General features: G+C 41.3%; 2 protein-coding genes across 9 annotated transcripts; both read right to left on the reverse strand.

Moving 5' to 3' along the window:
* Positions 1-2,321: 2,321 nt before the first annotated feature.
* On the reverse strand, positions 2,322-13,789 carry LOC101870948 (gap junction beta-6 protein). Of its 7 annotated transcripts, none has more exons than XM_005149750.3 (3): positions 13,632-13,789; positions 13,067-13,145; positions 2,322-4,158 (listed from the first exon to the last, which is right to left on the reverse strand). In XM_005149750.3, the coding sequence occupies exon 3, from the start codon at positions 4,134-4,136 to the stop codon at positions 3,345-3,347; it is 792 nt and encodes a 263-aa protein (XP_005149807.1). In that variant the 5' UTR covers positions 4,137-4,158; positions 13,067-13,145; positions 13,632-13,789; the 3' UTR covers positions 2,322-3,344. The 7 variants fall into 7 exon arrangements, with proteins under 7 accessions (XP_005149807.1, XP_030905411.2, XP_030905420.1 ...); XM_031049551.2 differs by having other exon boundaries at positions 13,022-13,145; XM_031049560.2 differs by having other exon boundaries at positions 13,067-13,142; positions 13,636-13,777.
* A 26,986-nt stretch (positions 13,790-40,775) lies between these two features.
* Positions 40,776-102,150, reverse strand: CRYL1 (crystallin lambda 1). Of its 2 annotated transcripts, none has more exons than XM_031049588.2 (8): positions 102,002-102,150; positions 99,186-99,293; positions 84,811-84,937; positions 72,945-73,106; positions 68,740-68,928; positions 59,119-59,224; positions 45,328-45,434; positions 40,776-42,886 (listed from the first exon to the last, which is right to left on the reverse strand). In XM_031049588.2, the coding sequence occupies exons 1-8, from the start codon at positions 102,031-102,033 to the stop codon at positions 42,773-42,775; spliced, it is 945 nt and encodes a 314-aa protein (XP_030905448.1). In that variant the 5' UTR covers positions 102,034-102,150; the 3' UTR covers positions 40,776-42,772. The 2 variants fall into 2 exon arrangements, with proteins under 2 accessions (XP_030905448.1, XP_012984682.1); XM_013129228.3 differs by having other exon boundaries at positions 68,734-68,928.
* Positions 102,151-108,682: the final 6,532 nt, after the last annotated feature.

A 108,682-nucleotide genomic window follows, 5' to 3' on the forward strand; every position in this document is an offset into this window, starting at 1 on the left:
TTAATCATCTGGCACCACAGCCAATTTAAGCAATCTCTGCCCCAGGCATAACAAAGGGGAAATCACAGGGTGGGGAGGCCAAGTAGGGATGGGCAGGGACAACTAAGCCATCAGCCATCAGAGAAACTGGCTGAACTATCACAGCTGATGGCAGTGCCCATATAGCACAAAACATCAGTCACCAGTGATCAGATTTGGAAGGGATATCCTCCTCCCAGGGACAGCTGTTGGGCAGGAGCAAGGGCAGGCACAGAGATGGGCTGGGAGCTGGTGGGTTCTGCAGTTCAGAGCAGCCCCAGCTAGCTTGTGAAGATGCAGGAGGAGGTCCCTGCAGAGGAGTTTAACTACCACCCCTCCAAACACATCGGTCTTCCTGCTCAGGCCACAGGATAAAGGATGTGGCAGTGGGCAAGTGACTTGGAGAAACCAGAGCCTGGAAGCTGCCACTTCCTCATGATACCATCTACTTCAGCCTATCCCAACAGGAGATGATGAATTAAAGAGTTCACTGAAACCATCAGGAACATTTCTTGGCAGCAACAAAACTCGGGATATTTCAGGTAAAGGTGAGTGTCCACAATCAGGGTTGCACATAGTGTGATGAGAAACATCCCCTTCACAATTGGTCTTCTCTGTGAAGCCAATGACTTAGCATTAGTGAAGCCTTGCATAAGCTCCAGCCCTTTGATTTATAACCAACCTTGGCATTGGTTGGACAAGGACTGGCACATTTGTTTCCTGACCTGTCTGGCTGCCAGGATGCCCCAGCACCAGGGCAGTATTCCTTGACTGCAATTTACCAGGTCCTGCTACCACACAGGAAATGCCCAAGCAACCCAAACCCATTTGCAGCACAGCCACACACACACAGCTGTGCTGGTGCACAAAGGACCACATACGCCCAACTTCATTTAAGCTTTGCCCACTTATCCAGGCTTAAGATACTAACTGCCACAGAACTGCTGCAGAAAAATCCAACTGCTTTCAAACCTACTGTTTGAAAACTTGTAAGCAGGAAATGAGAATACCACATAAAGAGCTATTGTCAAATCCCCATTCGGGGTTTAGTAGGCCTGTGCTTTTACCACAGACCAATGAAAGCCACCTTCTTCTATTTGAGGAAAACCTATCTGCCTTAGGGTGTTTTCCAAGTTTGACATTCAGCATAAGACTACTTCAATTTGATCACTAATACTAGTGAGGCATGATCAGACATAATCATTAACTGATCTCTATTCATATTCCATATATGGTGCGTGATTTGCAGCATGTCCTGGATGAGAGTCCATAGCTCAACCTGCTCCATGAAGCACAGTTCTGGAAAACAGCCATAGCTGTGTCTCCATACCCCAAGACCAACACAAGGCCTCAGCCCTCACTGGCTGCCCCTGGGGGGTGATCCAGTGAGGTACAGCCTGAGCACCAGGTGCCTTTCTGACCCTAAGGGAGCAGCTCCATTACATACAGGTTTAAACCATCACCATAGCAGGACATGGAGCCTGGAGAGGAAGCCATCATGAGGGCACCAGTATCAATACCCAAAAGGCAAATTTGTAGCACTTCTTGTGTTTTCAGTCTGGAGAGAGAACAAAAGCACACTAATATAGTTGTGTATTTTTTTTTCCCTCCAGCTTGCTGGTAGACACATTCAGATCAGCAGCAATTTCTTTTCACAACAGCAATTGAAAATGTGCTTCAAAGGCAGGAAAGATCAGGAGCTTGCCAGAATAGTAAAAAATGGCAGGGCTCAGCTCAGGCAGAGGCAGAGCTGACTCTAGGTATTTTCTCTCACCTGCTGCTTGCTCACCATGCAATCTGCCAACCAACTCAAACACACTTACAGAACACACACACACAGAAAGCTGTGCTGGCTCCTGTAAGATGAAATGCAATGCAACAGCAGGAGGAAAACCACAGAGTGCAATCCCTCCTCCTAGGGATACCTGCCCTTGAAAGAATAGCTCCACAATACAAAAACCCATGAGGAAAAGCCATTGAACTGGTGAAAAGAGAGAGGAAAAAAAGAAAAATAAATAAAATCTACTCTGTTAAGGTCAGTATGTCCATGAGATCTGTATTACCACTGCTTTGGAAGCGGGGGCAGCACAAGCACCTTCTCCCATGCATTCAAGGGTTACAGGTACCTCCACTAGAGCATGGAGAACAGAATCAGGGCATCAGCACTCCGGCTGGGAATGAGGGGTGTGACTGGGGTACATGCACTTTGGATGGAGAGTGCCCACTTGAAAACAGTTGCTCATAAGCACTTGTCCTGCCTATGATCTCACTAGCATTCACATATGGACTCTCACTTCATTGAGAAAGATTAAAGTGTTTGCCTTTTATTCAGAAGATTTGTTCCATTTCCAGTGATACTTCTCCATGTCCTTCAAAACAAAAAGCCCCTAATTTCTTAACAGCACCATCAGTCTTGCACAAAAACAAAACAAACAAAAAAAGCAAAGCCAGTTACATGATGTGATATAGCTTGAAGAAACAAATACAGCTGATACATTAGAGAAATAAACATTTATGTAAAATTAGGTATGTTGCTATAAAACCGTAGTAAGCAATTAAAATATCAGCAAGTTTACCAGTGTGCTAGATGTTTAAGGAAAATAGGCTTTATCTACATTGTCATGCTGGCTTTAGGCATGAGATTGCACCCAGAACCTAGCTACCTCAGTTATCCACATTACATGTGGTGAGCTTTCAACACAGCTTCCCCTACAGCCAGCAAGCAGTGTGTATGGAAGCATCTAAAGCTCAATTTCCAGGCTCAAGCAGTGCTTGCAAAGCTGTGAAGATGTATCCTGCCACTGCCTCCTCCCTACAAATATGGTATTAGAGGATTCATCAGCATATGCCTGGTTAAGAAACAAAACAGTTGTATACTAAAATACCTTAAGCAACATGGAATCTTAGATTTTAGAAAAATATTTTAATTATCAGTTCACAAGTAAAAACTATCACTATTACAAAACAACTTGTAATACTAGCATATCTAGCTTAGAAGGAATTTTGTTTTTATTGCTGTTGCATTTAGTTTTAGGAGCTGTGTCAGCATGAAAGTATTGGTGGATTTCTCACTTGTCATAGTCAGCTTGTAAGGATACTCACAGGAAGATATACTTTCCTATTTAATCCTCACGTAATTTTCACATGTGTAGGCTGCACTGACTCTTTTCAGATGTGCATACTTGACATCTGATGCTATATATATATATATATATATATATATATATATCACTTTGTCTCCGCCAACTTAAATTGTTTTATTAAATTTGATTTGCAGCCTTTAAAGATTCACTCCAAAAAGAGTGAACATCAGTATTGACACAACCTTAGCTACTTGTAAATCCTATAACTGTGTTCTGACAGCTATCAGATATTAACTCATTCATTTCATTTTGTTTGGTTTCTTCCTTATTCTCATGGTTGGAGTGATGCTTGTTATTTCCAGCTTTTTTAGACTTTCTGAGGAAAAATTTTGTCAGTAAGTAACATAATTCAGCCACATTTAAAAGAATGCAAATGCTGGACACAGCAATCATGAAAATAGTAAACACCGTCTTTTCAGTAGGTCGAGAAACAAAGCAGTCCACTGTGTTAGGGCAGGGCCACGCATTACACTTCATTAAGCGAGGCATGCGGAACCCATCGTACATGAAATAAAATGCATACATGAAGACTGCCTCAAAGACCAGCCTGAAGAAGATGCTGCTGGTGTATGTCCACCACAAGGAGCCCTCAATACGAAACCTCTGTCTTCTGATCTCTTCAATGTCCTTGTATTCACATTTCTGGTCTCCCTTTCTGAACTGCCTCTTCTTCTCGTGCCTCCTGTAAGCTACATGCATGGCCACTAGCAGCGCAGGTGTGGAAACGAAGATCAGCTGCAGGGCCCAGAGTCTGATGTGAGAAATAGGGAAAAAGTGATCATAGCAAACATTTTTGCAACCAGGTTGCAGAGTATTGCAGACAAAGTCGTCTTGCTCATCTCCCCAGACTCTCTCTGCAGCCACAACCAGGATCATGATACGGAAGATGAACAGGACTGTGAGCCAGATCTTCCCAATGCTGGTGGAGTGTTTATTTACACCTCCTAAAATGGTATGCAGGGCTCCCCAATCCATTGTCTTGTTGTAATGGTCTGACCTAAGACAATAAACAAAACTAAGGTTAATCAGGACAAGAAACAAATACCATCAAGCACACGGTGCAAAAAAGAAAAAAAAAAAAAAGCAGTATCATATAACTGCAGCATATCCACTGGCTGTGGTAGCATTTTGTTGACACAGTGGGCTTACCTATAAGCAGTTATAAATAATCTAACTACGTATCAGCAGGTAATAACTCATTCCTTGATTACACACATGGTTATCACATTTATTTGACTTCTAGGTGTATTTGCCAACTGAAAACACCCATTAGCCACATCAAGTAAAAAAAAAGCAGACAGGAAATTGACAAAACCAGCCATAAATTAAAAGATACAACTTCTAACAGGTTGATAACAGGAACAAAAGAATAGATGACATCATCCAGAAGTAATGTAGGTGTTATGTTAAAAAAAAAGTGTTAGACAACTAGAATTCTGATATGAATTAAGCCAAGCTGATCCATCCTTAGCTTTGAAGTGTAAATAGCATTTTCATGAGTACATTCCAGCAATAAAGGCAGACCTTCAGGAACTGCTGCAGCTGCTCTGCATCCTCAATGATCAGGTCTAAATAATCTCATTCACAAAGTTTAAAAACATGACTGTAGGGCTCTCTATTGCTGTCTCTGTTGTTGAGGCACATTCCACAATAGCTTGAAGCAGTGAAGGTTAAGTCTTGGTCATTATCTATCTCGAGATGGATGTTTAAAATCAGTGCTTAAAGACTCACCCCCAAATTGCACCTCTATAACTTTAACAAGAGCCTAGGGTAACTAGACAAAGTCTCCTTCATTGTCACTGCCTGTCAGGCCATTTCCCCCACCCCTCTTATCCGCTCCTTGTAACAAGACTGCATTACTCTTAGAACAGGGGAGACATTTCAGAAGCTGGGAAGAGTGCGAAAGTCGACATTTGAAGAGTTCAGACAGGCCAGCAGTAGCTCAGAGACTTTTCCAATGTAAGCATATGGTTTCCAGTAGGCAAGTTTCAAAGTACTATGACCATTATCAATTAAATCAACTACAGGATTTCTCCTTTGTTACCCACATACCACCTGGGAAGGAACTGTCTGGGTTTGCTCAGCTTCCACAAACAGCAGCCTTTCAGAGAGAGCAGTCAGAGGCATTTCAGCCCACCTCCCCACTTCAGCTGGGTTTACAGAAAACTAGTATGCAAGCGACTGTGGATTCAGGAAACCAGCATTTCTCATGCCTATCAGCCAATGCTTGCAGATATTTTTGCTCTAAAATTCCTCATGAAGGTTTTTATTTCTCAACTTTGTTAAAGACCTTTTCAACCTCGTTGATCCAAGTCCAACCATTAGCCTAGACCATCTTTCTTTGGCATTTACAGCACAGGACATCAATAAGCAAAATCGCATTTTCAAAGTTTCCACAAAAAAAAAAAAAAAGCCACTGGAAAAGGCCACTGTATCCATCACATGAGAGAATTTTCAAGATTTCCTAACTCTGGGCTGGGCCACACTGCATGAAGAATTAGGACTTTTTTTGCAGTTGTCTTCCACATCACACACTCATTCTGAATAATGTCAAAATATTTTCTGGTTTACAGCAGTTATATGTAATCAGTAAGTCACATACAATCATACAGAGCATCAGTTAAAGTACACAACAGTGCAGGGAAAATGAGGACATTTAATTGTTTTATGAATGCAAAGGGTTGTTGTTTTTTTTATTGAATTACTGAAATATAAGCGTGATCTCCCTTCACTGGTTCCATAAGCTACACTTCCCTCAGGTTATGCTCATTGACTGTATATGTAGTATATGGGGATATACTTCAGGAGGTGAATACCAACAAGGGATAGACCCAGGATTTTCTTCAGATTGGAGAAATCTTTCCTGAGCCTCCTTCAGGATGCAGAATCTATGTGGACTATTACCTATCTCAAAGCAGTCCTGGAAGCAGTTACCTTCCAATCCCTCTATACATTGTTTTTCCAAGAAGAAAGTTTATTTTTCATTAGCATACAGATACAATCTTTGTGGGTTAAGAACCCTGTGAGGCCACAGGAAAGACCCTTAATACCAGAGCTACTTACAAAACATACTAGCTAGATTTTCAAATGTTTGTACCCCTTTTTTTGCTGATTTGATTTTCCATCCATTGATCAGTCTTGCTTTCAAGATTTGCTTTGAAGATCTTTGTGTTAAACCAAGGAACAGTTACAACTTTATCAGTGTTTTACTAGTGATCTGTGTTATTATTACACACACACTGAAATTATACTAAGTTTAAAATGACACTACAAGTAAGTATTATGACTAGAAATACTCCTGCACATCTGAAAATAAAACCTGTAGAAGACTGGCACTATGTAAACTGTGGTACTACATACACAGCATTCACCAATCCTTTAATTTCACAGACTCCTTGGATTTCTTCTCCCTACATCTCCTTACAGTGTGAAAGGCTGAGAAGTGGAACCTGTGTACACCCTCCTCATAAGCCCCATTTCTTAGCGTGACCTCTTACTGTACACTGATACTGCTGCCTTTCTGCTACCACAGCTTCACAAGGATCTGTTACCACATGCAGTCACTTCTTCCTGTCTACCCATGCAGAAAGGGATTCAAAATATGGGTGCCTCAGGGTGTAAAGGGTACCTTGTCTTCAGTGGCAAAATTAACTCAAGATGCCTCTCCCCCATCCCCATTTGCTCTTGAGGTCACACTGCAGTTCTCCATCTCCTGCAACCTTTTTTTTGGGGGCGAGTGGGGGCTGGTGGTGTGTGTATGCGTGTGTGCGCATTATTAACCAGGTGGTCTATTTAAAAGTTATTCCTGGTACTAGCATGTTTGGGGTTTTTCGCATGTTTGGTGGTTGTTGTTGGGATTATTTATTTATTTTTTTAAAACCAAATCCGAAAAAGTACAATTTAATTTAAAAAACACACTGCAAATTGCAAAGCATGGGTAAAGAATTAGCAATCAGTGGGTAAGAGGCATTGGCAGAACATGGTGCTTCAATTCTAGCAAAAGCAGGCTTGTACCTGGATCAATGCAGAAAAAGCCACCACACTTTAAAGAGGTAGATTTTTGCCCCCAGTCTCCTAGTGAGATTTCCTCTCCTTTCCAAAAAGCTTGTCTTCCCTATCTGCCCAACCCCTCCCACCTTCACCATTCTCACTTACCTTTCCAAATCCTCCAGTTATCTCTTCAGCTCCTCCTGCCACCATACCCTATTCTTCCTGCTGCTTGCCAAGCTCATTACCAACCTTTGCTCTTTCCTGCTGTACCCTCATGGCCTCTCAGGCTTGTTTTTATGCTGGTAAAAGGTCATATGCCTTCTGGGATACTCCAGAGCGATACAGGAACTGATCAAATACCAGTAAAGTCTCACTATCTTCTCTGTGAAGGGCGGCACAGTTAAAATTCTAGGGCCGTATTCAGGCAGCCTGAATTCTATCCAAATACTTTGTCCCCAGTGTTTCCTGCTAGGATAGGCTTAAACAGCACTCACCAATGCAATTTAGAGCGTCTGATGAGGATGATTCCAAGTCTCCTGAAGTGTCCACCTCTCTCCCATGAGCAGACACAGTGACCCAAGCAGAATTTAAGTTAAGCAAAGTATTAAGTTATCACTGCAGATCACTCCAGCTAGCATCAAGTTTGGGCTATCTGTACTGATGCAATAGCTCATTTACTCCTAACTTACTCAAAAGCTAGAATGTTGACTCCTGATTGTAGGTTAACTGTCTTCTAGACACTTGCTTTTAGGATCCTTTTACTAGCAAGTAAAAGATTAACTTGATGACCAAAGGAGAGGAAAGCAAGAAAGCTGTTTCTTGTAAATGGGTGGCAACTTTTAGTTTCATAGAGCCAGCACAGACATTTTTACATGAGCAAATCCATCTAAATGCTTACAGAAACAACAGTATGTATACAGTCAATTTACCTGCTTTGCTGATCTCAGAAGCACAGCAAAGTACAAGGATAAATTAAATATATGAAAGATTAGGTGAACTTGGGAGAAAAAACTAAGTAAAGTAGGAGTGAGGTTAAGGACTGGTTATAAAGCAATAAGCATGGAAGAACAGAAGATAGCTGCTCAGTGAGTCTGAATATCAGCATTTAGAAACCCATTCTAACATGGGAGTGTATTAAGTGCTAAATTTTCCTTTAAAAAAGGAAAATGCAACTGGCATGACCAAAAGCCTTTCCAAGCCTCAGCACTGATCTTTGTTTCTGCTACCAGCTGAACCTCCTTTCTGCTCCATTTCAGCAGAGGATCACAATAGTGACCCTGGGCTGTCACAGTAGGACTTAAAAACAATCCTAAATGATTACTACCACTGAATAGTTAGGAGAGAAATAGTTCTATATGATCACACAACACAAAGGCACATAAGCAAGTGTTTTGTTTTCTGGGGTTTGTGTTGTTTGGTTTTTTTTGGGGGGGGAGTTAGTTGTGGGTTTTTTTTTCAGTGGTGGTGGTGTTCTTTGGTTTTGTTTTTTTTTTACTAATGAGATAGACAGCAGCAAGAGACTGCTTAAATGTTTTCATAGCTCTGCTTCTGGACAGTGTTTTGAGTTCTGTGCTACCATGGCTAGACTGCCTTCTACTTTAAAGCTAGCTGCTGCAAGCCTGCATTAGACTGCAATAGTAGTGTGGTGCCTATACCCAGTGAAAATCCCTGCAATTCACAACACTAAAGACAATTATCATCAAGCTCCTGTGTTCATGAGCACAGCTCATTAACTGTTACTTTTTTCACTCTTAAAGACTGTTACACTGATAAATAATCTGTCAGTGGTTAAACCCACAGCTTCAGACCACAACTAGAATACAGTGAAGGTAAAACCACCTTTCACATACACAGTATGGTGCTTGCTGCTATAGGAGATTATCAAGAAAAAAACCAAAGAGTCATTAGCAAGTACTAAATATTTGTTCCTGTTATAGGAACATCTGGGAGTTCCACTCAAGGGGTCCATAGTATGATAACTTTGTCATAAATTCAGAGTGAAATTATATCTATCACCCCACAACTACAAACTGGATAACAATTTAATTATTCTACTGGAATGACACAGAAACATAGAGGGTATTCACAATGCTTCCACTCCCATCAGAATTTCAGTGCAGGGTGTACTGAGAATTACCAGTTTGGTGTAACACTCCGCTTTCAGCAGTGCCTCCTGAATACTGAGGCAAGATCAGCAGTCTGCCAAGGCAGAAGTCACTTTATCCTAAGTGGGAATGCATTAACCAAGATAATGTTTGAGAAAAAAAAAAAAAAGCACTGGTGCCAAGTGTCCCTTCCCACCCCCAAAGCTGGTGACAAAGGTAACTCAAGATGCCTGAGAGCAGCAGTTCTAATGCAGATTGTTTGCTATCAAAAACCTTTAGGACATCTAATCTGTATAACACCCAAAATCATTACCAAAATTATTTTATGACCCAGCTTCACACAATAAGTATTTCTATATATAGAGGCCCAGCATATAAAGGCACTGCTGATACAACTTTCCCTTCAGGTCTCAATCTGGAAGCACTAGCTCATATAGGTGCTGAAAACCAGCATCAATGTGTCTTAAGAGATATATATGCTGCTGCATACCTAGATGTGAAGAACACAAACCTGTATTTCAGCAGTTTTTTACTGACATACTTTCACACTGTCAAACTGGGGTCTAGTTTATTGCTAAGCAGAATAGCAAGCACTTAATTGCCAGTGTGATTTTGTTATTCCTATTGCTAAATTAGTTTCAATGCTGTTACCACAAGAACAGCAGCACTGCCATGACTGAACTAAGGAAGCTTCTAATAGATACAGATTAACATCTCCAAAGACAGTATCCTTTTATTTCATCAAGAAAGGTTTGCATACAGGTTGTAGCAATTACTTGCTAACTCCCTCAAACTTCCCAGCTAATTTGTTAGCCTGCCACATGCCTCATTTTCAGACATTAAACTGAAGATAACAAAATCTCACCATCTCACAGTGCTGCTCTGAAATGCTCCACTACAATTATAGGCTACACAGACTCTTACTTTTTTATCAGTAGACCAAGAAAGGCAAGTATCAGTTCAAAGTTGGAAGTACAGCGCTTCAGTTGAATCATCCAGGATATTTGTACTACCTGAAAATTAATACAGCTCTCTACATTGCTAAGGCTTTAATGCAGAATTCAAACTGCAAGAAGATGCAGCTTTGAACTCAGGCTTTAACAAAATCCTTTGATTTCACTATTACAGGCAGCTTCCAGCTGTTTTAGTTTCACAGGTGTACACAAAAAATTATAAGCAGCATGCAGCTGTAGCACTGAAGTATCAACAACTCTACTTCTTTCCTAAAAAGCTGAATAAAGTTCAGAAGAGCAGTCTAACAATCACAGTTCCATCTAGGTCTTAAACTTGTTCCGAACACTTATTTCCATATCAGAGTGCGAACTGGAGAACAGAAGAGCCATGACAGAAGAATTACAGTACATCTGATTTGACACAAGAACAGGCAAAGACTAATCAGGAACAGGAAATCTGACAGTTGCAGGTCTGAACACTGTGAGCATTGTACTTTTCTTCTACTCAAGTTCATGAAAACAGGAGGCATTCTTTGGCTTAATTAAACTCGCCATGAAACCCAGAGTTAGCCTTTAACACAACAAACTAGGACCTAATGTTTATGTAGTTAAATCCTATATTTATTTCACTAGCCTACAACTCTAAATGTAAGATTACCATCCTTCAAAACATCTCTGCCTAAAATTTACTCAGCTTGTGGAAAGAGGTATCAGAAGTGCCAGTTACACTTGAAGGCATAACAAGACAGTACAAGTCCTATTAGAATATGGTACCTCTCTGCTATTTTCCATTGTAAACATTTCCTCCAAAATGAGCTTTAAACTTCCCCCCTTGGAAGAAAGATTCCCAAGGACTGCCTTTTCTGATGTAAATCTCCTATTTCCCATACTTTTAAAGAAAGTTTTATACACACTATGCCCTGCTCCCAATCATGAAAATAACAAATTTCAGTTATGGCTTTTTTTTAACCTGATGCTTAATTCCTGTTTCTTTCCTCCTCGACCTGGGCAAGTGTCTGCATTCCCTCCACAAATCTGTCCACTCCCACTTCAACATAACATCTCCTACAAAATTGGCAAATCACTCTCTCTTTCACACACACAGAACTTCCACCCTTTTGGAAATGCTAATTAAATTTATAAAAACTAATATTTATACTGAAGCGCAGCTTTTCCTTGCTTTTTATATGTCTTTCATCAGAAGTAAAGACAAAAGCAACTTTTTCCTTTAAAAAAATCTGTTGCAGGAAGAGACACTGGTATGAGGCAAGGAAGAGAATGTGTTTTCAACTTTTATCATCAACTCATAAATGTGTTTTTCTTTTTCCACATTCCCTCTGTTTTGATAGCACTTAATCTCTCTTCATGCATCATCACTTCAAGGTTTTCCATACACAAACTGGTGTTTAGCCAGGCAAGAGTCACAGTTCTCATTTCAGATAACTCATCGGCTATCATTAAGTAACAATTAAAAGCAGAGAGGAAAACAACAAGGAAAAATGTCAAAAGAAAAAGACTTGACCCATGCTCTTGTTTAATGCAGTTCTCGGGACCACTGATCTCACTGAAACTGTTCACATGAACAACACAAAGAATCAACTTATAAAGCATCTTCTTTACTCATGGGTACCAACTGAGCTTATGCAATGACTGTTATTAAGAAACTTGTGAGTATACCTCAAAGTGTGCTTTTTTCCAGCCACCAAGATGTCTGCTCTACCTTTTTCATTGTACAATTACTTTTTGCATAAAATAGATTAAATTACCCAAGTAATCCACCTATGTTATGCTTCAAGGGATACAAAACAGCAACAGAGGCCCAAACCTCAAAAAGCTGAGAGAACAAGCCCTGTGATATGTAGTCCTACCAATCATAAGACTGTCAGTTCTAAGGATTTAAGTTTCTCAGAAACCCCTGACACACAGAGTAACCTCACAGCCCTGCAGAAGTGTCAGAAATTCCACCTAGGAAAATCACACTGAAATGCCCAGCTGGAACATGGAGGTGCCAACACAGGATGAGGGCTGGCCCACCACTGCCTTGTTCTCTGAGCTAAACCTGACACAATCACATGCACATGCTTCTACTTTTCCTCTGGGGCTCTTCAAGATAAGCAACTGGCAAGCTGGGCTTCCAGGCTGAACAGTGTAAGGGTAAGAAACTATATAACTTCATTAACAAAATAAAGGATGAAAACATTATATACACTATCAACGCACACATGTACCATGAGATCATAGCAACCCCAAACAGAATCTGGGTTCAAACCCCCATATAGTTTCACGCAGACCACAGCTAACAGTATCTCATTAGTGGTCAAAGTCACAGAAACTAAATTTAAAAGAGCATTCTTATAGTAAAAGGCCACTTCCTTCTTTTGACCCAGTATCTGCTCTCTTGGAGGTGAAAACTAATACAGCATAAGGCAAAGAAACTAATTCTTCTATTAAGAAAACAGAATTAAAAATAGTCTCTTCAACATACAATATTAGAAAAGAAACACCCAAACTAGGAAAGCCTAGTGATAAGAGAAACAGCCATGCCCATCCTGCCACAGGTACAGTCAGCTACTGGCTACCACCACAAACCAAGCAAGCATGTCTGCTTACTGCATCATGTCCCTCACACTTTATTTACGGGCTGGAGTACTCCTTTGGTATACAACCTTATCCAGCCCCGATACTCAGAAATACGTTTATTTCTGACTCACACTTTTAATTTCCGACTCCCCCTTGTAATTCTGGGGAATGTTTCCAGTGTGTGATCAGACACTCACAGGACCTGTCAGTTTTACTGATGCAAGCTGTTTACCTTCATGCAGCTCTCTTTAACATCTGTAGGCGTGTCGCAAATTACCTGTAATTGCGGAAGGCTTGATTTTGCTTGGGTGCTTTAGCTGGTCGGGTACTTCACATAACGTGCTTCCAAAGCTCTGCTGAGAGAAGGTGGATTAAAAAGAGGTTGTTAGTTAAATGCGTAATTAACAGAGCCAAAAAGACTCCCAATTAACCCCGGTCGCAAGATTCAAGCACTTCCTCTCATGCTTAAGTACGGGCAGCGAAGCCGAGGCCTCTCGGGCCGAGTGGGGATGAATCCTGCCCGCCACTACGGGCGGCGCGCACGGCGCCCCGCCACCGGCCCCATGTCCGGCCCGTTCCGAGCGAGCGGCGTCACCAGAGCTCCCAGCTCCATTGCCGAGGGCCCCGGCCCACACTGGAGCGCAACAAGTGTGGAGGCGGCGGCTACAGCAGCTGCACAGGGCAATGAGTGCTGCGCCTGCCCCGCCGCGCCCACCCACCCTCTCTCCCACCGCCACCGGGCCCACTCCTCACGGAAGACGCGCGGGCTCGGCCTCTCCAACCCCGGTGGAGCTACCTGCTCGCCCCCTCCCGCTGCGCCCCATCACCTGCCTCAGCCGTACCCACAGCAGCAGAAGGGGATCAGCCCCGCCGGGAGCTCCCGAACCAGTCACCACACGCGGGTAGTAGGGCTCAATGGTGGTCCGCCAGTGCCTCAGGAACAGCCGCTTCCAGCCCCGCCGCCCCTGAGCTTTAAGGTCCCTCCCCGTTCACCTGCCGCTGCTTTTAACCCGCCCCTCGCCCGCCTCCACTCGCGCCTGGCTCCTCAGGCTGTCCGTGGAGGCGGTTAAGAGCTCGGGGCGTGGCTGGCACCCATCCCCGCTGCTGTTCCCTGGGGAGGGGATAGAAGGGGGATCTGTGCTTTGAGCACGAGAGAAAGTCACAGTAGGGGATGGGACGGGACGGGACGGGACGGGACGGCTGAGCCGAGTCTGGAAGAGCGGGCAGGAGGACTTGTGTCCAGTCTGGGGCGGCGGGCGCGTGTGCCCCGTGTCCCCTTCTCGCCTCCTAAGGGCTGGCTTGAGGTTGCAGGGGAAGAACATGAGGGGAAGGACATCAAGATAGCAGCACAAGTGTGGGTTGTTTTATTTGTGTTTTTTTTTTCTTTTTTGTTTGGTTTTTTTTTTTCCGGGAAATGCATACCTGTCTAGGATAGCATAGTCATGTTTCCATCTCTTTAAATCCAGGTATTCAAAAGGGCCTTAGGACAGCAAAAGCTCTGGTCTTTTTTTTTGGAATTTATTAGGGAATTACTGGCCAAACACAGAAGGAAGAGCCAGTAGTTTCTGGCTTTCTGAGGTTTGTTTTCAAGTGCGATTAAAATGCTGCAGCAGTGCCCTGTAAACTTGCAGCCTTTCACAAAGCTGCAGATAATTGCCAGTAGAAAAGACCTATTTTAGAAAGTTTTCTGTTTCTAAGGAATACAGTTGCTGAGGAAACAATTCACTTTGGGTTCAAAAATCCTTGCCCAAAACTGCATTCTCCATCTTGCACGCACACATGTCAAACTAAATAAATGGTTTCTAATCTTCTTAACTAAATTCTCAAAGAAAATGTACAGCACAACTGCAACAACAGTGTATTTGCTCTGGCTTTGGGTGAAAAATGAGTGTGTTTGTGCTTGTTAAGTGTAAGAGTTTGAGTGATAAATGATTTTCAGCAAAGTTCTGCCATTTATATCCACTTCCTAGAATAAAAACACCAGGGAAAATCTTTTGTGAAAGTCAATGGTTTAACTGTTCTCATGCTCAGGAAGAAGAGGTAGAAATTTCTAGCATAAGAAACTCAATCTTATACCTGAAAGATAAGAAATAGCCATCAGCTGTCATTTAAACATTAGCCTGTGTCACTGTGGTGCTCATCTTTCCTCCAAACACCCCTTCTTAACACATTGAACCTGCATGTTCAGACCATACGAAGATTCACAATGGAAGGAATCTCAGGAGACTTCTAGTCCAATCTATTGGACAAAGCAGGGTCAGCTCTCAACTTGGACCATTCAACAGTCGTACCCTGGCCATGGGGGACCCAGCACTGGAGTCAGTTCACTGCAGCCACTATAGGACCAGGCTGAGCTAGACAAGCAATAAATACCTGAGGCCTGAGTCTTCCTGGGCTTACGCACTTATGCGGGAGTTGTGTGTTTGGATGACATTCAAGGTTTATGTGTATGGTGTGTTAAGAAGGGAAGTGGCTCTAGACCTGGCTGTGCATCTGCACTTTGTAAAAGGGGAAGCCCATATCCTAATGTAAGAAAAGCATAGAAGAGACATCTGGAACTTGTGTGTTCCCTTTCTATTCACATTCTAGCTTGATTCAGTGACCTTGAAAAAGTAAAACATGCCCCATCTCTGTCATTCCAAGGTCGATTTACTTTAAACATTGGGTATGTTAGCTGCAGCAGAGGATTTAGAGTTTTGTGCTGTTTTTCCAGGCTGTGTTTGCTCTTGAAGAGTTTTTTTCTTCTATAAGAAAATTATTATGAAAACCTCATGAAAAACAAGACCCTATGGATGTCACTGTGAAATTGCCTAAAGGAAATGAGCTGGAGATGAGTGAGCAGAGATACAACGTGGACCTCTCTGAGATGTCTTACATTAGGTCTTCACTGTGCTGCCATCGGGAGGATGTTATGGTTGGAGGCCAACACCAGGTGTTTATCCCAAGGCAAAACCACCCAGTTCTGGCAGCAAAGAAAACGTCTTTAGTGATGTTCTGTGTTTCAAAAATGAGACAATATCACACTAACCATTCTTTAACTGGAACCACAAGGGGAGCACTGGGTGAATGGGTGGTAGATGCCAGGTTGTCTTCTGCTGGGTAACTTTTTAATCTCTCATCTCAAATGCTAGTTCTCCAATGTGGTAACATCAGGGTGCTCTTTGATTATAAGTGATGATGCAAAGGACACAATGTAGAAAGAATGACACATGTGAGTGCTGGAAATTTAAAGGAATAGAAAAAGGGTTTCCTAGTTTTAATCATGTGATTTTCTAATTATGGGGGAGAAATTAAATATATTTAGTAATTCAACTACTTAGTAATCAGAGCTAAATTGTAATTGCTTCTTTACAGATGAGAATGTTGTATATTTAGTATTTAGCCTGCATATGAGAAGTACTGTTTGATAAACCTGTGAAATAAATACATGTAAATTGATTACTCTTGAATGATGACAAGCTCTTCTCCTGTAATAGCTGCAGCTGTGCACTACAATGTGAATAAGTAATTTTGTTGACACAATTCTTAAGTAAAAAGGGAGAAGGATGGATTAACATAGAAACTGTCTATTATTGACATAAACAAAGAGGAAAATTGAAGTTACAGGGTTCAGAAATTCTGTGTCAATAGATGCTTCACATGATGATGCAGATAAAAAAGAAACATCTCTGTAAATACTTTTTTTTAAAGTAAATAAATAGAGATGTCACACTATACTGATGAGCAAGAGTAGCTTTAGCTATAAAGCCTAACTTTAGGATAAAGCAAATCTCCTTGGTAGTGCCTAACATCATATATGAGGTCATAACACAGGCAAGGCCAACTATCCTGTAAAAGCATTTAAATCACAAGCACTTTTTAAAATACTGTCATAAGTCAAGTTTTCCTCCTGCCCATTCTAATCAAGTGTGAAAAGACTAGACTTTTGGCTGAAATTTTAACCTAATTTTCATGTATTTCATTAGATTGAAGATTTGTACAAAAAAAAAATCTAGCTTCTCAGTTGTCTTATTATTCAGAAGGGATAAAAAAGGAGAAAAAAACCCAACCAAACCACCAGGAAGTTGTTTTTTTTTTTTCCATTTTCTCGTGGCAGACCACTGCTCAAATATTGTGCTAAAGACTGAGAGATTGAAAAACCTGAAAACACCTGGTTTCTTTCCAAACCTTCACAACTCTAATTAGATTCTTTTTGCCCTCTGACTATTCAGAGGAGGAAAAAGAAAGTTAAGTCCAGCCTCTCAGTGTGAAACTGTTGTGCAGGTGTGTCTCAAAGGGCACGCTCCCTTGTGGCACATTTGTTAGGGACAACAGGTATATATGCAGGACTACTACTGTATATGCTTTGTTGTATGCTGCTCAGGAGGCTGTTTTTCTTCAGACTTGACTTTAGTTTCCTGTCCAGCATTCATACAGGGGTTGTGTTAGTCCTGATTTACACACTCTTGGCAAATCCCAGGACCTCATCTAGCCAGAAATGACACCCAAAGAGTCACTTCCTTTTCAGTATAATTGCTTTAATGACAACGTGCAGTATCATAAAGGTTGTCCATGCAATATCACTGTTTATTAACCATTACAGCTCCTCAAACAACTGTACTTCTATGACAAGCAATACTTTTTCCCACCTGCAAGAGCCTTACAGGTCCTTGCAGAACAATCAGGGTTGCAATGGGACAGATGACTGTCTCCTTTATCTTTTTGACCTCAGGTTGTCCTTGTCAATGAGACTTCCCCTTTTTATTTTTCCATTAACTGATATTCCTCAAAAGCCCAAGAGAAGCATACATTAGTGATGTTCCCTGCTTCTAGAGATAGAAGAAGGAACAGGAAGAGAACCAAAAAACTACCAAAACACCAAAATTATGAGGGGACCAATAAAAGGGCATGGAAGTGCTTCCTAGCACTGCCACTACAGGACCAGCCTGACTCACAATAATCCATATAATTTGCACTTTTACCTCAAAAGGGACAACTATTTTAGTACATTTCCATGCTCTTCCAGAACAACACTGGAAAGCATACCTCTCCTGCAGACTAGGTAGGGTAGACTAAATTTATTGTCAGGCACCCATCAAAGCCTCTCAGTTGATTTCTTCAGACAACAGCTATGGATGTCCAGCATCAGCTTGATTTTAAAGGCAGAGCTTTCTCCATCCTTAGGCAGCCCAGTAATTTCTGGAAGATTGTTGCTAATTTGGAAGCTGACAGTTTCCATCTTCCCACCCCTCTGCTTTCTTTGAAGTATTTAATCAGACCAGCTGTAGTCTGCCGTGTCCTTCGTCCCTCTGGGCGAAGGGGGACAAGAAGGGCTGTCAGCAGCGATGCACAGTTGCTGTTGTGATATTTCTCCTGGAGCAGGAACCTTCAGTGAGAGTTCCCTGCCCCAGTGGCACCAAGCCCAGACCCTGCATGGACCCATGGCAGCTCCCAGTTAATTTAGCTCATGTTCCCTGGTTTGATGTAATAAGTTCATTGTTCCCTGGTTCAGCTTAATTGAGTCATTGTTACCCGATTTAACTGACTGATTGCTGCCTAACTTGATTTAATTAATTACCGCCTGGCTTGCTGAAGAAGCAAGCTTCTGCTGCTAGCTGCCAGCATGGCTCATGGTTCCTCAACCATGCTGTTTACTTCTGCCCTTTCTCCCTACCAATCTGCACTTCTGGGACCTGATCTCATCTAGCCACATCTTCTGTTCTCTTCCTGCTTCTCATTCTATTCCTGTAGCTCTTCCCAAACCCAGGTAGCTTCTCTCACTCACCTTTCCCTTCTGTTTTTTCCTGGCTTTAGCCCTGGGCCTGGTCTCCAGCTTTCCTCCCAGAGTTCTTACCACTCTGTCATACAGTAACTGTCCCTACTGTAGTTCCTCTAAAGCTGCTCCTGAACTCTCCAAAGGCTTTTCATTTCACTTGCTTTGTAAGTCCCAGATTGCCCCTGGCAGTCCTACATATGGAGCAGCACTTGTCCAGTGCTCTTCTTTTTCCTTCATTTCCACTACTTGCCTGTAACCAGTTTTCTCTTCCTTTAAGGTATCATCCAGAGGCCTCTACCCTTGTTGCATATTACCTAGCATCATCTAGGCTCTTGGCTCTTCTTTCTTCCTTCCCTGCCAGATCCATTCACTTCTTGTGAGATTTCTGTGTCCACTGTAAGGATATCTTCTCTGGTTGCTTCTTATCTCATATGCTAGCCTCTTGTTTTCACCTAAAATGGCTTAGGCTTCTCACTGGCCCTCTGTTCTCTGGCTGTTACTTCATTCCCCAATCTCCCCAGATCTCTTTCACTTATCCCTCTGCATTTCCCTGTCTCCAAGCAGCAGAAACATGAGAAATAGGTATATCTTGTCCTCTTTTTTTTCTGTTCTGCTCCACTGTTCATCTGATGTCAATGCTAGGAGTAGACAAGCACTTCTACAAGCAGAGAATTACTGAGTTTTGAAGTAGCTGTGTCAAGTTGTAAGTCTGCATTTATATTAATGATCAGCATGAACCCAGGCTTCCTCTTGGCCACTTCAGTTCAGTGCATACAGGTGAAGTCAGCTCTACCTGTGCTGTCAGCCCAGTATGCACAACATCTTGTGTGAGCATATATACCTGCCTTTGCTCTGACCAGGCCTTATTGGCCATGTTGTGCTTTCTGGCCCACCTCTGTATTTACCCATTTTCTCTTTTTGTTGTGTTGTCAAGTGCCGTGGAAGAAAGTCCAGGAAGGATTGCTTGTGTGTCCAGTGTAATCCTCATCTGTCAGTGGCTAGCTGACAGCTGGCTTCTGTATTCCTGGGAACAGATACAGGGTGTGTTGTCCCTCCTTCCTCTGTCTCTCTTTTTTCACTAATGTCAATGTTTCCCCGAAGAGAGGATCTCATTGTCTACAGAGGCACCTCTCTCTTTCACTTGTCTCCAAGGGACCTTTACTCCTGCACTGAATGGCTGATGGTTTTCAGTTTCACCAACAGTGAGCTAATCTATCTCTGCATTGCTTTTCATGCGTGTAAAAGCCATTGTATTCCTAGGGCATTTTTGTTTCAGATCCTTCCATTTTTCATATGCCAGAATCCATTGTTTTCAAATACCCAAAAACCTTGGTATATGCTTTGGTGATGCTGGATCTTTGGGGGGTTTTGATTGTTATTGTTGTTGTTGTTGTGTGTGTGTTGGGTTTTTTTCTGTTTGGGGTTTTTCTTTGTTTGTTTTAATTATCACCCACTTGTCTGGCTGATAGTTAACACCAAGACCCTGTGTTTTCATCAGCTATAGATTGATTTCAGTTTGTTTCTTTTTTTTTAAAGGCTCCTGGACCTGAGCACCGTTCTCTGAGGGAGAGGTGTTTTTTCTTGATTTCAGTAAGGCATTTGATACTGTCTCCCACAGCATTCTCATAGATAAGCTAAGGAAGTGTGGGCTTGATGATCAGGCAGTGAGGTGGATCAAGAACTGGTTGAAAGGAAGAAGGCAGAGAGTTGTGGTCAATGGGGCAGAATCTAGCTGGAGGTCTGTGACTAGTGGAGTCCCTCAGGGGTCAGTGCTGGGACCAGTGCTGTTTAATATTTTCATCAACGACCTCGATGAGGGAACTGAGTGTACCCTCAGCAAGTTCGCTGATGACACTAAACTGGGAGGAGTGGCTGACACACCAGAAGGCTGTGTTGCCATTCAGCGAGACCTGGACAGGCTGGAGAGTTGGGTGGGGAGAAACTTGATGAAATTCAACAAGGGCAAGTGTAGAGTCTTGCATCTGGGGAAGAACAACCCCATGTACCAGTACAGGTTGGGGGTTGACCTGCTGGAAAGGAGTGAAGGGGAAAGGGACCTGGGGTCCTGGTGGATAGGAGGATGACCATGAGCCAGCAATGTGCCCTTGTGGCCAAGAAGGCAAATGGCATCCTAGGGTGCATTAGAAAGGAGGTGGTTAGTAGGGCAAGAGAGGTTCTCCTCCCCCTCTACTCTGCCTTGGTGAGGCTGCATCTGGAATATTGCATTCAGTTCTGGGCCCCTCTTTTCAAGAAGAACAGGGAATTGCTTGAAAGAGTCCAGCACAGAGCCACAAAGATGATTAAGGGAGTGGAACACCTCCCTTATGAGGAGAGGCTGAGGGAGCTGGGTCTCTTTAGCTTGGAGGAGACTGAGGGGTGACCTCATCAGTGTTTACAAATATGTAAAGGGTGGGTGTCAGGATGATGGAGCTAGGCTTTTTTCAGTGATATCCAGTGATAGGACAAGGGGCAATGGGTGTAAACTGGAGCATAGGAGGTTCCACGTTAACATCAGGAAGAACTTCTTTACTGTGAGAGTGACAGAGCACTGGAACAGGTTGCCCAGGGGGGTTGTGGGGTCTCCTACATTGGAGATATTCAAGGCCTGCCTGGACAAGTTCCTGTGTGATGTACTCTAGGTTACCCTGGTCTTGCAGGGGGGCTGGACTAGATGATCTTTCGAGGTCCCTTCCAACCCTTGGGATTCTGTGATTCTGTGAGACCCAGCATGGTAGGCAGGGCTGCATACACAGCTTCTGTATACTTTAGTTAATGCAACACTGTCATGTTCCCACTGTTCTGACATCTGTTCTCTCCCCTATGTAAGTGACTCCCTTGCAGGTCCTCCTCTTGTTGGCTTCAGCACATTTGCTTGCTTTGCAAAGGCCATTTGACTTTACAGATGATACAGATACTGGCAATCTGTCTCTCATTACTAGTATATGAAGCTATGACACCCAGCCCTGTTCTCATGAAAGCTGGTGCCTGCACCCAGCCCTGCTCTCATACAATCCTGTGAGAACAGGACCAAGCCACAGATTCTTCATTCCATTCTTCATAATGGTAATTAAATAACATTAAAAATAGCTCTAGAATTAGTGAATGTCAGACTCCTCTTGGTATCTTCCATCTGCATTTCGTAAGGCATCTTTCTGATAGTGGTTCCATTCATTGAGCTAATATGGATGCTTGGGGCTTTTCACAGTATGGAGCACAAGTTAAAGAGAGAAACGGGAACTGCCCTTCAATGTTCAATCTGCAAATCACCCCTGTGGCAAGAACAGTAGCTGCATTGATAGTTAACATAAAGTATTTATGGTTTTTTACCTTTATTTGGTGTGAAGTATTTTGTTATCTTCTAAAATGCTAATGGAAGCCTAAAGTTGTTCCCCTTTTTCAGCCCCACCCTGCACTTCAGAGACTCCTGCCGTTTGGGAAAACACTGGTATCAAGTCCTTCGCACTTCTTTCAGAAGTTGCAAATTAAGCTAAATCTGTGCAAGTCACTTTATTGCAGGGGTATCAGGGGAGTTCACTGATATCATTGCACTGATGTAATTATCCTTAGCATTAGTACAACTATCTGAAAAGGCCAAATCCTATACACATTACATTAGATGTAGGTATTATTAACAAAAAGCCTGTTTTCTCCCATGCATGCTAAGAGTACCATCTGCAAATGTAACCACAGTATGTTTAAGAGTTGAAAATTTTCCAGTTAAATTATGCTGATAATTATCTCTGATATTGGGCAGGTGTAGTTGAATACCTCTGATTTGTTAGACTCTTCTGAAGGAAGGCCAGCTTCCAAGAAGCAAGATGGGCCTTGCTGGGGACGTCTTGTAGAGGCAGCATTTCAGGGGTTAGCGCAGGGGGGTTCTGTGTAGGTCATAGAGAATTAAATTAGCTCGATCATACATTCGTTATGGTCACACACATGCTGTGATAGCAAAAGCCAAGAAGCCACTTGTAGTCTACATCTGGAGGAGCTGACCGAATGCAGCTGGACAAGGATAACAGCAGAGTTTGGACACAGGAGTTTAAACACTTGCATCTGATCCTATTTGACTCTCAGTAAGAGACATGAATTTGGGAAAGAATATATAAATACAGAGCTATATAAATACACAAATTGTCTATTTTCCTTATTAGCTCATTCAGTAAAAGTATGTATAACCCTCCAATTCAGCTACTTCATTGTCACAACATCCAGGCATACCACAAAAAAAGGTCTTAATCTGAAGATTTGCCCTTTTTTTTCTACTCCACCATTATTTGCTATTGAATGTTTACAATATTTTATGCAGCTGTGCAAAGAACAGTATATGTATTCTGTGGGACAGAGGCTCTATAAATTAACCCTTAAACGTGAGCAGATAAGCGCCTACAGAATTTCGCCTTACAGACACAACATGGGTGTGAGGTTATTAAATGCAAAGAAAGAAATGCAATGAATTAGCAACAAAGTTCCCAAATGACTTAACTCCTTCAAATGCATTCCTCTCTTCTTCCATGGCTTTGTATAGAAACTGCATAATCACATGGTGACACTCCTTTAATATATGTTTTATAATTTTCTGTGTGTTTCAGCTGTGAAAGGCCATCATATTACATTCCTCCCTTACCTCCCTTGCACCTTACAATGAAATGAGACAAAAGGTAAAAGCCTTTCAGGAAAGTGTTAGGTTTAACCCTGATGAGAGCCATGTGACTGAGGCACCATCCCTCGTGGCTCTTAATAACCTCCTAGGTCTTCTTTCTCTCCTCCCATGCATCTTGCTGCTTCTCACTTGGGATGTGTTACTGCTCTTCACACCTTTTAGGCCAAGAGCAAGAATTTTTCCTGTTCTCACAAATGTTTTGGTTGTCTAAGCAGCAGAACAAGCAATTGCAAAATAATAATGGGTTTCCATGAGTTACTCCAAATGGATTGTGACTTTGAATTAATGATTTGCAACAACAGAGTGCAAGATTTTGCTATGTCAGCTACTGGATTTGAACAGGAGCCATTCCCAGCACGTGCTCACAGAAGCATCTCAAAAGCAAAATACTGTAAGAAAACACTCCTTACGCAAGCTGAGTAAACTGTACTCTGCAACATAGGTATGGGTTGAGCAGAAAGCTAGCAGCATTTTCTAGTTCAAGCACTTCTGTCCCCAACCCCAATGCTTGCCTAACTTTAGAAAGACTTAAGATATGCAGATGGAGTGACTAATGAAGATCTTGAGAGACCTCCCCTCTTCCTGTCAGGAGAGAATGACTAAGTTGAGCTGCCAGGCCCTGCAGGAAATGAAAGGAAGAAGGGATCTTCCTAGCTCTCATCCCTCTGCGATGTTTCTCAGTCCCCATCAATCAAAGCAACTGAGACAATCTCTCCTCCAGTGCCAGAATTCCCAGATGAATGGGCCAGTGTAGCTGAGCCAGTCTTGTCAGAATGGTCCTAGTTAAAATCATAGCCTCACTTTAACTTGATTAGGTGTTATTCATTCTTCATGGCCTGTATAACATCCTACCTGAAGAGGCAAGAAGTATATCCCTAGCCCTGAAGTAGGTCATTACAGTACTCCCATGGGATGTCCTCCATGTGGGGTGGAGAGCATCTTGGGGGGTGCTGTCAGAGAGAGGGTGCTGAGATTGACCAATGACTATTAGCATCTTTCTGGCCTGTTTGCTGATCCCATTAGTGTTGTCTAAGAGTTTTCATTCAGCCAGGACTATTGATTGTCAGTGGCCGTCTATGCCTGCTCAGTAAAACGGGATGGTTATGCTACCTGTGTGTCACATCAGACAGTCCAATCAGGATTACACCTAGGGACAACCCACCATATCAGAAATGACCCAAGGCCACAGCTGCTTCTAGGTAATCACGGGATAATGTGCCAACATGCTCCAACTGTCCCTGTGTCCATCATCTCATCTCGTCTCCTTTCCTCTCCTCTCCTTTTTCCATAATGGCCAAGCAGATGTCAGTTGAGTGGGCAGAGGTTGGGCAATGCAGGACAGACACACCCTCTGCTTTTCCTGGCTTGGCATAATGATATTATTTTATGGAGCAGCAGGAAGGCCTGTGGGATCTCCATTATTTCTGCTGATCTGGGTGCATCTCTGTGTGGTAATGTACAGTGTGGGGATTACAGAGCTGACTCAAGTTGTGGGAGGCCTTGTCTCATGACGTTTAAAGGTCCCCATTGAATCTGTGCTAGACAAATTTAGGTTACAGGAGAACCTCTTTCTTCATCATCCAGCAAACTAGTTTGCCTCTCGAGGAAGGACTCTTCCTATTTATCCCAACCTTTAGACCAGCTGAAGGTGCTCTTGCTTACTTTGTCCTGTCAGTCACCCCCTTTGTAGTATGCACTAGCTAAGATCTCTGCAATTCTGGCACTCAGCAGCTTGTAAAGTTGGAGATAACAGGGCCTGGCCATGATCTCCTGTGGTTGCAAACCTATAGCCTCCCAGTTGTCCCCTCAGCACAGGGTCTTCCTGCTTTGCTGTGTAGAACCAGGCAACAAAGTTTGCCCTCTGGAAGCCACCTCATGGTCTTTCTCTCAGCCTGTGCAGCAAAACTCTTCCTTCTACCATGTTCAGTATCTCCCATGGCTGCAGGGGAGGAAAGATTTGCCTCTTAGCCATGAAACCAGATTTGCTTTGGTTGTAAATTGTTCTCCACCAACTAAAAACAGTTAGGAAACCTGTTTTGGACTTCTGAGCTCGGCTTCTCCAAGCAAGATTCTCAGCCACTGATCTCAGCCAGGATTTGGAGAGATGGGCAGAAGGGGACACAATGAACTGAATGGGACCACTAGAGCATCCCTGACATAAGGCATGAGACAAACTCTATATGAAAGCCAAGTGAAAGGCAGACACAAAGACATGTTGGATTATGCTCTGTTCATCTGTGTGGTCCTGCCAGGAGGGTAGAAAGACTAGAAAAAAGGGAAGGACAGGTATGGAGTGGAGTCGGGAGTCATCATCAGTTTAACCAAAATGGACATTTAATGTAGAGAAGAAGTGACTCAGTTTTTGATTCAGGATCGATGAGTGTGGAGATTACATGGCACGTTTGCAAGAATGTAGAATCCTAGAATATAGAAGTTACTAGAGCAGGATAATTATACCTGGTGTCAAGCCAAAAGTCACATTACAGAAAGGTCTTAAATGCAAGTTTAACAAAATTCAAACGCAGAAATGAGAATGGGAGGGTTGATCAATGTGTAAAGGATGACTCACATTGAACTTTGCCTCATTTTTGTGTGAGTAGCCTTAAAATCCCATAACAGTAGTTGTTTTCAACTAGGGCAGGCAAAGGCATCAGGTCTTGAGAAAACAGCAGTCTCCTGCACAGAAAGAACGTGTAAATAATCCCCATGAGGAATATTAAAGGGCAGGATCTGTCTACGCTCACCCACCTCCCTGTTCTGGTGTTTCCTGTCCTAGGTCTTCTTGAAGAAGATGGAGCTGCAGAAGGCAAGCTCTTTGATGGACTATTTCCATGTGCCACAGGGCTAATGCATTACCCTGAGGTGCTCAGGATATGAGAAGGAAGCCATGATGTCTGGGAAGCCTTTTAACTACTCACAACCATAAACAGTTCTGTTTAACTTCCAGAATCCCCCCCTTCCCTCAGGGGAACTGCTGCTTGTTTCTCTTTTACCACTGGATGTGAGTGCAGGCCTGTTATTACTGGCACTCCCTTCCCATGGGTGCATTTTTCTTGGTTTAAGAGATGCTAGCAGATTCTAAATTTTCAAAAGGGAAGCCTGAAACTTGTTTTGTAACAGTCGTCTGTGTTTATGTGAGCAAAGTTCTCTCTTCTAATGCGTTTTCCATTTGCAGGGCCTTGAGCATCTGGACTCCTTCTTTACCCGTATGCTTCATATACAACTCTGTCCTTTCTTCAGCCTTGAAATAGCTGCACCAATAAGAAAATAAAAGCCTCTGCCTACCTGTAAAACAAAATTGTGTAGTAAACTAACAAAAGTAGAGGAAAAGGCAGAGGCAAATAACTGCTCTTTCCCTGCTTTTACAAGAGATGAGTCATGTGTATAAAACCCATATCCCAGATGCAAGCAGGACTGAGAGCTGCACAGATGTCCATAGGGTTTTGGTTTGTCCAGGTGCTTCTGTGATGTTTCCCAGCATGGTCCATACCCTCCCAGCACCAGCCTTACCCAGCTGCTCTGGAATGTGTCACAAGCTCAGTAGAAAGTATTTTCTTGCTGGTTTGTTACCTGGAGTCTTGCTCTGTCAAACAGTCTCCAAGACCTACCCTTTCCTCAAGCAGCCTATTCTCTTTTCTTCTATTTTTTAGTAACTGCTTGTTCTGAAAACAGCCTTTCTGAAGTGCATATGATCCAAATAAAGCTCAAACTCAGAACTATTAGAATTTCCTCCATGTCTAAGGGCTCTCAGAACCATTCTATGCTAACCACTGTGCCTCCAAATCCATCTCATCAGCATATAGTAAAGCTTATGGAAGAGTCCATGTTTTGCATGCCTCCATGGCTTTGTCATGACACATATCACCTCCACCCATCAACCCCATTGTCAGTGTCTAGATCTTCCAAACCCTTTTGGGAAATCACATACATGTTGGCTTTCCTGCTCAGTTTCCCAGTCTAATCCCAGAATACCAGCATTACCCAGGGCTTTTCCTTGGGGGACCCTCTAGCATGAGGAGTCTGAAGAAGGAAAACTTTACATGGGCTGCTTAAGTCTCACCTTGATTTGACCTTTTCCCCCTACGCAAAGTCAGGGTAACGTTTTCACCTTGGCACTGTCTAGCTGGGGGCTGATGGTGCCACTGAGCATGTACCTACATGCTTTCAGACTGCGCTGGAGCTCACAGCTCTCATTAACAGCTCTTGTCCTGCAGATCACAATGTCCCAGGGTAGGAAACCTAGTACAGAGGACCTTGATCCCTGCGGGCCTAGTAGAAAGTGTCCAGTAATTGGAAGAATAAAAATACATGTCTAATGTACACACACTGAGGAGGTAGCAAAGGAACTTAATGAAAAAGGAAATCCTAATAAGCATGGAATACTAATTTTAAGAAGTAATTCACATACTGCTTAAGGGCAAAATTCATGCTGCCTGACATACTTTCCCAAGTTCGCAATACATGACCTTTGCAACACAGGAAGTTGGTACTTTTTAATACTTTCTGTGTCCACAAAGATGTCCCTATAACACATGGCCCACCAGATATTCACAAGGTAACAGCATGATTCTGGGAATATATCTTAGTGTTGTAAAGGAGATCCCTAATGAAATGCATTCCTGCACTCCTTCCTTGAAGGGTCCAGGATTGCAACCACATTGAGCAATGAGGAGGAGGAGAAGATGTCCATTAACCCCTTCATTAGGTGCTGAGATGGCAGTCACAAGTCAGGGTGTGTCCAGAACAGCCAGATGAACAACTTCTGCAGGGAGCAGAAATCCCATTTGCATCCCACAGGGCTGTGGACAGCGCCAGGAGTAACAACACTGAGTTTGATGTAGCTTTCCATTTCTGGAGCTTGGAGAAGCCCACAGTAATTAACCAGTCTAATCTGCCACCAGAGAAGCAAAAATTTCCATTTTAGAGCATGGAGGAAGCAACCTGAGTGCCCTGATGCCAAGCAGCCATCAGCACAAGGCAAGGAGACAGGCCTGTGAAACGCACATCTGTCTCTTAAGGTCATGTCCACAGGACCATTCAGGTTTTGTCACTCTTTCTTTGTCCCCTGGTTACAAGAAAAATGTGATTATAAATCTGTCACTGTCTGTCCTGCCCTGAGCTGTGTGGCTGCAGGAGATTGCAGTGGGGTTTGTCCCACCTGACAGGTATAGCAGCACTCATGCAGATGGTGATAAGATGGTGATGGTCTACTGAGCTGTTGTTTTTAGCAGCTTCTCCACCAGGACACCAGGTGGATGATGTTGTCAGCCATCCCCAAAGAGTGTGGTAGAAGAACACAAGGTCAATGAGCTGCTCTGCCCAAAGTCATGGCCACAGGAGTAGCCAAGGTCTTGTTTTCTCATACAATGAATGAAAGGTCCAGAGGAAGGGGTGTTCCCTGGCATAATGAGCTTCTTTGGCAGGTGATTTGGCAGGTGATCGGTGTTTGTTATTTGCACACAGGGGTACCAATCTGTGGTAGCACCTCCACTCAGTAATCTGTACCCAGATATCAGCCATCCCTTGCGGATTATAGCCAAGACAACAACCTGTAAGAGGAAACTCTGGGAAAGAATTAATGGATGGTTACTGAAGAAGAGTAAAAATGTAGGAACATTACCCAGAACTTCCAACACCCCCAGCTTGTCACAATACAAGTTTTCTTGAGGTCCTCACCAACAAGCTTTCTCAGCATTGGCAGGAGCTAAACATGTGGGAGAGAAAAGAAATATATTGGAAATCAAATTACCATGCAAAACAGAAGACTAGGAATATGCTGCATGAGAGAAATCTTCAGGTATTGAACTGCCAGTATGCAAAAGTGAAATTAGTTCTCTATCAAACATCAGTGCATATTTCAAATCATGTTGAATTTCCATTTTCAGTTCTTTTCTCTTCCATTCTTTCTTTCCTCCCCATTTTTGCCTCTAAATTTCTTCTTGGTAAATATTTCTCCCTGTTGCTTAGATAATCGTATCTGATTGCAGAGGCTTGAAGCATAACCTGTAATGAAAGACTACCTGAGGGATACTGGAGCGCGTATGCCACAGGGGTGTGGACATAAACCCCTGAAATATGCTGCCAGTATGACCAGAGTCATTCTACATGTAGGTTAAGTCAAGATAAGAACTTGCTTGCTGGCTGCACAGAGGATTAAACCATTTCAAGAACCTCATGGTTTCTGAAAAACTAACAGAACTCTTGGCTTGAGATGGGGCTGAGCCTGCATGTTGAAGGGCTGGGGGGAGGCTGAGCCCTCCCCACCTCCTCTAAAAAGTGATGGTGACCCTCTAGCCTGATGATGAAGTCCAACCAGGAGAGTGGAAGAAGAAGGTCAGCCCTATCAGCCAGAACAGGGGCTTTTGCTCCAGGAGAGCTTTTCAGCTTAGGGCCAGCACCACTGCAGCAGGTCCTCCTGCACCCAACTCCTTGGCATCTCTGCCTTGGCGGACATCAAAGCCACTCAAAGCACAGGGTCCCTGATAGGCGCAGGGTGATGGGCTGCAGTGGTCAGTGGGTGCAGTGACTGCCCTCTGGCACCAGCTGGCCCTTAAGGGCCGGTTTACATTGAGGCAGTAGAACATGTCTGTCCAGGGCACAGGCAATGGGGCCTGTGATGAGTGGATGACTAATGGCTCCAGACTGGACTAGTTTGTGCCAGGGCAGCTTTGCTACATGCTGCCAAGGCAGGTCCCTGCAGCACTGATGAGCAGGAGAAAAGGAGGGGAGGGCAGGGTGAGAAGAGCCTCCCCTTCCTCAAAGATGCTGAGCAGGGGTCTCCCCTCCCCTTCACATGTGGGGAGGGCTTAGGCTTTGTGTAGGAAAGAAATAAGCAGAACATACATACAGCTGCAGTATGAGAACTGTCACTTCTTCCTGCACAGCACCTTCATACAGAACCATATCAAAGTCATTTACAAATGCCAAGCAAAGCCCAAGGCATGGCCATGCAATGCTGTTCATGCGTTTACAAGTGCTGGCTGTTGATAGATGTCCCCTTTGAAAAACCAGGGCTGTTTGGGTCACCTGGAGTATGTAAAAATCTCTGCAAACAACACAAACAATCAGAGAAAGTCCAGTCAAGACCAGCTCCTACAGTACATTTATAATCCTGCACATTGTGGATAGAACAAACAAAAGGTCATCTTAAAGCAGGCAAGTGCTCCAATAAAAATAACTGATTAAAAAAACTCCAACTAATAACAACTAATGAAAAGTGTTTTGATAATAAAAACTGGCATGATTTCTGTGCCAGGCTCCCGATTGTTTGATGCCCCTCAGCTGGCAGCACTGGAGTGATGCCTGGGTCTGTGCATCCGCTTTCTGATTGCACAGCTCCTCCAGTGCAGCCCAGACAGGGTCCATCCTGCTCCACGCACAGCTGGAATGTGGACTGACACTGTTGGAGAGCATCTCTCCGTGGATAACTTGAGGGTTTGAGAGGTGCAGGCATTAAAGTGAACTCCTGGTGGAATGCTGTGGCCATAGACATGGTGGTTTTAACACTTAGAAGCTACCTAATGCTTAATGCCTCTGCCTTTGGCTGCGTACCTCTGACATTAATGCAGGTGTCAGTAAAATGACATAGCAGGTTTAAGCTTTCCTTGCTGTTAATCAGGACAGGAGCAGTAGCTTTTTGCAGGTTAGTAAAAGTCCTCACTGCAAACTCATACTAACTCAGCTCTCCATCAGGTATTACAAGACCATGAGATGGTATCTGTGTTTTTTTCAGGCTTTCAGACCCAATTTTAATGCTGAAATTCCTTGTGGTGAGGCCATTCCTCGGTCTGTGCAGCAGGGTGGCTGCCAGCAGTGGCACAGAGTGCAGGGCTCCAAATGGCTCCATGTTTGTGCAACAGCAGTGGGTATGCACAGCGAGGAAAGACTCTTTCCCCACAAGCATGGGGCTGAGGCCTCAGCTGTAGGTTGCTGCTGGCAGGGAATGCACAGGTCCCAGCCCGGGGAAGGAGTGGGAGTGGAATGTGATTCACAGCCCAGCCCAGGCTTCCCTCCATGCTGGCCACAAGTGCCAGGCAGCAGATTTCAGGGAGGAGCAGGACAAAGCCATTTATCCACTCCCTGCCCTCCACCCATTCACTCTCTGCTCATCTAGACAGGGCTGAAAATAACAGCATGTAAGAGCAAGGGCAATAGGTGCAGACAGCCTGGGGGGGAGGTCCACACATGCCAGAGTTTTCTGGGATCACCACCAAGCCTGATGTGGGTCACCCTGGCACAGCAGCAAATCGATCTGAGAAAGACTGGGAGAAGACAAGCGTTCTCTTCATTCCTGTAACAGAAGTGAGCATAGATTTTGTGTGGTTTGATACAGGCTAAGATATTTGAATTAGTTAACTAGGGTGCTGGGTCCTGGTCTGGACACAGTGCTTGCAGAATTGGACAAAGTGAGGAGCATTCAAGGTACACAGAAGTTAACAGAAATATAGACCAAGGGATTCAAGAGGCAAAACTGGGAAACTTGGCTCATTTAATCCAATAAAAGAGTATTAGGAACAAAGGTGACAATAATCTTCTAACAGATAAAACCTTCTTGAGGAGATGATTTTATATTAGCTGTGGAGACAAAGACATGAAGAAATCAGTTTTCCTTCTGCAACAAAGAGTGTTTTGACTGGCTACTAGGGAATATTTCCAAGATGTACAAGGCGTGGAGCATGGGGAGAGGCTGGAGAATTCTTTTCCAGAGAGACTTTTCAGGAGTCCTTAGACAAAACTCTCCCCATGATGTTTCCTGTGCTGAGGGTGCCTGCAGGTGGAGGTCCCTGGCAGGCAGGGGGTACCCTCAGAGCAGAGGGGACACACAGCAGTTCTGCTGGGTGCCTTCCTGGTTTACTCTTCATTGCCTGAAACATGACATTTAGTATTCCTGGCAGGAGTCATAACTTGGCTTGAACAAGCATTTGATAAGATCCATAAAGCTGAGCACAGATTACTGCTCTATAAGAAAGTGTTGAACACCAAGTATGCCCCACTTTCTATGATCTAAATTGTCTAAGTGCAATTCATAACACATCTGGAGCCAACTGTTTCCATCTACTTATAGGCAATGTTAAATGAGATACTGTTTTAATTTTGCTGAGCCAGACAGAGATAATACCCCCAGGAAACAATTTAAGTCTGTAACAAACAAAAAGGACAGTGTAGGTTGCTTAGTGATAATGATTCGCAAAACATAAATACTTACACGAAGGAAGTGATTAATTCAGGACATTCTTTACATATGGTCTATATTATCTTTTCAGCTGTAGCCCATTATGCACCCTTATCTCCCAGCATACTCTGTATTTGTGTTACAACCAATCCTTTTATTCTGCAGGGCTTTTTTGAATTTACTTCTCTAATTTACCCAGCCTTCTGCCTGCTGCTGCCACCCTTGCTCTGCAGAATAACACCCATGGACCCTGTCCCACACTGGATCGGACACATTTGCACTGCAATACCAAAGAATGGTTCCATGTACCAGTGTCTGTTCAACATGGGTGGCTGAGCCACATCCTCATTTGCGATCATCCATGGACGAGCTGGTGGTGCAGAGCCCAGCTCCTGTGGATATGGCATTTACCTGTTCTTTATGAACTCCTGCTGCTGCATGGCAACATTTCGACCTTTCTCTTAGATGAAGACACTGGAGATGAGAGGCTGTAAATCCCCTCCAGTCTGGCAAAAACAATGTTTGCAGGGTGATGGGGAGTGTTGTCACTAGTTTAAATATGGCTGTTATTTATACTGTGTGACCAAGGGACAGCATTCAGATCTTCCACAGGAATACCTCTCCCAGCCCCAAAATCATAGAATCATAGGATCATAGAATGGTTAGGATTGGAAAAGACCTTGTAACTGTATAGTTCCAATCCTCCTCACATGGGCAGGGACACCTTCTACTAGACAAGGCTGCTCAAAGCCTTGTCCAACCTGGCCACGTCTTTGCCACATAATGCAACGTCTTTGTTCACAAAAATGACAAGCACAGGAGCTGCACAACTCATTTGCTGCCATCAGTGCTTGACCTCAAACAGTGGCCTAAAGGTTTGCCAACTCTTGGAAAATTGCAATCACTTTTTTTTCTTTTTTATGACACTGTGGTCATTTGGATGTCTGCATGATTCATTGCTTTCCCTGTAAGGTTCCTGCAAGGAACGAGCATGATCAGCCCCTGGCATCGCCATCTCCCTGCCTGGTTGTTGGGGGTGACTGGCTCTTCCTTGCTCACTGCTGCCTTTAAACTCATGTGACTCCACTGACAGCTACTTTTGAATTCTTTCTATACTGACCTCATCATATCCCTAAAGAAGCATTGAGGTGACCCTCAACAAATCAGGGAAGTACAGTAAAACCTGCCCGCCAAGTGACTCTCTGTATTCTGGTTTTGGGGAACTTTTCTGGTGCTCCAGTAGCCGTTTCCTATCAGCTGTACAGCCCTGTCCTGCTCTGGAGCTGTTTTCCCATTCTGTTTCTTCATGTGTCACAGCCTCCTGATAAGCTCCCTGGTTATTTCCTTATGTGAAAAACTGTGCAGTTTTGTCCTTCATCTGAGTGTTTGTGCCACACTCCCTGCACCTTCACAGTGTTTGCTCCCTTAGGACTAGTGTTATTGGCTTACATTCCAGTGTCTTGACTTTATTTCCCATTTTCTTCATGACTTCCCCTTTCTAAAAGCTATGAGTATCCACTGTGATTTCTTCATTACTTTGTGCAATAGTGATGTCTCAGCAGCTCTGGCTTATTCCCACCTTTCCAGGAATGGTATTATTTTATTGCTTGCATAGCAAGCTTACACCTTTCTGTGATCATAGAATCATAGAATATAGTCTGGGCTGGAAGGGACCTTTGAAGCTCACCTAGTCCAGCCTCCCTGCAATGAGCAGGGACATCTTCATCTAGATCTCATTGCCCAGAACCACATCCAGCCTGGCCTTGAGTGTCTTCAAGGATGGTGCATCCACCACCTCTCTGGGCAACCTGTGGCAGTGTTTCAGCACTATCATTGTAAAGATTTTTTTCTTCCCATTGAGCCTGAATCTCCCCTCTTTTAGTTTAAAACCATTTAGTTTAAACCATTAAACCATTAGTTTAAACCATTTAGTTTAAACCCTTGTGCTATCACAACAGGCCCTGTGATGCCACCACAACTGTGTCTGTCTTGGATCACTTCCCTGAACATTTGTCTTGCTGCTTTTCTTACTATGATCTGAAATGCTCCCAAAATACCACTTTGGAAACCACCTTCTCAGAGCTAGCCTTTACTTACTGGGATCAAGTGTCACCCCACCTTTTTCTTGGTCTTCCTCTTGGTCTCTTCTGTTAGATAAACTAACGTTGGCTGCATGAGCATTGGGTGTATGCTTATATTAAGCATTAGGCAATGTTGTGTATTTTAATTGTTTTTAATTTGCATGTTTATAGGGATGAAGGATTTCTGATTTGTACAACCTGTATCTGCATCATCTCCAAGAGATGTGTATCTAACCATCACTAAAAGAGCTCAAAGACCTTTGCAACTGCTCATAGATAGCTTGTTCAGTTGCTTAACTTATGCTTAGGAAGACTTCTTTTAAAAAGCTAAGCAGCAGATCAAGCTCTTTTGATGGTTGTCTTTTCACCTAGGATGAACTTTTTAACATCTTGTAAAAGCTTGAGAAATACATTTTAATCTATTTCATAAGCAGTGAGCCTGAGAGTGTAGGTACATATGTGAGGATGGTCTCCATGCCCACAAAAAGGAATAAAGCTCATAACCAAGTGGACAGTTAAAATAATTGTTGGCTAAAGTTATGGGCATTAAAAGGAGGAGATGTGGAAGCATGAGCAGCAGGTGATAAATCTTCTTGGCTTATCACTCTCTTAGGGTGTCAGGGTCTCCAGTCAGGCTTTTCTAACTTGCCATGCTCAGGGCTTAGACGGTGGCTTGAGTAAACAACCTCTGCCAATGTGTCACTCTCAGATCATCCTCCTGTGCAGTCCTTGCAGCCGTTCCCTGCCATTTCCAACCTGTTTCGCCGGGAGGGTGGATCACCTGATAGCAGCCGGCCTGCATCAAGAGTGGCACCAGAGGGAAAAATGGGAATGCAGAGATACAGTTCAGCAGTGAGTGGGCAGCTGAAAAATTAGGTGATTGTCAGGGCCTTCAGACAGGCATGGATTAAAATGTAAAATGATTGGGTAGAAAGGCAGGAACTGTGAAAGGCCACAGATGCAAAAACAGGGCTGCTAGGAGAAAGCACACCATGTAAGAACAAACAACAGAAAGAAGCAGTGGAAGTGGGCCAGGACCATTGCCCATCTTCCAAGTTAGTGAAGGGAGATGCTGACATGGACCTGAGGATGACTCATTCTCCCTCCATCCCAGGCTGCACTTGGTGTGTTTTTCAGCCTGAGCTATCTGCTGTGCTGCCTATTAGTTATTGCCAAAGGTGAAAACACACTGTCATAAAATTCTCCCTAATAAATCCACCTTAATGAAGTCAGCTTTCAATTTAGTTGTGGAGACTGTACTTTCTCCACCCAGCTACTGTGGTTTTTCCAGGTATGTGAGCTGGAGATTTTAACCAAGGATGGAGTTTGTGCAACTGTAGCTAGTTCCATATCCAGACTGAGAAAAAGAATTACAAAAGCAGAAGCATGTATTAAGCATTTCATAATTTGCCCCAAATGGAATAAAAAGGAGGAACAGGTGTCACAGATCTGCTAAAATTTGTTTTCTCCAGGGGGAATTGTAGGATATACCACAAAAACCATGTGAAAATAATAGTTTAAGTAACAAAAAAAAAAAGGACTCCATGGGAGAACTATGTTTGGAAGAATGGTATTTGCCAAACAGGCCTGGAAACCATAAAAAATATAACTCATTGCTGGAGAATATAATGAAAGAATATGAAGGGAGAGCTGGAGGGAACAGGGGCACCAGTAGGAATGATAATGGTGAGGGCATTGTGCAGCAGCCTGATACATCCACCCATGTATCACGTGCAGTGGGGTCCATAGTGCTTAGGAAAGATGTAAGGAGTTGAAAAGGCAGCTAACAGGAGCCAGGGGGTAAAAGAACTGCCCTGGCAACCTAAAAAGGGAACATACTGTCCTCCATTATAGGGACCACACTCACCACCAGGTTCTACCACACTCTGCCTTTTGGGTCCAAATATAAAATCCTCGGAGTATAAAAACACCATCTGCCAGTAACTTTGTTTTAAGGCTCATGGAGCTGTTGATCAGCAATGATCTCAACAGGCACTAGTCGACAGATAAATACTGAGTCAGCCATAAAATAGGGAGCAGCTTCATCTTGGAACATATCATGAGATTAAATCGGAGAAGCCAAACATCACTGTCAACAGAGAGGATTAGGAAAAAGGCTGTGCTTGGCTCTCCATCACCAGCAGCACACAGTGCTGTCCTGGGAGGCATGTGAGTCAGAGGAGATGCTGCCAATGGGCAGGTATGCTGTGCCTGGGGACCTGCAATGTGCTGCTGGGGAATGAGACATCAACCATGATTAAGCACGGTCCAGATGGCCAGAGGTTGGTGTTCAGATCTTATCTGTTGAGTAAGAAATATCAGTATTCACCACAAATTCAGTTTGCCTGTAGAGGCTGGAATGGGAGGCTGGTACAACATCTGGCTATCAATTAATCTCAATGTGTATCTTTGAAATTAAAGATGAACCTTGGAGCAGCTGAGAGACATCAGTGGTAAAGGGTCATCAGAAGAGACTAATGTGGAAACAAAAGGTGGATGCTAGATGGTGAATGGACAACACAAAGAAAGATTTAAAAAACAAAAAGAATAAAGAAATACAGCAAAGTACAATATAGGGAGTGTAGTGATAGGACAAGAGGGAATGAATTCAAACTTAAACAGGAGATTTAGGTTAGATATAAGAAAGAAATTGTTTATTGTGTGGGTGGTGAGACACTGGAACAGGCTTTCCAAGGAAGTTGTGGCTGCCCCATCCCTGACAGTGTTCAAGGCCAGGCTGGACAGGACTTTGAGCAACCTCATCTAGTGGAAAGTGTCCCTGCCCATGGCAGGTCAGTTGAAACTTGATGAGCTTTAAGGTCCTTTCCAGCCCAAACTGTTCTATAATTTTACTATATAACCATATGTCTGCATGAGCTTGGAAATTATGCAGAGGGTCATATATCACAAAATGGATAGAAAATACAAGGTCCTTATACCCTCAGAGAAGCTTCATGAGGAAATGTACACAAAAAGGAGGAGCTATTAGAAGCAAGCAGAGTAACACAGTTCCAGTGAACACTGAAAATATTCACTGAGTGTTACCAAAAGACAGGTATGGACTTACTGCTAAACGAACCAGTCTTCCCTTGGTGGCCAAGCTTTATACAGTTCTGATCTTTGTGCTTTCTTACTATAAACCAGGTGATCATGTGTTGTTCTAGAAATCTCTCAACATTGCCTTAATTACGCAGCTTCCAAATGATCTCTGTTGTTACACTGTATTACTCATAAATCATGACCATGGTTATATTCAAGCCCTTCTTATAGTCTCTAACATCCAGTTGTGATCAGCTCAGCCTTTTAATATAGGTTTCTGAGCCTTTGATATGACCATCTGGAGAAGGTCCTACAACTACAGACATTGTGGCAAAAGAACCATATGCTGCTGATAAGACATAGATTGGTCTCATGGGAAGTTTTCAAGCTTTGCTCACACTGAACTAATGCCATCTCAGATGGGTGGCAGCCAGCAGTAACCGGCATTAGGGAAAATCAGACAAGCTGCAGCAGGGATTATGTAGCAGAGAGCCTGGACCTAGGACAGATGGACCTCATTCACCTTTTGCAGGTAATTATCTTGGAAGGAAAAACTGATTTTACAGGTGAATAGTTCAAGCCTTTAGCTGGAAGGCAGATGAATGAGGATGAACTATTAACATCTGGTTTTAGCTGTGCAGCAGGCTGTGGCTGGGCTTCCTATGAGCTGGGCAGATTGTCCATTTAAATGTCACAACCAAGACTCCTTTGCCACAGAAACAGGGCAGGAAGCCAGCACAGACAGATCTGGGCCTAGAAAATGGAATAAACCCCAGGCTGTGGGCAACACAAAGTATTTTTGTTGACATTCAAGAAACTCATTGGCAGGTTATGGGAGAGATGGCTGCTGGAAATCACTCTTTTGCTCTGCATATGCATGATGCCAGGATTGTCAAAAGGGTGGACAGTGCAGTGATTCCCAGAGGTTACATTCAGCGACCGCTGTCTGGAGAGCTGTCATGGCAAGTGTTTTGGCAGTGGGTGCAATGAGCTGGTAGGGCACCACTCTTCCGAGGTGGCACCCTGCAGAGGAGTCAGGATGGTAATTTGTATAAGAGCCTTGAAAGCAAAGCTATGTACAGACACAGTGAGCACTGTTCACACAGTGTACTGGGGCAATGCTAACATGTACTTTACTTTTACTGATGATTAAATACAATTGCATTAATCTCTATCTAACGGTTTTCCTTACAATAAACTATACAGATACTAAGATCAGATTAAAACATAAGCTCCTCTTATTATTTAATGAAGCATGATTTTATTTCTAGTAATATGAATAATATCTGCATCTTGTTAGAAAATTCATATATTTTTCTCTGGTGTCATATTCTTACTTTTAATAGATTTTGTTTTGTAAATGGAAGACTAAAGAAGTATGGTGTTGTCTCTTCCAGCAACTGAAGCCATATTCAGACTTTAAAAATCCATCAGACTTCTGTAATCACCCTCCACTATGCACTGACACAGATCTTGATAGGGGGGAGATGATGTTTGTAAGTAACTTTTCTTCTTAGGAAAAGCAAATGTAAATGCAAGGAACATTTCTGGTTTACAGAATTACACAATACAACTTCATGCTACTCCATAAGCTTCTGTACAATACAGATCAGGCACAGGCACTGTCCATTTGGTTAAATTGCCTGGTTATGCAATTCACTATTCCCATTACTCAGGGGTGTTTGAAATGGCACAGTTACATCTTTCCATTACTGCATGGGTTTGAAATGGCATTGCTGAGTAATATCAGAAAATCTGGTTTTGTGGTGCTCTGGAATGCGGAGAGCTGTGCACTTCTTGGTCTGTTGCCCTTGTGTTATAGCGGTAATTCCAATAATTTAAGTGCACGGAAATTCTTTATTACTACTAAGAACTCAATAGACAGATTATACCTCATTAAGTTTTTAATTAGAGCTTAAAAAGAAGATACAAGCTCCACAGCAACACAGCTGGGGGTAAAGCTGACTGGTGGCTTTGCTATAGCCGTGCAGGAGCAATGCACACATTATGAACTTGTCTGTGCTACATGGAGATGGCCAGTGTTCATGGTGGCCTCTGCTACAGTGAGCACAAGGCAATGGTAAACCATTTCTACTGCTAGTGCCGTTTTAAAGTATAAAGAATTACTGGGTAAGACAAGGAAAAAATATGCATTAAAAAAATCTTCTCTTTCAGAAGAACCAGTTGCATCAAGGCAGTTTCTGGAATCTCCTAAATGACAACCTCATTTCTTCAGCAATATCAGAGTGACAGCAAGGATTTTTCCAGCTTCATCACTTTCTCCCTTGGCTGCAAAAAAAATGCCTCCATTGTATTTGTTATGAGTATTATTACCTGTTTAAGCAGACCAAGAACGAACCACTATGGCTTCATATGGAAAGTATGTACCATTACGATACTGAAATAATTACTGCAACACCTGATGTTAAACATGTAACAAATGCAAGGGAAGGTTCTCACAATGTTTTAAGTTACAGAAGCTTTTAAATGCTTTCTGCTGGAAAACAGCTCCGGTGTGCTGACAAGGAGGTGCTGGACCCTTATGGAGGCCTTGGGCAACCCAATACTACTGTAACAATAGACACCATCTAGGCTTAAGCTAAACAGATCAAACATCCAAATTTAGGGCAAATTTACAGTTGTATTTTATAGAATCTTTTAAAAAAGTAAGTCAAGGTTCTGTGCAAAGCTTTCCTGTATCCACATGCAACTATGGACTCTTGAGCCTCCCACGTTAGACTTCATTTTACTCATAGATAAAGGAAAAAAAGTTTCTGGATAATTCTGCATCTTACACATCTCCACTTCTTGTGAATACAGGTCTGAAATCCAAGTAGCTGGAAGAAGTCTAAAAAGACATGGATTAAAATCTCCATTCCACATTCAGTTTCAAGAAAAAACCTCATGCACAGTAAGTGCCACTTTATTCTAGATGTCCCTCCAATTCAGCAGTTGGTGAGGGACAATCATTCCTTGCTGAAGGAACAGAAATCAACAGAGAAGGAAGAATGCTGAGGAATGTGTAACCCCATGGGGCATTTCTTTGAATATACATTAAGAAAACAAGCCATGCTGTTTTCTAGCAAACTAGAAAACAAAGTGGTTTGATGTGTTTCAAAAGTCCACTGGAAACAGTGCTCTTACCAACAGCTCTCCTTGGAATTCACTCCACTCCCATAGGAGCAGTGCAGGTTTTTCCTCACAGGCAGGAGGAAACTGTTTCTAAAAACATCTTACGTAGTACTACTACTACAGTATCACACTAAAACACAGAAGTTAATGCTTTCCTCATTAAAATATTTTATTCATAAGAAAATAGTAAAGATGGAGGCAAATATTTGATGACATGATTGAGTTTTAAAGTATCTCAGAATACACAGAAGCAATGTGAGCTAATTAGTTATGACAATGTCATATAGGAAAACACATCTAATGACAAAAGTAATTGGAACTTTTGATGGCTTTGTCTGAAATATAAAACATACATAAAATGAGGAAATCAGACCCATAATTAATTTATTACTGCTTAATAAGGCATCAGGATTGAGGACTGACCTCCACAACTTCAGATGTCTGAATGCAAGTTGAGCCAGTCGCTGTGGCAATAAAAAGCAATGAAGAAACCTGACAATTTTAAGTCTGTATCAGGACAAAATAAATTGAGTTTTCAAATTTTCCTCTCTCTCCACTGATTATAAAGGAGCACAGGACAGCCTCTGCATTATGCTTCCCATCCCACACTTCACATCGAGAGATGTGTTCTTAGCCCACTACTTAAGTCAAGCAATAAAATTTATCTTACATCTCTTTCATGGTAACCTAAGCAGAAGTAAGTAGTATTGATATGTCTGCACAGATATTTCTGCTGTTTGGCTCAAAATGGTAGCAAGTTTCAGCAACTTGTGTGCTGCACCCTCTGTAAATAACTTAAGCATGTGGGTGAAATGCACTGTTTTGAGTTATTATTCCTATCTGCATAATGCCCCAAGGTTCCAGCTAAGATCAAAGTCCAACTATATTACAGGGTACATACATTCATAATAATGCTGCCTACTGTGGACCAAACACACCACTGCAGCAACTGAGGATATTACTACATTACTACTTCGATGCGTATGTATATTGTGCCCCTGTATGTGGAGATGTTGTGTCTCCTGTAGGAAGGACAGCAGTAAAGCATGAATGCTACATCTAAGCTGCTGCACCTTTCCTTCTGCAGGGGAGCAGAACAGCAGATACCTGGGATTCCTTCTGCTACAGCTGTTCCATTCACTACAGCTGAGTGCTAAAGAAGCAGTTCTTGCTTCAGATAATGTACAAAACAGACATAGCAACAGAGAGGTGAACTTGAGTCATCCCAAGATGACTCAAGACAGTCGTGGAGTACCTTGGGATAAAGTACACATCAATTCACTACACCATACTGTCTCCCAAACTAGCTATTAAATCAAAATATCTTATTTCTCATAGACCAGTCTTAAAAGAAGGTACATACTTATGCAGCAATGCCACTGGTCAGCATCAAACATCTGACTCAAGATGGAAGTCATGGGGTACCAAGTGCATGGTCTTAAAGACCAAGTGGATCTCTGCTGAGTCTTACAGAAACAGGGGTAAGGGATGAAGGGGGAATTCTGCTTTATTTACTCACAGATTATCATACAGGTACAGAAGTGCCAAAGGGAGGGAAGGGAGGAGCAATTATTTTCCCTACATAGTGGAACAGCTACAAATACCAGCTGAAGTCACCCTTACTGCTGCCAAGATCTCAGCTCACTGGCCAGTGAATCTACTCTTTACTCAGTACAACCTTCTATCTACAGTCAGTGCTTTACAAATTAACCTCGCTGTTGCAGTGACCAGCAGGGAAGGGCTTACTTTTTTCAGGGACAAACAGCTGATGTTTGCCTATTTCAGATCCCTGCATAAGCAAATACTGTTCAAGTGCTGAATTCCTAAGCAAGCTGAAAAATGCATTATTTAAAACATGATTGTGTTCCAGCATTGCACAATATCAATATTGTTAAAACTACTAATACTTACACATCAATGCATATATAGTAATCTGATAAATTTTAACTGAACTTTATAGTAGCTGTTTCCAGTTACTCATGAATTACATCATGATGAATTTGGACCAAATATTTCATTGGTCTCTACATTTGTGCATATCATTGGTTGCACATTCAGTCTCCTCTTCTGCATGACCAAGATTTTCCTATTTTTTAATGAAGATCTGCTCTTCGTTTGGTCTCTCCTGTTAGACAAGGTGCACCTCAGTCAGATTTCATTTGTTTTTTCAATTTGGAAAGACCAGCAAGACATTCATCTCGCCATTTTCTCCTGGCATCCAGGACTTTGGGAATAACTGGAATTTTCTCAGACATTGCCTGGAACAGAAAAATTAAGATGATTAAATCTCTCATTCTGAGTAAAAAGCTTCTCACCAGAATTGTCTTCCTGCTTTCCCTGCATCAGATCAAGTAGCCATTCACACAAACTGTAAGTTAGTGTATCACAAGCAATAGGCCACTAATTCTTTACATGGGTGACTGGAAATGAGCTAACCTGTATGAGGAATGCTGTCACATGGAGGAGGTTGGCCTGAATGTGGCAATGAAGGTGCCTACAGAACAAAGTGTAGGCCTCTTCTATTGGTTTGCCCCACATGGCACTGTCTAGTCTCTTTGATAATAACACTTTATTAAGTAGGAATGAGGCAACCTGGCCATTTATATAGCTGAAAATGTGCTCTAAACCAAATGCCTTTGTGTGTGTTTAAAGCTCTGATCTCTCTTCTGGCTCCTAATAAATGTAATGAAGGATACTGTGGGAATTCTTAAAGAGCCAAGCCCAGGTAGTGAGTGATCCCGATACCCTGAGCCTTATTACTGTAAAGTAAGAAGATTCTTGGCAGGCATAAGCAAGGTCAGTTGTCTTGTTATGCCTCTGTAATTTTCCACTGAAAACGTGCAGAGCATGATCTCTGCCAAGGTTGTAGTTTCCCACTGTATTTTTAGAGTAAGGTATTTAATTGCAATTATAACAAGTTATAAACATTAGCTTTGTAAACAATAGTAACCTCTAGACTAACCAATTAGAGCTCAGTATCCAAGGCTGTTACATAAGAAACATAAGGGTGTAAGGGTATAAGAAGAGCACTATATCTAATAAAGTTTGGCAATCGCTTGATCATATTGATCATCTCTGTGTTGTCCATGACTCCTGCGTCGACAGGATACCATGTTTATTAAAAACACTTTGCATTAGGAGTGCCAGTTATAAACAAAATGACAGGGGAAGATACATAACAAACCCACAATTACAATTTTTGTTGTTTATTGGAATACAAGGGAGAAAGCACAGTACTACTGAGGACACAAAGGTAAATTCTGAACAAGATGTTAAAATCTGAACAAGACAGCATGCAAAGTTGACATTTAGAACAAAAGAGGGGGGAGAGAAGGTATTTCTGAGTGCACAGCTGAAGTTGCCTTAGAAGCACCAGTTAAATGTATCACTGGAAGGAGAACAAGAGGTAGTAAGCTCTGGCCAGGGTACCCTGTCACAGATTTTCTCTCAATGAAAAAAAGCTGTTTTGAGAGTGCAGGTAGAGATCACGAAGTCATCTTTGCCAAAATAGTACCTAAGGTCTTAAGCTTAAAAGGCAAGTGTTGAGAAACTGGGTAAACCCTGAAACTGCTACCAATGACTGGCAAGCTGCAGTCAATCCAGAAAAAAAATCAGGGAGAGGGACAGAGGTGTAAGATAAGAAATGCTTAATGTTTTACTCTTAAGAGGGGATTCTTGCAAGCCCATCTTTGGCATTGAAGACTGCAGATAATAAGAGACACACAAACAGATGTTGAAGTGGAATCCAGTGGAACCCAAACTGTTTCATATCAGTTAAAAGCTTCTAATTGTGAATAACTTCACATTACTGACTGTTTTTATAAGCACTGTATGTTGCTTAAGCATAAAGATTTTTTTAACATAGCTGATGTTAAAACTGCATTAACATAAATAGGAACAAAAATGCTATCTTCCAGACAGACTGTCTTCATATATGGAATTAATCTCTGACTGCTTATCAGGAACAATTTAACACACACTTTAGTTTTTACTGAAGCATTAAAAAAGGGAACTATGAAAAGGCAGAGTTAGAATATGACAATACTTCAACTAATTCCTGTGGCCAAACAAAACATCCTATATATAGTCAGTACAAATAAATGGTGGGCTTAGAAATTTAAATGGATAAACCAGGTCTCAATCCAGTATAGCACTGAAACATGATTATATTTAACCACGCAAGTAACCTTACTGGACTGCTAACATGCTTAAAATAAATGTGTATTTGAATGCATTACACACTGGAACTCTAGTTTGTAAAGTACAGAAAACCAAGAAAAAGAACATCAAGAAAAAAGAAGCTACAGGGTTTATGCAGGAATAAGGAGTAGGAGAAAGACACAGAAAGAGAAGTAATGTAGGAAAGGAAGCTTGGAGATGAGCATATTATGGTAGAGGACATAGGACAGAACTGGTAAGAAATAGTGTGGAGGATTTAATGTAAATAACCCATAGTTGCTAGGAGTGACTCTTCTGTCTAGTAATAATGTTACTCAGCTGCTAGGTCCATTTCCACTGATGTACATCAAAATGCTTTCACAAGAGACTTGCATTTTGCTTGCTGATCTTGTTTAAAACACACATTTGCACAAGAAATACAGACTACAGGTACCTCTAACAGTAAACTGAATTGCTACAAATGTTAAAAGCTAAAGTTCTTTGTTCTGAATGTTACTGTATTTATTAACTTCGTATTTACCTGACTGATTTTCTGTTCAGCTTCACCTGAAAATTCTGGAACTGGTCCAAAGGTGTTCAGAACAAGTCTCATACCTTCACAGTATCTTTCACAATAATTTGAAATACCTACAAATAAGAGTGAAAAATTACATTCAACACAAATCCCTACTTAAGTTCAGTAAGCCTGCCTGTGCTTAAGTAGGATCCAAAGTAGAGTCAAAAAAAAAAAAAGTGTGCTCTTATGACTAAGACACCTAAGTGTCATCAAGAAAAACTGTATTAAATCTACCACATTTCCATTAAGGTTCATGCAAAAATCATTCGGGACATGCTTTCACTGCAAAACCAATTAAAGTTACATATTAGCAGGCAATGCTACGTGAGAGGTCCAGTACACAACCATGCATATACTTGTGCTCTGTCAGGTGAGTCTGGAGAGCTTCCCCGATCAGTGTCCATGAGGAAAGTGCTCTCACCTCTCCTCCTGTTCAGTATGTGTCATATCAGCTGAAGCATTCACAGAATCACAGACTTCCTGTTTTATTTTTATTAATTAGCCTGCAGTGTATCACGAGCAACACAGCTCAGGGGATAAGGGTCAAAAGCGTGGAGGCCCAGGTGGCCTCCAGTGAGGAGAAAGGCTTAAGAAGGAACAGATGGAACTTGCAGATCAACATTTTGTATCACAGCTAGGGTCAGCTAAAAGAATTAGCTTTTATGACCATAGGGCCCTCTCTGATGGTTGAGCACTGCTTTGCCAAAAACCTGCCTAATCTGGTAATAAAAGCTTTATACTAGGAACACTGGAAAAGTGAGATTACAAAGTGCAGTCAAGTGAGGAAGGGGTTGTACTGGGGTAGAAAGGAGTGCATGGTAAAAGCTGTAAAAGAAGCCTCAAGGAAGTATAAAAAAAGGCAGGAGTCCACTTCTAGTATATGTGCACAAATGCATGCACCTTGAGAAACAAGCAGGGAAAAGAGCTCCATGTGTGGTCACACAGCTATGACCTTGTTGGCCCAAATGCGGTGTGATGGAATAGTTCACACAGCTGGAGTGCTGCAGCGGACAGAGACACGCTTCAGGAAAGACGAGGGGATGTGATATCTCTATAAAAGAGCAGCTCAGATGTATGGAACTACTCTATAGGGGTAGGTGACTGGCTGGGTGAGAGCCTGTGAGTCAGCAGCAGTGGAGGGGCCAGTAAAGGATAGCACCCTCCAAGAGCAAGAACAATCCATTCTGATACTGGGAAGACAATTAAACACATCAAAAGTTTGGCTTGGATGTGAGCTCCTGTGCAAAAAGGCAGCATACAGGAGGCAGAAGAAGGGACAGGCTGTAGAAGACAAATTTAAAAATACTGCCTAGGCATGTAGGGATGGTGTCATGAAAGCTGAAGCTTAGCTCCAGTTCAGACTTGCAAGGATGTCAAGGTCTACTGTTACATTAGCAACAGAAAGCTGAACAAGGGAAGTGTGGGCCTGTTGCTGAATGGGTGGCTGATTTAGTGACAGGAGAAACAGGTGAAGCAGTTACTCATTGCTTTATTTGCTTCAGTCTTTATTGACAAGGTCTCCTATGCCTTTGTGCTTAGAGGCAGGGTTCAATGAGAAGAGCTATGAGCAGTAAATGATAACCTAGTCAGTGACTTATCTGCAAGAACTCAGCCCCACCTGAGACCATGAGACAAAACAAACTATATCTAAAGGCATGAGAGAATTGGCCCATTGCAAGGCTGCTTTTTACTGTATTTTAAAAATCCTGTCAGTCAATTCATCAATGTCATGATTTGTGATCCCCAGATGACTGAACGCAAATATTGCACACATCTTCAGAAAGATCAAAAGAACAATCCGGGGTACTACAGGCCAAGTAAACACTTCTGTCCCAGAGAAAATCAAGGAGCAAGTCCTCTGGAAACAAATTCCTGGGCACAGGAATAAGAAGAAAATGACTGTGACAGTCAGCATGTAGTCACCAATGCGTACACCATGGTGTAAATCATGTCTGACTGACCTTGTCTTCTGTGATAAAGTCATTGGATTTGTGGAAAATAGGAAAGTAGTGGATATCATTTACCTCAGGTTTAGAAGGGTATTTCATACTGATATTCTTTTATCAAAGTTAGACATTAAGGTCTGCATGCTTGGACAGCTAGGTGGATAAAAAATGGGTTGGATCCTGAGGCTCAGAGGGTACTGGTTAATGGGTTGGACTCTACCTGGAGCCCAGCAAAAATGGAGTATTGTAGGAATCTATCCTGTATTGCTTAATGGCCCTTGCTCACAAAGTCTGTGCATGACACCAAATTGTGAGGGTGGACCAGCTGATACACTGGAGGACAGGGCTATCCTTAGACAGGCTGGAGGAATGAGCCAATACAAAACCTTAAAAATTTAACAAGGACTAATGCAACACCCTGTATCTCAGAAGGAAGAGCTCCTTGCAGCAACACAGGCTTGTGAGTCCTGAGAACTCCTGGTCCTGAAGCTGAATGTGAACCAATAGTGTGTCTGGCAGCAAAGAGAGACAATAACATCACAGCACAGTCAGACTGAAAGAAGTGATTATCCCCTTTATTCAGCACTCATTAGAGTGCATCCAGAATACTGCATACAGTTTGGGATTCCCCAATATAAGAAAGACATTGACAAATGGGAGCAACTTCAGCCTCCATCAAAATGGTAGAGGCTGGAGCACTTGCCCTGTGAGGAGAGGCTGAAGGAGCTGGGAGCTCTCAGTTTGGAGCAAAAATGGCTTCAGGGGAACCTTAACAGCAGTTCCCCAGTGCCTACAGGGAGGTCACTGAGCAGACAGAGCCAGGCTCTTTACAGTTGTTATATGTCAGGACAGGAGACAACAGGCACAATTTGAAACAAGGACTTGCAACTGGATACTCAAGCACTGGCACAGGTTGTTCACAGAGGCTGTGCAGTCTCCATCTCTGGGGGTTTTCAAGACTGGATGAAACCCTGAACAGCTTGGTCTTGCCTCAGAGATTACTCTGCTGTGATCACCTTAAATAACACGTGGTCAGAGAACCTGAGAAACAGCTAACTGGCAATAATGGGTAAAATGGCACACACGTAGACCTTGGCTGAATTAGGGAAAGGTCTGGCTTTTATCAGCTCCAGTAGGAATCTAAAAAAAAATTACTGTTGAGGCACTAGAGACAAACTGGAACAACCAATGCACCAAAAAGATGAATCGGTCATTTAGCCAGACATATACATGTAGTAGACTTTTTAGTACTATTAACTACCACATAATCAAGAAAAGATCAGGCAGCACTTCCCACTGTACATCAAGAAGTCATGAGCTGCACCACAACAGTATATGAGCAATGACTGGCAGTAAGCAAGATGACGCCAGGAAGAATGTTGATTATCCTGATGAACACTCTAGATCTGAGAAGGAAAGTTCTGAATATCCACTAAAAGCTTGTGATAACCTCTCTTTTCTGAGAATCATGGAGACTGAAGAATGTGCATCTTACCTCTCTTTTTATTAGATAATTATCAAAGCAAGGAGAAGGAAGATGCAGAAGACAAAGGCAAGCAGTGAGGGTCACCAACTCTTTCATGAAGACTCAGGGTATCATAAAAACTGAGAAGCATGAACCTGAACTGCTTGTGGGTTTATCCAACCACAAAATGCAGGAAATGTAAGTGGGTGGCCTGGCTACCATAGGAAAGAATGCAACTCAGGTCAAGAGTCATGAAACAACCTCTTTCCTGAACAGCTTGTAGACAGTCCCCTGGAATGCAATGCTGTGTGGTATCAATACCATAGAAGGCACACCTGTCTAATCCTCAATGGCTGAGGTTGAAAGGTGGATGAATGATAGAAACCTCTGCCTACTGACAACCATGAATCCTAAACTACAATACTTACACTACTCAAAATGCCTGAAATCACTGAAGTACAGGTTTTCCAAAAGACGTCTGAATGAGAGTATGGAAAAACACTCTTATTTTTCCAAAGAGTATGGAAAACACTCTTGTTTCTGGACCAAAATCAGAAGAACTTTGAAAGGACAAATGCTTCAGAAGTATTAATTTTCCGGTAAGAAATCAGCACTCTGAAGTCATGATGACTATCAGATGAACAGCTGAAAGGACAGGAGAACATGCCTATTGCATGAGAGCAACATGGAGAGACTTGAAAGTATTCAACTCTCTTTAAAAAATGGCCTAAAAACATTTCTCTAGTATGAGAAGAAAGGAGGCTCTAAGAAGACCAGAAGCCTTGTTGAGTAGCTTAAACTGTATCTGGTGCCAGGAGTGTGCCAATCAGCATTTAGTCAGCCTGTTTCCTTGTGTTATCTAAAATACTTGTTGCTAGAACACACTTTGGTATGTTCTGGCTTTCTCCAACACAAAAAGGGAAGTCAGCTGGTCATACAGGTATACTGGTGCTCTAATAGTATGGAAATAGAGCATTTTGATCAATTTTGACAACCAGAAACCTGCAATTGCCTAGTGGGCTCCAAAACATCACTAGCAGGAAGTGAGATTCAGGAAGAGAAGCATTACTGTGGGATGTGGGACAAGCCATGATACAATTCTATCTCTTCACTGAGGGAATAAGCAGAGACCATCCACCTCCATAAACACCCTGGAAAGTACTACTGGTTATCAAGGTTTGCTGATCATATTCTATCACTAGCATAACTGCTTGCCTGTTTAATATTAACAGCTGGGCTCACAGACTTTGGCACTTAAAGCCAACACAGATGAACCTACAGGGGATATGCTAGCCACCTCAGCAATCTTGGGAACCCAAAGCAATTCTGGATGAGACTCATGCATCAACAACATGACAATAATATTTTATTATTGTTTATAATATTTTTTATCATTTATTTATTATTAAAATAATATTTTATTTTATTAAAAAACAAAAAAGTTTTTTCTTCTAACAGTGAGGAGTCTGAGCAAAAAGTCTGCCCCCACATTGTGCAACATCATAGAAAAGTTTCCAGATGTAGAAGCAGAAATGACTGAGGCTGAAGAGTGCAGAACTATGTGAACTCGGGTACATGTTGCTGACTCACAGCTGCTAGTAGCAGCTGTTGCCAGCTGGACAATCACTAAACAAAAAATAGCAATTCAGTCATATATGGCCATTCAGGCAAATCCACATGAGCAACTGGTGATAGAAGGAATGGTAAACAGAGCAGTCCCAGTTACCAGTTATTCTGGTACTTAGCTGACACAGGTCTACATCACCTAGACCAGAAACAAATAGTTTGGGTTTGGTACTTTTTCAAAAGTCCTGGTGAACCTCTCAACCATCTGGTAAGCTTGTTTAATGAGTAGTTTTGATTCTGGTACAGTCAGGAGAAGACAGAAGACTGTGTGCCAGGTATCTTTTTCATGAGCCTCAGCCTGAAGAGATAACATCAGTATCTTGGGCTGAATGCTTGGATGTGGCTGATCCGTCTACCTGGTGAATATGAACTCCTGAGCTGGAAATCACCTTCAAAGCTCACTCAGCCAGCTGATCTTGGAGATCCAGCTCCTACTGCCAGCTCACCTACAGCCTGTATGAATCAGAACAATTTCTGGGTGGGTGTAGCTGACCAATGCAACAGAGATGCCAAATGCAGGCTAGGTAATACAGTTCACTCACTGCACGCAATGTATGAATAAAAAGAAGCCTTATGCAAAGTCAGCAAAACAGAAAAAGGTAACACACCCCCCCGTGTTATGTGTCTAGAGAAGAGCAGCAGCATTAGCATAGTTGATCTCCACATTGTGCCTGAAATGGCAATATGCAGGCACGTATGCTGCATGCCAAGCAGGGGGTGAACACTGCGAAATCTTTCCAGTCTCAAGTGAAAGAAATACATCAACAATTAAAATATACATATGGTCATACTCAAAGATTAAAAAAAATAATTATTTCAAAATAGCTAACTCAAGACAGCTCTCGGTGTGAAATGTCAGCGGAGACCAGTGCAATCTTTAACTTGGTTTCAGTAATCAAGATTAAGTCTCAGCTGCCAGCTTCAAAAAGGCACTTGAGCAATGGGCAATACTGCGGGATAAATAACTTTGCTTTTCAACTGCAAACTCAAAATTGGCAAATATTTGACTCCCGGCCTTTAGACTTAGGAGTCTTTTGGTTCAAAGGTCAGGGCTATTGCAAAGGTGGATGAGAAGAGTGCATGGAACATAGAGAGAAGATGGAAAACAAATTATGACAGAATCCCTTTAATCCTTGATGATATTGCCCAGGGAGCAGCTTAAGATGGAAGAATTAGCATCTGTAAACAGCATAAGACACACAGGGCAGCACCTGTGAGGTGGAGAAATAGGAAGATGTCAAATGGAGCTGTTAATCAAGATCTCTCCTTGCATCCAGTTGCTGTGCCCATACTGTACCCCACTATCTCCAACTGGATAAAAAGAATGACTCAAGATGCATCTGGGACAGAGAAATAAAGGAATCAACTCACAACATAGGAATGATGATATCTTCCTCTTGTCTATGTGGTTTGTTGGCTTTCTGTGTAAACCTCTATCTTCCCTGCACACTCACCTCATCAGTGTTTGAAGGAAGGGGCTGTGGGAAAAGGCAGATGTTGCAGCAGGCACCTGAGAACCATGAACACAGAACAGAAATACTCCCAGGCAAGGTAGGAGTTCCCTGAATCCTTCTTCTACCACATATTTGCAACTGTGGCAGACAGTGGAAGAAGAGGAATGAATAACAAAATATTCTAAAGGAGTAATGACTACAGAATTATAGAGATGAAAATGGGAATATTCCATCTTCCCTGAAAGTCCCAAACCCACTTAGCATTTCTGACTTGTTCAATATAGTTATGGGAACATGTTAGCACAAGCTAGATGAAGGCATTATTTTAAGGCTCTTCAGCTGCCCATATGTCTAGGCTCTATACCACCAACAAAGGAAGAATAAGCTACTGCTTATTTATATCTTCAATGACAGTAGAGGAAATTTTCAAAATAGCTAATGAACTGTCTCATAGAAACTTATTCAGGTCCTTACCTGAAGGATTTGCCCTAGTGTGGTGCAAACATGGGTATCAGTGAAATGCCTCTAGTTGCATCATCAAGATGGAACAGGGCATTGATGAAGGAAAAAGAACTAAGGACAGATATTTAGCTTAGAAGCATACATAAAATGCTTCACTGCCCTGAGAAGGCTACTTCAATAAGTGAGGTTCATATGCATAAAGGTGATGGGAATAGTTAGAAAAAGGGAGAGAAAACATGGCAGTAGAAAATGTAGTATGTTCATGCAATATAGCATGTAAGCATCTTTAAGTATCTTTGCTTCCTGTATGCGAAGTCTCATTTTCTCCTCTTCATAAGAAAGACAATAGGCAGTAGGGCTGAAGGATGCAAGCAAGCAAACTTGGTAAACCTGTCTGGCAAGAGCACTACACACAGGGCAAAACAAGGAAGACACTGAGATATTTATGAGAAAAAAGAGCCAGGAGCAAGCATTACTGGCAAGGCCAGGGAACATGCCAAACACAGACTCACAATACTTACTGTTAAATTGATTACTTTTAACCTGATGAGTAGCATAAGAAGACACTGTAATGACTCAAAAAGAACATGCAAGATGGTCAAGCCACTGATGTAATAGCATCAACGATTTGAAAAGACTGGGGTGGGGTTGATTTTAGCAGGTAAAATCTAAAATGAGGCTGCACTTGGTAAGACTACAGATGAGTATGGATGAGAACTGAAAAGGCATTTTTCAGGAACATAATGGGCGATCTGTCATTGTTAGGTTATGTTCAGAGACAAAAGATGTCCCAACCTCTTTGCTTTGTTGATTGAAGGAGTACATTTCTAGACATTATAACTCCAAGGAAAACCTAAATGTAATCCTATCTTCATCAAGGGTGTGTCTGAACACAGATGCATGCTCTTAGCTGGGGTGTGGATTCACATGATGCCTGCTACTCTACATTAATGCCCATATGAATTCACTTAGACTGTAGCTGCATGAACACTTTCAACTACCCTAACACAGTGGTAGTACCAAAAAAATTTTATTCTTACTGTCTGTTACCATCTCAACAGCAATACACAAATATTTGTGCAGGACTGTTGTGAGATGGATCAAGGAATTAAACTGGGCTAATATAAACCACTTATTTTGTTACATCAGTTTAATATCTGGGATGAAATCCTCAGTCTGAGCCACTTAGTGACCATACACATTATTTCATTAGCACAAGGGAGAAGAATGCACCAAGATGTGTTCTTCAGGACACATCTATAATGACTTCAGCAATAAAGCATAAAAAACTCCTACGCAAAGTCACGTGCTCCTTTCAGAAGATGGAGGGAACCACTTTACACCTACAAGTCTAGAGAAGGAAACTGGTGCACAGCAGTCAGTATGCTGAAAAATTCCCACCTTTGCTTACTGCACACAAAGTTTTTAATGCAGAACAGCCCTGCAGCTGCATAGAGGCAAACTGCAGTTCTAGAAACACTACGAACTGCCTTCTTCAGCCTATTGGGAGGTGAACTGAATGTGTGAAAACATACGAAATAACGGGTAGGTTCATGAGAAAAGAGAGGTTTGCATGATTATGTACGACTGTGACATTTCATCTCAGAGGTACCCTCTTACAAGTATTCCTGAATTAAGGTGAGGTTTTATTAACATTTATTAGTTGTTTGGAGAGAAACAGAGGCAGTCTTCCTTTTCTTAGATTTTATTACCTTAATTTAATGATTCTCACACCTTCTGCTTACCAGCTTGTGGTACAAAAGCTCCTGAACTGAGTTAAAGCTTGATTTGCTCCCTGTATGACAGCATTAAAGCAGGAGCCATAGCAATGAAAATAATCTCTGATTTGGAACCAGTCAGCATGCCTCTTTACAGTAATGTTAAAAAACATTCTTGGCTATGTTTTGCCTTGTTAGACAAGGTGAGCAAGCATTTAGGTTAGATATAAGGAAGACGTTCTTTACTGTGAGGGTGGTGAGGCAGTGGAACAGGTTGCCCAAAGAAGTGATAAAAGCTCCATCCCTGGCAGTGTTCAAGGCCAGGCTTGGTGACATGGTTTAGTGTGTGGTACCCCTGTCCATGGCAGGGGACTTGGAACTATATCAGCTTAAGGTTCTTTCAAACCTTAACAATTCTATGATTCTATGATTCCCACTTTCAGTAAAAGAAACGTAATTTTGAATATGAAGATGCATTCCTAGCTTTTCAGATATTTGAACTTACAATCTCTCCCTGTTGAGCTCTTCTGGTAGTAGTAGCAGTTTAGATTGAATGTTAAATTCCAATTATAGCTCACTAAATAATCCACTAAAATAAGGAAACTGATCTAAGACAGTCAATTGTGAAATATATATGAAGAACTTTTGCTGAAATATGTAAAACACAGTAAATGATACCCTAGCTTCTGGCTTTGCAGGTTATTTTTTGCAAAAGCTTAAAAGCTGCTGACAGTTCAAGAACCAGGAGATTCAGTAGATACAATCTTATTGAGGCTGGATCATCTTCAGTATACTCACAGATAGCCAGGTACATATATAGGAGGGACATTGTGTCTGCTAACATATAACCCCATGATAAGTACACAAGTAAAATGACTCTAGTGAAGTCTGATGATATTCCTTGTAAAAGACTTAACAGCATTTGTTGTGATGCTGACATGAAATAATGACTCAAATGCAGAACTCACTGAAACCAACCATCAACATTATAATATTACGCCATTTGGACATGCTTCTTTCCCCCTCAAAGCAGTTTCCTTCCTGTCTGTTGCAATTCAGTTCTCAAGCTGCTGCTGCTGCTTCTGCTGCTTTTAGTGACTTGACATTGTCATTTTATTCCATGTTCAAGGATCTTGGCTCACAGCCATATATCCAAACCTCCTAATATTCATGCATGGATTAACTGGTAATCTGAAGTGGCCTAGATAATAGCTTTCAATAAGACCATTTATGAATATGAAGGACATAAGAGCTAACAGGGGGAAACCTGGCATTAGCACAGGAAGTTCATGGGAGGATCTTGACTGTATGCATTCCATATGGAAAGAAGTAACACTGATCTCAGAAAATCACTGGAATAACATTCTTTATTCAAAACCAAACAAAAATATCACATCGCTCATTTAAAAAAAAACAACAAACTTTCCATCTTCTAGTATCTCCCACAAATATCACTATTTTACTCTCACATGCTTCCTGCATCTCTGCCATCCTTCCTCACTGATTAACAGAGTTTAAATTGTATAATTAATATCTTATAGCTGTAACGCTGCTATGAAGTTGATGAAGTTGCTAGACTGGCTAACAGTAAGGGCTGTCATAGAATCGTTTAAGTTGGAAATGACCTTTAAGATCATGGAGTCCAACTGCTAACCCAGTACTGCCAAGTCCACCACTAAACCACGTCCCCAAGTGGTATCTACACATCTTTTAAATACCTCCAGGGATGGTGACTCACCCACTTCCCTGAACAGCCTGTTCCAATGCTTGACAGCCCTTTTAGTGAAGAAATTTTTCCTAATATCCAATCTAAACCTCCCCTGGCACAACATGAGGCCATTTCCTCTTGTCCTATCACTTGTCACTTGGGAGAAGAGACCAACACCCACCTTGCTACAATCTCCTTTCAGGTAGCTGTAAAGAGTGATATGGTCTCCCCTGAGCCTCAATTTCTCCAGGCTGAACAACTCCAGTTCCCTCAGCTGCTCCTTGTAAGACTTGCATTCTAGACCCTTCATCAGCTCTGTGGCCCTTCTCTGGACAAGCTCCAGCACCTCCATGTCTTGCAGTGAGAGGCCCAGAACTGAACACAGTATTTGAGGTGCAGCTTCACCAGTGCTGAGTACAGCAGGACAATCACTGTCCTAGACTGCTGGCCATGCTCTTTTTGATACAAGCCAGGATGCTGTTGGCCTTCTTTGTCACTTAGGTACAAGCTGGCTCCTGTTCAGCCACTGTCGATCAACCCTCTGAGGTCCTTTTCTGCTGAGCAGTTTTCCAGCCATGCTTCCCTAAGTCCATAGCATTAAATGCAGTAGTTGTGACCAAAGTGCAGGTCCCAGCACTGAGCCTTATTGAACCTCATACAATTGGCCTTGGCCCATTGATTCCAGCCTGTCCAGATCCCTCTGTAGAGCCTTATTACTCCTTAAGCAGATCAACAGTCCTGTCCAACTTGGTGTCATCTGCAAGCTCACTGAGGGTGCACTCGATCCCCTCACTCACATCATTGATAAAGACATTAAACAGAATTGGCCCTAATACTGAGCCCTGTGGAACACTACTTGTGACCAGCTGCCAACTGGGTTTAACTCCATTCACCACCATTCTTTGGTCACAGCCATCCAGCCACTTTTTTACCCAGAAAAGAGTACACCAATCCAAGCCATAAGCAGCCATTTTCTCCAGGAGAATGCTGTAGGAAATTATGTCAAAGCTTTAATAAAGTCTAGGTAGACACATCCACAGCCTTTCCTTCATCTACTAAGGGGACCACCTTGTCACAGAAGGAGATTAGGTTAGTCAAGCAAATCCTGGGCAATCAAGGGGAGGTCCATAGTATTCCATATTATGTGAAGCAATACAGGGCAACCAAACAGAAGCTGGTGCTGGTATGGAACTGTGAACATAAGTTATCAAGTGTCCTGACATCAGCAGTTTTGATTTAAACTGTTTCTGATGAAAGCAATAGCCTGAGTCAGCCTGCCAGCACATAAACAGGAGCAGCTCTAGACAGAGACAATGCATCTTCAGGATTGGGAGTGAAGCAATACATCTCATGATCCAAGTTACTGAACAAGCCAACAAGGTGCTTTTGTGTAAATAGCCCAGTTTACAGATGTACTATGTTATTTTAACTGAGAATATTATATAATGTAAAAATAACTCAACAGGTATATTTTGGTTTTGTATTTTGCCCCCACAAGACTACTTTTCCATTTTCAGTCTCTTGGATTATATTTCATAGTTTTTATTCCTCTGATCTTAAATACTAAAATTCCTAACAGAAGGAAGCATTATATCTAGAAGCTGGATAATCTCTGCCATGAATAAGCAATGTGTCAGTTGCATGTGTTACCTAAAACTGGTTTGAGATGGGAAATTTCACAAATGTTTTTATAACAATGACTATTTCCTGATGGGAGGAAAGAAGCTAAGATGGATCATGATGGAACATCAAATGCGAAAGGGCACTCCAAGAAGAGCATCAAAGCCAACCCAGATGACTTAGACAATTCCATTTATCTCAGGTGAACACTATTTTAGAATTAAGGAATCTAAAACATGGATTAACAGCATTCACAGGTTTGACTTGATCTCTAAAACTTTTGTTGCTGTTATTTTATTAAAAAGCATTTTATTTTGGTTTTATGTTTTAGTAGAGGCAGTTCAGCAAATTACTCTGACAGAAGACCCTGTGCATGGACAGTTCCTACAGAGGATGTCATGGAAGCTTAGGGGAATGGTGGGAGCAGGAGTGGACAACCCTGACCCAAAAGACTGCAGACAGATTGCTGTACTTAAGGCTATTACTACATGTATTTGTTATGTTTTATGTAAAGAATGCATATGGTTGATAGTGAGCAAGTTTAAAAAAAAAAAATCACTAGAGAGGACTGGAAACTACCAGATATTAATAGATCAGAGGAGAGAAACTTCTAGGAAAGTGCCTCTATTTAGAAGGTGGATGTTGTTTACTTAACAAGGAACAAAAGCAAACACTTTGTGACATTTAATTTACTGATATACAGCCAAACTGACAAGCTGTGGTTTAAACCCAACTGGCAACTAAGTACCATGGTGGAGGATCCACAATTTCACATCCATGTCAAAACTGCTTTGCCAGTCTTAAGAGACTAAGTTTCTGCCTAGTAACTACAAACAAGTAGACAGAAAATAGCACTGATACTTTATGATTCTGGTTTCTTATTTTTATTTTACTATGGTATTAATAGGCATTGCACCAGTGCCTAAAATATCCAGTAACAGAGCAGGGGCCTACCATATCAGTGACCATACAAAACCTAAATAAAGACACAGCCCATAATATAAAGAGATGAAAACATATTTAGTTGAGCTTTACTTCTTGAAGTCTATATGCTTTGTTAGATTAATTGTCCAGAACTCTGAAATCCTGATCTGTAATTTGTATTTAATTTGATGCAATTCCCTTTTTATTCAGCTGGGATTCATGTATACTATTCCAGAAACATCTACAAATCTGTCTTAATTATGCAAGACAGATATTGAACTGTTACTTGACTGCTTTGTCAAGTCAACTTTGTATGCACATACTTTGTGAATAGAAGCAATTTCACTTCACTCAGGACCTAAGCCAGCTTAAAGCAAGCCAGCTCAAGCGAGATTCACAGTGAGCCTTTGCTATAAAGAGTGGGGTGAGGGAAAACAGAAAACAGGTGGTCATCTACAGAAAGTAAGTTTCTGTTGACAATAAATGATCAGATTAACTTTTCCAATACTTTATTTTCCTGACACCCAGACAATCCCGAACTATAGACACAGAAACGTTTGCAAAGCACCAGGACAAATCTTGGAAAATATGAAATACACCACTAGTGTTTCAGTGATTTGTCATACTCCATCTGATCACTTACAATAGGATAGTCAATATCCATCTCACTTGACCTCAAATTTTAAGTAAGTTTAATTTTTCTTATCATTGCAGTAAAGAGAGAAACCAGTCATAGCTGCAGGAATCCTAACATGGTTTGTTTTATAACATTTCCGGAGCCTTGTGCAATGTAGACCTTTTCTTCACATTCATACAATTTTAAACTACCTACCTTCTGCATTAAGATGCATGGTTTCCAGAGGTCCAATAAATGCGTATCGCATTCCCAATCCATCTGACATCACAAGGTCTAGATCAGCAGGAGATATTACTCCTTCCTAAGTAGTAAAAGTAGAACAGGAAGGAAGATTTGTGAACGTTTGGTTTCACTGCAAAACTGCCCATGTTTTGTATATAATTAAAAAATTAAACAAGTCATAAAAACTAAAGCTAGAAATAGCATTTAGCTTGCAAACAGAAACACAACTGTTTGCCCAAAATGTACCTCTATTATGCAAGCCATAGAAATATGGTTCAGTACACTTATTTTCATCCCCAAGACTGCTTTCATTCAAAACTCGAATATACTTTGATATATTTTGACAGTATCTTATTTTTTAATTTATAAATTAATACACATTTTCATACAATTTGTACTATTTGTACATCCTAGTTTGCCTGATACTTATTACTTACAATAATTCATGTACTAAAACTATACTGGGCTGTTTATGTTACCCAAGATACCTTTTTTTCCCCAGAAACTGAGGATCAGAGAACACAGAGCAAATGTGTCACTCTTAACAGCACATGACCAAAAGAGTTAACATAAAAATCCAAGTACTACACCTGCCCTTTTAAATATGGGTGTTTTGGCTAAGTCTCACTCCACCCTTTGTATTCTCTTAGTGCTGGATTTTTGGGCAGAGTCACTACTGGTGGAATGGGGGTGCAACAGTGGATACTACTCCTGAGGCCACCTGCAAGAGACCAACACGTGGACCAAACATGCAAGCAATGCAGCTGCCACTCCCTTTCACAAAACTCACTGAACATTCAACCCACCTAGCCCCAACCTGCCCAGGTTCCTGAGTTCATTGCCAGCTTCACATCTCAGAGCTGGCAGGATGGGGAGCATGCAAAATGAAACATTTCTCCTGTTAGAAGCTGAGTGCTGCTGTTCCAGCCACATGGTAGCACTTAGAAGAAAGCCAACGCCACCATCAGGTTAGGGCAAGCACACAAAGGCTTGTAAAAAAAACTGGGTTAGAGTTCATTAGTTGCAGTTCATTACCTTAACAGATTTACTTGAGCAGAGTGTTATTTCTTATACAAAATTTTTTTTACCTGCTAGAAAGATATGAATTAGCTAAGCCCTGTTCTAACCATGCTCAGTAGATACAGCTTGGTTTCTAGAACTTCTCATTCCCAGAAACAAAAAACCTCCATATATTTTCTTCCAGTTAAATAGGTAGAAGACATGCTGAACTGCTTCTAATTTGTCTTCTCACCCTACTCTGAAGTGCTCTCCTCAATCAGTGCCTCTTTCTTCACAAGCCTCTTTGAGCTGCAGAATACAAGTATGTTTACTCATCTGCTTCACCAGAGACATCCTTTTCTGTTGAGTTTTCCTCTCACATGGCCCTGTCTGAATGCTCCTTCACTTCACAGTGATCAGCCAGAGTTATAGGCATGTAGGACAGCTCTCCTGACCTCTTGCAGGCAATGGCATCTGAGCTAGACATCTAGACTCTATAATCACCAGGGAGAAAAAAGAAATCAGCATCCTAAAGCAAGCATCTAGAATAGGTAAGATGAGTTGTGTCCTAAGAGGGCCTAATTCTCTGCACAGAACTGAAAAATGAGTAAGGAACTTGGATGTCAATGTCTACACTGTAGAAATCCCATCTTACGTGAGCTGAATCCCACTCACAGTGTCTTCTGTGTTCATCAACTACATCATCTACTGTCACTTTAAAAGAAAGTTAAACCAAGGACCAACGTAACTTCTACAGCTGGCCACCGACATCAAGTTTCATCATCGCAGGTTTAAACAGAGCCTTTTATACATCTCTGCCTCAAGTCCTGATCTGTTAGTAGGCATTGCTCCCATTAAAAATAAGCCTGGCTGAAACCTTTTCGCAGGTGGCTTTTGAACTCTTATCTTGAAAAGGAAATAATAATGTAATTAAGATCTATACACCATATATGGAACAAATAGCTCTGGTTACAATTTAGACATAAAATGGCAGAGATAAGGAATCATTATTGTCTTCAACTTAAAGTTAAGGCATAGGCATGGTAAAGTAACTCATCTAGAGGCAGACAGAAAGGTCTGCATGAAGACAGGACTAAACAAAAACCTCGGACAACATTCAGATTACAGACCAGCATCAGTGTAACTAACACAGGCATCATGAATTCTGTGAATGTCTTTTTCCCCTGACATAGCAACACAACTTCTCTGAACAACAGCAAAGTCAACAAAAGTGCTCTTCTGTTGGGAGTGCTCCATCCAGACAATGAGTTGTGCTGGTAAAGCTGTGCTTGATGAGTGATTTTTCTTTTCTCTCCCTGGTTGACGTGCATTTGCAGACAAAAGATTAACCACAAGTTCCAGACAAGCATTTGAACCACAGCAGCAGTTAAAAACTGTAAACATAATGTTAAAGAGTTAACAGCATCCTGAAACACTTCAGAATCATTGCAAATTGATCTTAAAATTAAAAACTGATTTATTTCTTTTGGTACAACAGTCCTCAGATTCAGTACTGACATGTGAAGACCAGGTGCCCTCAGAATCATGAGATGAATACTTTACTCTTGGTCATTTGACTACAGCTGTAATTTTTTGGTTACAGCTGCTAAAAGGCAAAATTTGCTGCTACCAGACGGAAAACATGACAGATCCCTCCAGTTGAGGCATGTATTATTCTAAACACTCAGTATCTCCTGGTCACATAAACCCTCTTAAACAAAAGCCTTTTCATTTTTCTCTTCCGAAATTAAAAACATAAATGCAAAACCAGTTAAACCATCCACTCCTAGGGAAAAACCCTACTCCTACTTAGGTTAAAGAGATCGTAAGTTGGTGGAATGATTCAGCAGGGTGGGTGCAAGGTCAACCAACGTGTCTTCCACAAGGATGCATGTTTACGCTAATAAGTAAACAAGAGTTACAACCCAGTTTCATTAAACCTATGGGTGAAAAGCTTCCCAAGGGCATTTTTCATTCTCTTCATCCTGGGCATCCCTTCTTGTAAGCCCTTCTCTCAAGCACTTGTTAGAGGGAAGAGGAAGTGTGTTATGAGTTCACCAGAAGCTTCACAACTATGGAAGGAAATTTTTTTTTTTAAATAAATTCCACCAAAATCCTCAGTGACCCCAATGGTCAGTTGAACTTCAAAGATCTAGGCTACATCAGAATCTTCCATGCTCCTTATGACACCATTTATATACCACAATCTCATCTTCCTGAAGATTTTAATCTCCTGTAATGCCACAGTATTGTCCTGATACTCCTTCAGTATTTTTTAGTACTTCTCACTAGAAAAAAAAAAGGGACCTTTTTATCCTTTCCAAAGACCTATGGTGGTTCTGAAGTCTCCACCTTTAGGCTTCGACGCAACCTGCTTGGTTTTAATCAACAGTCTTCACATCCGTGAGTCACACCCAGGTAGCAACTTCTGTCACAGACTTGATTTGCAGTAATATTAAATGTGACATGGCCAAAAAACAATCATACCTTTTGTTATGCTACCAATTCATGATCATGTTCTCCTACTCACTCCAGTCTATAGAGTAATTTTGGACTCCACTACCTCCTGGACCACATACTTAGTCTCCAAATTTGCCACTGCACCCTTTGTATCTCCCAAATCCAGTAATATTTTTCTGACTGTCACTAATAATATGCATTCTTTCTCAGCAGCACTTGCTACACCCTTCTTTTCACTATCACTTCAATCAAGTCCCTTCCATCCACGCCTTTTTCCTTTCCTGTAATTTTGAGCATATGCCTTTTCTCCTATATCCTTCTACAGGCTTTGTCTCTTTCCATTTCATCATGTTTGAGAAACCTGTTGTCCTACAGACTTCATACCTCTCTACTTTGCTGGCCCTTTTATCTTACTTCTTTTGTGGCACCCCCAGTCACTTAACCCTGTAAGAAACACTTGGTATCAACATTATTTTTCTCCCCGGCCCTTTAAACTTCCAATATCCCCCTTTCATGGGGCACTGTAACTAGACGTTTAACCTGCTACCTTATCTTTGATCTCTTGGAAAGGTCCTCTGGATAACACTGTAATACAATTATTAATAATAAGGAATTTGGAATTCAGAAAGTCTTGCCAGTGTTTAAGGACTGCCAAGGTAGTCACCTGGGAAGGGAGAGGTACATAAATTAGGGACTGAAGCCAATGCACCTGACTGCCATGAAACAAAATAAAATGGACACACAGCAAAACCATGACTGTTTATTCTCCAAAAGATTATAAAAAAATTCACGGCTGCCCATTCTTGTCTTTCGCAATGACTAAACCTAAAAGAAAATCCACTTTTAAAGAAAAAAACCCACTGAAACAGTATAAAAAACTTACAGAGAAAAAAACCTGAGACTCTTAAAACACTTATATGTGTCCACCATATGATTCACCACAAAGTAGCTTTAACAGGTTCTTAAAAAGAAGTTGAAAATCCTAAATTAGATCAGGGCAGAAAAACCGTCACGTTCTCCTGCTGTACTTTATGACCTTCTTGCAAATTCCACGTGACGATTAGAAAACCATTTCAACCAAGATTCCACTCAGTAATCCACACTAAAAGGACAGTGCTAGATATTCAGAGTGAGGTTTGAGAATTCTGATCTAAAGCATTAGTGAAACTGGCTTTTATTCTTTTATTTTCTGGATGAAGTTAACCAAAGCTTTACGTACAGAACAAGACAAAATCAAGATACTTAACACTCTTTTGCAACATAATCCCAATCTACTGTATTGGTACTGTTAAAAGTAAAAAAGTACTAGCATTCAGCAGTGCACGGGGTATTTCCCAGGCAAGTAAACGCAGTAAGTCTCTGCTCCACGGTGTTATGAACAAGATCAGATATACCAGTACCACTGTCAATAAGAGGCATAAGAAGGTAAATAAACAGTAACAGAGAGTAACAGAAACCTATTTGAGATACTTTTCCTGTTATTGGCTACAGCTCATTCTAATGGTTCCAAACTCATAATATCAAAATTTAGAGTTGAGAAGGGAGGAGGTAAGGATCTTCAACCTCAGCATCTCACAGTACATCTTCTACTCACACCATGATTAGCTTCGCAATACTTCTACCACAGACCTAAGAATTAAAGCATATGTGGTCAAAATCACGGCCTCCCTGTGTCTGCCCCTGGGGACTCCAGCACCTTTGGCAAAAACAAACTGCATTCCAATACCCGGGGTTTCATATTGCTACTTTCATCACTTTGCCCTGAATTACACTTTTCTCTCCATTCCAGCATCCATGCCCACATGTAATTTGATCACCATGTGGAGTCTCAGCCTGAACCCAACCTGCTGGCAGGGCCTTACCTCAGATTTCTGGCTCTGTTACAGCCTCTCCTGCTCTTAGGTCTGCATGGCAGAGGCTCCATGCATCATCCAGCAAACGGCTGTATCTACCACATTGCTTTCTATACCACCCCATGTTCATGCTTGTTATTAGAGCCCTTCTTCCACTATATGACACCTGTCCCATGCCTCACCCATCACACATTCCAGCAGCACTGTTAAAGAGAGACCGGCAGGTTGTTAGTTGCCTACAGCTAAATTTGGGAACTGAAATGTATCCTGCAAGCTCAGCCCATTTGTGATAAAGTTTTCCAGGCAAATGTTGTTAGTACAGCTGTACCTGCATGTCTGTTCCACCACCAATACCTTTTTTAACAGTCCATTAATACTTCTACTGGAGAAGCTTCCACTAGTTTCTTGAATGATCAGTCCGTGCAAAGATGTCTGAACTTGGACTTTGATATGAGTATATGAGTGTGCACATGTAAGATCACTCCCTGCCATTACTATAAAACACTTTGATACAAGAATGCAGATGAGAACTTGCAAGCTTGCATTTTAGCAAAGTCCTTGAAAAAACGGGTAGTTGTTTACAAAAAGGGGCTGATTTAAGATTACTTCAAGTGGCTTCAAATATTTAGAGACTGCTGCTATGGTTCTCTCCTGGTTAACAAAATTTAAATCTGGAATATTTAAGTCCTTGCTACATGTCAAAGAATTGATGCACTGCAGTGCAAATACAACAGCCCTCCTGCAACACAACAGATTTTTCTCAGGCACTCACCATGTTAAAATTAAAGAAACCTTGTAACAGAAGTAGGAGCACTGACCAGTTTATGACATCAAACTTCAGGCAAAGATACTTGTTCAGAGCTTTACAACCACTTATAAAACAACTAAACTAGAAATTACACTTCATTGTTCTGCCTCATTGTTCTTTTACAATAGTCAAAAGAAATACACAACTATTAGCATAAAAGTACCCCAGTGTTCATAAGTAATTTCATAAGTACTATGTTCTGCATCCATGCTGACTTGGATAACACGCATAATTTACATATCTAACAACAAAAGGATTAACAGTGTGGCCATCTTGGATAAGAATACTTTATTAATATGTCTCTCCTGCTAGTATTTGCAGTTCATATCCCCTCTCCACAGCTTCTCAGACTAAGGAAAATGTTTGCTACCAGAAGAAGCAATGTGAGTAAAATTTGATTTTTAGGAACCTTTCAAAGACAGAGAGATAGGGAGGCTGACATTCTCAAAAATAAGACCTGAAAACTGACTTAGCAATCAGAAGTAGCATTTTTCTCCAATTCGAAAGTGGAAAATGCCAAAAGAACATTACTTGAGACAAAAATTACTGAGTTGGTAGCACAACAGTAGGAACACAGAAACTGCCTCAAGTCTGCAGCAATTCTCCCATCAAAAGCAGTGCACAGCCCAAAGTCAAAACAGCTGAAACCGTACACCTTTGATAGCTGCTATTTGTCCAGACTTTCAGAATTGAAATACAACCATCAAAGTTCTTACAGTTTAAACATCTATTTGCCTGAAATGCAATAAAATTATAAAAAAATAGAACAACCTGGAAACTTTGATGAAGCACAATGAAAGCAACTTTCATTATCTGTCAGTGCTTCAAGCACTATTTTATTACTATTCACATACCACCACCCATACAAAAATATCCACATAGGTTCATACTAAAGCTTCACCTCAAATTGGTACCTTTTTTCCAACAGTAGCCCATTAAGTATTTTTATACTCTTTCCATAACCAAAGTATTTTTATACTCTTTCCACAACCAAAGGCCAAATACAGAGCAATACTCCAATGATATGTACTGCCTCAGCCCCAGCAGTCCAGTCTTTTGAGACCTGGACAGCTAGAGGTCACTTTCGCATGGTGGTCTTCTGACATCAATGTGTCTAAATGTTCCACGAACCTGTTCATATTTTTAGCAGCCATGGTTTCTATAACAGCAACTTCCACAATTCAGCCTATGCTCTAAGAGACATGAAAGAATCCTACTAGATTTCTGAACCATTACTTCCCTGGATACCTGTGATGACTAAAGATGTCGTATTAACATGCCTACATATTATCAGACCTACTTGTCCATGGTTTCCCAATTACTCTTTGAACAATTTTAAAAGAACTAAGGTATAAATGCTAACTTCCATTTCTGCAGTATTATACTAGTTGGTGTGTAAAAACTGTGTTTAATCTAGTCTTTCATCAACTTTATATTTCAGTTCGGAGATTTTCAGAAAAGTTCAATTTCTCCTTCACCACTATCCTTCTGACATTATTAATTTACTCTTTCCTCCAAAAAAAAAAACTTTGCTCTTAGCATGACTTATTCTACTTCTTTGTCAGATCCTTTCAAGGAAAGGTTACAGTGTGGGAACCTCCTTAATAGTGAACACTGCAGTTCAGATAGCTTTTTCCTCATGAACTTGCCTTCCTCGTTCACATTATTACTATCAAAAAAATCTTTTTTTCTTTTTTTTTTCACTAGTGCTATTACTGTTTCAAAAGTAATCTGGAGGTTACTATCCTTTCTATCTTGTGTCTACAGCATTCTGAAGGGATTTTTCTATTGTTTACTTAAGAATTTGTATTAACTTTTTTAATAACAAGTATTTTTTTATTATTATTTAAAGAAACATGTCCAGTAGATGTTCAGTTCTGCCTAACAACACTGGTTTACTTACTGAGAGCAGCTCTGAGGAGAAACACTTAAGGATGTTGGCTGTTGAGAAGGTCAACATGAGCTGGCAGTGTGTGCCTGCAGCCCAGAAAGCCAACCTTATGCTGAGTTGTAACAGAGTAAGCGTGACCAGTAGGTCAAGGGAGCTGATTCTCCCCCTCTATTCCACTCTGGTGAGGCTCCACTTGGAGTACTGTGTTCAGCTCTGGGCCCCAAGACAAGAGGGACATGGTCTTGTTGGGGTGAGTCCAGAGGAGGCCATGAAGATGACCAGAGAGCTGGAGCCCATAAAGACAGACTGAGAGAGTTGGTCTTGTTCAGCCTGGAAACGAGAAGGCTTTGGAGAGAGTTTAGAGCACCTTTCAGTACCTAAAGGGGGTCTACAAGAAAGCTGGAGAGGAACTTTTTCCTCAACAGAATGTAGTGATAGGACAAGGGAGCTTTAAATGGCTTTAAGATGAAACAGCAGATTTAGATAAGATACTGGGAAAAAATTCTTTACTGTGAGGGCGATGAGACACTGAAGCAGGCTACTCAGAGGAGCTGTGGCTGCCCCACCCCTGGAAGTGTTCAAGGCCAGGCTGGATGGGGCTTTTAGCAACCTCATCCAGTTGAAGGTGTCTCTGCCCATGGCACGGGGTTGGAACTAGATGATGCTTTAAGTTCTTTCCAACCCAAATTATTCTATGATTCTATGGTTATTATTTACCACCTCCTTTATATTGTTGCATTGTGTTGCTAGTGGAAGCTAACAGGCAAGCAAAATCAGTTCAGCAACTATGTTCAGATACTGCTTTGAAAAAAAGAGTTGCTTTTTTTTATCATATGTTAGTAGTACCTTAGTTTTAAGATCTTTACCCATACTTGTATGCATGGCTGTTCAAACAGCTTGAAAAATGAGAACACTCTCTGTGACAAAAAAAAAAAATAAGCCTCACTCAAGCCCAGCTGAATCTCTTCTCGGCAGGATAGCAACTGACTTGTAACTCAGCTCTTCCTGATGAAAGATCATACTTTGCAGCACAAAACAGGTAACTGTGGGAAAAGCTTAAGGGGCACACACAAATGATTCTCAGCTAAGGCAGGAGGAGAAGAAATCTATCTTCACCTGCAAGTATCAAATAGCTGTTGAACTTCTAAGCGCAATTACTGAAAGGCTAAAGAAAAAAACATTTAAAATATTATTTTCATAATGACTGTAGAGTAGGCCATGAACATTCAGAAAATAACAGGAAATGATGAGACAACCTAGAAAAAAGAAAAATCAGTATTTTGATTTATGTGCTTTTAATGTTGTTCTTTGATTGTTTTGAAAATGACAGTATTCTAAGAAGAAAGCTGGATAAAAGATAGCTGTTATATCACTGGTTTTGTCAGTCATTGCTATTTGGAATGGATATCACTTCTTCCTCATTTTAATTTGCATGTTAATATATATTTGTGTTCATAAGGGACAGTTTAACAAAGATGACACAAACTTATATGAATTATAAATATACAATCTCACTTGTCACATATATAACACTGGCAGTGTGTATCTGTAGAAATGGGGAAAAAATATATACATACACTCACAAGTCTCCAGGCTTCGCTTATCACTGCATACTGGAGCCGATTCAGAGCAAACCCTTCAATTTCTCTGTTCAGTCTGACAGGAGATTGACCAATTTTCTTCATCAGGGCATATGTTCTCTCTGTAGTAGAAGGATCTGTTTCTGGATGAGGAACAATTTCAACCAATGGCACATAATAAGGTGGATTTACCTCAAGAAAAATCACAAAAGAAAATTGTCAACTATCAACAAATTAACAGCAAGCTAATAAAAAGCACTTTTATAGCTTGCTACTAGCATGGGTATTTTCCATTGAACACAGCCTTATCTTCAGACCCTGAAAGACTTCACCAATCCAATAAAAGATGGTGTAGTAATTAAAATTAGTAATAATAATAAAAAAATATCTTGCATTAAATCTAAGTCCGTTTAACCCTAGCAAAGTTCATGGAGCTACACTTGAGATGACAGCACTTTAACAGTGTTAGAAGATTTTATATGTGAGTTAAGACAACTCATGTTCTTTCATGTTGTTTCAGGCTGTTTGTTGCTTTAAGACATACGGTCACCACCTATCTTTTCAAATGAAGCAAGGTATTTCCTCTCAGCTATTCAGGAACTTTATAATAAAAGTTATTGCTGCTAAACACCACGAGTAAGATGTAATACTTAACAGATAAGTTGTTACTAGCCCAAGCCTGTAAATATATGCTAAACAGTAACGGATATTGCATAAACCCCCCATCCTTTGAAAAAACTACAGGTTATGTTCAAACACTGTACTACTTTTTTTCCCTAAATGTAATTTCTCATCAAGTCAAGACCTTTGTGTAATGTATTTTTGAAGCAAGAAACAAAAAATTCTAAAGAATATACGAGAAACAGCTAAGAGTTCTAAGTTGATAGTGTTACAGGCAGTAACATTGCCTGCATGCTCTCTGCAAAAGCAGTAGTACTTCAGCCATATTTTTTAAGGTGTTAAACTTGGCTCTTGGTCTAGTTTCCATGCAATAAAAGGAGCTAATATACCATAAATTGCTACCATAAATAACCCTGACATTGAAAGGATGATAATTAAGTACTGATTCTTTCACCATGTTTCCACATAGTTAACATCTCTTAACTGTGCTCAGGTAAATGCAAGTACAGGATTTAGTCACAGCAAAGAGCAAGCAGTCTGTTCTCTCTGGTGTTCTTTCATTTGAGTTCTTACATGGTTCCCTTTACTGTTGGGTCTGACCAATGCATAACCTGATACAGGTTGCATTTGCTCTAACTACTTCATTCCCTTTAAAGTGCCTTCTGTTCCAACATAACCTTTCGCACATCAGACTTTTTGACAGTGCCACCACCAAATCTGAGAATGGCATGATGGGCATTGCTGCAGGTGTGGTGCCAGGCAATTTAGCAAGACTCAAAACACCGCAAGCACCGAGACATTCTCATAAGCCTTTTCTAACCCTTAAGTATATCACAGGTTCCAATCAGGACCAGGACAAGTTAATTGTTAAGAGAGACTGAAGCTATTATAAATTTCTTCCAAGATTTGTGTTGACAGTGATCTTATTGAAATATTCTATTTCATGAACTTGGCACAGGGAATATATGGGTGTGTTCTTGAACACACTGAGGAGTCTCTGGAAGACAGTCTTTTAGGAGTGAGGTAATAGATGTTAGTAAAAACTAGAAGTGGCAAAATGGGGGTGAAATCAGGGATGAGGGAAGGTTTCTAAAAATGAGAAGCTTTTCTTCAGGGAGCAGAAGAGCTTACTTAACTTAGATGAACAAAATGAAAGCTAAGAAAGGATATGACAAAGTAAATACAGAGAAAGAATTAAGCCACACAAAAGCTAACAATAAACATAAAATTATTTAGCTGACCGTTAGTAGGACTGGAACAAAAATTAGAGGACACAAACAACTTTGAGCAGAAGTAGTGCAGCTAAAAAGAAACAATCTAACAGATACAGCTTAATATAGTTTAAGGTGATTTGATTAAATGGTTTCCTGTACAGCAAGGGACTTCCCTCAGTGACAGTCTCATCCAGCTCCATATTGCTAGTTGTGTGACCTAGCAGGCATACACTGTACATGAGAAACGAACCTCTCTGCAGAAGGCCTCTCTGATACACTGCCTGAAAGTGCCTGAAGAGAACAGCTGTACCTACGAGTATTCTGTGCATTTCTATCCGACAGCTGTGCTATGGGTTTCATTTATTTTTTCTAATTTCTGAAATTACTGCTATGTTAAGCAAAGGGATGAGTTCCTTCTGCCTTTTGATCATTTAATTTAATTTCTCCTCAACATGCTCACCTGTGCTACAGGTTTTACAACTTAAGCTTTTAATTCTTCTGGTACATAAAATTCCATGCTTTTTGTTTTTAGTGTCTTCCAGAGCTGCTTGCTTCCTATGGCCACTACTCTCCTACTGTAACATTCAAGATGTTAGTAAGGCCATGGTTAAAACAAAAAACACCAAAAGCCAACAATTACTACAAAGCAAGCATGTTTCCTGACATAACAGATGCAGAAAGGCCCCTGAAAGAGTACACTGCCCTTTGAGTGAAGCTAAGATTACTAAGAAAATAGTCTCAGTTGGATTGCAAAGCAATTTCAGAACAATTACACATTTTAATGCACTCCGACTATGCTTCAGAAAAATACATATATCCTTACAACAGCAACCTACAAAATGTTACATAGATACTCACTATCTTTCCAGATCCAATACCTGCTTTCAAAAGCAGCTCATATAAAGACCACAGCTCAAAGTAAACCGGTACAGACCAACTTGGGAAAACAGTAAGAAAGAGTAACAAACTCAAAGACTGACAGTCAGAGAGTAGGTAGAAGCCCAGGAATGGGTTAAAAAAAATCATAGCTATAGTTACTTAATACAGAAGTCTCTAAGAGACATTATCTCTTCTCTTGCACTACAGAAAGTTACAACCCTGGACATACGAGATAAGGAACTACTGAATTTTAGACTGGAGAAAAGCTAAACCTAAGCACAGGTACATACTTTCATGTTTGATTTTTTAATTTTATTATTTTTATTAAAATGGGGTTGAAAACTAATTATACAGAAAGTAACCATCCTTTTGTTCCTTTTGCTTCCTATTCACCCCAAGGCATATAGGTGGTGGTGGAGGTGTCAGAAATGCTGATCAACTGCTTTGACACTGCAGCATTAGGGTACAGGTAGCTGTAGAGACACTACAATAAAGTAGCACTGTAGTTTTATATTCACACTGCCACTCTTCAGCATGGCCCAGGAACTGACATTTACATTACACGCTGAAGGATGCCCTGGACATAGAACATGTAGTTACCATACTGTAGACAGCAGAGCAGTACCTTTCTCCAGATACTGCCAGCCTTCATAACAATAGTTCTCTTAAGTGATCTGTGAAACACCAAGCTAACATTAGGCTAACAAATTCATTAGCTAATGAGTAGTGGAAAACAGAAACAGTAAGAATCCCACTGACCAAGACAAAATGCTTTTCCATGTAGAGAAGACACCTGATAAAACTGCTGTATGGCAGCCCCATGTAGACCTCTACAAAGGCTCACAAGTGCCCTTCAGCATTTTGAGGTTCTGCTGCCACCTCTAGTCATGCCAATTTTGCATCAGTGCCCTGGCCAAGCTGGTCACAAAGCATGCAAATTCAGCTCCAAGTACAATTTGCTCCATTTCATCCACTTGCTTTTCCTCTTCTGGTATACTGCTTTGGCATCAGAAGTCTGAAGAAACCAGAGTCAATAGCTTCAACCTTCTGTTGACATTACCTAACAAGCACATGCAGCTCACAGTCTGGGCCCTCACTGTTCCCCAACAGCAGTTGAAAAAGGATACCAGAAAAGACTAATGATGTCACAAGAATAAAAAAAATTTATAGGTTTGCTTCAAAACACAGAATTCCTAAATTTTGGGAGCCAGTTATTGGAGTGACACACAATAATATCACAACAGCTTACACAAAAACTATCTTGAGCCAACAATATGAATCATACATACACCCTCTCAATTTAGAAAATACTGCTGCTCAATGAATGACCAAACTAAAGCTCCTTTGAAAAGTCAAGTCCCTGAACACAAATGATGGCAGACAAGCACTCAATAATCCTTCTACATCTCTTGGTCTGCTTGGAAGAGTTTGGGATGCAGTTTAGCTAAACACCTCTACTACTACTAAAAAACTAAAACATGACATCATACTTACAGGATGTGACACAATACACTGCTTAACATGTTTAAGGCCAGTGAATAATTTGCTGGGTAAGAGACAAGAGGTTGAACTGCTCAAAATAGCACTGTCACCAACAATAAGATCTAACTGACTGAAAATCTTCTTTTTCAGTTCCAAGTTTTCCGGAGTACATTCCTGGAATAAAAACAAAAAAAAAGTATTAGAGGTTTTCTAGTTTAGTAGTATTTTTCCATGTGTTCCAGGCTTCACTAGTCCCACCATGACACCTAGGAACTCAGCATAAACCATCTATTTTAATCGGCCTAGATATACCTGTGAGCCACCACAGGAAAATACTTTCCCACATACAAAGAAATGGAAAGCTCAGGAACTCACTATAGCAGAAAATGCACCATGACACACCACAGGAGATTTAACACAAAGCAAATCATTCTGCTTTGTCTAAAATACAGACTTTTACTCACACACAGAGATAACACAGTACAAAGGAATAAGACCTGGTCTCAATTTTTCTTTTTAGGAGAATTTCACAATAGAGGTCAGTGCTCTCTCTCAGACAAGACGGAAGTTAATAGGTGCATCTCCAAAGAAAACAAACTTACAAACTCCAGAACTATGGCAAGATATTCCAAGGCACAGCTCTGGAACCTGCATTGAAACAACCCTCAGTGGCCCTCAGGCTTAAAAAGCTTGAATACTTCCGTTCATGTGAATGCTGGGAAAAATTTCTGAAGTAGAATGCTCAGTATCAGAACTTCTCCCAAAGCTACTGAGCATGTCCAGCTCTGCAGTATTGTGTGAAATTCCATACGTATGAAGCAAGAGCCATGATCTACAGTCACCAGATTTTCAAAGTTATCCCCTATTGCTACCTGAAGGAGAACATGCAGAAATCCACCAGTCTGGGAACAAGGACATGGGAGAGTAACCACAGTGGATCCCACAATCAATAGGAAAGACTTCAGTCTATGAGATAAAAAATGGGAAATAAAGCCAGCATGTTCCCTGGGTTTTTTTGAAGGGTTTTAAAAAATCCAAACAGTATCCCAAATTTGTAAAACCTCAGCTTTGCGGATAAAACACACAGAAAATACCTGCTCTTTTGAACTCTAACCTTCTCCCACCTGTCAGTACTTCATTTTGTCCTTTCTGTTATGCTGAACAGCACATGAGGATAGGGAGAAAGGTTTTATATTTAATATGATCCAAAAATTTATATTTAATACCTGCAGCTTCAGACTCTGTGGCAGGAATGCCCAGAGCCGGAGTTTTTAACCAGTAAATGGGTTAAAAGTAAACTGGAGTCTTAAAAAACAAGCAAGTTGCATGGAACATTACTAAAAGTTCTACGATGCAGAGATAAACAGGGTTATTTAAGAACTCCAGATGGAGCCCAAAGTTAGAGACAGCCTTATCAAAACAAAATGATACTCTGCTTATAATTCCAGGATCCCTGCTTAGTTACATTTAAAAAGTTTCTTTCAGTAAAGCCAAAGATGAAGAGAACGCTGCAGATAGTATTCAAGCTAATAAAAGAGTTGCTCTGAATAGGTTTATGAACTTGAAACTCTAAGCCTCCTCTCACATCAGATGACAATCAAAAAGGCAAACTCAAACCTGGTGGAAACTCAAACCTGCCACTGTTACGTAAGGCTTCTGAATGGGCCATTTGCTTTTACTTTCTCATATAGTGTCACAATTGTATTCAAGTTGTTGGACCAGTGCAATAAAGTTTCTGTCCTCAAGCATGCAATTATTTTCCCAGAGACACCAACTCCCTGAAGAACAGGGGGGAAATTAAGCTCTAAACAATCCATTAAACAGGAACCTCACTTGCTGTCAGTTATGGAGCTTGGAGCAGTCTGAAGCTATTCTGTTTACCCTGAGAAAGAGAAGATCAAACAGTGAGCAGATAAGATACAGTTTTAAAGCTACCACAGTCTCTCTCAAAGAATCAGTGCAAAAAGGCTAGCATACACCTCTACGCATTTTAAGTGACACACTATATTTCTGCACCCTTTTTGTAAAGATCATACTTCTCATTTGCAGTGAACAGTACACTTTTGTTCCAAGGCCTAAGTACCTGAACAAGGTTGCTACTAATGTGACTTCCAATTTAAACTTTCTGAGACATCTTTTTTAATAGCCTGATCAGAACATGATAGTTGTTAATTTTAAAAACCCACCTCCTGGATGAGTTGTACTGAATTAAAGGCTTAAAGGTAATAGGCATTACACTATTCAGAAACACGTTCAGAGAACACATGTCAGCTACTTGACCAACCTATGAACTCTTAAAGAACTACACAAAGATAAACGTGCACTAGACTCTTTCCCTAAAGGACAACACTGATACCCAGACAAGGCGACTGAGGTCTAGTTGCCCCTAATTAAAAAGCTGCACTCATATGACACAACCCCATAAATACCAGTACATGGAAATCTGGGGATTTTCATCTGTTTAAATACAGTGTCCCTGTGTTTTTGCACAGACCATTCCCACTATTCTATTTGCCATCTGTGCTCCCACATGTGTCCACACTCACCTAAATGCACAACTTCATTTACCTATGTTTAAATGCTGGCATCTACCCAGGTTCTTCCCATCCATGCTCAGGTATGCCAAGGCAGTAACTCACCTGTACCAACCTAGGAAAACAATCCCCAAACCACCATCTTGCAAAACACCTTCTCCTTACACTAGCAATGGGAATCACTACCAAGGCTGCAAATTTATTAGTACTGGAAGGTGAAACAAAGCATGGCCTTGGCTGCAATTTTGGGGGCACTTCTGTAGGACAGTTCCCACAGTCAAGTGACAGCAATTCTCTTCTCTTGTAGAATGAGGATACAGCAGCAGCTTTCAGAGCACCAAACTGTCTCACAAGATGGACCCAGACTGTCAGCACTCCTGGAACTGGAACCACATTATGTCCTGCTTTTTGTTGGAATATAAAGACCTTCACAGGGTTAAGAGACAAAGAGTTCTGAATCTCAGAAAAGCAGCTTTTCTGCAAGTTTTGGTGCCTAGTCCCTGTACACAAATATTTTCAGTATCTTCTGTAGTTATACTCCACTAGAAAAAACTTCCCAAAAAATACTTCAGGCATAACTGTTTTATTTTCAATCTATCAAGTCACATTGGAATGTCTTGTTTCTAAAACAAAGCCTTATTAACACAGATGTTTATAAAGCAGGGACCTGTGGGTTTTCAAAAACATTCAGATTATCTATATAAAGACAGACTAAAAATACCTGAAAGGGAGACCTGGAAATTTAACTACCTGAAGCCTACATTTCAAAGCACTATTACCATACCTAGAGACTGTACAGTCAAGTACAAGTATTCTGTATAATGTTACCACATCCAAATAATAGTAAGATTCTTGTTAAAACCCACCTGACTTAGAAAAAGTACAGATGCTAAAATGATCTCTCTACAAATTAAACCCTGCAATTTTACAACCAATTCTGTTCCTCCCAATACTACCAGCAAAGTTGAGCTTACTGAAGTTACCAAAGCAAGATTGCACCTATTTGCTCCTCTTACAGATGCATAGACTGCTGTGTTTCTGTCATTACCACCATTTTATAGTATCCATGAAGTCAAATTACAATTTAAGCAAAATACTATTAACAATGTTCACTACTATCATTCATATTTCATTGCTAATTATTATTTCTATTTAGGCTTTTGTATGGACATGCTAGTTTGGTCTTCTGCAAGTCTGGGGTCTGTATTTCTGTTTTGAGGACCTAAGATGCACCTTTTATTAAGGAAAACAGAGCTTATTTCTTTTGTATTCCATTGTCAGACACTGATGTGCATTCTACTCAGTAAACAAGGGTCACACACATGAACCCTAGGAACCATATCCCCTGTAACATTTTTTATGTGACAGTTCGACTGAAGAGTTTTGGAGTTGAACTAGCGAAACAAGCAAAGAAATAAAATGGCATTTTTAATATCAGAACAAATTTTTGTTAACCATTATGATTTAGCTCAACTATCTAAAATGTGTTATGCATTGTATAGGTTTTGTAATTTCACCAAAATTAAAAATTATTATGTATTTCAAACACAAATAGTTGAGTGCATGTATTTTGGACTTTTCCATCACAGTCCCCCTCAAAATGGCAAAGTAGTTTTAGATGCGTATTCTGAGATATTTTACAGAGGTATAGTATGTATATATACCAGTATATACACAAAGTGCCAAATAAAAATGCATCATTTCAAACAGCAAAAATAGTGGTGGGAAAACACATTTACTTCAGATTCTTTTTAGAAAATGATGTTAATGTCATCTGGGTGTAAAGGCAGGGACAGCAGCTGGGCATGAGACATACACACTCTTGCACATTGCTGGAAGGTTTTGGGATGCAGCACAGACATGTACACAAAGCTGTTACTAAGAAGTCCCCAGGCTATTGCATACCTTTCAGTGCAGTGTCAGCATTTTGATCAATTAAAACAAGGAAGATTAAAAGAAAAAAAAAAAACCCAAACCCCAACCACAGAAACAACCAAACAGCACAGACTCTGATAACAGACATAATTATGTTACAGCATGACTAGTACTGGAGCCCCCAGCAGCTATGGCACAGGGAAAGCAGGGGGAACGCCACAGCAGAGACATGAGGTTAAGTGAGATTTAACCCTGAAACACTTAGGAGTGATGCAGAAACACAAACCATATGCGATATACACAAGGGAACAGAAGCACACCCAGTTGTTTGCCCCTCTACCCCCCACAGATAATCATTCCACACAGGTGAGTACACAACTTCAACATGGTTTCATACATATGTCCAAATATCTGGTCTTTAACAAAAATATGTTTGGCAAAAAAAAAATATTCCTTGGATCTGTAGTTAGCCCACTGCCAAGGCTGTGTAGCTTGTTTTGAAGACTTTATTTTGAACCTGAACAAGAACTATCCTGTAGGCCAAGGCTAAGAAAGCAGGATAAGGACAGCAGCTCCTTTACCTGAAAAGCAGAGTGGAAATTGGATAATAATGACAGGGCACCATTATCACTGTTTGAGACAAAAAAGTAGAAAGGTACAGGCTTTCTAAAGAGTAGGTATGCACAGAAGTAAAATGCTTAACACAGGAAAGTAGGAATCACATCACATAAGGATTTTAGGAACAGGTTAACCTATTTCTGACAGACAATTGTCTAAGTATGACTGATCCTTCCTTGGGGCAGGCATTGGACCAAGCAACCTCTGAAGTCCTTTCCAGCCTGATTTTGAACAACTCCAGAGTGTAGGGCAGCAAAGGTAAAGAGGAACATTCTGATAAAGACGAGGTTTTCTTACACACTGATCTGGTGAGGAGCAGAGGACTAGAGGCATGGGGTGGTAACGCAACAACAGGCAGACATGGGGTGCGAAGTGATAGAACAGGGACAACACCACCCATACTAGTTTAACTCTGATTCATGGGATTTGAACTTATTTGTATTTCCATTCAAAATACAGTTACAAAAGTGTCTTGCAGCAAATCTGTAAGTGCCTGGCTTTTAGAACAGTGCTAAGTTCATATTCAGAAGAGCTTTAACAGAATTCAAAATCATCAACTAAAGGACAGTAGATAAGTAAGGTACTTCCAACAGTACTTTTAGACTTACCTAATTAAAAAGAGTAAGGCTTCAAATATAAGGTATTAACTTCTTGATTGCCTTGAAGTTATGAGCAAATACCAGTGTGAAATCTGATGCTTCTTAAATCCTGCCTCTAGAGTGACATGAAAGATTGTCTACCACATGATACCGTACAAGTAAGTAACACTTTGGTGAGGTGAAATACAGCATTTACATAGAAATATTTTGTACTTCCCTATAGTTCAGAAACATATCCCGTTAAGGAACTGAAGATCAAGTTACTGCCATTTTATACTGCTCAGAATAAATGACTGAACTGCAAGTGTGTGTTCAGCCTTTAGTACAAAATACAAAACAGGATTTAACAAAGTACTAACTTTCAGAAGTACATATTCTACAAATCAAATTTGCAGATTTGAGGGTCTTTGGGGGGATTGTGTAGGGTTTTGTTTCTTTTTTTTTAAAACACACAGAAAAAATGAAGGCAACTTTTACTTCATCTACTATGAGTATCATGCCATGAAGAGATCCATCTTTTTCCATGATGTTCATGTGCCTTATAAAACTTTCAAAAGACAGACAAGCTGGTCACACTGCTATAGAAGGGATGAAGATCTGTTTTGTTCCCTTAGGGAAGGGCAACAAGATCTCAGATAGGCTGACTGACATCCACCTCCCAACATCCTTTCTCAAAGGATCAGATCTTTTGTTTTCTTCTACTGCAATTCCATCTATCCTGAAAAACAGGGAAAGTGATCTTGGAAACACAATGAGAATAGAATACAGCCTAGACAGGAACACTGGAAGAGAACTTGAAGCAAGATTAACTGCTGGGCAGGATGATAATTATGGTAGTGATGACCTCCTGTAACAGGGACCAACACCATATTCAAGTCTATAATGGTAACACCACCAGTTGCTTTATGCACAGGATAGATGCAGAGTGAATGTTAGAAAGTTTGGAAAGACAAAAGACCATTCAGCAGCAGCACCACAGCAGTGACAGTGGAGAGCTGTTTACCCAAACACCATCTTTCAGTTCAACTTAAACCCTGACTTGGTAAAGTTTTTTTACAGTAAATCTTTCTGATCAGACTGTTTCAAACCCTAAAATCAGGAAAAGAGTTTTTTCTCAAAACCTCTGAAAAAAATGGCAAGTCAGGTCACATGCTTAAAACTAGCTCCTTCAGAAGCCAAAACATAACTACTGGTGCCTCAGGTCAGTTTTTAAGATAAGGAGGGTAAAACCAGGCCTAAGGTTATATTTATCCAGTTGAAAGCAAATAGATCCATGTTTGTCCAGCGCCTGGAGCTGACCAGTGACCAGTCCAGAAGAAGCCATGTTACTGCAATGCTTGCACACTGTCTTCCAGCAGCTTCGTATTTACAGAGGTATGTCATTAATGCAAGCTTCCAAACCAGAATCTATGAGATCAGGGCAGCTGAAGACACCTTCACCCACTGATGTCGGCAGATATTCCCTCATCCCCAGTAGTAAAAAGGTTTTTGAAAGCCATAAGGAAAGTAAGATGAAAGCTAGGGGTAGAAACTGGTACCAGACAGACAAATTTTTATGACAGGAGACACCTAGTGTCAAGGCTCCCAAGTCAATGCTGGGCTCCCCTTCTGAAGCACCACCACGGGAAGACACTGTTCTAAGGCAAAATTGTAAATGCCTCAAGACCACAAGGTGTAAGTTACAAACTTAACTTCATGCCTTTGCCAGCCTGCTTTATCCCATGCTACATCATGACTGACGGGTTCAGAGATCACCTCCCAACCACCCTCTGCAGCCAGCTCCAACCAGCCCAGCCAGGCCTTGCACTCACCAAGGTACACAGTGGCTCATGTGTCAAGAGTAAGATTTTACCAACAGTCAATCATCTTATCTTCTGAGAGACAGTAAATGTTATTATTCTTTTAGTAAATTGCTCCAAAGCAAAGCATTTAAAAAGATACGTTTTCATTTTACTAGCATCGTGCCAAGATGTCATACAAGTACTGGACTGATTTCTATTCAGCTTATATTCTTCAGGAACTAGACACACAACCACTCAAATATATTTTTAATAGCAAAAGGAGTACTACTGAGTTTAGCACCCAGTAGTCACATATAGACATAAGACAAAAATCATCGTATATTTATGGAGGAAAGTTAAGAACACAGTATTAAGAAACATTTATCTCATCCATGATATTCCCATGCCAGGGACATTAAAATACAAATGCATCTATTAATTTGACTCCATGTGTCTTTATGGAGTTTTCAGCTAACAGAAAAGTTGTTTCAGAATTAAAGATCTTAATGATGCAAGAAGTTTGCAATGCATGTTCAACTAAATGCTATAGGTTATGCACTTCTAAGTAGCATAGAAAAGCTCTGAGAAGTCAAACTGGGCAAATACTCAGTTTTATAGTAAAAAAACCCCAGACCAATTTCCTTCTGAAGTTGATGCAAAGCACTAATCAAGACAAGTTACTTCATAAAAATGCTCAGAAGGAATATGTAAAAAAATACTCACCAAGCCATACCTTTTTTTAAAGGTTCTTGACATTACCATTACAAATTTTCCACTTACTCAATGCTTCTACTTATTTCTTGCATCTTTTTCACTTTTATATCTTCACCAATGTAATTTAAGAAGTTTCACTTTTTACTACTTCATCTCATTTGTTCTACATTATGTCCCATGAGAACGACATAGAAGACAACTGTCCACAGAATTCATTCAAGGAGAGCAAATATGAAGTAAATTTTTAAAGCTTGAAACGGATTTACTGTACATATGCCAAATTTGAAGAGAAGTTATGGTTTAAGAAACTGAAATCCAGGGTAACAAAGTGCAGTTCTCATAGGAGTCTTTAACAAGTTAATCAGTAGGCTGTATCATTAAGCAAGAAAACAAAGTTCTCTATATTCAACTAACAGGAATGCAACTGATGTTTCATTTTTTAAGCAATTAAACATCAGAATACTTGCCCTCATAAATTACAATTAGTCAGTTTTGTCCTTCCAGGTTCAAAGCTGCACTAGGTAATGTTTCTGAAGTTTAACACACTTTAGCCAGAAAGTAGTATGTTTGTTGCTTAAATAATGCTGTGAGCCTAAGAATTAAGATTCTATCTTTAATTTTCTCTTGAGAAGAGGGTGGAAAAGACTAGTTCAAGTAACATTTACACTGTATATTTGATAACACTTTGTATCAAACCAAAATTTGATGTTATGGTTTGAAACTGATGACCTGATATGATGATATGATGTTTCACAAATATTTGTTACCCCTGAGCACAACTACTGCAGCTATTGAGTTTATTTCTATACTAAACAACTATATGTTGAGATATCAAAATCGCTGAGGGAACATAAAATAGTACCAGAAAGCTTGAGTTACCCCAGGTAGATTCTTGCTATTCAGAGACTATCAACACAATATTGCTGCCTTCAATACTTCAAGGGAACACAAAGATTCTTCTCAGAGGTCCATGCTAATAGGAAGAAAGGCAAGAGACTCAAGCTGCAAAAAGGGAAATTCCAATTAGACAGTGGGTAAGAAGTCACACAATGAGGGTAATCAAATGTAACAAGTTACCCGAAGAGACCAGTAGCATTTATCCTTGAGAAATATTCAAGGCTCAACTTGCACAAACAGTCCTGCAATGGGCTGGACCAAATGATTTCCACAGATTTCTTCCAATTCAAAATTACTTTGATTCTGAAACATTTGCTCGATGTCTGTTTCATTGATCAGCTGATGGAGAAAGGCAAGAGAGGATGCAGTCCCTGATTTAATCTGAAGTATCATGCAAGGCCTTATTAAAAAAATCTTACTGCTGAAGAGGCTAATGGGAACAATAGCATACTAAAATTCAGTATGTCTGTTAGAGTAACAAAATCCAATAACTCCATCGCAGCTGTGCTCAGCTTCAAAAGAAGATAGAAAAATAAAAAGAGAGTATGATAAGGAGATGCAAAGTTGGCACTTAGAAAGATCAGATCCTTACAGGTAGCATACAGAGAAAGTAAAGATACCATACAGACGTATCAGGTAGTAAGAAACACTTGAAAGAGCAAAAGAAAACTGGCAGAACTAGGAGAGTCTTCTGGAAGCAAGAAGGCAGCCTTCGCAAAGTCGATTTGATACCCAAATGCATGTTGTGTGTAGGATTGTTAATCTGTCAAAATAAGACAAAGCAAAGGTGGTGGCACACACAGAAACACCGCCATCCCTTCCCACAATTTAGAGGAGGAGTAACTAAAATTTCCCCCTTCTTGGACAAGAATGCATAGGAAAAAGAGAAGATCAGTGTACAGAAAGATCTGGAACTGGAAAATACCCACTGAGCAGTGACTTCTCTACAACTATTCTGTTTTGCCTTCTAATCCTTGCAGAAAACTGAAGCCTTAGTCTTGGGGCTCCCAGGGTCTATTTCAAATTGGAAGAAGCTGAAGAATTTATAGAACAGAGGAGAGTGGCATAAGGACCAAGGTACTACAACATACTTTGATATGGCTGAAATATCAAACACATTAACAATGATAAGAAGCTACATACTTGAAGCAAAATTTAATGTACACTATTTTGGTACCAAGGTGCAGAAGAGTGGCAACCGTAACTCAACTTCAGGAAAGATCTCAACAATGAATCTGTATGCCTTATGTCTCTATCAAGCAAGTTAAGGGAAAAGGGTAGCACCCAATGAGTTAAATGGGGAAGAATCAAAGCAACTTTTCAGATGGAAGTCCTGACTCAGACCTAATAGAATTCTCTTAAGGAAGTGGCAAGCACAAACACAGGAGTCACACAGTTGATGCAGTTGGTGTGAATACCCAGAAGTCTTGCTACAAAAAAATAGTAAAAGCTTTCAAGGAAGTCAATTGGTCACATGTGAGATAAAAGGTCCTTTCACAGACAGTAACTGTGAAAGAGATAGTAAGCACAAAGTAGGAAGAACAGTCAGTTCTTAGGCAGTTGAAAATGCTGATCAGTGTGGTTTTGCAGACGTGTACTTTTTGTTATATCCATTCATAAGTGACCTGAAAGCTCGTAAAATTAAGATGGTCATCATCACTACAACTGCAAACATTTGCAGGAGGATTTCACAGGATTGAGTGACTAGACAAGGAATTTGCAAATTAATCTCAGTAGAGGTAGGCAATACCTATGTGAAAACAATTACATGAACTGACAAGCTCTAAGCTCATTACTAATGAAAGAGTAAGACATAGGGTAACTGTATATAGTGTCATCATCTGGAGAAAATGAACACAAAATAGTATACCACTGTAAAAGTCTATAGTGCATTCATACCTTGACTCCTCCGTGAGTTTTTCCACTGTCTCTCATTCCCTCTCACTCCACCTCACCAACCTGAGGAGGAAGTAAAACTCTGGAAATCTGGCCTCTTCTAGTTCAATTTGTTATTAGAGATGCATTGCTGCTAAGCAGACTGTGGGAATTATAGCTCGAAACAGTATAAATTGTAAATTCTTGCCTGCAGCACATAAACACATATAGTCAATCGCACAATATGTGGGGGATGACACAGGGCAGAAGATGCCAAGCCTAATCCAAACTCATTCATACTTTATCCCAGACATAGTCCCCAATTCACCTATTCACTGAACTATGCCCATATCAGCGATCATACTAATGGTTAAGCAGCCACAGACTATCAGGTCCTGTAATTCAGCTTGTGCCCCATCCTGATTTTACTCAGCAGCACTGATTCCAGCCCTATACATCAAACCCGTTTCTAATATTCTAAAATGCTGAGATAACTGCTTTTTTCTATACTGCATATACATACATTCAGAGCAGAAGTCACCCCTGAGCAGAAGTCACCCCTGAGCTCAGCCATGCTCCCTGCCTTCCCAACCTGGAGATGAAGAAACACATTTCAGTCCCAGCACTAGGATGTGTGCTGCTCCCTAACAGATAATCAATCCCCAGCAATCTCCTGCTTACATTCATCTTTCTAACAGGTACAGTCTTTGTTGCACATGTAGGTCAGCAATTCTCTCTCAGCTTAGCTGCCAGCCTCTTCCAACATAACCCAGAGGAAACTTGCACTGACTCTTGAGTAGGAAATCCTGCAAAGGGGCATGAACTCTCATGTCAAGATACTGGATTAGAAAGAACTTTAATTTTAACAAGCACAACTATCCTTATGGGGTCAGGATGTTGAACTCTTCACTGCCCACTACTGCACAATAGCACAGCTCTTTCTTGATGATCTTTGTAAACTGCCAGTTGTCAAACCTTTGCTTACCTGAATAAAAGTAGCACCCTCTACTGCTGCCTTCAGGTCTGTACAGACGCTAATGAGAGCCAACTGCTGCTCCACACTCAAAGATCCTTTCAGGAATCCCGACTCCTCCAGGTCTTTCATTTGTTTGCTGGCAAAAACATACATGCATTTAAGTACTTGATCATTCTTAAACCACCGTTAAGTTTTTAAAAAGCTTCTTAAGAAAACAGTAGTACTACGCTATTTGACACTGCATATATTTAATCTCAAAAATAGAAATGTTAACTTCAGTCATTTTTCTTTGCTCTCTTCAAGCACAGGCAGCTCTAAGATCTACTCCTAGACCATACCTGTCACCACCTCAAACTTGTTTTCACTAGTTCAAGATCAGCAAGAATTTTTCTACTCATAAATTAACAGCAAGAGAGGTCCCTTTCATATACCTCATCTAGTTTTACAAACAGGTTTCTTTTGTTATGAAGCCTCACCACAGGAACACTGTTTGGCTGTACAGAAATAAATACATTCCATACAGCCAAAAGTCCTTACTAAGAAATCCATACCACTATATGGGTACTGACTACAGAGCAAGTGTCAAAAATGTCAGGTAGTTACTAGAGTGGCCAGGGCTCAAAACAAATGTTCAAGTACACACCATTGCTGGGGTGGACATGCCACCTTCTCAAAGTCACTACAGTTTGAAATCCTCCAACGTCCAGAGCAAGCAAGCTATTTTCATTACTGTTAAAAGTCACCTAGAGGAGCAATTTCCACAGAAATTGAAATGGGATTAAACTATTAGATCACAAGCAACCTAAAACTATTCGATATAGCCATTATTATGGTTAAATCTGTCGAGTTACATCAAGCCGAAATTCCTTTGGTTATTATTCAGCAAAAATTGTTCATCCTGAAGAGAGGCAGGGAAAAAAAATAAATAATCCTTTCTTCTCCCTAACAACCTAGTTCTGAAGTGTTGGCTTATTTCTGGATGACTTTTTATGTGATAAATAAATTGAACCTGCCACAGCTGGCAGGTGGCCAAGCTGTGGGAAACAGAGCTGTACATTCTGGAAACTATATTTTGTACCACAGGAATCGTATCACTGAATACTGGAACAGCCTGTGAACCATCACATATATGATCTTTAAGTGACTGTTGTACACATAAGAGCCTTCACTAGGGGCTTTACAGAACAGTACATTAATTGTAGAGGTGAAGGGGAAAGCGACCTGGGGGTCCTGGTGGATAGGAAGATGACTATGAGCCAACAGTGTGTCCTTGTGGCCAAGAAGGCAAATGGCATCCTAGGGTGCATTAGAAAGGGGGTGGTTAGTAGGGCAAGAGGTTCTCCTCCCCCTCTACTCTGCCTTGGTGAGGCCGTATCTGGAATACTGCGTCCAGCTCTGGGCCCCTCTTTTCAAGAAGGACAGGGAATTGTTTGAAAGAGTCCAGCGCAGAGCCACAAAGATGATTAAGGGAGTGGAACACCTCCCTTATGAGGAGAGGCTGAGGGAGCTGGGTCTCTTTAGCTTAGAGGAGACGGGTTAGTTCTTCAGAAGCAGAACAGGAAGCCAGCCACAGGGTCAAGGCAATGTCAGCCCCATACTGCTTTTCCAGACCAGCTCCAACACTTACATCCTGGGGCAGCATTTCCTCACCCCTTGCCAATGACAGGGCTGCAGTCACCAGCAATCCTTAACAGACCAGGCAGAGAGCAACTGGAGCCCAGTTCTCAGTCACTTTATTAAGTTGTATGAGGTTTCATCTATATTCATTAATTCCTTCGGTGAGCAGCTCCAGAGAGGACTCCTTCAACCCCGGAGCGGGGGGGGGGGGGGAAGCTCAGCGTCCAGGAGCCTCAATTCAGAGCGGCGAGAGCCACCGAGGGAGCCTCAAGCCCTCACCAGGCCTTGCCCAGAGGCCGGCAGCTCCGCTGAGGCGAGCAGGGACTCGCAGGGGGCTGTGCCAGGAGGGGCGGCCCCGCACTGACGGGTTAAAAATCCGCCCCAGGGAGCGCAAAGGACCAGGATCGTGGGGAACAGGGCGGGCAAACAGGGCGTGTCACGACGGGCAGGGCGTAGCGGGGCAGTTGGCGCCGGCAGCGCGAGCGGGGTGATGAGCGCTCGCCTCACGACCCGGGCCAGGTCTGGGAGCTCTGCTCTGGCTGCCCCGGCGGTGGCAGCGTCGGCACCAGACAGAGCCGATGAGAGGGGAGGGGGCAGCGCAGAGCTCGGAGTGCAGAGAGTGCCTGCACTGGTCTGGTGAGGGGAGGGTGCACAGTGGGCAGGGCTGCACTCGGTGCACCCTGGTGGAGGTCCTCCTGCAGCTGGGGCTGAGCTGCAGGACGCTGTCGCCAAGCCAAATGATGTCAGGGAAGCTGAGAGGAAGCAGGACTGCTTGCTCCAGACCCAAACGGTGCAGGGGCCTCAAGCGCCCATCGTGGCTCATACAGGAAAGAAGAAAGCTGTTAACCCCGAACTAGTAAAAAAAAAAAAAAAAAAAAAGGAAAGGCACAGGACAATTGAAAGAGAGGGGCTTCATCCTAAACCTGACATCCACACCCAGAACCACTTTGCAGTTCTGCAGGGGGCTAAGGAGGAAACACACACCTCACCACATGAACACCCGGCTCACGTACCAGTAAAGAGGGCTAGTGGTGCCACCAGTAAAAAGCAGCCACAGTAGTCCTAGTAGTAGGGGACTCTACTTTAAAAGGCACAGAGGCACCCATCTGTCGGCCTGACCCAGTCTCAAGGGAGGTGTGCTGCCCACCAGGGACACAGATCAGGAATGTTGCTGAGAGGTTGCCTGGCCTTCTAGTGATCCATGTGGGTGCTAGCGATACAGACAGCAGTAGCTCAGAGAACATTAAAAAGGACTACAGAGCCCTGGGAGAGGTGATTAGGGTCTCTGGAGCTCAGACAGTAATTCTCCAGGATAAAGGGAAGGACCTTAAAAAGGCTGTAAGGATTGGCCAGGTTAATAAATGGTTAGAACAGTGGTGCCGTAGTCAGGGGTTTGAGTATTTAGAACATGGGACTCAGTTCAGGAGGCCAGGTCTACTGGAGGCTGGTGGAGCTGGACTGACAGAAAAGGATAAGAGCTGTTTTGGTAGGAGGCTGGCCAGACTGGTCAAAAAACGCTTTAAACTAGATGTGTTGGAGGAGGCGGACATCATTCCAGTCAGCTGCAGCACCTATAATAAATGCTCGGAGTGATGCAAAGCTATTTCAGCTGCTCCAGCCAATGAGCCAGCTTCATTTGGAGCTCTGATCAGATGCCTCTACACAAACACCCATAGTATGAGGAATAAACAAGAGGAATTAGAGCTGTGTGTATGCGTACGGGGATATGACATAATTAGTATCATAGACACATGGTGGGATGGCTCCTATGACTGGAGTGTTGGAATGGAAGCTTACAGGCACTTTAGAAAAGACAGGCACAGCAGATGGGGAGAGGGGCTTGCTATTTGTCAGTGACAGGCTGGAGAGTATGGAACTCTGGGGACTGGTGATCTTTTAACAGAGAATTTGTGGGTCAGGGTCAAAGGGAAAACAGCAATGGGGGACATTACTGTGGGGATCTGTTACAGACCGCCTGATCAAGAGAACTCTATGGATAAAGCACTCGATAAATAAGAGCAGCCTCATGCTTGCAGGCCTTGCGCTCATGGGGGACTTCAACCACCCTGATATCTGTTAGAGGGATGGTACAACCTGGCACAAGCAATCCAAGAGGTTCCTCAATTTTGTGGAAGACAACTTCCTTTTGCAAATAATAGAGAGGCCATGCTTGACCTTGTGCTCACCAATAGGGAGGGGGGCTGGTTGGAAATGTAATACTCCAGGGCAGTCTTGGTTGTAGCAATCATGAGATAGTAAAGTTCGAGATCCTGAGGACAGTGAGAAGAGGGTGCAGCAAGCTCACTGCCCTGGACTTCAACAGAGCAGACTTCGGCCTCTTCAGTAACCTGTTCCATGGGATATAGCCCTAGAGGGCAGGGGGGCCCAAGACTGTTGGTTGATATTCAAGGATCATCTGCTACAAGCTCAGGAGTGTTGCATCCCAACTAGTAGGAAGTACAGCAGGAGGGCCAGGAGACCACCATAGATGGATAAGGAGCTACTGAGGAAACTCAGAGAGAAAAAGAGGCTTATAAAAGGCAGAAGCAAGGACAGGTGGCCTGGGAAGAATACAAGGATGTTGTCCAGGAAGCAGTTAGGAAAGCTAAGACCCAGTTACAATTAAATTTGGCAAGGGATGTGAAAGAACAGGAAGAGATTCTGTAGGTATGTAGCAAATAAAAGACAGACAAGGGACAACATGGGCCCTTTCCAGAAGCTATCAGGAGAACTGGCTATCCTGGATTTGGAGAAGGCTGAAGTTTTTAATGACTTCTGTGCTTCAGTCTTTACTGGGAAATGCTCTGACCACGCTGCCCAAGTCTTGGAAGACAGATGCAGGGACTGTGAGAATGAAGACCTTATGCCAAGTGTAGAAGAGGATCAGGTCTGAGACCATCTTAAGAACCTGAATGTGCACAAGTCCGTGGAACCTGATGAAATCCATCTGCAGGTCCTGAAGAAGCTGGCAAATGAAGTTGCTAAGCCATTGTCTGTCATATTTGAAAAATCACAGCAGTCAGATGAAGTTCCTGATGACTGGAAAAAGGGAAATATAACCCCCATTTTCAAGAAGGGGAAAATAGAAGACCCAGGGAACTAGAGACCAGTCAGTCTCACTTCTGTGCCTAGCAAAATCTTGGAGCAGATTCTCCTGGAAGGCATGCTAAGGCACATGAAAAACAAGGTTGTTGTTGACAGCCAGCACAGCTTCACTAAGGGAAATCCTGCCTGACCAATTTGGTGGCATTCTATGGAACAGGGGTAGACCAGTTGATGTCATCTACCTGGACTTGTGCAAAGCATTTGACATTGTCCCGCATGACATCCTTGTCTCTAAATTGGAGAGACATCAAATTGATAGGTGGACCATCTGGTGGATAAAGAATTGATTGGATGGCAGCACGCAGAGTTGTGGTCAATGTCCATCTGGAGACCAGTAATGAGTGGTGTCCCTCAGGGATCTGTGTTGGGACTGGAATTGTTCAACATCTTTGTTGGTGACATGGACAGCAGGATTGAGTGCGCCCTCAGCAAGTCTGCTGAGGACAGGCCTAGAAAGCCAACTGTACCCTGGGCTGCATCAAAAGAAGTGTGACCAGCAGGTCGAAGGAGGTGATCCTGCCCTTCTACTCTGCTCAGGTGAGACCTCACTTGGAGTATTGTGTGTAGTCCTGGTGTCCTCAGCTTAAGGACATGAAACTGTTGGAAAAAGTCCAGAAGAGGGCCATGAGGATGATCAGGCTGGAGCACTTCCTGTATGAAGACAAGCTGAGAAAGTTGGGGCTGTTCAGCCTGAAGAAGGCTGTGTGGAGACCTCATAGCAGCCTTCCAGTATCTAAAGGGGGTCTATAAGGATGCTGGGGAGAGACTCTTCATGAAGGACTGTAGTAGTAGGACAAGGGGTAACGGGTTCAAACTTAAAAAAGAGAAATTTAGATTGGATATAAGAAGAAGTTCTTTACTTTAAGGGGGGTGAGGCACTGGAATGGCTGCCCAGGGAAGCTGTGAATGCTCCATCCTTGGCCATGTCCAAGGCCAGGCTGGACAGAGCCTTGGGTGACATGGTTTAGTGTGAGGGGGGGCTGGAACTAGATGATCTTAAGGTCCTTCCCAACCCTAACTATTCTATGATTCTAAGATTCTGTATTTTTCAAGCAGCTTTTTAAATTAAAAGTGAAAAGAATGTGGATCACCTCATTTTCTACCAACTACTGCTGAGCAATGTGTGAGAATGCACTCACACTTTGTCAAATCGTCCTTTTATTTAGAGCTCTTCCTTGTCAACAAGTATTGAGTCCGTAGATCAAATAAAAATATTACACTTCCTCCTCCAGAATTCCTTAAACAAAACAAGTGTGCTTCATCGTGCATACTCTGTCAAGAGACATCTGAGACAAACATCTTCAGCTCTCTTTTAGAGAAGGGAGAACTAAGTGTTTCAGGTGTATCTGTCTGACAATTTTTAGGCATCCACGTATGCAATAACATTTTATAATGGCAGTAAATGAGACACTGAGATCACAGTATTCTAAGCCAAATATGAAAATTTACAGGAATTTATTTAAAAACAATCCACTTCATAATTAACTATATGGAAGCTAGTCACACCTCAGCATCAGATCTTCAGCTTGAACTGGCTTACTAAATCTACCATTAACTTCCAAAGAATGAGAATTTTACTTCAGCATACATGTAGCTGTGTTCCTGCCCAAATTCAGCATATTCTTGCTCACAGGCTCTATATTCCTTTAAAAAGCAAAACAAACTAAAAATTTAAGTTTGAAGAGACCACAATAGAACTATTTCCTTCTTTGAAAAAGAGGGTGAAAATGTTCCTTTGTAATACTACATTTATCTCTTCCTTCCTGGTCCCCTGAAATGCCAGTCTGTGATTGTTAATGGAAGGATTCAAAAATGCAAGAGCCATAGACCAAGGGATCTGGCTTTTAATTTTAATTCCACAAGCTCTTAGAGAAGTTTGCAGCACCCATCTCGTTTCACGCCTTTCCTCATCTGCCAATGATGACAATTCTGTCATCTCTGCTTCTCTGTCATTAGCAATTACACTCTACACTGTGTACTAAGAACACCATTTTGTAATTAACCTGCAAAACCACTGGACTGTTTTTTTCCCTCCCAAACAAAATTCTTCACATCAGCCATTTATTTAATTCAGTATGGTTATTTAAAGCATGGAATAAGGAATACATGCATTACTTCAATTTTGGCTTTTCCTCCCAGGAAATTTTCTCCTTTGTCCACCTTTACCAATATATTTACTGACATTTTAGTTGGTTTAGTCAACAAATGAATTTAAAGTCTTCCAAATGCTAAGCCCTCTTTATATTCCCTTGGGGTATTAAGACTACCACAAAAGTCTGGCAAAGGAAGTGAGCATCCCCTGATACTTATCATACATTTAGGCACTAGAAAGACCCACTAGTATATACAGCAGTGCACCACTGACATCTGCTGGGTGCCTTTTCATTCAAGGCAGCCTGGATTTCAGGGTGATCATCCCTGAGGCTGACCACAGACACAGGTCATTGCAGCCACGTGCACAGCAGACACCACAGGACTTTACTCTGCAGTTGTATCGTGTGCACAGCTTGAAGAGTTTGACTCAGTACCTGTGAGGTCTTTGAAGAATTTCCATAAGAAAATACTACTTCCTTTTAGAGCCCACACTTGGTCTATGTGCAGTTTTACTGTTGTACCTGGCTGCCTATGTCAACATTACTCTGGGAACTGAGCCAGTATCTGCTTTAAGATAAGGCACCCAACCTCTAGTAACACTCCTGATCACATAAACTGCCTAGAATGCTCTTGATTACAATTCCTACCCTAAGTGTCTTTACAGAAGGACCTTGCAAGTGATGCTAACATTTAAGCCATCTTGTTCATACCCCACTGCCTCACATTTATCCATAGTTACTACTGGGCACAGTATTCAGCACACACTGTTGTAACAAGCAAATACCTGCAAGATTAAAGACCACTTAATCATAAACTTACTACCAAAACCAGTAAGGAAAAGGTGGGAAGGGAAGAAAAGACAACACGTTTAGCCAACCACCACTACCCAAAGAGTAGCACCATTAACCAGTCATGGCATTACCATCTAGTGCTGTCTGATGAGAGGGTAGTTGGCACAGGAAAAAAAAAAACACAAAGCACAACAACCAAAAAAACCATCACTGGTCCCATCTATCTAGCATGGGACAACAGATCAAGTAGCCAACTAAGAGCCCCTATCACCAGGACAAGCTTACTGTCCACACATGAAATGGCCAAATAGTAAGCTGCTAATACTATGTTGTTAGCTATCTGAAAGAAAGTATCAGCCACTTTCCCTCTTCCTGCCTCCCCCAGGCTAAAGGTAAGCAGAAACCAGACCACCAGGGAAGAGTTATTACATATTACGTCTTCATAAGACTGCAGTACAAGTTGGCCCACAAAAGTATGCATGTTTCTGTCCAGACAGGAGAGACTCAGAGCTGTCAAATACTTCATCCACATGTTTGGCAGTATGTTAAAGACTGATAGTTGCACATCTGCCTTTGACACAGTTTTAAAGAGGCACAAAGCAAAGGACTACAGTGTAAGAGCATGGTGGTGCACAAAAGCAAATCAAAATTCTGAGATTCCTGAAGTTATCACACAAACTGCTTTCCAGCCATGGCACTCTCAGGGTGTCAATTTTGCTTGTTTAAGTTTACCTTCAAGATGGAAATTCTCACCAAACCCAAAGTAGGCCTACCTAAAACAGACACCCACAGTTCACATTTTTGCTTCTAACCATGCCAACCCAGTCTGAAACCTGCATCTCCTAGAGTCACAGATACGCTGGCTGAAAGGGTCTCTGGAAAGTCTGAAGTCCAGCTTCTTATACCTGCAGACATACTGCTAACACCAGATTCAGCTAGCCTTGGTTTTGTGTAGCCAAGCCTTGAAAGCCTTTTATAGGACATTTATACAGCTTTTTGGACAATCTGTTACTTCTGTATACCAGGCAAATGTTAACACCGTTAACTTCTCAAAACACAGCCTCTGCAATTACAAAGATCAGTTGTATCTAAATCATATATTCTAGTTGCCCAGGGGACTGGCTCCCATAGAGGAATGAGGTGAAAAGACAACACTTCCCTTTGGAGGTGTTTTCAACTACAGAATGGCCAGGCAGAACCTTTTGAGAGACAGACTATATCCGCTTCCAAAGCCTATCAATACATTCTCTAGTTAATTCTGCAAATGAATCAATTTCACCTAGCTAGTTACTTACGCTTTTCAAGGGGAAGAATGGGGAAGGAGATCAAAGAAAAATTGAAAAGGTAGAATCGAGCCCATGATTTAGCACAAGCTTGATGCATCAGTGTCAGGCACTCAATACCAAAATACACTTTGAGAAGAATCATCTAGTTAGAAGTTTTCCCCTCAAATGAGATATACAAAACTATCAACAAAGACTTAAGTCAAGCTTCATTTTGCCTTTGATATGAGTATAGTATTGATACAATACAGAACAGAGACCTGAAGAGAAGGCCAGCCTGGGAAAGTATCTAGCCACACAAGTCATGGAATATGCCACAGGAAAAGAAGGCAGAGCCTGCATCACTGCACTCCTTATGCTACAAAACCAACCCAGTAAACTGTTCCCCTTTTCATACACACAAAGCATAAGAGGGCATCAGACTGCAAGATGTACATTCTAACGTCTTTTCTGGAGACTCCTCCTGAAAAGAGAAAGACAGTGAACATGTGTTAGAGGGGAAAGTCTTTCAAAACTCTGGCTATAAAGAGAGTCATAGGGTTTATCTCCTTGGCCTTGTGACCTGCCATATATCAGGCACGACATTACAAGTTCCAGATCCCCATTTACAACAGTACAGAATTCTTAAAGTACTTCATGTGGCCAGGGTAGGACAGGGGAATGCCACTTCTTCCAGCTCCCACTTCTTGTTCAGTTTTCACAGCAACTGTGCTTCTACAACACAGAAAAGGTGACACTGCTTAGCCCAATGCTGCACTATGTATCAAGTCCAATAACATTTATGGCTAAATTAATAATTAATGAAGAGAGAAAGGATGAGATTCTGATCTCAAGACTGCCTGGCTCCAGGTCTTTAAAGGTCCAACACCTTTGAACCATGCAGAGGATCAATTTATAGTCAGATAAAGCTGACATACAAGTAATTCTCACTGAACAGCCTCACTTTTACTTTAGATTCAGTACCACACACCAAGACCTGCTATGTTGTTTTTAAATAAAATTATCTATAGCTTTATGTATACAATTGTTTGTGATTTTAGATATTAAAATCAGTCACTTGCTCCTGTATCCTGAAGAGATGAAGTTTTGTATCTAAGTAAATACCATATCTAACCAGCATCTACTAGAAAAAAAAAACGTAGATTACAGGTGCAAACATCCAAGTTTTAGTGTCCTCTTCAACCAAACTTTCTCCCCTTGCAAGTTTTCATTATATGCACAAAAACTGTTCTATATAAAACATGAACCAGTTACATAGGGAGAGAAATACAGCATTTCCACTGGAATTTATGAATCTTTATCAGCAGCATAATTATGTTTACAACAGTAGCACAGTAACTGTTTGAAAAAAGTTTACGTATTACAAGAATCGTAAAAGTTTTCTTGGGGGCATGTAGTAAAGTTTTTCTACATTCTATCTTTTAGAATTATCTTCAGGAATAGGGTACTACTTGCTTTTCTAATTCTCATTACTTTAAAGTTTAGCAATCTTCTACTCAAATCAGAATCACACCGACTCAAAACTCAGCAGAATGGACACGAGTTACATTTTCCAAGGCAGGTTACTACAGCATACATTCAGTAGGTCAAGTGTAGCATAAAGCTGTTCATCAGTGATTCTTCAGAACATAAGGTTGTTCCATTAGAGCAGACACTGGTTAATAATGCCACTGGTACACCCAGTTCAGTCCAACGTGCGGTCGTTTCATGTGTCAGAGCACTGACTGGCATGTGTCTATCAACAGGTAGATAGGTGGTAAATCCATCACACCATGTTATGCCTTAGTAAACACACTCTCCCTTTCTTTCTGTACCTGGTTTACTGATATTGTGGCCACCCGATACATATTTCCTCTTGTTTCAGTAGATCCAAATCCCATGCTTTAATCTCAAGTATTTTTACCCATGACAAGTGATTTGAATAAATTTACAGATATATTTCAGATCTTCCATAGAGATACATGGAGGCTTTCCTGATGACTGTAGGTCCATTCCAGACTCACTCTAGTCCTCTGGCAGGAATACACACCACTGCTACCTACCTGCTGTTCTAAGAGAGTTGAACTCTTTAGGTTAATGAATCCTGAGGAGTTCTGAATTTATATAAAGGGCAATGAGTTACAAGTCAATGTGATAAAAGTTAATGACATAGAGTATTTAATACTTAAGTACCATTTCTGTCAAAGTATCACCTCCTTTTAGAAGAAAATGTTTACTACTCAAATCTCACTTTCGTTTCATAAAGGGAAGATACAAATAGTCATCTCCACACTTCAGTTTCTCCTTAATATGTAGAGGATCTCCATACACTGAAAGTTCATGGACTGCAGTCTAGGATGGTATAAATACTTTTCAATACAAAACCAAAATAATCCACAAAAACCCTAAACCTAAAAGCTTTCCTTAACGTACTAGCTATTTGAAGGGGAAAAAGAAAGCAAATACCAGCAAGTCCAGAGAAGTAGCCACCAGCTGGCTTTGTCAGACTAATCCAACAGGCATTCCCCTGCCACTCTCTCCTGCAAGCCCTCATAACCTATTCAAGCTCCAGCTATTACACAAGTATCATATAAGTCAAAGGGATTTATTGCAGGTTGTGTGCTACGAAATCAGTGCAAAGAAGTTCAAATTTGACTGTATTTTAATAGATATAATGATTTAAATACTAGTTGACAAAACTGCATAGTATTTGCATCATGAAACCTACAATAGAATCATAGAATCATAGAATAGTTAGGGTTGGAAAGCACCTTAAAATCATCTAGTTCCAAACCCCCTGCCATGGGAAGGGACACCTCACACTAAACCATATCACCCAAGGCTTCATCCAACCTGGCCTTGAACACTGCCAGGGATGGAGCATTCACAACATCCCTGGGCAACACATTCCAGCACCTCACCACTCTAACAGTAAAGAATTTCTTCCTTATATCCAATCTAAAACTCCGCTGTTGAAGTTTTAACCCGTTACCCTTTGCCCTGTCACTACAGTCCCTAATGACTAGTCCCTCACCACCATCCCTATAGCTCCCTTCAGATACTGGAAGGCTGCTATGAGGTCTCCATGCAGCCTTCTCTTCTCCAGGCTGAACAGCCCCAACTTTCTCAGCCTGTCTTCATATGAGAGGTGCTCCAGTCCCCTGATCATCCTCGTGGCCTTCCTCTGGACTTGCTCTAACAGTTCCATGTCCTTTTTATATTGAGGGCACCAGAACTGCACACAACACTCCAAGTGAGATCTCACGAGAGCAGAGTAGAGGGGCAGGATCACCTTCTCTGACCTGCTGGTCACGCTTCTTTTGATGCAGCCCGGAATATGGTTGGCTTTCTGGGCTGTGAGCACACACTGTCAACTCATATTCATTTTCTCATCGACCAACACCGCCAAGTCCATCTCCGCAGGGCTGCTCTGAATTTCTTCTTTGCCCAACCTGTAGCTGTGCCTGGGATTGCTCCAACCCAGGTGTAGGACCTTGCACTTGTCATGGTTAAACTTCATCAGGTTGGCATCAGCCCACCTCACAAGCGTGTCAAGGTCCCTCTGGATGGCATTCCTTCCCTCTAGCGTATCAACCGAACAACACAGCTTGGTGTCATCGGCAAACTTGCTGAGGTCGCACTCAACCCCACTGTTCATGTCACCAACAAAGATGTTAAACAAGACCAGTCCCAATATAGATCCCTGAGGGACACCACTCGTTACTGGTCTCCAGCCAGACATTGAGCCGTTGACCACAACTCTTTGTGTGCGACCATCCAGCCAGTTCTTTATCCACTGAGTGGTCCACCTATCAATTTGATGTCTCTCCAATTTAGAGACAATGATGTCGTGTGGGACAGTGTCGAACGCTTTGCACAAGTCCAGGCAGATGACATCAACTGCTCCACCCCATCCATCAGTTCCATAGCCCCATCATGGAAGGCCACCAAATTGGTCCTTTCCAACCCTAACTATTCTATTTTTACATATATAAACAGTTCCCCTTCGTAAAGAGGGTCATTAATGGTCTGTTTTCCTCTTCCGATATTAATGCTTTTAAGATGCTCTCACACTGCCAACTGATTTCAGAATATCCAGAAACTAGGCTATTTAACTAGGATGGTATCACAGCCAATATACACAAGTTAATTGTAAGTTAAGCACACTTTAAGCAAAAGGCAAAACTTGCCTTGAACTCCTATAGGATAGCAAATGCAGGCATGGACCAGTACAGACAAACTCAAATACCACTCTTCCCTCTTACACACAACACTTTATGCTTCACTTTTCCAAACTGAAACACTTGGAAGGCTGAAGTCCTAATTTTCCTATTAAAAAAGAACAAAATGGAAATGAGTGCTGTCTTTAGTAATGTAGACTGCAGAACTTCCCCCTCCACAGTGACCGAGAACCTCATCCCCGCTGCCATTATTACAGTAAATCTCTAAAAAAGACAAAAGTGTCAGTCATCTAGGTGGAGCAACAGAAACTGTTGGTTTCACTAACACCTACTTAGAAAGAGAGGTGTGGGGAAATAGGTGATTTTAAAAATGGTCTCATGGGCATAAACTAGCTCTATTTCCAGCACCATCCTCAAGAGGGTGAACAGGACCAATGAGATGCTGTCCCGTCTAACATAAGGAGTACGGGCCAAAACAGTTGAGGAGTAAGGTTCAAAACAAACAAAAGCAAATAGCTCTTCACCAGTGAACAGTAAACCTGCAGAACACAAAATCCTTTCGCAAGGAGGATGCAAAAGGATTCACACAGGTTTGAGGGAAGGTTAAGAGAAATTCTTGGAAGAAATTTAGAGTTGCTGAATACATAAACTACTTCAAGGCACTGAAGGTTGGTGAACAGGAGCAGACAGGCAAGACTTGAATTTATAGCTCTGTCATGCAACAAAAACTTGTGGCTTTAGCCATAGTACCACAGGCAAGAGAGAAAATGGCTGTAGAATTGTTGATCTGAACCGATGTGACTATTCTCATGTTGTCACCCTCAAATTTGTTCCTTCTAAAGATGACTCCCAGCCTTTACTAGAACAGATCATCTTTAGCAACTTGTTCTTCTAGGACCCAAAAAGTACTAGTTAAGAATTAAAAAAAATCTAGTTATAGAATACCCATAACTGTAGCATGGCTTCTCAACAATCCATAGTAACCTACTTCCACTTTGAAGGAGTCCTTGTTGTCTTTCTACGTACAGACTTTTCTGGCCATGTATTTTAAGCTTAGCCTATAGATAAACTAATCATAGTAAATACTGTTTCAAGAATTTGGATTTAAACTTGAACTCCTCAGTCATTAAGAATTAAAGTGCTCTTCAGCAGTGTCATTGAGAGATATGGGAACACAGTTCTGATCTTAACAGGACCTGTATTTCAAAGTTAAAGCCTTCTTCAAAGATTAAAATCTATGCTTCCTTAAACAGTAAGAGATGACTGTTTATCCATAATTACAGAAATCCCACCATTTCATTACAATCCCAGTCATTTCAAGCCAGGTGACCTACCGAATAATTTCCAGTGCACTTGTTAGCTGCTGTTGTGCAACATCATAAAGTTTCACCTTGAAGCCTCCAGCAGCAAACACCATGGCCCAGCTGCGACCAATAAGTCCACTGAAAAGACAATATATATAAACCAATTAATAAAGAAGCATTTATTTTGAGGAATGAGGTCTTACAAGCATTGCAAGGAGAACAGAGCTTGGACACTTCAATACCTGGTTAAAAGATTGGTTACATGCTGATAAGAAACAACTAACAGACAAATATCCTTTGCTAGCTGTGTAGCAGGTTCTCTGACAGCTAGAAGAAAGATAATGGGAAATTAAAAAACCCAAATAAAGTAGAAAAAGGACAGCAGAATTCAAATAGTAGGAACTACTACTTTGGGACATTGGACTCGAGTATCAACACTTTCGGCAGCTACAAACTTAACTTGGAATTGGTGCATGAAATTACACTAAAAAAGATTTAAAAAAAACCCCAAAACTAATTTGTTCAGTTCGTAAACTAAAGACAGACAGCAGCCTGGTGGTCCAAGAGTTCAGGTTCCTGCTTCAGAGCTGATCAGAAAAAATGAGACCTAGCTACTGAAGTTGTGGGTGTTCAACAATTCAGGAAGCATGTGAATTATCATAAGCATGTGAAAAACGGAGGGAAGAAGAAAGGCAAACAACCAAACATGGGTTTGATATTACTGTTCTACCTACCCTCCCCTAGCACTACATTTATTTTTAGATTAAGCAGTCTTATAATGCTGGAAGCACACAGGAACAACCTGCTTACGTCCCTACACCTTTTGCCAAAGTCCCGTTACTAAGAAACACAGAGAAGAAACTTGAAGTGACTGACAATTTTATCATGTCTCTCAAAGCAATGCAGGTTTTAACTTAATTTATAGTAGGTGCAGTCTCTTCAAACCGACGCACAGTGTCAGAAGCTTAAATAACCTGAGATCACAAAAAAAAAAATATTCCCTAACAGAGACAAGAGCAGAGCTCCATACCAACAGTGGAGGTTTAATAATTACATGCATTTCCTGTCATTTCCAAAAATCATTGTATTTGCAGTATTAAACTTAAGCAACCTCTGGCAACTGGAAAATGCAATGCCACTAGGGCATTGATAAAGGATTAAAAGGAGAGCAAAAGTCAGAGATAAAGCAGTAGGGCAGATGACAGAAGAAGGAAGAGAAAACAGGAACAAATTCAGCCTTTGGTTTACATATTAAAAAAAGAAAGAACAAAACAGGAAGTTCTAGGAAACAGCAGGAATCAGTGGAAATAATTGGAAGGAAAAAAAGCAACTCTGCATTTAGCGTTGAGTGGGCAGTAAGTTCTCACTTGATACTTCTAATTTAAAAGAAAAAATTAGAATCTCACTTTACTAAGCCCACACCTCAGCAGTTCTCAGCAAGCTACGAACAAACATGCTTATGAAAAAAGTAAAGTATTGTCAAGGTTTGTGAACTACTGTAGCCTCCTAGCTAACAAGTATTTCTCAAATAAAAATATTTGGATCACTTAAATTTTAACAACCATATCTTAGCTATCACCGTCTTTATAAAATAGCATCATCTCTCAAATTGCACTTTTAAATTAAGCTTTCTTAAATTGATAAAGTTTGATTAAAAAATATTTCTAAAATTGTATGTCTTTTTTTTTTAATTCAATAATTTTTCTGTTGAGCTATAGAGCATATAGAGTAAGTCAATGACAAGTGTCAGGCCTGCACTGTTACTCCTGTGTACAGCAACACTATGAGGTGGTATTAGTATATCTGACTCCAAGACAGTGCTTTTTGACACTTCAAACACTGTCATTTTGGGTCCAGTGATGAAGTACTAACAATCAGATCTGCTCACACAACTTCTGCAGGTGCTACCAGAAACAGTTGCCCTGCCTTCAGTGTGATTATGCCACAGCAGGCACAGCAAGTGAGAGCCAAGCTCTCTCGACCCTTCACACACCGACTCCACTGTCACATGGGGGCACCCAGACACGTGTCCCGAGACCTCAACTGGTCTTGCTAATAAACGGAGACCGTGCTTCTAGCACCAAGTTACAGTGGTGTGTTGGGGGCTGTTACTGTCTGGCCCATGTTTTCTCTTCCCACCAGATTACTGATCAAATAAAGAACTCCGGGTTTAGCTCAAGAAGACAAAACAATGCATTCCTACACAAGTCAGAAACACTGCTGTCAATAAAATATAGCGACCAAGAGAAGCTCAGGAGTTTTGACATAGTTGACAAACAGGATCTTAAAGCTATTCTTAGATTTCTGCACTCCCCTTGCACCTACACACACAAAACATTGCAGTGAAAAAAGGCAGCAGTCTTTCAGATCTCAGGAATTACTTACTTTAAGCAGAGATGCTGTGGACATTTGTTTGCTGGAGTTTGATTTGTTCGGTTTTTAAGTGGCACAAAGCTGTCAGAGACTTAAGACACTCTTTCCTGTGAGCCAGAGAAGTGCATTCCTCCCATGGTTTCTGAATACCAGCAGGAACCCGCACCTGGCCTGCCCTCCTCGCACTGCTCCCCCACACCAGTGCTGCACATGCTGGACCCCACCGACTGCCCCGAGTTAGCACCTGGCCGCAACACCCGACGCCTGCAGCGGCCGCGACAACGCCCTACTCGCCACGCTGAGGTGGCGAGCCCACTCCAGGCAGGCCGGACTTCGCCTGGACGGCGCCCCAGCTCCTTCGCACGTCCCCGGGCATCCGTTCGCAGATCCCCCAAGGGCCAAGCCGGGCTGGCTGCTCCTCCCCTGAGTACTACACCTACCCGCGGAAGGGGAGAGAAAAGCAGGGGCTTTACCTGCCGATGATCGCAACTTGGCCGGGCTCCATGCCTGCGAGTCCGGAAGGTGCACGGCCGACACAGAACCACGGGAACTAGAGCTGCCTCACTGCGCGCGCGCCCACCCCCACACACGGCTCCCGCCATGTCACAGCCGCCCCCATTGGCTCCTGCTACGAGTGCTCCGATTGGCTGCGCGCCGCGCCCCTCAGCGGCCGCTCCTCGAGCCGCCCGGCGGCCTTCCCTTCCCTGACGGAGAAAGAGCCCGCCCCGGCCGGGCCCCGCCCGACGCACACCGGAGGCTCGCAGCCGGGCCAAGCTCCGTGCAGCCCGTACCCGCCGCAGGTCAGGGTTATCACCCTCACTCCTCACACCTCAACGTGCCGGGAGCGCTGCTTTCGTTCCTTGTAAGACCGGCCCTGCATGCTCACCTTCTAAGAGGTAGCAGGTGAGAGTGCTCACCTGCAAGACGAGCTGCCGAGGGCAGCTGGGCGGGGACAAGGGGCTGCCTGTTACACCCGCTCTGGAGTGGGTAAAGACCAAGGGTTTACGTGCCCTTAAAACGCATAGACCCCTACTGCCACATAATCAAAGGTATTCCACTATCCCAATGAAACTGAAACACCTGGGAAACTTGGGCCTTGGAATTCAGTCACCTTTGGAGTTGCAAATACCCTGTCACACTTTGGCCAGAGACAGCACTAGAATATATCAAACGCTACTGCTCTCTGGTTTTTGACAAGTGCACATGAATTCCAACATAAAGTTCAAATTAATTCCACTTTTCACATTAAGCAAAGCTATCTTAAAAATAGCTTCTTCTTGAATTCAGATTTTTTTTGGCTGTTCTTGGTTTTTGTACAAAAACTTTCTAAAATCAGGCAAAAGTGTGACATTACTATGACAATATAATTCTTTCAGCTGCTCTACATCTACTGTTCCTGCTGGCATGCTGTGTTACTCGCTTTTTCTAATTTTGTGTGGTTCCTACTCATCTGCATATTGCTCTGTAATCATGCTGGATATTCCTGAAAAGAGACAATATTTTAAATGTTTACTTGTTATTAAAAATTGTATTACTGTGCTCTTAGTACAGCTGAGAAATACATGGCAAGATTTCTTGTGTTTCTGGCTTTCTGAAAATAATTAAGTTGAAAATTAACACATTTGTTCCCAGAATAAATGTTTCATGATTACTGATGAAATTCAGTAAACCTTCACTTGTCTATCACTTCTCCTAGTTTCCAAGAAAACCATATAATAAAAGACCTAGCTAGTAACCTTGTATATCCATCCTCCTCGTTAGCACATTGCTAATTTTGACAGAGATGTCAAAAATCTAAATTCCTAAAGACTTAGGATAACCAAACTAGCACCTCTGTGACTTCCCAACTTTATCACCATCCATGTAACCTGAGATCTGCCAGTAAATGGACAATGTAGGCGGAGCAAAGTGAATGTAACTGGGCCACAGGAAGATTTAAGAAAGTAGGACAAGAGTGCCATGTCAGTACTGTTGCTTCCATAGGCTAGCATAGAAAGTGTTTTATGATTTTATCAGCTAGCAATTTTGTTCCTTTGAAGACTAATTCAAAATGGCATAACTTGGCACATGTTACAAACAAAAAGAGCTTTGTTTAGCCAAAGCATAGCTGAAGCAATCAATAAATCCTTACTTCGTGTGCTCAGGCTTTTATTTAAAAAAGAAAAAAAAAAAGTTCCTAGAACCTAAAACTAAAGTCTCCTGGGCTTGGAAACACGGTTTTCAGAACAAGTTCACCATCACTCCCATTTGGAAGTACATTTGGATGAGTCAGTTATTTTAACAGTCTTTGATCTCCCTAGATGTGTACTCATACCTCAAGTAATAGACTATTAGAGACAAAAGCTGTTACAGATAGACAATTACAATCAACAGAATTAAAAACTCAGTTAAATTGTTCAGCAGGTGTTACTACAGGGCTTTGAGACCTAATCACAGTTCTGATAATAGCAATTACAGGGCCTTTAAGTCTTGTTGATGAGCAAGAGGTCTGCAGCAATGAAATCTGAGCTATATTATCACCTGTATATTAGTGACAAAGCCACATAGCTCTGCGGAAGTTATTTCATTAGGTAATGACAGCAGCCATATTCCCCATTGTGATGAGCGGACACACTGATGAGTCACTGAATAGATCAGAAGCTTGCAAGAAGAAAGTAAAATATAAAGAGTTAAATTCTCATAAAAACTTAAGGGAAGAAAAAAAATATATAAAAAAAGCAAAGTTTCATTATTGTGTAACAGCTTAAGAGTTGTCAGGCCCAGTACTTGCAGCCTCCATGAATAAGGTAGAATGACTCTCCTCCCTCTTCCACAACTCTCATGGGAAGGCCACAAGGCACCCCAAGTTCAGAAACATCAACAACCTATAACCAACAAAATGGTGAAAGGTCCTGGACTCCATTAGAGAATGAGAAGTAGGGCTTGTACTGGCAGCAAGAGAGGCCCTAGTGGAACAAATACGCACTCACCAGCATATATATTCTTTCTTCTAAGTCCAACAGCAGACTGTTGTAGGAACAGACTGTTATGTTGAGAGCTGCAAAGTTGGTTTCTCCATGTTTCTAGTCTCTTTCTATTGAGCATGCTCCTCCACTACCCCACGTGAGGAGCTGAAAAATCTTCTACTGGCTGGGGAGAGGAGGTGGGTTTACTGCAGGGGAGGAACAGGGTAGTATGAAAGAGTCATGTAATAAAAAAAGGGAAATGGCTAGTATTAATTGTGAGCCACAGGGAGGTGGAATATGAAGGAGACATGAATTCCCCCTTGCAGAAAATAAAGGAATTGCATGCTTCTAAAAACCAGTGTCCCCTAGCCTGAGCTTTTGGCATGGGAAGAAAACAGAGGCACAGTTCACACTTGTTAAGCATTACACTCGTTTAATACATTACTTGCTCACCAGAGCAACCAGAAAGTACATTTCTTTTGTAAGGGACTATGGTACATCGCTACTATGAACCTAATGGTTCAGAAAACATAATGCTTTAAAATGATAGCTTTAATAACTTTGTTACTATTCTGTATAGAGTTCTATCTAATGGTTAGCATACCGTAATTATAACCAGTGATATTAAAATTATGCTATAATTAAGACTATAATTTTAATTACTGCTAGTAGTTTGTGCAGTTTATTTAGGTAGTCTTTCACTATTGCAAATGGTCTGATGCAAATGCTACCAATATTGCTAAAATGCTTATTCTTACAGAAGCTATCTGCAGAAATCAGAAAGTAAACAGTAGTAAAATGGATATTACAAAATCATGATTCAGCAAAACTAAATGAAGATATATCCTTTAATAGTAAAGATACCTGTTAACAAGATAATTTTGCTTTTGCAAATGTCTTCTAAACCCAAAATACAACATAAACATTATTCATATGTATTACTCATCATGAGGTTCTTCCATTAATTTTGTTTTCAAATTGTACATAAATTATTTTGTTTTTGAATTGTACATAAATTGATTTATTTACCTGCATTACTGAATACAACCTATAAATTGATGTTTAGAGCAGAATTATACTATTTTCTGCCTTTAGCACTGTTCTGAAGTAGTTTTTCAAAAACTTTCAATATAACTCTATAAAATACTTTGCCTAATTAATTCATCATTAAAAACCTAACCCTGAAAACATTCTGAAACTTGTACTTAAAATTTCATCAAGAGTAGCTCTAGAAACTTTCTTTTCTAACCTGAATTCTTTAAAGTAATTTATATGTTTAGGCACACCAACTCAAAGATCACAAATATAAAACCAATTTTTAGATCTCCTAAAAGAGACAAAAGATTTCTTTAAATTATTGTTTCTATCTTAGAAAACATTATTAACTTGGACAATTTTTGTTAAAAAGTGCTATAAAGGTGTGGTTTTAAAAGCACATAAATAACAAGCTAATATATAAATACCCATGCTGTTCATACACTTGGTAACAGAGGAAAGTAATATGCAATATGGCTCTGTTGATGAGATAAATAAGCCCAGAGTTTCAAGGCTCTAACATAAACCAGTCAGCAAAATAATAGAGTTGAATTTTAATTTTCAAGTATAGGAGGAGCACGATCTGAGGCTTTACTTTTTTAAATTTGAATTGTCTTTAAAACAAACTTAGTAACCATTAAGTTCAGTTACCTCCCAATTCTTAAATTTTCAACTAAAAAAAAAAAGAAAATATTTTGAAAGCTTAAGTATTAGGAAGGCTTTAATTTTAAATGTGCTCCATATTGCTTTCCCTTCAGTAATTTTTAGAGGTATGCTGACAAGATCTGTTAGGTTCTCAGGGACTAGTTAAATGCAGCTTCACTGTTTGTGAAAGTCAAGCTAATGGAAGGGTGATAGTAGAATATGATGAACACCTGGTCAGTCCAGAATTCAATGCTAGAAAAATATTTTTTAAATATTGTAATGGGAGACTTACTTTTTCAATTCAGAACATTTTCTAAAACCAGCAATTCATGGCTGATCAGGTGAACTGTTCAACTGCCAGAGCAAGGGTAAGGTACACACTAACAGAGATTATAACAGCCAGTCAGTGGCCAGTAACCCCTGAACCCAAGTTAGTAGGTCCTGGAACAGTTTGTCTGAGTCCTTATTCGCAGTGTTATTGATGGAAAAAAACCAAGATGCACCATGTATTGAAAGGCAAAGTGATATTACTGTTCATAGCTTCATCATCTCCTTAATGTGCCATAAATTTTCACTGCATTTACTGGATCAGATACCTGGTTTATTGAAAGGTAACTGCAGAAACACTTCATCAGATCTGCAGTTTACTTCAACTGCACAAGAACATAGCTTGATGCCATTCAGAGGACTGAGAAGGTGGGAAAAGAATGGGACTGCTTCATGTAGTGATAGTGCTGGCTTAATCCAACTTAAAATGATCAGGAATTCACAGTGTACAACATTGCTTGGTCTGTATACTATTTTTGGGGGTTTGTTTGTTTTTTGGGTTTTTTGTTTTTGGGGGTTTTTTTGGCAGCTTTGCATTCCAGGTTGTCTTCTGAATTTAGCCAAAACCAGTAAAGACATTAACATCATATTGGGTTTCTCCCTGTAGCATGATCTTGTTAGAAAATGTCTTATAATCACAACCTATGAGTAAGGTCCCACATTGCCACAAAGGATTCTGAGATTACTGGGGTTTGTTAAATCTTCATGCATTAAGGTCTACTTACACTTCATAGCACCAGGAAAACAGACAAACATACAAACTAAAGCCACCTAGAATTTTAGATTGACACAGCCTTTGGAAACAAATAGTCTGATGAAACCCTCATGACTTTGTGAGAACATCAGAAGTAGTAGTTGAACTGAGAGGCCTAAGGAGCCAGGCCAGGGAGTCTTCCTAAGCTCCTGGCCCCTGGTACACACTCTGGCAGAGTGGGCAACATGCAGCATTGCCAGGGGCTAGACCAGGCACTGGAGCTGACTGTCTCTGGCATCAAAATAGCCCATTATAGTGTTAGCTAGTTATCATTCTCCCAAACAATTCCCAATATATGGTCAGGGACCACTTCTAACAGCTGACTGGAATGTATACACCCACATTTGGAAGGTAAGAAAGTCTGATGAAATTAACATGGTAAGGTTCCAGTGGTGCCTCGGCACCATTTCATTTACAAGATAGATGCACTGTCTCCTTATAATATGTCCATATCATAGTGCCTTCTTTCCACTGCTCTAGATAATTGGGCTGAAACATCAGAATATGCTAAGCACCAGTATGCCCAAGTTGGCAACATTGACAAGCTGGGTAGCAGAGCTAGAACTCTTGTCACAGAATTGTACCTGCTGCTCAGGTATATATGAATGTGACATATGATTACCTGGGGACAATCAGAAAAATCTAAAAAACATAGCCTCAATTACATGTGAGGAGTTGCAGGCAAAAAAGGGGCTAGAAATGTATCTATATTTCTTATGCTGGAGTTCATCAAATAGCTCACCTGATTTTTTTTTTCCCACCGTAAGTCTGTTATTCTGCAAAGTACTTGTAATCCAGAAATTTCAGGTATAAAGATTCTCATGTCCAAAAGTCTCAAGTCTAAAGTTTCTGTGTGAAAGTGGTTCATGCATGGAACGTTAATAGGTTAATGCAAGAAGTCATAATGTCTTAATACTTCTTTATGTTATCTTTGTTTCTCTGGTTGGGAGCCAGAATAGAAGGACCTTTCACTCATATCCTCTGTGCCTTATCTCTTCAGAAAGCACTTTGAGGCTAAAACAGCAGGTCCTGACATTGCATAATGGTCACAAACCCTAACCATAAGAAGGCTGTTCTGATTGACTCTGCACTGTATATTGTCTTTACAGCTTTCTTATGTCATTAGCATAACACAATAGGGGTAGGTTACAATTGTCTTGTAAAATATTTTCTCTCCCCAAAATGCTGTAGGCATGTTCAGAGATCCCTGCTCGAATCTGTTTTCCATTTAGGCATGGGAAACCTTTCCTGGAGTATAGTGTTTTTCTGTGGGCAAATCAGCTGACACTTGTCAGGAGTTCCAAAATATCAACTTAAAAAATGCGATAGAAATGGTTGTAGGACTATCTTTTTCTAAGACATTAGGGCCTTTTTTATTTAGTTTCAGAGACTATGGCATATGGGAAGCTTTACCAACATTTTTTTTATTGAGCTTTTAATTTCCAAGA

This window comes from Melopsittacus undulatus, chromosome 2 (genome assembly GCF_012275295.1).
Source record: "Melopsittacus undulatus isolate bMelUnd1 chromosome 2, bMelUnd1.mat.Z, whole genome shotgun sequence".
Taxonomy (NCBI): domain Eukaryota; kingdom Metazoa; phylum Chordata; class Aves; order Psittaciformes; family Psittaculidae; genus Melopsittacus; species Melopsittacus undulatus.

Bases quoted from the DNA above. Each gene is read 5' to 3' on its own strand.
- LOC101870948 (XM_005149750.3), bottom strand. From the start codon at position 4,136: ATGGATTGGGGAGCCCTGCATACCATTTTAGGAGGTGTAAATAAACAC.
- CRYL1 (XM_013129228.3), bottom strand. From the start codon at position 102,033: ATGGAGCCCGGCCAAGTTGCGATCATCGGCAG. The intron at 73,107-84,810 runs GTAAGCAAAGGT...TTTTTATTCCAG, and splicing joins AGGGTGCTACTTTTATTCAG to GAATGTACTCCGGAAAACTT. The intron at 59,225-68,733 runs GTATGTATATAT...TTTACTACTTAG, and splicing joins AAGCCTGGAGACTTGTGAGT to GAAGGAGTAATATCTCCTGC.